Source organism: Anser anser (assembly GCF_964211835.1).
Source record: "Anser anser genome assembly, chromosome: 5".
Taxonomy (NCBI): domain Eukaryota; kingdom Metazoa; phylum Chordata; class Aves; order Anseriformes; family Anatidae; genus Anser; species Anser anser.
The window spans coordinates 39,626,403-39,749,535 of NC_139725.1; the positions used below are offsets into that span (position 1 = coordinate 39,626,403).

Genomic DNA, 123,133 nt, shown 5'->3' on the forward strand with positions numbered 1-123,133 from the left:
CTACTCATTCCCTTCTATAAAGGAATGTTGCTTAATGTGTTGCATGATTTTTACAGAAATATTTCAAACAAAACTTCCAGTTTTTGTACTGTATTCCTGTATCCTTCAAATGGCTATCCAACTGAATGTCTTGATGGCTTATATTCTGATCTCTTCATTAGAAAGTACATTTTTGATGAGGATTTACTTTAGCTACTAGCGATTATTTTACAAGGTTCTAATCTGTCAGCATGTACATTGTTTTGGAGCTGAGCCAAGACCACACCTCATGAACATCTTTAGGCACAAGGCTGAAGGTAACACAACTCATCTACAATGCCAGTCTCTGTCTAACTGTTTGCTCTGTATGGATTCAGTTTGTGTGACGCTTGATAAACATCTAAGCCTTCGTCAAAATGAATAGGAGATTTATTAGCAGGGCTAAAATGACAACTACCCTCAACCTTTGCAGAACTCAAGGGCAAAGCAGTTTTTCCAGTTAGAAGGAGCACTATGTCTGCTACCAGCAGCTAATGATGTCACAAGCATGGGTAGACTCGGAGGATCCTGAACGAACCTATAATCAAATCAGATTCGGTGAAATAAGCAACTACCACTGACCCAGCCACCCCAACGTTAATACCAGAGGGACCAATTCTTTCTGCTGGGAGCAATTCCTTAAGAGGCAGGAGCATTGTAAGAAAGTGTTTACAGATAATATGCTGACTGCTTGTTTACAATTTGTTTGCAAGGTTGTTGCATATATGTGTGCTACATGTTACATGCAATGTACAGACGTATAAATGTAACACTACAGTATGCTCTACTGGAAACAAATAGATACCCTTGCATCACTACAGCCTGTGGGAGTGAGTTCTACAAATCCCTTTTTACATCTATCAACATATCTATATCACAGTAGCAATACTAACTGCTTAGAGTGTCTATAGTGACATAGAAGTATGTGGAAGAAGCAAGCATTTAAACACATTGCTAAAATATTGCAAGACTTTTCTTCAAGTGTCAACGATGCAAGTATTTTCATGATGCTAACTTTGGGCCAAATTTTGTCCTGACTGCACAAATCCTCTTGGCTTCAGCTAAATTGGCTAGGAGAATAGGATTTGGCTTTGTTACATCCACTTACGTAGGCACGTCTAATAACTCTCTGATGGCAAAATAATTAGTTGTCTTTTTAGAAGCTGTCTGAAGGCTTTGTGTGCTGAAAATTTTGCCTAATTTTTCTAATTTATACCATCTAAATCAATAAAGCGTGTTATTTCCACCTACAAATCTTATGGTACATATGACCTTCACTGGAGAGAGAGAAGGCTTTATAGATGACCAGGGAGGTAAACGTCCCCCTGCACTTGGATCTGGTGAGGCCACAAGTCTGAGTCCTGTGTTCAGTTTTGGGCCTCTCAGTACAAGAAGGACATTGAGGCCCTGGAGCATGTCCAGAGAAGGACTACAAATCTGGTGAAGGGTCTGGAACACAAGTCCTGTGAGGAGCGACTGAGGGAACTGGGGTTGTTTAGTCTGGAGAAGAGGAGGCTCAGGGGAAACCTTATTGCTCTCTACAACTACCTGACAGAAAGGTGTGGGGAGATGGGGTTCGGCCTCTTCTTGCAGATAACTAGTGATAGGACTAGAGGGAATGGCCTCAAGTTGCGCCAGAGGAGGTTCAGGTTGGAAACTAGGAGAAATTTCTTCTCAGGAAGAGTAGTCAGGCATATTGGAATGGGTTGCCCAGGGAGGTTGTGGAGTCACCATCCCTGGGAATGTGTAAGGAAAGGTTGGATTTGGTACTTAGGGACTTGGCTTAGTGGGTGATATTGGTGGTAGGGGGGACTGTTGGAACAGATGATTTTGGAGGTCTTTTCTAACCTTAATGATCCTATGATTTCAGAGAAGCAATGATAAAAGTAGCTCCAAACTGATTACTGGAAGGAACAGGAAAAAAAATGGTTGAAATAACAAATTTAAAGAGACAACAAATGTACATTCTTTTTGTAGATCCTTTTACCTTTGGCATCCTTGTGCACTAATCAAAGAAAGTATTCTTAATGTGAGAGCTTATATATATATATGTATGCATATCAATGCAGATTGCCTAAAACAGATGAAGTATCTGAGGTGCATCCTAGATTACACACAAGTATTTGGGAGAAAGGAGCAAAATAATCTGTAGCCTCAAGCAAACAGCCTTTTGCTATTGTATTGTACTGAAGCTGAACTTTGTCAAGATAGACCACTCATCCTCTGTGTAACTGCTGATAGGTGAATAAATCAAATGCACAGCTGTTAAACTTCATATGCAGATCCAAAAGCAGACAGCTATATTTACCAGAGGCAAAAAATATGGTTTCAGCTTCTTTTGAAAAGTGAAAGCTTATGGATTTAAAGTATATTTTAAAAAATTATGTGTAAAATATCTATTTGGAAACTTTAAGAAAACAAACGTTATTAAACAGAATGAAACAGTCAATAGCCATGTCATGTAACACAAGAAATGCAATATATAATCATCTGTACAAATATGCATTAAGCTGCACGATACAATGGATATTAAAAATAAAACAAAGAATAAATAACAAGAAAATAATAGCCTCAAGAAATACAAGAAAGGGTAGAATTGCTATTTTAGTAATGTGGCAAATATGCTGTCCTGGCATATGTTCTGGCGTTTCCTTGAAAGCTACCTGTTGATCTTGACAGCCATCGCTTTTGTAGTCAGGAGGCCTGTGTTCATTTGTATGACACATGAAATTCTCGGCAGTGCCAGAAAAACAGTTTGGCACACCTTATGGAGAGGAACATGTACAACTCCGATCCTTCCCTATATTGTCTGTTGTCTAAACTGACAGAAACCTCAGCCTTGCCTGAAGGCCCTGTCAGCAGAGCAGAAATGGGCACCAGGCAGAGGCAGTGGGGCACCTGTGAAGGCACACAGGTATCTGTAAAGTGCAATACCAATGAAACTTTCTGCAGGGAGTGTTGGGGGACACTTTGTCACCTGTGCTTTCTACCTGTCACATTTAATCTCCCTGCAGTGCTGGGGTAGCAGGTTACCTTGCCACAATGAATTAGCTTGTGCTGAGGCATTTTGGGTGGAAAGACTGTGATTTTGTTTGTGGTTCCTGCTTGCATGAGGGAATGGGTTTCACCCTGAACTCCTGTCAGAAAAAAAAAAAAAAAAAAAGAAAAGAAAAAAAGAAAAAAAAGAACAATGAAACAACGAAAAGAAATACTAATAATAATAATAATAATGGTAATAATAATAATAGTAATAATAATAATAATAGACCAAGACCAAGGCCCCCTTCAAGCACAATTTTGGTTGCTGCTCCAGAAGCAGAAATACAAGAAATACAGCAGACATACTACACAAGTCCTCTCAGAAGAGGTTTCCCAATAAGGCAGGAGTACCTCTGTTTGTACATACCTTGCTGCCTTTCTCCTGAAGAAGCAGGAACAATGTTGAATTGCCATCTCCAGAGCTGAAGGCGCCCCGCGTGTGTGACGCAGGGCCCTGCCGCAGCAGTGCCTGTCACCCCTCAGTGCTGTGTGCTGAGGCAAAGTATGCATGCCAGTCCCCAGCAAGGGCTGTGCTGTCCACAGGAGGTCTGGTGATGCTTTGCTTTCAGGCAGACATCATCTCTGAGGTGTCGCTTAAGCTCGATGCTGGCCAGGACGAAGCACGGCCTGCCTCAGCCACTCTGCTCCCAGCTACAGCAGAGCAAAGCCTTTCCTGCAGTCAGGGCCTGTCAGCCTGAGGAGACCCCGCAGCTTTAAGAGGGTGTACCCAAAGGCCACCTGAGGAAGGGGTCCTGTCTCTGCTGTGTTTCTGAGTATTTCCCTTGTCACTGCTACATGAGGTCACTCCTGGAGCTTGGTGAGTTTTGGGTTAGGCCCTGGGAATGACAAAACCTCCTTTTGCCAGGCTGCTCATGGCTCCTGCAGTGCTGCTTATTTCCATCATTATCTTGAGCTGTTTGTGGCAGCTCTGGTCATGTTTTAAGCACATAAAGCTTTCTGAAGGTAGTGGATTGTTGTTCTCTCTCCTCCCTCCCAAATTGCTCTTACATCATGGACAAACGTGGTGTATTCAACTAAATTTGTTTCATCCCCTTCTGTTCCCTCTTAGACCTTGTAAAAATGGTTTTCAAAGAGCTGTGCAGGGCTTGATTCTTTGTTATTTAATAGCATTTGGGACTAAATTATTTGTAAAAAAATATTTTCAGTGCATTACATTAATTCTACCTTTGATATAAGCTTTTTAAAAACAGTCCTCAGATTAAAGCAATTTGTTACCAGACAGCTTTATTATGTGCAGTTTCTAAATGCTTTTCCTGCCAAGGCCGCCGGATCAGATTAATCTCACATTGCTTAAAGTGAATTGTCCGCTTGAATAACTAAACCTGCCTTTAAAAAGATGGTCACTTCTTTATTGTTGCTATTGTAAACATAAGAAAGATAATAATCCTCATGCTGTATGTAGTTTGATTCCCAGAATGCAAGGTCTTGTCCACCGGGGCACCTGGGGGTCCCAAAGAGGGTCACCAGGGGTTGTCCGCCCAAGCATCTGGGTCACGCCGGGGGTCACCGGGGGTTGTCCACTGGGGCACCCAAGGGTCACCGGGGGGTGTCCACTGGGGCACCCATGGGCTCACAGGGCGTCACCGAGGGCAAGAGTCAAGGCGCCCGTGGCCCCAACAGGGGTTGCCGGGGTGGTGTCCACCAGGGCACCCGGGGGTCGCCGGGGGGTGTCCACCCGTGCACACAGGGGACCCAACGGGGGTCACCGGGGGGTATCTGCCGGGGTGCCCCGAGTCACAAAGGGGGTCACCGGGGGGTGTCCGCCGGGGCACCCGTTGGCTCACAGGCAGTCACCGGGGGTGAGAGTCAGGGCGCCGGGGTCCCAACTTGATTCTCCTTTCATGTGTGTTAGCAGACTTGTGGAATAATGCCCGTGTGACTATACCAGAATGAGTGAATCAAGATAGAAGAAAGTCTCTGTCTGTGTATGGTCGTTGACGAACTGATGCGCAGCTAAGCACCACCATGCCACTCTCTTTCTCCCCCTCCTCTAAGGGCAGGGGTAGAAAATACGATGGAAAAAAGCTCATGGGTTGAGATATGGAAAGGGAGATCACTCATCAGTTACTGTCACAGTCAAAACAGACTCAGCATAAGGGAGATTAATGTAATTTATTGCATATTGATAATAGATTAGAGCAATGAGAACTAAAAGCAAACTTAAAACACCTTCCCCTCAGCCACCCTCTTCTTCCTCTGCACACTGAGTGGCATAGGGGAATGGTGTTGGAGTCAGTCCATAATGCTTCACCTCTGCTGCTCCTTCATCCTTACTCTCCACTCCTTCCTAAACTGATTTTATGTGGGCTTTTCCCACAGACTGCGGTTCTTCAAGAACTGCTCCAATATGGGTCTATAGCACAGGGTGCAGTCCTTCAAGGACACGCTGTTCCCGCGTGGGTCCCAAACAGGCAGCAGCTCCTGACAGAACTCCTGCTCCATCCTAGGCTCCTCCACAAGCTGCAGCGTGGAGATCTGCTCCATGTGGGACCCATGGGCTGCAGGGGGACAGCCTGCTCCACCAGGGGCCTCTCCACAGGCCGCAGGGGAACTGCTGCTGCATGCCTGGAGCACCTCCTGCCCCTTCTTCTTCAGTGACCTTGCTGTCTGCAGGGTTGTTTCTCTCACATTTTCCCACCTCTGTTTCCCAGCTGCTGTTGTGCGGCATTTTTTCCCTTTCCTCAATATGCTTTCACAGAGGTGCTGTCAATGTCACTCCTTGGCTCAGCTGTGGCAAGCTGCAGGTCTCTTTTGAAGTTAGCTGGAACTGGCTCTTATTTAACTCTTCTCACAGAGGCCACCGCTGCAGCCCGCCTATTACCAAAACCTTGCCCTGTAAGCCCAGTACACTATGGTAGCTATAGTCTATTTATTTCTAATCCTTGTGTCTTGCTCAAATGCATTTCCTCAATTGGGTAAGTGAGTGTACTTACTAATACATTTGGGATGTTCAGTCATTTTTCACTAGGAATGGATGGACTGTAAAAAAGTCTCTGTAGTTTCCTGAAAGTCTCAGAGATTAGTCATAGTGCATATTTGTATTTTACTATGAGGTAAATTGACATCCTGCTAATATATCCACTGTAGTGCAATGCTGACAGGTTTTTCTGTCTATTGCAGTGCGGGTTAGCTTTGATGACGTTTTGGTTTATGATTGTTGATTTGTATGAATTTCTGTTTCAGGAGTGCAAAAATGTCTTCTTTGATATTGATGCAGAACAGCTTTTGAGCTTTGTGACGTTCGCAGGCGTTCAGCAGACTTCAGCTATTCTTTACTTTATCCCTGCAGTGCACTCTGAGCCTGGAGAGCTGAAAAGAGGCAAATTAGAGTAGTTCATGTAGCCTTTTAATCAGCTGAAGTCTTCCTTGCATTAGGTAAGTTCCTGACTTGATGATTTAAATCAATTTTATAGTGTAGTTTTATCTCAGTAAAAGTTACCGGAATTTTATTATAAACAAAGATTAGGTCCCGATTTTGCGCAAATAAGTCCGTACATTTAACATAAAAAGGCAATCTATAAGATCAAGTACTCCTGTGAGGTGCATTGTTTAATTATGTTCACCCTGCTACCTGGCTTTTTTTTTTGTGGATCTTCAAAGGAACCACAGAGTATAAGTTTCCCCTCTTTTCCAGGATGTGATTCAACAGTGACTATGCAGATTTTACAAGGACATGACTGAGGCTTTAGTCTCCCACTGCTGTGGAAGACCTTCCTTGTACGGCTCACTTCTTCCACTTGTGGAAAGGCACATGTGAACCTGTGCTGTCTGATGACTGACTGAAAAGCCTATGCTTTTTGGTGGCACTCCTCCTTTTCCCTTAAGCCCACTGTTCCTTTCACAAAGATGGAGACATAGATGAATTCTTCAGAAAAGAGTTTAAGAGCAGATCTAATAAATGAATGGTAAATTAATATGGTAAGAGGTTATTCTTTGTTTGTGTAAAAAGCCAGATTTTCTGAAGTCTCTGCTAAATGGTTGTATTCTGCTGCGAAGCTTGCTCAGAGATGCATTTTCTCCAGGACCTCTAGCTTGTTAGGTTGGAACAAAGTTACAGGCTTTTCTTTTATTTCTGGTTACCAATTGCTCTGAATTAACAGACTGTGTGTATGAAGCCTCTGGTGCCTGCCACACAGCTAAGCATTTCAGACTGAAGATAAAAGATAACTGGGAGGTAGGATTGTTGATGAGTTTGTCCTCTAAATCATTTTCCTGGTCTTTGTACACACAAATATATATAAAAATAAATATAGTATCTATCATACTGTAGTATACATTTACAATAACAATTTTTTTTCTTTTATAAAAGCCTAAAGTATATTAGAGAACTGAGAATGGTTTATGTTGAAAAACTGCTTCTGATGCAATCTCAGCTGAGACTGAAAGACTGTTTGTTGAAATATTAGTCATTAAAATCCTGTCTAGGATTATTGAGGGATGGATTATATTGAACCCAGAGCTTTCTTGCTAAAGGGAAAGGTTTTTTAGATGTCTTGGTTAAATCAAGTGTACTGTGACAACTTCTCTATTATGAATGCTAAGTAACACAGCACCTTGCCACAAGGTATGTGGTTCAGTATTTTTTGTTATCTTCAGTCAACACAATTTCTGTGCAATTATAATGCTCATTTCCTGTAAAATAACAGATATCTGAACAATGGACCTAGATTTTTGTTAGAAATAATACATAAAGCACAAAAGCATTAATAACAGGGCAAGTGATAAAATTGCATCAGGTAGAATAATTTTCCAGAAAGCAGAGCAATGACCAACTAATGCAAATAAGGTTAGTTCTGTTATGGCAAGACATCATTCCATGATGGTGTTTATTACACCTTTTTGGCAAATTCTATATCATCTACTGTCATATTTTGTATGCCACTTCTCATATTGTGCCTGTGCTGCAATTGGCAGGCATATGACTCAGCAGATGTGACATGGAGCAATGCGATAAAGCTCAGCTTTGGCCCACCCCACCCCTAAAGGTTAGCTAAAGTGGAACGAGAGGTATTAACTGGCTTATTGCTGAGGCAGGGATCCTCTGCGGAGTCCACATCTGATATTCTTCAGAGCTTAAGCCAGGTTCCAAATATGATATGGAATCAGGCTCTTCTCAAATGTCTCATATGTCCTCCCCTCTAGACCTGCCACCATCTTTGTGGCCCTCCTTTGGACTCTCTAATAGTTTTATCTTCTTCTGATACTGTGGTGCCCAAACCTACATGCAGTGTTCAAGTTGAGGCCGCCTCAACGCAGAGCAGAGCGGGACAATCCCTTCCCTCAATCAGCGAGCAGTGCTGTGCCTGATACACCCCAGGGTGCGGTTGGCCTTGTTGGCTGCCAAGGCACCCTGCTGGCTTGTATTCAACTTGCTGCTGACCAGAACCCCCAGATTCCCTTGTGTGGGGCTGCTCTCCAGCCTCTTGTCCCCCATCTGTACGTACAGCCAGGGTTGCCCTGTCCCAAATGCAGAATCCGGCACTTGCTCTTGTTGAACTTCCTATGGTTGGTGATTGCCCAGTGCTCTAGTCTGCCAAGATCTGTCTGCAAGGCTTCTCTACCCTTGAGGGAGTCAGTAGTTCCCCCTAATTTAGTATCATTTGCAAACTTACTTAGTGTGCATTTGAGTCATGTGTCCAGATCTCTTGGATTGTGCAATAAACAATCCTAAGTCTTTAGGACTAAGCTGTTTCCAGAATGTAATATGACTTAAAAGCTGGCTGTCATGTACTTTTACAGTCAAATAAAGTACTTGAAGTGGGACTCTAGGTGGTAAATATGAGTAGACTCAGAATTTCATATATTACTCATTGTTACAAAGTGTAGTTGAAAAGTGACTCTTAGTGATTAGTTATTTATACTACTGAGTTTTAAAATGGTGTGTAGAAAAGTGGGAAAAAAGCTGGTCATGCAATAGTTAGGCCATGTAACAAAAGTCCTGAACAGGGAGGAAATTATGAATCCCCAGGGAAGGACCTCTGATGGCCAGTATTGAACTTAGACACAAAGCTTTTGAATGTTTTTTATACAGATAGAATAAATTCTGTGATTTGTGTTTCAAAGATGAGCAGATAAGGGAAAAAAAATAAAAATAGTGACATAAGTCTTGGGACATTGTTTAGAATGGATGCCTGTAGATTCAAGAGATAATTAAGACCAAAATTTATCTTGATGATTGGAAACCAAAGCAATAGTTATTATGTGGCATACTTCAAAGCGCTTTGAAAGAAATCCTATTGAAAGAACACCTTTTCATTTAGGCTTTGTAAACTGTGAGCCTAGAGCCATCTAGTGTTAAGGTAATATACATTAATTATCTACAGTAATAAAGTTCAATGTGACCTGCACAGTATTCTGACTTGTGTCAGTAAAGGGCTACCAAGCCAATCACTTTCTTCCACGTAATTGTTTATTGACTTTAATATTTATGTATAGTTTACAAAATTAGTAATTAATTTATGAGAGGTGTAACTGATCACATCCATCCCAGTTTTTAGGAGGGAGTCATTGATTTACTTTGGAGCTATTACCTCACGTGTCAGCAATATTTCAGAGCAAAGACAGCTTCTATGTAAAGGAAAATTTAGGAAGCCTGTAATGCTGGGAAGCAAAAAAGGCTGAAGACAGGAAAAAAAAGTTTTGTGAAAAGCCAAAAACCACAGTGAAGTAACAATTTGTCAGCAGGAAATTGGGAGGAATTAGGGCAGATTGTTGCCAGGAGGAAGTAAGTTACTGGTCATCCTCACAGACAACCAAGTGCTCACCTCTGAATGGGCAAGTATACGGGTAGTTCCTGTTCTGTAAAGAAAAACAGGTGAGAAAAGCAGCCTAAGCAGGGTATCTGCAGAAATCCTATGTTGTTACCCAATTAATCCTGATACAACTAAGAAAGAAATGTTACTGAGTTGTCCAAACTGTAAGTTAGGAAAAAGCTCATCACCCTTAATTTTTACTGTTCCCTCTACTGGGCCTAGAGGAGTCATTTTTAAATTGTGTAAAACTTGTCATTATACAATGATCAGTCAGATCTGTGGTAGCTGGTTCAAAGTATAGCTGCATGGTAACTTGCCAGAACGTGTAAATTTGCAGCAGTGCAATTTCAGGGTTGTTTGAGATTTATGTCAGTTTCAGTGGGCACTAAAATATGAGATTGACTAGTTTAGAGGACTTTAGGTAGTTTCAGTCAGTAAGATAAAGAACTTTCAGAGTTATAAAATATGTACAGACCCAAAATATGGTTGCTTACTGAAAGCTCACTAATTGATAGCATCAGAAGTGATATGCTTGGAACACTTTCAGTATCTGCTTTTGAGTGTCTTTCATTCAAAGCAGTATCAAAGCTCTACAGGGGGTTAGGTACCACAGCCCAGACTGACTTTTGACTTGGAGATCAAAAGTGTCTTGTGGACAACATGAAAATAGGGGGAGTGGCTGACTCTCCAGAGGGCCACAGAGCCATCCAGAGGGACTTAGACAGGCTGGAGAAGACGGTGGACAAGAATATTAAGAAGTGCAACCAGGAGAATTGCATGGTCCTGTACATGGGGAGGAACAACTCCAGGCACCAGCACATGCTCCGGGCCACCCAGCTGGAAAGCAGCTGGAAAGCAGCTCAGCCAAAAAGGACCTGGGGGTCCTGGTAGACACCAAGTTTAACATGAGCCAGCAGTATGTCCTTGCCACTAAGAAGGCTGATGGTATTCTTGGCTGGTTAGGAAGAATATCACTAGCAGGTTGAGGGAGGTGATCCTTCCCCTCTGCCTAGCACTGGTGAGGCCACACCTGGAATACTGAGTCCAGTTCTGGGTCCCCCCAACACAGACATCGACATACTGAAAAGAATCCAGCACAAGGCCACCAAGATGACCAAAGGCCTGGAGCTCCTCTCCCGTGAGGAGAGGCTGGGAGAGCTGGGCCTGCTCAGCCTGGGGAAGAGGCGGCTTAGAGGGATCTCATCGTTGTCTGTCAGTACCTGAGGGGACGGAGCCAGGCTCCTGTCAGTGGTGCCCAGTGCCAGGACCAGAGGCAATAGGCACAAACTGGTACACAAGGGTTTTCATCTGAACATACGAAGCACTTCTGTGCTCTGCAGGTGCCTGAGCACTGGCACAGGTTGCCCAGAGAGGTTGTGGGTCTTGAGCTGCATGGACATGGTCATGGGCAGTCTCCTCTAGGTGTTCCTACTAGAGTAGGGGGGTTGGACCAGATGACCTCCAGAGGTCCCTTCCTACCTCAACTATTCTGTGATTCTGTGGACCTATTGAGGTATGGAATTAGTAGAGTGGGAAGCAAATATCTTTTAGGGTCAGCAACGCTCATGTGAGTGATTCAGAGAAAAGACAGAGGACACATGCTGTAAAATGCTTAAAATTTATTAATCATCATTCCTTTTTTCATAAAGAACAAAAATAAAACAATATTCCAACACAAAATGGAAGAAGAAAATACACCACACCCAGATAACATGACTAAGACTAAGAAATGGGGTAACATTAATTCTGAAATAAATGGCCCAATAAATCAATTTTCCAAAAACAAAATAAATAGCAATGGTACAACTTTTAAAAAGCTTCCTAGGAAAGAATTTACATATATTATTATTATTATTATTGTTCACAAAAATCCTTCATATGCCCCTGTTGGCAATATATATATATATATACTTCTTCTGTAAACAGTTAACCACAAACAAAAAAAAAAATTCCAAATTTTCATACAGTTAATATGCTGATGGTGTTATGTAAACAAAGAGTAGTATGCAGCAGCTTCTTATGACAGGCTTTCTATCTTTCAGTCTTTCTTCCTTTCCGTCTGTCTGTCTTTCTTTCTCACAAGCATAGATAGGGAAAATGCCCTATAAATTGTTTATAATATTGAATTTTACAGTTTTGAGAAGGTATGGCTTTTTGCAAACTAAATTTTCCATAATGCAAAAAAAGAAAAAGAAAGAAAAAGAGAGGTACAGTTTTCTTCCTTTTTTTTTTTTTTTGATCTGTCTCAGTAAACTGGAATGAAGATGTTACAAAATAAGTCAGTCTACCTCAATGGAAATCTTAGATATTGTCAAGCGATTGCAGAATGCAATGACCAGCAAAACTTTTTTTTCGTATGCAGTAAAGTTTATTTTATGCCTATACAGTGTATATTAATTGTGTGACCATAGGAAAGCGTCAAGCCAGAAAAGAATGTTGACATTGTGTAAATGTAAGCTCTCAGTCTTATGGTATAGTGCTTTCCAGAAGACATACAAACTAGCAACAAATGTCAAAATGATCTTACACTGTACCTCTCAAGATGTCAAAGAAAAGACATGAAAACCAGTATGAGATACAATGGTAATGAAAACTGAAATAATGTAGACAGATATATTGAGCTTGTATGCAGAAAATATCGTCTGTTTGTCCAAAATTTTAGCTGCTTTTGTTACTTTTTTTTTTTTTCCAAAGGTTTGTTTTAGTCTATGTTCAACTCTTGTTTGGCTTCTCTTTAGTTCTAATTTTAGACATTTCCTTTTTCTTGAGAGGTCTTTGCCTCATATATTGCCTGTTTGCTGTTGTTGGTTGACAATGTCTTGGGGAACGCACTCAGCACCCACACAGCTGCATTGCTCCACGTAGGTGTATGAGTGATCAAGGTGGGTTCCATCACTGCACGTCAGAGTCACCTTTCTTATGCTAGTCTGGACTTCCTGACAACATGAGCATTTATGTTCCATCATGTTTGCCTCTTGAGAATATCTGATTGGAAAACCAACAGAAGAGAAAGATTCAGAGATGATGTGAGACATCGATTCCCCTTTCACCCATTACTAAGTATAACCAATTGTTGTGTGTTTACACGTGAGGATATGGCTTGATATTACTATTCTTAGAGGATTTTGGTGACATAGAAGTTGCTCCTCATTTTAAAAATGGATGAATCTAGCTTTTTATCCTAATCCAATGGAAAGTGTGTCAGGGGGTTGGAACTAGATGATCTTTAAATGTCCCTTCCAACCCAAACAGTTCTATGATTCTGTGATTCATTAAGACACAGAAAAAGTGAATGAAATAATCCAGATCATATATCAAGCCAGTCCAAAATGAGAGACTAGTATGAAACAAATAACCTTACTTTTACGTGGGCAAGATCATAATTCAGGTCTGTTCACTATCACATTGAACAGACTGTTAAGACCTGGTGAGTCTTGAGGTAATAAAGCTAATATAGCATCGTGTCTGTTAAAAATTCTAGTTAGCACAACGGGAACAGTTGATGGCTGGGTGGGTTTTGGACATACTAGAAAATAACTAGAAATTTGCTTTATGTCACTGTTTTAGCAAATAAAAGACAGGAGACCACAATTGTCTGTTATACCACTTACCGTGAGTAAGCATCACAGCTGCCTTCACAGTATGTCATCTCAACAGGTGCAGGAGATACACATCCGCGGTGCTTGATGACAGTAGTGGTATTGTGCTTCTTACAACCTGTTTTTGCCACAAACCAAGAGAAAATATTTTAAAATATATGTCCATGTAGATAGATATCTGTATATGATAGGCAATTCGTAGAAGAAAACTGAGATGGATGGAGCTGAAATAGAAAATTAGGTCACAATGCATTTCTCCTTTAATTGCTTATAGCTAAATGATGGCTTTTTTTCTTTTTTTTCTTCTTGTTTTAGCAACAAATAGAAAACTACTTTTCCCTTATGCAGCATTGGCGCAGAATGTAGAAATCAAGAACAGTGCTGTGGCAACTGCTCGATGCACACCCACCTTCCAGGACCATCTTCACTTTCTTCCTTAAAGAGAATGTATCTGTGGAAATTGGAGAATAGACAGAGTCCTCTCCATCTCATTAAGAGGCTCATATATAACAGTAAGGGATGGGAAAGTTCTCCATATCCATGTTTTCAAAAGCCCTAAAATGTGTGCTGGAAACATTCTGTCCCTTACCATCTTTCTCACCCCAGGGCAAGACAGTTGTCCCAGACTTGGTCTGTTCACCTCTTCTGTCTTTGCATGTACTGTGTAAGTTGGACTAATACACCTAATAAGGTACATATGGTGCTTCTACTCAAAATTATCATTACTTACCTGTCGGTACTATCGAGCACTCTCTACAGCATCCATCATCTGATAGCTTGATGGTATTCTTGAGTGAGAAAACAGAAAAAGGTAACTTACATTTCATATCTGCATATTAATAGCGAGACTTTCCCTGCTTCCTAGGTTTCTCTAGTGCCAGAAAGTTCTTTGTATTGACGTGGAATCTAATTTCAAGCAGGGCTCACTACTACATATAGTACATACATATAACTACTACTAAAACTGAATATTGAGTTGTTTGCAGGCAGACATTGGGGAAGACTGTAATTACTTTGCTATCATCAGAATTCAGTAGTAAAATTTCAAAATAAAGCTTGTAGCACATGTAGGATATTTTGAAGGACCGAAGTCTGTGCAGATGAAGGATTATGTCAGACAGAGTAACACAGTTAATGAAATACTGAATCCCCAGATGTCTGGGGCTGGTTCTGATCTACCATGACCTGTATTAAATTGACTAATGTTGTGAACCGAAATAGCTTGTTTTCCTTTGCCTTTGCAGTCAGTGGCTGAATTCTAAAAAATAGATTGAAAGCGTAAATAATTTAGGAAAAAAAATCCCATTATTTTCTGTTAAGATTCTTGCTCCTAGTCCCTTGGCACTTTTAGGAATCCAAAACATTATGCTGTGATCTTTCTGATTCAGTAAGGATATATGGACCTTTTGAATATCAATTTGCTTTTTAGAAGTGAAATTTGATGGGGACCAGATTCACAGAGGATAAAATTGTGATGCTTCTTCTAGGTATTTTCACTGGACATCATGATCCTGCTATCACTGGTGCTAACCACTGCAATCTTTTCAATCAAACATGAGAACAGGTAAAAGAGTACTTACTGGATCACAGTCATCAGCGTTAAAGTAGGGACAGGTTTTCTTTACGATGACTGTAATGAACTGTCCGTTGTGTTTTTCACATGTGTAGGCTGTACAGTTATTACCAGGCTGATTCCAGTATTCTCCAATCTGAAAGTAATTAAATTAGATAAAGGTGAATAAAAATCTTCTTGCATAAAAATGAAACAACCCGCCCCTCCCAAACAACCAGTGTTCTGTCATTGCTGTGTATTGCAATGTGATTATTTTGAATAATGTCCTTGAATTGCAGCTGATGGTTACTTGTCATATTATCATACTGCCGTAAGTCTTCTTCATTAACCAAGCGAAGAGGCTGTATTTTTATCTAGATATGATAATGTTTTTTTGTATACATGGGAAAAGTATGTGGACTCATCTGGAAAGACTAATTTGTGTTGTGAGAATTTATGGCATGACATAATCCCATGCAGATACATGGCAGAATTTCTGCTGTTTTCATTGACTTACTCTGTCCCGAAGCTCTCAGCTACCTCGAGACCCACTGTTTGGAGCAGAATCTGCCTCCACAGACAGAAAAACAAAAGTATCCTTTGAGCGAAATCTGTGTTGCCTTTTCAGAGCTGAAGGCAAATAAGGTAACCCACTGCTTTCACATATATATATATATTTGATTTTGAGTTCTGAAAGCCACTGTTCAGTATCACGGTTGCTTACAGAAGCCTCAGCCTCATGGCTGAGGTGCTGTTCAAGCCATGTGAGACAGTTCATCCCATCTGAATAAGCATTAGTCTAACATGAGAAAAAGCCTGGGAAGTGAATGTGATAGAGACAAGGAAAGAGTGGAAAGGCTAACAGTTCACCAAAAGTGAACTGAAACAGGGTTAGTTACCTTGAGCACGCGTGTAGTGTTGTCTCCCATCTTCACTATACAGGCCTCTGCCTTGCATGTGCCGCAGCACTTTCCAGGTTCCACTGTATACTTATATCCCTGGTTTAAAAGAAAGAGAGAGGAAATGCCATTGAGCGAGGACACTGACCATGTTTGCAGCTACTTGAACTGAGTGTGGTAGGAATTACTGACTGCGAAATAGTACTCACCATTGGGCAGTAGGTGTCACAGATAACAGGCTGGCACTTGACAGCAACCTGCTGAAGGCTTGAGTAAGAGGATTCAGAGCAGGTGCAGGTTTCACAGGGGCCTGATGGTATCACAGCTCCAGGCTGGGAAAAGTCAGAAGAAAAATCATTATTAGTGAAAGCAAGTTGCGTTCTGTACGTACATCACAGACCAAAGCTGAACTGTGCGTATGGGCTAAACTATCCTTAAATACTTTTTTTTTAATTTACCATTTTGTTTGTTTAATTTAAGCAGAGTTTCTGTTGTTGGTAATATCCATGCTTCTCATTTTCTAAGTAAATTCTACTAATATATAAAGTAGAGCAGAAAATGTTCTTGCTTGTAGGAAGGGTGTTGATATGCTGGCCTCAATTAGTAATGTTTTATCACAGGCCTTCCTGCCAAATGTGGTCTATGATAGTGATCTCAAAAATGTTGCATTGTGAACCTATGTAAAGTTGTATTTTATTGAGTTACTCTTTGTACTTACTGCATAGTAGGTTTCATTGACTACACAGCCATGTCCTGGAAAGAAGGAAGAAAGAGTGTCATAGAGGTACAAAATTTAAGAAGCAGAAGTATATGAAGAAACTGCTGCTTTGTTGGCCCCATATAATATCACTGATAACTTGCGTCTTTCTCTTTCAAGGTTTTTGTATTCATAGCTCTGAGTAACACATTGAAAAAAGTACATGGTACTTACTGCATTCAAAGGTAGGACAGCATTTTCCAGGCTGTGTTACTGTGATTATTTCCTGTCCCTCTAAGCACTGGTGTGTGGCCTCAGGGCAGAGGCTGGTATTACAGTCTGTATAATGTAAAAAAGATAGAAAATAGTGAACTCAGAATTTTTAAACAAAAGCAAGTTTGTTTTTTATGAACTTCAGAAGTTTTCCAATGAGGCAGATACGATGTTGTAGATAAAAATTTACACAGACTAGTTTAATGCCTATTTCAGTATATTTGCCCAGCTATTTTTAAAGTGAACGGCCTTTCTATAACCTTTGCAAAACAAAGCATTCGCTGAGAAGAATAGAGCAGTGATTGCTGGAAAGACATATTTCTAAAGAGAAATCTGTGCTGACTGGAAAATCTGATGACTCTCCAGAGGCTCAGAAACTCTCTTGAACAATTTTTAAAAATTCAAGAGATCTTTTAAGGTAAGATAAACAGTTTATGCTGGTCTTTGAAAAAGAAGAGGTTTTGAATAGCTTTTGGATATTGTTTCAGGTGGTGGCAGCGTTAAAGTTTTGTTTTTTTTTTTTCCTTCCAAAAGTCAAATTGCAGATTTACAGTTACTTTTCTGTGTCTATCTAGGTAAAATCTATTCATCTTTATTTTTGTTCTCTTCTGGCATCTAGTAAATACTTTGCAAGAAAATCTTAAGAAAGAGTTATGAGATTAATGCAAAGTATAAAAAAAAAGAGAAATTACTGCTGTAGTTCCCCCAAATGAATATAGTATATTTCCCATTATAAAGAACTGAGACAGTACTTACAGCACTCAGTCCTGGTACAGCATGGATCTTCTGGTATCTGTATCTGAACAGGCACGTAACCTGGTTCGTAACAAGCTTTTTGCTGTGGCATAGAACAAACATGTTTTGTACACTGCACTCTGAGAGTGTATCTGTCACAGACACATTCCTGGCAATTTGTTGTCCATTTTTCTCCTGGCTGTATGAAAAAAAAAAAAAAAGTAAGTTCAAAACAAAATCAATTTATTTGTTTCTATTTCTCTTAGTCATGGATACAGTGATACCTAATAACATCAGCCTTTTCATGGTTCTAGTATTTTGATAAGAAACGCTCAAACTGAATCTAATTAAGAGAAGATCCTGGAGGCCACTAAGGTTCTCAGCATGTTCGCATGTTCACACAGCTTACAATTTCTATTTACTAGTAGTGTTAGTCCGAGGGATACAGGGATCTAAAGGAGAAGGAATTGAACTCTGCATGCATTTTTGAATAAGAAACTATCATATGACATATTCATTTACACATTAGATTACAGAGATAAATTTCTATAATTTGTATGCGGTTGAGGAACTAAGAATGCAGTCAGCATTATCAGCAACAGGTAAAGTTTGTTACCCATCTGCAACTTTGTCTCTAGTTACTTTAATAGACCAAATTTGAGGAAATAAAAGAAGCAGATGGCCAAAGTTCCACTAATACCATCTGTCTGTTTTCCCTTTTTTTGTGAGGTGATGGTTATTGAAAGAATATCCCATTATTTGCTGTTTAATTTCTTAGGAAGTAATGTGGTTTCTGCTTTCACACTCAGAATTATTTTTTTTTAAGATTGAAGGGGAACAAATGTTTGAAAAAACCCGAAAGTCTCTCCAAACTTAAGCATAACTTTGTTCTTGTGAAACCTCAAAAGTCCTCTTGCTTCACCTGTCTGTACTTTATAAATCAAGTTGATAGTGATGCTCACCCCTCTGTATACTCCATTTGGTTCCCTACAAGCTGAAAAAAAAAAAAAAAGGAATTGAGATTTATACTACTGAAAAGTGACAAAATTAATAAGTTTGTGCAGTTTCAAATAGAAATACTATGAAGATAAATCTAACAAGAAAATGAATATGCAGACTAGTTCTTATGAAATATAAATGACAGAATTCTTCCATCTTGCCAAGTCTCATGTAAGTAAAGATGGAGAAAAGGTGGTATTGTTTATTATTCTATTTTAGATGGGAGATCAGAGGAGCTTAAATAAATCGAATTGCCCATGAACTGACCATGTAAAAGATGGCAGTAGAACTCAGGCCTCATAACCACCAATCCAGACCTCTGTTTATTCCCCAAACCTGTTACAGAGTACTTACAACATTCAGAAACACAGATGCTGCTGTCTTCACTCAGGAGTGTTGTTCCTTCAGGACAGAAACATCCTTCAGTTACTCCATAGCCAGGATGGTCCACAGAGCTAGAGTGGGTGGAATGTATGTATTTGAATATCATGGTTTTTTTCACTAGAGCTGGAGAAAGAGGCATGTACAGAAGGTCGCCATGCCAGATAAAAAGGAGACAAAGTAATTTACTTTTCCAAAGTGCAACAGCAAGTGCATTTTCATAGAGCTGACTGATATATATAAATCTTGAATAAAGTATGCAAATTCATGAGATGTTTAATTATGAAATAGTTCAATTTAGTAAGGGAAGTAGGTAGGTAAAAGTAGAAAAAAGACAAAGAGAAGCAGTTGGTTTTTTTGGTCTTTCCATACCTTGGCTCACAGGTAGCAGGATTAATGGACCCACATGGCTTGTATTCCATGTTTGCTGGACAGTTGTATGCTGTATGGGAAAAAAGGACAAAAGATGAAGAATTGAAAGGGGATCTAATGGTAGATAGTAGGTAAAAAATTGATAGTAGATCATCTTGCAGCCAAAGTGACTCTGGCATTGCTGCCTTCATCTGGGGCTTTTGTCAATAAGGACTTTTTGTAGGTAAAATATGATAGTCAATTGTAAGATGCATGATGTGCTTACTGAATAAAACACTAATTATTACTGTTTTACACACACATTTTTGAGTTCTGCAATACTTACGGCAGATGTTGTTTGTCTTTCCTCTCCAGTCAATGCAGACACCTCTAGAACCACACTCTGTAGCATATATCTCCAGACTGGAACACTGCATGGATTCTTCAGTCATGCGACACCCATCAAAAACGCATCCTTTGAAAAATGGTTCTGGGGGTATCACATCATGGCATTTTGCAAAAACTCTGCAGACAGAAAAGAAACCAAAAGCCTTTAATGTTAACAAGTCATTATATACAAACAGTTAAGTGTAAAAATGGCCACTAATGTGGGACATAGACTCAGGAAGGGAAAGGCTAGGAAGTTGGAATCTCTACTTTTTTCTAAAGAGGCTAATAGTTATTGTGTGTATGTAAGTGTACATAACTTCTCATCAGCCTGACGTCAGAAATTTCATGAAGAAGGCAATTGCATCAGATAGATGAAAAAAGGATGCTAAGAGTATCCAAGAGATAGAAAAATTGCACATAGAATAGCTCATAACTTATTAGACACTACAGTGAGTGTGCAGACAATGGCCTTTATAAATGACACAGTTGAAATAAAACTTGCCAGAGCTCACACACGCATAGGAAATACTGCAGGAAACAGACCTTTGTTGGTGTTGGATCTCCGTATTGCACCTAGCATATACAAAGACTGAAAGACACTTTGGCTGAGATGTTTCTACCTGCTTTGTTATCCTCATTGGTAACCAAGTTCGTTACCTTTTGGACTAATGGCTCACTTCAATTTTAAAGTTCAGTCCTTACTTTAATAGTGAGACTAAGAGTGAGTAAACATACTCTGAAAAGCAGAGGGAGAAATGCTTGTGATAGCAACCCAGGAATTAAGTACTTCAGTGCTGGCTGTCTCCCTCATTTTCTGATTTCACCTCTCCTTGCTCAGCTATCTTTGGGTGCATGTCCTAAAAGGAGAGGAGGTTTTTTTCAGAGGCACTTTACTATATATTTCCTGACATTAGGATGAGGTTTTCAGCTATAATTACATGGTAGGGCTACATTTCTTACTCGTTTCATAGGATACTGAGACATTTCTGTCTGGAAAGAGCAAATTCATTCATTTTTTTTTTTTCTTACTTGCTCAGGATAATCTTGCAGAGTTCAGGAACTTTACACTGAGGCCTTGGTGGAGGTGTGGTTATGAGTGGTGGTGGTGGTACTCCATGGCATGATGGGTTGTTACCAACAAGCCAGTGATGAGCCATTTGGGGACAGGAAGAAATGATCTTACCACTTGGCAAGCGGCATTCATCTGCTTTGTTATTTGTACATGTTCCTGGAAGATATCAGAGACAAGCTATATAAGCGTCATACACCACATCTGTGATATGTGATGATGATGATCTACATCATCACACATTATTGTGCTGGTGTCAAGTTTAGATGTGATGTGCTCATGAAATGTGTACGGTGTCCTGCTTCACAAGGACTGCTTTCTTTACATCATATGAGTTTTAATTTAGTTAACAAACCCCAAACCCAAATCCCAAATCAAAAAGCAGGTTGCTGAAATAATAAACGTTTGGTCTTACAGAAGATGAAGACCAGAACTGTTCTTGATTCTATCTTACTACTATTCAAAATATTTCTGTCTATCATGATCCTTCATAGGCAGAGTGGGTGAGATTAACTACCAGAGGATGGGGAAAATACCATTAATATATCTATCTTACCACATTGTCCTTCAGTATTGTTGCCAAATTTGCTGTACGGAAGTTTCACGGAGAAAATCAGCCCACTAAAGGTGATGGTTGCACCAATTTCTGGTATTTCAACAATCATATTGATGCCAAGTGTGGAGAAATAAATGCCATCCTTTTTAAAGCCTGGTTGGACAATCTTTTTGTTGAAGTACATCTGAATGCAGAGTTAAAAAAAAAAAAGCACAACTTCACAATAAGCACTGCTTCTGTCTGTTTTCAATAATGCATTTTATAATCTTCATAATCATGCTTAACTCGGTATTGTTGCGCATCATATCCAATCCCTTTTGCATTTCAGTAACAACATATAACGCATTAATTTCTCAGCTTGTATTGCTAAGTTGATATACTGTGACAAAATAACCTAAGTGACTTCTAAGTACTGTGTTTGTGCAGGTTGTGTGCTAATGTACAGCATTCTAAACTCAAGTATTTTGTTTGTATCCTTCATAATTTTGTTTCATGTAAATATTCTTCATATAAAAAATGACTGGTAGTTTTCTTTAGCTACAGAAATATTCCTGCCGTTATTGTGTAATAACTTTGCTGCAAAATCACACCATCCCTATACTACATGTTGGCATTGGAAGAGTTGTATGAACTCAAAATGAAGTCAAATGTCCCCATTGCCAATTTTACCTAGTGATCATGTTTATTCTTTAATCTAAGCTGTTCCATTTGTAGTCTGTGTTTTATAAGAGGTGGACATACTCATTTAATAACTTTTTGTCAGGAATTATTCTGCAACTTTCTTTGAATTGAATTGAAATAAAGTCAGAGTTAGAACAGTCAGTTACTGTTCTCTTTCACTGGGAATCACTGGACTGATTATTTCAGCTTGACTTTCTGGTTGTAAGTAAGGAGAGGTTTGCCTGGCTCAGAAGAGGGAGAGTACATATTAAGACAAACTAATCATCTCACCTCTTTCTGTTCTCTAACCACCTAATAAATCCACCAGTGTAACACTGGGACTGACTTCTGGTTTTCATTGGCTGTCAACACTGAGTTAGGATCTTAAAATGAAGTGACACCCCTGGTCTCCCCTCTTCTTCAGCTATACCACTCTTCCCAGCAAGGGATCAGAGAAGGAATCATGTTATAGCTTTGTTTGGTGCCTGAAGTTCTCCATGCAAAGAAAGCAATTCCTAGTCAGCCAGCCACTATGGGATACATACCAGTCTGACCATGAGAGAAGAATGATGCTTGCAATTTGCATTTGTGTTTATTCATAATGTGTTTGCTTACATAAGTGAAAGGCACAGTGCATTAGTTTTTAGGAAACATGGATCAAGTAGCAGTGTAAGCATTCTTTCTGTCTTCAGCTGTATTAATCTGTTTCCTAGTGTCATTTATATACATGCAAATACACATGTAATGTATTCATACCTGCGTAGTGCTAAGCTGTTTGTGACACTAAGTTTGAAGAAATTAGTATAATCATTTTTTAAACTAATGATTTCTTCTGCCCTTGTCACCTCTGTGATCTGATACTCTTAACAGGCTATATTTCAAATGAAAATCAGTAAGGCCTATGGACCTTATTTGTCTTTTTCAAAAATACAGAAATAATTAAAAAAAATATTTTACCACATTCGTCATCACACCATTCATGAGTTCACGGGTCAGCACCACTTCTGCAGATTTGTAGAAAATAATAATTGATTTGGGACAGGAAAGTCCATCTTTTGAATCGCAGTAATAATTGTCAATGTAAACACGGAAGTTGTCGTATTTAGGTACAATCTGTTTCACCAGGACATAAGTGCAGTTTTCAAGGAAAGTATAGTAGGTTCCATCAAAAGTAATATAATGAGGATCACCCCATCCACTGCACACACCTGGTGGAGAGAAAATATTTAGAGGATTAACATGAAAGTTAATGCAGAAGAAAGAATTTAGGCAATGAAGTGAATATACTACAATTTCAAGAGCAAACTTAGGAAAACAAACTCCCTATATATTCTGTGCAAAGTTTTGCTGATTTCCAAAAATGTAATTCCTTAATCTACTGATACTTACATTGACACTCGTAGTGGTAACAGCAGCGATTTTCATCAGGTACCAGTATTGGTGGATATTTGTTTGCACAGCTAATTTCCTTTACAGGTGGGCAGATTGTTTGGACTACTTTTATTTTGTTGTCTCCCTCACAGATGATTTCTGTACAGTTGGATAATTTGTATCTCTGGCCAGGCTGCAAAATAAACAACAATTGCTATCACGGGAATTTGCAAACAGGTATGAATTTTACTCATATTTGTAGTTCAATTGTGTAACGTTTCCAGTGACAGTGTTGTTGGAAAGCAAATGAATATATAAGTTCCTTCTTTTGAATTTGTGGTACTAATGGTTTAAGATGTTGACCAGAGGTATTCATTCTTCTGACCGCGGTATGGAGAATCGGAAATTGCTTTGCTTTCCAAATCTGGAACAAGAACTGAAATGAAAATCTTCACTGGCAGCAGAAGGTTTACAGTGTTCTGCACAATTCAATTTTTTTATACTAGAAGGAGGTAAAGCCTTAATTCCAGCTATTCATTCTGCATTAGGAGCTCTTCTGAGAGTTTGTGAGATATTTTTTAAGTTAAGGGAACTGATATCCTTTGAACTGGATAAGTATACATGTATATGCATACTGTACTTCACTATCAGCACAGACAATCACCATTAAAAAAAAAAAAGTACTGGTAAGAGGATAGGAGAACAGAAACAGTTACAAATTTCCATGGTAGATTAGATTTTTCCATTTAATCAAGAGGGAAAACACACAAGAAAATTTGCTCTTCTGTTTCACTAAGAAGGTTTGTTACTTATGCAATGCAGTGCATCGAAAAGCATTTTTTGCTATCACTGAAATCATAAGAAAAAAAGTACATTTTTCTTAGTTTGCAATATATATATATATAAAGTAGGCACATAAAAATTTTATGTTGTATATTGTCCATCACTAGCAACAGTTATTCTGACAATCTGGATGTGTAAGTTTTAAAGACTGCTGACAGTTCTTTTGTGGTATCAAACTACCACCAATGTTATTTCAGCAATCATAATATAACACAGGAACTACATACCTGTAGGGGAGGGTAAGTACTAGAAACACAACCTGAAGGAGGGTATGGAGCTGATGTTGTTACAGTAGGTGTCTGAGGGGAAGTAGTAGTTACAGGAGTAGTAACGTTACAAGGTCCGGTGTATCGTTCAACTGAACATGCTTGACTGCAAATGGCATAAAATCTACATCCATCACTGTCCATTCTGTTGTAAATCACATCACCTGAAGAAAGAAAGAAAATGCAGTCAGAAAGAGACAGAAAATAATAAAAAATCAAAATTTAACAAGGCATTACATTTCCAGGTGTCCTGGTTTCATCTGGGACAGAGTTAATATTTTTCATAGCAGCAGGTATGGTGCTGTGTTTTGTATTTAGGATGAAAATAATGGTGACAAAACACTGACGTTTTAGTTGTGGCTGAGCAGTGCTGACACCAACTATAGGACTTTGCAGCTACTCAGGCTGCCCTGCCAACGAAGAGACTGGGGGTGTAAAAGAAGGTGAGAGTGGACACCACAAGGCATCATGCTGTACAATAGAACTGGAAGAGTAGGCCAGGGGGCCTCAATTGCTGGGGAATGGAATGGGCATTGCTCTAATGGTGTTGAGCTGTTCGACTGTGTGTATGTTGCTCTGTTTACTCTTTCTATCATGGTTGACATTTTTCTTGTTTTTCTTTCATAAAGACATATGAACATGAAAAAATGAAAAACGTAAAGACAATGAAAAATATAGTGACAAATGAAGGAAATACGTAAAAAAAAAATAAAAAAAAGAGAAAATTTACCAGGTGAATAAACGTCATCTCCTATTTTGCAGAAACATGGTGTAGACGTAGGAATAGAAGTAGTATAACTGGTGGTTTCTGATGCCGTAGAGATGGTTGAAGGGGCACGGGATGGCGTGGTGGACTGTGGGCAGTAGTAGTTAGGGGTGCAGCAGAGGACGCGGATCTTGTAGTTGAAGCACATCTTGAATTTACCGGGCTGGTCTTCATTCCTGCATACCAGTCCAAAGTGGACATCGCACTGTACAACCTGCCCGATGTTTTCGATGGAAATCTCGGGGTAGTCCTCTGCCTGGCACTGGATTTGTTTGGGCTGGTGACAGACTTCCTTCCCGGCAGCCCGGATGTGCTGGTAGGTTTCGAAGTCTCCCTGGTTTGGTCCCGAGGCGGGGAAGTCAACGTCGAACCATTCCGTCCAGGAGCACAGTTCAGGTTGACAGATGGTAGTAGATTCCGTGCGGTAAGTGGTGCTGGTTGAGGGGATGACCGTAGGTGTCGTCGTGAAGGTGCTGGTGCTGGTAGAGCTTATTGGTGTTGATTGTGAGGAGGTGGGCGCTGTGGAGGTGGAGTAGCTGGTGGAGGTGGAGGTCGTGACCGTGGTGGGTGATGTGATGGTGCTTGAGATGATGGTGCTGGTGGGGCTGGTGGTAGGTGAGGTGGTGGGTGGGCAGTTGGAGTTAGTGATGCAGCAGAGGACGCGGATCTTGTAGTTGAGGCACATCTTGAATTTACCGGGCTGGTCTTCGTTCTTGCACACTAGTCCAAAGTGGACGTCACACTGTACAACCTGCCCGATGTTTTCGATGGAAATCTCGGGGTAGTCCTCCGCCTGGCACTGGATTTGTTTGGGCTGGTGACAGACTTCCTTCCCGGCAGCCCGGATGTGCTGGTAGGTTTCGAAGTCTCCCTGGTTTGGTCCCGAGGCGGGGAAGTCAACGTCGAACCATTCCGTCCAGGAGCAAAATTCAGGTTGACAGATGGTAGTGGCTTCCGTGCGGTAAGTGGTGCTGGTTGAGGGGATGACAGTAGGTGTCGGCGTGAAGGTGCTGGTGCTGGTAGAGCTTATTGGTGTTGATTGTGAGGAGGTGGGTGCTGTGGAAGTGGAGTAGCTAGTAGAGGTGGAGGTCGTGACCGTGGTGGGTGATGTGACGGTGCTTGAGATGATGGTGCTGGTGGGGCTGGTGGTAGGTGAGGTGGTGGGTGGGCAGTTGGAGTTAGGGATGCAGCAGAGGACGCGGATCTTGTAGTTGAGGCACATCTTGAATTTACCGGGCTGGTCTTCGTTCTTGCACACCAGTCCAAAGTGGACGTCACACTGTACAACCTGCCCGATGTTTTCGATGGAAATCTCGGGGTAGTCCTCCGCCTGGCACTGGATTTGTTTGGGCTGGTGACAGACTTCCTTCCCGGCAGCCCGGATGTGCTGGTAGGTTTCGAAGTCTCCCTGGTTTGGTCCCGAGGCGGGGAAGTCAACGTCGAACCATTCCGTCCAGGAGCACAGTTCAGGTTGACAGATGGTAGTAGATTCCGTGCGGTAAGTGGTGCTGGTTGAGGGGATGACCGTAGGCGTCGTCGTGAAGGTGCTGGTGCTGGTAGAGCTTATTGGTGTTGATTGTGAGGAGGTGGGCGCTGTGGTGGTGGAGTAGCTGGTGGAGGTGGAGGTTGTGACCGTGGTGGGTGATGTGACGGTGCTTGGGATGATGGTGCTGGTGGGGCTGGTGGTAGGTGAGGTGGTGGGTGGGCATTTGGAGTTAGGGATGCAGCAGAGGACGCGGATCTTGTAGTTGAGGCACATCTTGAATCGGCCGGGCTGGTCTTCGTTCTTGCACACCAGTCCAAAGTGGACGTCACACTGTACAACCTGCCCGATGTTTTCGATGGAAATCTCGGGGTAGTCCTCCGCCTGGCACTGGATTTGTTTGGGCTGGTGACAGACTTCCTTCCCGGCAGCCCGGATGTGCTGGTAGGTTTCGAAGTCTCCCTGGTTTGGTCCCGAGGCGGGGAAGTCAACATCGAACCATTCCGTCCAGGAGCAAAATTCAGGTTGACAGATGGTAGTGGATTCCGTGCGGTAAGTCGTGCTGGTTGAGGGGATGACCGTAGGCGTCGTCGTGAAGGTGCTGGTGCTGGTAGAGCTTATTGGTGTTGATTGTGAGGAGGTGGGCACTGTTGAGGTGGAGTAGCTAGTAGAGGTGGAGGTCGTGACCGTGGTGGGTGATGTGACGGTGCTTGGGATGATGGTGCTGGTGGGGCTGGTGGTAGGTGAGGTGGTGGGTGGGCATTTGGAGTTAGGGATGCAGCAGAGGACGCGGATCTTGTAGTTGAGGCACATCTTGAATCGGCCGGGCTGGTCTTCGTTCTTGCACACCAGTCCAAAGTGGACGTCACACTGTACAACCTGCCCGATGTTTTCGATGGAAATCTCGGGGTAGTCCTCCGCCTGACACTGGATTTGTTTGGGCTGGTGACAGACTTCCTTCCCGGCAGCCCGGATGTGCTGGTAGGTTTCGAAGTCTCCCTGGTTTGGTCCCGAGGCGGGGAAGTCAACGTCGAACCATTCCGTCCAGGAGCACAGTTCAGGTTGACAGATGGTAGTGGATTCGGTGCGGTAAGTGGTGCTGGTTGAGGGGATGACAGTAGGTGTCGGCGTGAAGGTGCTGGTGCTGGTAGAGCTTATTGGTGTTGATTGTGAGGAGGTGGGCGCTGTGGTGGTGGAGTAGCTAGTATAGGTGGAGGTCGTGACCGTGGTGGGTGATGTGACGGTGCTTGGGATGATGGTGCTGGTGGGGCTGGTGGTAGGTGAGGTGGTGGGTGGGCATTTGGAGTTAGGGATGCAGCAGAGGACGCGGATCTTGTAGTTGAGGCACATCTTGAATCGGCCGGGCTGGTCTTCGTTCTTGCACACCAGTCCAAAGTGGACGTCACACTGTACAACCTGCCCGATGTTTTCGATGGAAATCTCGGGGTAGTCCTCCGCCTGACACTGGATTTGTTTGGGCTGGTGACAGACTTCCTTCCCGGCAGCCCGGATGTGCTGGTAGGTTTCGAAGTCTCCCTGGTTTGGTCCCGAGGCGGGGAAGTCAACGTCGAACCATTCCGTCCAGGAGCACAGTTCAGGTTGACAGATGGTAGTGGATTCGGTGCGGTAAGTGGTGCTGGTTGAGGGGATGACAGTAGGTGTCGGCGTGAAGGTGCTGGTGCTGGTAGAGCTTATTGGTGTTGATTGTGAGGAGGTGGGCGCTGTGGTGGTGGAGTAGCTAGTATAGGTGGAGGTCGTGACCGTGGTGGGTGATGTGACGGTGCTTGGGATGATGGTGCTGGTGGGGCTGGTGGTAGGTGAGGTGGTGGGTGGGCAGTTGGAGTTAGGGATGCAGCAGAGGACGCGGATCTTGTAGTTGAGGCACATCTTGAATCGGCCGGGCTGGTCTTCGTTCTTGCACACCAGTCCAAAGTGGACGTCACACTGTACAACCTGCCCGATGTTTTCGATGGAAATCTCGGGGTAGTCCTCCGCCTGACACTGGATTTGTTTGGGCTGGTGACAGACTTCCTTCCCGGCAGCCCGGATGTGCTGGTAGGTTTCGAAGTCTCCCTGGTTTGGTCCCGAGGCGGGGAAGTCAACGTCGAACCATTCCGTCCAGGAGCACAGTTCAGGTTGACAGATGGTAGTGGCTTCCGTGCGGTAAGTGGTGCTGGTTGAGGGGATGACAGTAGGTGTCGGCGTGAAGGTGCTGGTGCTGGTAGAGCTTATTGGTGTTGATTGTGAGGAGGTGGGCGCTGTGGTGGTGGAGTAGCTGGTGGAGGTGGAGGTCGTGACCGTGGTGGGTGATGTGACGGTGCTTGGGATGATGGTGCTGGTGGGGCTGGTGGTAGGTGAGGTGGTGGGTGGGCATTTGGAGTTAGGGATGCAGCAGAGGACGCGGATCTTGTAGTTGAGGCACATCTTGAATCGGCCGGGCTGGTCTTCGTTCTTGCACACCAGTCCAAAGTGGACGTCACACTGTACAACCTGCCCGATGTTTTCGATGGAAATCTCGGGGTAGTCCTCTGCCTGGCACTGGATTTGTTTGGGCTGGTGACAGACTTCCTTCCCGGCAGCCCGGATGTGCTGGTAGGTTTCGAAGTCTCCCTGGTTTGGTCCCGAGGCGGGGAAGTCAACATCGAACCATTCCGTCCAGGAGCAAAATTCAGGTTGACAGATGGTAGTGGATTCCGTGCGGTAAGTCGTGCTGGTTGAGGGGATGACCGTAGGCGTCGGCGTGAAGGTGCTGGTGCTGGTAGAGCTTATTGGTGTTGATTGTGAGGAGGTGGGCGCTGTTGAGGTGGAGTAGCTAGTAGAGGTGGAGGTTGTGACCGTGGTGGGTGATGTGACGGTGCTTGAGATGATGGTGCTGGTGGGGCTGGTGGTAGGTGAGGTGGTGGGTGGGCATCTGGAGTTAGGGATGCAGCAGAGGACGCGGATCTTGTAGTTGAGGCACATCTTGAATCGGCCGGGCTGGTCTTCGTTCTTGCACACCAGTCCAAAGTGGACGTCACACTGTACAACCTGCCCGATGTTTTCGATGGAAATCTCGGGGTAGTCCTCCGCCTGACACTGGATTTGTTTGGGCTGGTGACAGACTTCCTTCCCGGCAGCCCGGATGTGCTGGTAGGTTTCGAAGTCTCCCTGGTTTGGTCCCGAGGCGGGGAAGTCAACGTCGAACCATTCCGTCCAGGAGCACAGTTCAGGTTGACAGATGGTAGTGGATTCCGTGCGGTAAGTGGTGCTGGTTGAGGGGATGACAGTAGGTGTCGGCGTGAAGGTGCTGGTGCTGGTAGAGCTTATTGGTGTTGATTGTGAGGAGGTGGGCGCTGTAGTGGTGGAGTAGCTGGTGGAGGTGGAGGTCGTGACCGTGGTGGGTGATGTGACGGTGCTTGGGATGATGGTGCTGGTGGGGCTGGTGGTAGGTGAGGTGGTGGGTGGGCATTTGGAGTTAGGGATGCAGCAGAGGACGCGGATCTTGTAGTTGAGGCACATCTTGAATCGGCCGGGCTGGTCTTCGTTCTTGCACACCAGTCCAAAGTGGACGTCACACTGTACAACCTGCCCGATGTTTTCGATGGAAATCTCGGGGTAGTCCTCCGCCTGGCACTGGATTTGTTTGGGCTGGTGACAGACTTCCTTCCCGGCAGCCCGGATGTGCTGGTAGGTTTCGAAGTCTCCCTGGTTTGGTCCCGAGGCGGGGAAGTCAACATCGAACCATTCCGTCCAGGAGCAAAATTCAGGTTGACAGATGGTAGTGGATTCCGTGCGGTAAGTCGTGCTGGTTGAGGGGATGACCGTAGGCGTCGGCGTGAAGGTGCTGGTGCTGGTAGAGCTTATTGGTGTTGATTGTGAGGAGGTGGGCACTGTTGAGGTGGAGTAGCTAGTAGAGGTGGAGGTCGTGACCGTGGTGGGTGATGTGACGGTGCTTGGGATGATGGTGCTGGTGGGGCTGGTGGTAGGTGAGGTGGTGGGTGGGCATTTGGAGTTAGGGATGCAGCAGAGGACGCGGATCTTGTAGTTGAGGCACATCTTGAATTGGCCGGGCTGGTCTTCGTTCTTGCACACCAGTCCAAAGTGGACGTCACACTGTACAACCTGCCCGATGTTTTCGATGGAAATCTCGGGGTAGTCCTCCGCCTGACACTGGATTTGTTTGGGCTGGTGACAGACTTCCTTCCCGGCAGCCCGGATGTGCTGGTAGGTTTCGAAGTCTCCCTGGTTTGGTCCCGAGGCAGGGAAGTCAACGTCGAACCATTCCGTCCAGGAGCACAGTTCAGGTTGACAGATGGTAGTGGCTTCCGTGCGGTAAGTGGTGCTGGTTGAGGGGATGACAGTAGGTGTCGGCGTGAAGGTGCTGGTGCTGGTAGAGCTTATTGGTGTTGATTGTGAGGAGGTGGGCGCTGTGGTGGTGGAGTAGCTGGTGGAGGTGGAGGTCGTGACCGTGGTGGGTGATGTGACGGTGCTTGGGATGATGGTGCTGGTGGGGCTGGTGGTAGGTGAGGTGGTGGGTGGGCAGTTGGAGTTAGGGATGCAGCAGAGGACGCGGATCTTGTAGTTGAGGCACATCTTGAATCGGCCGGGCTGGTCTTCGTTCTTGCACACCAGTCCAAAGTGGACGTCACACTGTACAACCTGCCCGATGTTTTCGATGGAAATCTCGGGGTAGTCCTCCGCCTGGCACTGGATTTGTTTGGGCTGGTGACAGACTTCCTTCCCGGCAGCCCGGATGTGCTGGTAGGTTTCGAAGTCTCCCTGGTTTGGTCCCGAGGCGGGGAAGTCAACGTCGAACCATTCCGTCCAGGAGCACAGTTCAGGTTGACAGATGGTAGTGGATTCCGTGCGGTAAGTGGTGCTGGTTGAGGGGATGACAGTAGGTGTCGGCGTGAAGGTGCTGGTGCTGGTAGAGCTTATTGGTGTTGATTGTGAGGAGGTGGGCGCTGTGGTGGTGGAGTAGCTGGTGGAGGTGGAGGTCGTGACCGTGGTGGGTGATGTGACGGTGCTTGGGATGATGGTGCTGGTGGGGCTGGTGGTAGGTGAGGTGGTGGGTGGGCATTTGGAGTTAGGGATGCAGCAGAGGACGCGGATCTTGTAGTTGAGGCACATCTTGAATCGGCCGGGCTGGTCTTCGTTCTTGCACACCAGTCCAAAGTGGACGTCACACTGTACAACCTGCCCGATGTTTTCGATGGAAATCTCGGGGTAGTCCTCCGCCTGGCACTGGATTTGTTTGGGCTGGTGACAGACTTCCTTCCCGGCAGCCCGGATGTGCTGGTAGGTTTCGAAGTCTCCCTGGTTTGGTCCCGAGGCGGGGAAGTCAACGTCGAACCATTCCGTCCAGGAGCAAAATTCAGGTTGACAGATGGTAGTGGATTCCGTGCGGTAAGTCGTGCTGGTTGAGGGGATGACCGTAGGCGTCGGCGTGAAGGTGCTGGTGCTGGTAGAGCTTATTGGTGTTGATTGTGAGGAGGTGGGCGCTGTTGAGGTGGAGTAGCTAGTAGAGGTGGAGGTTGTGACCGTGGTGGGTGATGTGACGGTGCTTGAGATGATGGTGCTGGTGGGGCTGGTGGTAGGTGAGGTGGTGGGTGGGCATCTGGAGTTAGGGATGCAGCAGAGGACGCGGATCTTGTAGTTGAGGCACATCTTGAATCGGCCGGGCTGGTCTTCGTTCTTGCACACCAGTCCAAAGTGGACGTCACACTGTACAACCTGCCCGATGTTTTCGATGGAAATCTCGGGGTAGTCCTCCGCCTGACACTGGATTTGTTTGGGCTGGTGACAGACTTCCTTCCCGGCAGCCCGGATGTGCTGGTAGGTTTCGAAGTCTCCCTGGTTTGGTCCCGAGGCGGGGAAGTCAACGTCGAACCATTCCGTCCAGGAGCACAGTTCAGGTTGACAGATGGTAGTGGATTCCGTGCGGTAAGTGGTGCTGGTTGAGGGGATGACAGTAGGTGTCGGCGTGAAGGTGCTGGTGCTGGTAGAGCTTATTGGTGTTGATTGTGAGGAGGTGGGCGCTGTAGTGGTGGAGTAGCTGGTGGAGGTGGAGGTCGTGACCATGGTGGGTGATGTGACGGTGCTTGGGATGATGGTGCTGGTGGGGCTGGTGGTAGGTGAGGTGGTGGGTGGGCATTTGGAGTTAGGGATGCAGCAGAGGACGCGGATCTTGTAGTTGAGGCACATCTTGAATCGGCCGGGCTGGTCTTCGTTCTTGCACACCAGTCCAAAGTGGACGTCACACTGTACAACCTGCCCGATGTTTTCGATGGAAATCTCGGGGTAGTCCTCCGCCTGGCACTGGATTTGTTTGGGCTGGTGACAGACTTCCTTCCCGGCAGCCCGGATGTGCTGGTAGGTTTCGAAGTCTCCCTGGTTTGGTCCCGAGGCGGGGAAGTCAACATCGAACCATTCCGTCCAGGAGCAAAATTCAGGTTGACAGATGGTAGTGGATTCCGTGCGGTAAGTCGTGCTGGTTGAGGGGATGACCGTAGGCGTCGTCGTGAAGGTGCTGGTGCTGGTAGAGCTTATTGGTGTTGATTGTGAGGAGGTGGGCACTGTTGAGGTGGAGTAGCTAGTAGAGGTGGAGGTCGTGACCGTGGTGGGTGATGTGACGGTGCTTGGGATGATGGTGCTGGTGGGGCTGGTGGTAGGTGAGGTGGTGGGTGGGCATTTGGAGTTAGGGATGCAGCAGAGGACGCGGATCTTGTAGTTGAGGCACATCTTGAATCGGCCGGGCTGGTCTTCGTTCTTGCACACCAGTCCAAAGTGGACGTCACACTGTACAACCTGCCCGATGTTTTCGATGGAAATCTCGGGGTAGTCCTCCGCCTGACACTGGATTTGTTTGGGCTGGTGACAGACTTCCTTCCCGGCAGCCCGGATGTGCTGGTAGGTTTCGAAGTCTCCCTGGTTTGGTCCCGAGGCGGGGAAGTCAACGTCGAACCATTCCGTCCAGGTGCACAGTTCAGGTTGACAGATGGTAGTGGATTCTGTGCGGTAAGTCGTGGTGGTTGAGGGGATGACAGTAGGCGTCGGCGTGAAGGTGCTGGTGCTGGTAGAGCTTATTGGTGTTGATTGTGAGGAGGTGGGCGCTGTGGTGGTGGAGTAGCTGGTGGAGGTGGAGGTTGTGACCGTGGTGGGTGATGTGACGGTGCTTGGGATGATGGTGCTGGTGGGGCTGGTGGTAGGTGAGGTGGTGGGTGGGCATTTGGAGTTAGGGATGCAGCAGAGGACGCGGATCTTGTAGTTGAGGCACATCTTGAATCGGCCGGGCTGGTCTTCGTTCTTGCACACCAGTCCAAAGTGGACGTCACACTGTACAACCTGCCCGATGTTTTCGATGGAAATCTCGGGGTAGTCCTCCGCCTGGCACTGGATTTGTTTGGGCTGGTGACAGACTTCCTTCCCGGCAGCCCGGATGTGCTGGTAGGTTTCGAAGTCTCCCTGGTTTGGTCCCGAGGCGGGGAAGTCAACGTCGAACCATTCCGTCCAGGAGCACAGTTCAGGTTGACAAGTGGTAGTGGCTTCCGTGCGGTAAGTGGTGCTGGTTGAGGGGATGACAGTAGGGGTCGGCGTGAAGGTGCTGGTGCTGGTAGAGCTTATTGGTGTTGATTGTGAGGAGGTGGGTGCTGTGGTGGTGGAGTAGCTAGTAGAGGTGGAGGTCGTGACCGTGGTGGGTGATGTGACGGTGCTTGGGATGATGGTGCTGGTGGGGCTGGTGGTAGGTGAGGTGGTGGGTGGGCATTTGGAGTTAGGGATGCAGCAGAGGACGCGGATCTTGTAGTTGAGGCACATCTTGAATCGGCCGGGCTGGTCTTCGTTCTTGCACACCAGTCCAAAGTGGACGTCACACTGTACAACCTGCCCGATGTTTTCGATGGAAATCTCGGGGTAGTCCTCCGCCTGGCACTGGATTTGTTTGGGCTGGTGACAGACTTCCTTCCCGGCAGCCCGGATGTGCTGGTAGGTTTCGAAGTCTCCCTGGTTTGGTCCCGAGGCGGGGAAGTCAACGTCGAACCATTCCGTCCAGGAGCACAGTTCAGGTTGACAAGTGGTAGTGGCTTCCGTGCGGTAAGTGGTGCTGGTTGAGGGGATGACAGTAGGTGTCGGCGTGAAGGTGCTGGTGCTGGTAGAGCTTATTGGTGTTGATTGTGAGGAGGTGGGTGCTGTGGAGGTGGAGTAGCTAATAGAGGTGGAGGTCGTGACCGTGGTGGGTGATGTGACGGTGCTTGGGATGATGGTGCTGGTGGGGCTGGTGGTAGGTGAGGTGGTGGGTGGGCAGTTGGAGTTAGGGATGCAGCAGAGGACGCGGATCTTGTAGTTGAGGCACATCTTGAATCGGCCGGGCTGGTCTTCGTTCTTGCACACCAGTCCAAAGTGGACGTCACACTGTACAACCTGCCCGATGTTTTCGATGGAAATCTCGGGGTAGTCCTCCGCCTGACACTGGATTTGTTTGGGCTGGTGACAGACTTCCTTCCCGGCAGCCCGGATGTGCTGGTAGGTTTCGAAGTCTCCCTGGTTTGGTCCCGAGGCGGGGAAGTCAACGTCGAACCATTCCGTCCAGGAGCACAGTTCAGGTTGACAAGTGGTAGTGGCTTCCGTGCGGTAAGTGGTGCTGGTTGAGGGGATGACAGTAGGTGTCGGCGTGAAGGTGCTGGTGCTGGTAGAGCTTATTGGTGTTGATTGTGAGGAGGTGGGTGCTGTGGAGGTGGAGTAGCTAGTAGAGGTGGAGGTCGTGACCGTGGTGGGTGATGTGACGGTGCTTGGGATGATGGTGCTGGTGGGGCTGGTGGTAGGTGAGGTGGTGGGTGGGCAGATGGAGTTAGGGATGCAGCAGAGGACGCGGATCTTGTAGTTGAGGCACATCTTGAATTTACCGGGCTGGTCTTCGTTCTTGCACACCAGTCCAAAGTGGACGTCACACTGTACAACCTGCCCGATGTTTTCGATGGAAATCTCGGGGTAGTCCTCCGCCTGGCACTGGATTTGTTTGGGCTGGTGACAGACTTCCTTCCCGGCAGCCCGGATGTGCTGGTAGGTTTCGAAGTCTCCCTGGTTTGGTCCCGAGGCGGGGAAGTCAACGTCGAACCATTCCGTCCAGGAGCACAGTTCAGGTTGACAGATGGTAGTGGATTCTGTGCGGTAAGTCGTGGTGGTTGAGGGGATGACCGTAGGGGTCGGCGTGAAGGTGCTGGTGCTGGTAGAGCTTATTGGTGTTGTTTGTGAGGAGGTGGGCGCTCTGGAGGTGGAGGTCGTGATCGTGGTTGGTAATGTGGTATATGTGGTCTTTTTTTCTGTTTGTGTTTGTGTTGTTGGTGTTGATGTAGTTTTGCCATGAATATGTTCTGTTTCTGGTGGTATTGTTGATGCAGTGGTTGTTTGATGTTTGGTTTGAAATTCTGGTGGCTTTTCTGTAGTTGATATTTCCATGTGTTGTGTAGTTAGAGTTGTAGAATATGTCGTTGTTGACTCTTGTGTGGTTGAATATGGCGTTTGAGTTGTTTTGCATGGTACTGTTATGTTTCTACAGCATTTAAATCTTATTTCATAGTTATAGCAAATTGGTGGTAGCTGGTCTTTATTGTAGCATGTTAATCCTTCTTCAGTGTTGCATGTAATGTGTTGTTCCAGAAGAGGATACGGTGTGTCAGGGAACCTTACTGCTCTGCATTCCACAGCCTTTCTGTTAGCACAGACTTTGTATCCATGTTTTATAATGTTCTCAACTGTATCAAAATCTCCATCATTATATCCAGATTCTGGATAACTAACGTCATACCATATTGACCAGTCACATTCCTCTTTTATGCAACCAGGAGCTGTTGAAGGAGTTGTGGTGATTGGTGTCGTCGTTTCCGTTGTGGTTGTTGTTATTTCTTTAGTAACTGAAGGTGTGAATGTTGAAGTTTCAGAAGTTGTAGGAACTGTTGATGGTGTACTGGCAGAAGTTTCTATTGATACAGTAGGTGTCACTCTTGTTGTTAGACAGTGGCTGTAGTCATCACAACAGAGTACTTTTATCTGATAGTTAAGACATATATGCAGTTCTCCTTTTTGATCCTCATTTCTGCAGATAAGTCCAAATGATACATTGCAATGAACAACCTGGCCAATTTCTTCAATGGATTTATGTGGGTATTTTTCTGCTCTGCACTGTATTTTTTCAGGATGTCTGCAGATTGCTTTTCCAGCTGATCTAATGTCATGGTAAGTTTCATAATCTCCTTTGTTCTGCAAAGTCGGGAAATGGACATCATACCATTGGGACCATTTGCACTTTGGTTGGCAAGGCATTGTACTGGTTATGGGCTCAGTGGAAGTACTTGTTGTTTCCAGAGATGTTTCTGAAGGAGTACTTGTTCTGATAATTGGACTTGTTTTTTCTGTGCTTGTAGCTGAAGTTGTGACACTGGTACTTGCTGTTGTGGTTGTCATTTCTGGAATTGGGATATGTGTGGTCGGTGTTGAAGTCTCATAAGATGTTGTGATGAAAGGTGTGGAAGAGCATGGTACAAAAACACAACATAAGATTCTGATTTCGTAATTGTAGCACATTGTTGAAATTTGATCTTTGTTGTAACATATAAGTCCAGACGTTGTACTGCATTCTACTCTTTGGCCAAGGTCTTTCAGTGGTATGTTAGGAAATTTCTCTGCTCTGCACTGAACAGCCTTTGGAGCTCTACAGACTTCATAACCTTTAGCTCTCAAATCATCAAACGTTTCAAAATCTCCACCATCGAATCCAGGTATTAGTAGACTTCCATCATACCATTCTGACCACTGACAGACTTCATGAACGCATACTGATGTTGTTGGTGATGATGTAACTGAAAGAGTAAAAGAAAATACCATGAAACTTAGAATGAAAATTTCAATATCTCAATGCCATTATCTGAGTAGTCCACTTAGTACTGTAATTACACATACCATGTACCCTACCAGGAATTCTAGACAAAGTAATCATTTGGTAATTTAATAGGAAACATAATGAGTCATCTATTCACTCAGTAAAGATTATTCTGGGTATAGAAATAGTTACAATTAGAGATAATAAATCTCATACTGTTTCCTTATTGTTTGCCATGAAAACAAATGAAATAATAGTATCAAAGCAGTGTGCAGTGGCTTCCATTTTATTGTTTTGGAAGTTATTTTATTTTCTATATTTATTTGTTTGTATTAATTTGATTGCTAAATATTGACTGAAAACAAATGCCAATAAAAAATGAAATTTAGTGGTTATATTGTAGCTATATTTTACTCACTAATGAATAGAATAAGCTCTTAGAGGCTATAAAGTATGTACCTGTGGAAGTAGTGGCAGGTGGCGTGGTGCTGAATTGAAATGGTGTGGGTGATGCTGAGATTGGACAGTCATACACAACCCTTTGCAGTGTTCCATTGGGACCACAGATTGCAACAATACACCCTCCTATGCCATCTGTAGTATTGTAGATCACGTCGTTATAGTTATATGTCTGTCCTTCATAAATGCAGACACATTCTGTAAATCAAAAGAGGATGTTATTCCTTGGTATCTGACACACAGAGTAGAGTGCTTTCAGTGTATCCTTCCAAGATGAAAACAACTTTGTCAACATACCATGTTCATCATATTTGCATTTTTTGCCATGGTTTGTGCATTCACTGGAAAAGAGGAAAAAGGATATGATGAATGTGAATATATTAGTTAAAAATAGCACTGTGTTCTTCTTGATAGAAGGCTTAGCAGGACTTTCCCAACCTGTATAGCTATATTCAGCAGTTCTTACAGAATTTATAGGAATACTTTCTGACTTTTGGAAATATGCAAGTGCCACTGGAATAACAGAAACAAGCTCAAAATAATGAAGATTAGTTGTCTACTAACTTCTAAATAATTATTTAGGCATATCTTAATATAAGTGCTAAGATTATTGCTGTAACTATTATTATTTTAATTTGTTTTTACTTAATAATGATAATAATAATTTACAAATACTTCAGTAAGAATTCAGAATAAGTAGTAAATTAATCTCTCTACAATAAAATGTTTCATCATGTCATCTTTTATGCTTCTGGGAACAGAAGAAAATTAAACACTACTCAGCAGCCTATGACTGGCCTAGTTCTGGTTAGCAAACAAATAACTGAGTGCGTGAAGAATTAAGTTATGCAAATTTCAACTCAACGTTTAAAAATCTTTACTAATCCTACCATGATTGACAATTCTGCGTTGAAGGCATCTGCATTCCTGGCTTGTAATGTTTTCCATTTTCATAGCAACCACAATTAGAAACACAAGTCATGGTTTCTTCATCAAAATAGGGCTTATTCTTTGGACAGTGTGGATAACAGCCTGCAATAAAAACAAGAGTTGTGTTGACACTAGGCTTTCCCAAACAGAAGTAACTCTATACTCTGTCAATATCTGATCTCTTGAAATTATCCCAGTAATATAGTATATATTCCAGTAATATAGAAAGTGGAATTTCATCCTCCCATTACGGCTATTGCATTGATTACACATTAAGCTTTGAAGCATTTTTTCTTCATCTTCACTTCAAACAAGTGCATGATTAATTAGGGATTAATTAGGGATTAATTAGGGAGTTAGACATTAATTAGAAAATCTCATAATTTCTAATATAAACATTTCATACACTGAGCAATATAAATTTTGTTCATCATAGTCCATTTTATCTTTTTATAAATAGAATGAGATATAATTATATTATAATCATATCTCATATATTATATGAGATATTATATATTATAATATTATATATTATATATTATAATATTATATAAAATATAATATAATATAATATAATATAATATAATATATTATATATTATAATAATAATAATTTTATATAATTATAATAATTATAATTATATTATATAATATATAATATTATATTATATCTCATATATTATGTATATGAGATTATAATTATATTATATAATTATGTTTACCTTCCAAACCTCTCAACTCATGAAGGCATTTCCCACTTGGATTATTGCATGTCTTCATACAAGGGGCTCCACATGGCTTGTAGTGCCACTCACATTCCCCTTGTGGATTGTAGTAATCACAGAACAGAGCTAGAGGAAAGAGAAATGACAGAAAAAGACCTTCAATTTTTATTGCTCCAAGGTCTTTCATTACTATAATTTTCCTGGGTAAAAATCCCATGTCATCAACATAAACATGTAAGTGGTGAACAGTATGTCGTCTCATTTAATACTATTTTTAATACTATTTTTAATACTATTTAATACTATTGTTATACTACCACATTTTGATACCAATAATGCTATAAAGCATCAAACACTTAGACATTAAGCACGAAAAAACAATTGATTAAATCACAAATATTAGCTGAAATCCACTAGTATTTATTTATAGTGTATTTGATGTAAACAGCTAGGAGTATAATATGATACTTTAGTTTGCCACTTCTCTATCATGACTGACAATTAAATAAGACACTAATAACACCACCAGTAAAGTTACTAGCACGTGATTTCTTTTTAAGTAATGATCATTTTCCAATGATTTACTCAAGCAATGCCTCTTATAAATACAATGTAATCCTCCTTTCTTTCTTTTCCCTCCTTGTTTTTTTTTGTTTGTTTTTTCTCTATTTTCTTTCTCTCTAGACCCGTTCAAAAAGTCATGGAGTGAGACTTACGACAAATGGATGGGGTTCTCCATGAAATGCAGATGTCCAGCTCATTGCATGCTTGAGCATAGGCAGCTACTGCTGTACAGAAACATTCACAGTCTCCTCCAGTGTCGCAAGCACATGCATCATCCACACATGCTTGATAATATTCATTTGGTTCAACCTGTTGGAGAAAACCTTTGAATTGGATTTCTTGCACTTGCCCACTTTGAAAAGGCATTTCCTGTCCTAAAAATGCTGAGGAAATACCTGAAACTGGCAACTCTATATGTGTGAGAAAGATAAGAAATGAAGAAATTGTGAGAATATTTTGAAAAATCAAGAGAAATATGTAGAATACAGCTATTAGGAGTAAATCATAACTGTAGGAACTACTTGATGTTAAAGACATTAGAAGAAAGAGTACTGTTACATTACTACACGGTAGCACATAATCATAGATATCAGGTGGCTGATATTGATATTAATAGAAAATGATGCCATTAAAAATTAAACATTTCTTGAGATTTATCAGTGATTGTCCCTTCTATAGCACAAACAAACAAACAAACCCTATGAATTTCTGTACTGCACTGGTTACGGCAAGAGCTGAGGAAATTGAAGTGAAAATCCTTTCTATGCAGTCTCCCTGGAACTTGGTCTCACTTCACTTTATCAGGCGTGACATAGTCCAAATCCTAGTGCATTTTCAGCTACTCTGCATAAAAATGTATGTAATCTCCGTCTTGAGAATTTCAGACTGAAGCTGTACCATACCTGGGAGTGACACTTTGCAAATACTTCACTGGTAATGATGCTGCATTGTTTCTGTGCCCAGGATTTCCTGTATGGGTTTGCAGTACATGGATCCTTGGTTTGATTGGCATTTGGGCAAGTAGAAGACACTTTCCAGCTATTAGCAAACTCCAGCACATTTCCTACCACAGACTGGCTGCGGGTAGTGAAGTCATTGTTTCCATTGCCATCATAGTTTCCACAAAGGCCACAGACATGTCCCTGCATGGGGATAAACAAAATATCAATGATCAGTAAGGTACAGTTTCTCAGTATCTGTGAGTAACATGCCTCAGGATGAATTTTATTTAAGATGATGTGGGCTTCTTCTGCAAAAGCCTTGGACATTCTCATAAAACATCTTTTATGAAGAGAGGTACCCCTAACTTGTTAGGAAGGATAGGGAAAGAAGCAGAGTAGAGCTGTGGGTTTTGTTCTTAATATCATAGCTTAGTATTGAGATAGTTTTATCTAATCCTGAATGTACCTCTTCAGTGAGGATTTTTCATGAAGGAATTATTGATATAGCTGCTGTTATGCTATTGTTGAATAACATAATTTATGGAAAAATGTGTATACAGAATCTAAGTCAATACTATAAGGATAACAATAGGCAATCACTGCTCTTTCAGTGTTCCAGTTGCAGCCTAAATTTCCTTTTTTTCCTGTGAGAGATAGCATGAATATGGATCAGAAATTGTTGGCTTCAGGTTTTGGATTTTAAAATGTACCTGAAAGCTGGGGCTAAGTTTGATGAATATACTGGTTTTCTTGTCCCACATGAGTATCAAGCCAACAGTAGTGTCAACAACCAGGTAGATGCCCATGGAACGGATTTGGAATGGCATTTCTCCTCCAGGTGTTCTCTGGATGACATCAGAACGTCCATCGCTGAGTACCAGTTCATAGTTCTGGGACAGAAAAACAAAAAGAGACCAATTCAAAAAGTCACCTTTTGGTTTCCAGTTTTTTATATATTACCAGTAACTGTTATTGAAATAATAAATCTATTATCATCAAAATGGCTGTATTCAAAAAACCCATGTTAATCTATTTCTCTTTAGAATTCCCTCCTTTGCTTTCCCTAGCAGAGAGCAGAATTGTTTGGCAGTGACCAAGAAACTGTAGTAACATTTTTACAGTCCTGCAGGACACTTTTATGATGGAGTCTATCTGGGACAACCTGTTTCATCCTTCCAGCATGTTAGGCTTGGATTACAACTTACTGAAGAGCACGCTTACCCCCAGGAAAACTTTAATAGACTTAGAGCAGGTGGTTCCTGTAGTGCCACATGGAATGTTCTCAGTGATGACTCTGAAGGTTCCCTGATCCAAGCCTTTTTTGCCACAGTAGTTCTGAAACAGGGGAATGATATTCAGTGTTAATGATGCTCTGTGCTCATATGTAAAATGCAAGGTACTTTGGCAGTGCAAAAATCTGGGAAGGACTCTGTTACCTGGATCAGAACATATTCACAGTCTCCTTCAAAATCAAAGCGTTTGCCATCAAAGGTCATGTAATGCCCATCTCCATAAACTGAACAGGTTTCCAGGCAAGGTTCCTCAGAGCAGTGCCACTTTCTGTTTCTACATGTGCTGTATAAGACGAAAAGGACTTTAAATGTAAAAAAAAAAATAAAATAATAGACACGCACATAACATACCTGTACATGTATTTCTGTATGCACATTCATGTTTTTTAATTTCGATGTGTTAAGCCCATAGTGAAAAAATAAGGTTTATTTATTCTCAGAAATACAGCGTAGACATAGACAGAGTCTTTAGGATTTACCCAAAGACTGTTACTTCTTGATGCCATGAATAATTTGGGTTAGAAAAAATTTGAATGTTCCACATTTCTAAATCTTGTTGGATATATTGAAATGTAGGGATGGCCTGAGAGGATAAAAAGCTTTATCGACTGTAACAAATATGACAGCATCTAAAACCACATTGCTCTTCCGATCACATGCAATTTCTGTGCTGTGTGCCACTGCAAAAACAGGTGGAACTTGCTTTTTAGGTACTAAGTAGATAAGATTCTTTCCTATAAATCTTGATACTGCTAGAGTGATAAGCTGTAATTCACCTAGAGTTAAACTATCCCCTTCCAGGTGCTTGAAAATCATGTTTCAAAATTATTTACAAGTTGTAATTCTTACCAGTTGTTACAGCCAACTCTGATTGATTCTCCTGGACTGTAGGAATCCCCGTTGTGAACACATGGACACTCTTCAGGAGCTATACAACCACCTTTGCCATCTAATACGTAATTATGAGGACATACACAGCCAGAGACACAGTGGGTTTTGTACTGTAAGGAACACATAGAAAACAAGACTTGAAACATTGCCCTGATGGAAGAGTCCATCTACAGCTGGTAAGTGTAAAAGTGATCTAGATAAATATGCTTTCAACTGGATGTAAAGAGTCTGTACTTACACACTCCATGTCTAGAGTCTGACAGCTCTTCTGGCACTCTGCTCCTGCCACACCTGCAGTGGCATTGCCACAGTCAACATAGACCATGGGAGATGCACAGACTGGAAGACAGAAAAGCCATGAGAAATGTGAGATGAACCATGTATTTATATCTTTGTGTTTCTTTAAAAACTGGAAAAAAAAATCCTTTGTGAAATGTATGAACTTTAATAGAATGCATTTGACAAGAAAGAGAAACATGTTGTTTTGAAGTCACAGTCATCTTCTCATCTTTTTTTTTTTTATGCTTTTGCTTGGACTGCTCATAGAAGCTACTGTTTAGTTAGCTTTATGAAACACTTCTTTCAACAAAAAACAACCTCCCCAAAAAAGAAAGCCACACAAGAAAACAAAGATATTATTTTATTCTATATGTTTGAGGTGACTGGCTTTTAGTCCTTTTATTTTATATAAAAAAATGTAAAATATGGTTGTTTTTCTCCTCGCATTTGGTGAGGTGACCAAATGTTCTTTTCCCCTTGGTAATCCAGGAGATTATAATTTGTTTCTGCCATTTGAAAGTGAAAAGTGCTTCTTTACAGTTAGGGAATGTCATTACAGAAATCATCTGTTCATTTTCCTGTTTGATTTCAGATTTGCAAAGTTTGCAACATTATGACAAAAAGAGATAACTGGAAAGGGTGAAGATGGAAAAGGAGAATTAAATCTTAAGTGGTATGTTACCTGGCTGTGGTTTTTCTCCAATGCAGCTCAGCTTTCCATAGGTGCAAGTGCTATAAAAGAGAGAATGGAGTTATGTTTGCTTCTCTTGTTAAGTTTCAACTTGTTTCCTAGTGAATTTGAAATAGTGAAAAAAACTGTGATAAAATGGAGAAGACATACCCTTTGTCAGAATAGCCTGTACTATTAAAAATTATTTTACATTAGAGCAGACCAATATACGATTATGTTCTATATAAGGACAGGTGTGCTCTGTCCACTTGCCTGATTAAAAGTTTTCCTTCAGAATATTCCAGATTCCACTCATAATGTTAATCCTAATAGGATTATCAAGTTTGTAGTATCTTTCACTGTGAAACAAGTCTTTTATGGTCATAGATGTGAAATTGTTTGGCATAGAGTATGTGGGTGAGAGTTTGGCTGTTAGCCAAGGCTAACTCACCACAGTATGGTTTGTTCTACTGCTTTCTAAGTACAATTTTCCAAACATATATAGCCCTTACAGTTTTTAAGAATTTCTAGTTTTCTGTGTTGAAATTATTGGGCAGAGAAATACATTTGATTTGAATTGATTGCAAGAGCTATATATGGTTTCATGATTGCCCATATCCAGTCTCATTCTTTTGTTCACAAAACTTACCAGACAATGCCATTATCATGAATGACTTCCCCAGGAGACAGAGGCATTCCTTTGTAGTAACAAGGACAGCTAGAAGCAGGCACACATTTGCCACTTTCATCCATGTAGGTTCCATTTATGCAGGTGCAGCCATCAACTGGGACAAACTTGATGTTGCATGTGACATCAGGCTCACTCAGAGAGCGACAAGTGGGTTGACAGGAATCAATATTGTAAGTGTACTTCAGGGATTTCGGACACGTGTTGGTGTATTTCGCTTGAGAGAGTAAAATAAGGTGAGTTATGTTTGTAGTTAATTTAAGGATCAATGTAGGCATAAATGCAATATTTGAAGTAAAGTACATATGATAAAAGTGGCATTGTATATAGACATGCTTTTCTGATGTGTGAATACTGCGATTATTTTTTACTGTTAAAGCAAAATATATAAATGTATCCCCTATAAATGTATCAAAAATACAAATATTTTGTCCAGGTAAAAAAAGGAAAAAAGCTCAGTTATATTATTAAATCGTGTGTTTTTTCTTCATTGGTATTTTTATATTTTATGTGAATGTAAATTGAGAAACACTCTAGTTATTTTATTGCTATTACAAGAGTATTGAATTCCATGTTGCTTCTTCTAATTCTGAGCAAGTAATCTAAGAAAGCCTATTTTTTATATTTCACCCTGCTTACTGCTTCGCTTTTATGGCATTCCTCTCCTCCCCAAATTCTTGAAAGTGAATGCTATACTTAAGAAACAATTGAACACAATTTACTCTGGGAATTCCGTATATCCTGAAAGCTCATTTGTGGAGCCTTCTGGATGATCATTTTCAAGAGGCAAGGGGATGTAAAACTTACTGCAGACTTTGTTCCTCCATCCATTGAGGAGAACTCCTTTCACAGCACAGGCTCTGACGTAGCTGGAGAGGGCAGCACACATGCAGTCCTCAGTGTTCTCACAGTTACATGTGTCAAACATGCAGTTCTAGGGACAGAGGATGACATACGATCATCAGATTGTCATTTCAGAGCCATGGCTCTTTATACTTTTTAGAGTGTCATGTTCATTAGAGCTAAAAGCAAGTGAAGTTCATATATGTAAGTAAGCATATGCTCATTTTTCATTTGAAGATTTCCTTGAGTCCTTTCAGAAAAGATTCTTTTCAAGGAGAGAGAGTAATCAGAGGACCAGAGTTTGAGTCCTTTCAGAAAAGATTCTTTTCAAGGAGAGATAGTAATCAGAGGACCAGAGTTTAAACTTATTTTGCCTTTTGGTTGTTCTTCTTTACTTTTGCAAGTGGTGGTAGCTTTCCCAGCTACTTCCAATTTCTAGCCACAGTGCCATGGTTACTTAGTGGGACAAGCAGAGGTTATTTGCACCTGACTTTTAGTACTTTTATTTGAAGCTTGGGCGCTTTGCATCAGAGGAACAAAGAAAACAAGAAGTCACTTAATCTGTTACTGTGCCAAGTAAGGCCACAATAATGTGGCCATTCCAAAGGATTTGTTAAACATACTCTTACAGATATCCAAGATCCCCAAGAAGTTCCAGAGCTTCATCATTTTGAATTCCTGGAACATTTTTTTTCCCACAATCTCTTTGCTGCTTTGTGCATGCATTTATTGCCTTGTCCTTGGATATATGCAAAAGTAGATGCCTCCTGAGAGCAACTATGCGAAGTACTAGTTAAGCTCCTGACTAAAGCTTTCCTTATATCTCAGGAAAGGAGGCTTCTTCCTTTGATCTAATAAGGAATCCAGACTGTCCAAGCTCCTAGGTTAGGCATTTAACAGCAGGAAAATGCCTGTAAGTTTATCCTCCTTTGAATGGAAAGAAAGATACCTTTAAAAAGAAGTAAGTATTATGATGTGTAATGGGCTTCAGGCTTCAAAAGAATTGTAATGAATGCACCTCCACCTGATTGGCAAGTTGTTCTCTCAGGTGTTAGAATCAGAAGTCCAAGTCTTATTCTTCCAAACATGAAAAAGTTAAAACCAAGTACCTTCTGGTAAACTTCTGGATTCACTGTTGAGTGACATTCAGCAAAAGGTCCCGTGGTATCAGAGAGCAGTCCACACCAGTGCTGAGCGTACTTGTCTGTGAATTTAAAATATACAAATTTGTATTGCACTTCATTGTCTAAATTCTTGGTTTTGTGTAACAATACTTCCTACGGGGAAATTGCAGAGGCTTAACTTAATAGAATTCAGCTCTTTTTTTTTTTTTTCCTGGAAATTGAACAGTATTTCACTTTGTCTACACAGAAATAAGAATTCTTCATAAACTGAATGCTCTCAATTCATGGTAGTTGTCATGGAATAAACTAATACATCCTTAGATGTATTGTGGATGCTCAAATCTTAACTATTATTTCATTGCTTGAAATTCTTAACAGCCTGACAGCTATGAAGTCATGAACTGTAAGACTGGTTCATATTTTGACAGTGGAAAGACCACACTGAGGTCATCCAGCCTTCAGTGGGGCTAAGCTCAGCTTTTTTCCTATATGACAATGAGAGCTTTCAGGGAATGTATTCCTTCTATGCTAAATGGTTCTGGTTCCCCTTAAGTAAACTTGCAGAAACAACACTTGCTTTCTTTAGCCAAAGGAATATTTTTGAAGATCCAAAATATTGTATTAGTTATTATTTATTAATTGAAGATTTCTTGTGTCTACTGAGGAAAATAGTATGCATTTGCAAAGGGTCCACCGTTATTTTGGCTAAATGATTTGTGGCTGATCAGCTTATTTCTTCTTCCTATCTTAAAAGAGAACAGAAGAGTTTGCGATATAGTGAGCTTACCATTTTCTATGCTGAGGGTACAGGGGTTCTCAAAGGTGATTTTGGCATCAGGACAATCAGCCCGTGTTTTCCAAGTATTGCCAAAGGCAGCTGAAGTACCCTCTATTACACCACTGGTGGTTTTGAAGTCATCAGTCTGGACATCATTGAAATTTCCACAGAGACCTAGAAGGAAGCAGATGGGTCAGATGGAAGCAGATTGAACCTACAGAATCAAGTGTACAGATGAAGGCAGTTGTAAGATCACTTACCACAGGTCTGCCCTTTATGTGATGGGTCTAAGTTTATAAAAAGTTGCATGAGAGGGGTAAGCTGGATCTGTAGCTGAAGACCAAAGGTTGTTTGTAAAACAATGAAGAACGATGATGGTCTGAAGATGGTGACATTTGCTGGGGACAATGAACATAAGAGTTATAATTTTATCTAAGATGAACAGTTGAAACTACTGTTCATTACATAGGAGGATTGTACAGCTGTGTGTGATCCTAATTGTTGAAGAACTATATATATATATATCTCAATAAAGATTTCAAATCCAGCACTAAAGTGGACTGTCTTTACCTTAAAAAAAAATGTAAAAAACTCCACCTTCCATCAGCTGTTTTGAAATAAGGGGAAAAACATACACTTCTGTGACTATTTAAAAGACCACCTTTGCTTGATGAAAATTCTTTAGGATGATTTAGTGGTAGCCTCTAACCTCCAACTATTCTGTCATTTATGCTTTCTGTTCAGGTGCAGCAGTTATCTGAGGTTTGGTGGCAGAGAAAATCTCCAGTGATGAATGTACATCATACAAAGAGACACAGGGGATGCAGGAGAACTAAACAACTTGGGAAATTGAATTCCTGTTGCAAATCAGAATTTTTATTTCTACTCTTATGGCAATATTTGGATCTGGAAGTGTCCAATGATACTATTTGTCTGAACTGCATCTCCATTTGATCAGATCTTACTAAAATCAGACCATAATTTTGCTAAAATTAGAGCAGAGTTGATTAGGTAAACCCTCTTTATTTAAAAAGGAGAGGCTATACTCTGAGTACCTTGGGTTTGCTGTAGTGTAAGCAAAGGCAGAATTTGGCAGCAGATGAAGAAATACAATATTTTAAATTCAAAGACAAACATCAGAGGAGTCTTCCAAAGGAACTTACCTGCAGAGAAGGGCAGCTGTGTGTAGATCATATTCACAAATACGCTGCCAGAAGGCTGGATCACAATGTTCTGTCCACAAGAGGGAATGATTATCAAACATGCTTAGGAAAGGTAAAATACTTTCCAAATGTTGTATATCTAGTATCATTAAAGATAGAGGAAGGAAAATGGTGTGTGGGGAGGAAAGGCTCAGGGTCTGGTGATATTCTGATTCCCTTACTACTTCAGTGATTTTTATTATAGAGGTCCATTAACTGCACCCCCCCACACACCCACACCCAAAAAGAAAGAAAGAAAGAAAGAAAGAAAGAAAGAAAGAAAGAAAGAAAGAAAGAAAGAACAACAACCACCAAACAAATAAAACCCTGAAGATAACTAAATGACAGAAAACTGTCAGGATTTGACTTCCAATATACCTACTTTATTCTTTTCTTTTTTCTTTGATTAATGTTCAAATGAGATAAAATAAAAATCAGTGCAGATTTCCTGTCTGTGCTGTTATGTGTCATTTGCATACAACTTGCCTTTTAAGTTTTGTAAACATCCCTCCAGAATGCTAGGTATTTGCATTTGCTACTTACAGTTTGTCCTCCACTTAGGCTGATGGCTACACCCTTGAGGCATGTCTCAGTGTCAGTCAGGCCACATTTGTGGATGTCTCCCAGGACAGTGAAATCATTGCTGTCACAGAGCTAGAAGAAGAAAACAAAAAAAGTCTATTGTACTAGAAAGGATCACACTCACATGGTGTTCTTATTAAAGTGAGTCTTTTAAAATGTTGATTATTCCTTTTCTTCTCATTTCTTGCATATCCATATTTAGTCAGCAAAGTAATCTGATGTTCTTGTACGTCACACAGTGTAAGCTATCAATTACTGCTGACGTTCAGTGGCAAGTTAGACATGTTAAACCGAACATTAAAACTTCAGAATGTTTAGGTAGTACTGGTTTAATCTGCTAGAGAAGAAGCAAGTGTGTCTTTCTTGCTCATTGGTTATGATGTTTACCTGGGAAATGAAAAAAATTGCTTCCGATCTTTTCTGCACCGAATAGATTATCAAAAAGCCTGGCCATTTGGACATTCTTTTAACAAGTAGGAAACATGCATTTAAATATCCTCTCACAGGAGAAAATTGAGCTAAGATCACCATTCATTGAGCTACCGAATAAAGGCAAACTGCATTTTTTCTCTTGATTCTGATTTTTCACAGACTGTGTTCTGTGAGCTATATTCAAAGTGTGCCTAATGAACAAAACATTACAGGGAAACAGAAAGAAAGCTATGGATCTGAACTTGTCTTATCATTTTCTTGACATTAACAAGACTAAATTGAGAACAGCAGAAGTGCAGAATTACAGCCGTGTAGAAATTTAATGTTAAAATTGTGGGCTTTTAAACCTTTTCTGTCCAGGTTTAAGGTTTTCCTGTACCTCCAAAGGTATGCACCCATTGTTGATCCAGCTTGTGATTCTCATTGAAAATCATCATAGATTTAATCTAGTTTATTTCTAAATTACCTTATTCTAGTTCATTTCTGAGTTTTTATGGTTCTCTTTCCTGGTAACATTCAGCCTGAGCTCTTTGAGAACAGGTTTTATTTAATATGAAGATTTTATGAGATTTTTTTTTTTTTTTGACATTGCTCACCCGATACAAATCAACAGCAAAAAAACATAGCATTCTGAAATTTGCAATTTGTAGTCATTACTTTAGACATACCTACTTAGAATTCAGTCCCTACTAATCTTAGAAGTCCAGTAGATTTATTATTTTTTTAATCAATTTTTGATGCTTTAGAATACATGTATGACTTACTAACTTTTGCTTTTAAATTCTAAAGTCTTATATTTTTACTGGGAAAGACTGTTTGGAAGGTTGATCATCTTAATGAAATATCTCCTCCCATGAATTCTGTGTAATAATTTCAACCTGTATACTGTTAATCAAATAAGCCACTTAACTATACGAACTGTGACAAAAAGAACAGTGCCAATGGAGGATATGAGCATTTTTCAGAAAGAAATAGTTACAGAGCACCAGACAGGGAATATTGCATTTAAAAATTAATGGGAAGCATTGTTTCATGGAACCTGAACATGGAACTCAGTGCAATTCTTAAGCATTGATCAAAGTACACGAGAATACTATAATATATTTATTTAATATAAAAGTAACAGAAAGCCCGCTGGAATCTATTTAAGGCTCCATGTTGTTCCTTTAAATTTCAGAAAATTGATGTGATTACTAGTAGTTTAAATCAAACATATTTAATAAAAGCATTTTCCTTTAGCATATTGCTTTAGCAAAGAATGTGACTGATTTTTTACCTTGGTTAGGACATAGCTACAGTCTCCGAAGAAGGAATAATATTTTTCATCAAATGTTGAGATGTGGGAACCTCCTTCAATACTGCAAGTTCCAGGACACGACTGGGTGACGCAAGCCCATTCACCTCCAGCACAGGTACTGAAATGAAGAAGGCATTCTGTAACCTTGGGTAGTGCAAGTATAAATGAAATAAGAGACAATAAGGGCAGCTAATGCCTTAATTTTCCTCTTGAAGGAAAAGAATGCTTACAAAGAAGCCACATTTCTTTGAAATCTCAGAATAAGTATCAAAAAGTCACATTTATATTGATGATATTTTTTATATAATGCTTTTGATTTCCAGTCCCTGGACAAAATCCAGTCCTTTTGAATCAGGTATCCATTCTGCTGCATATGAAGGATTGCCGCTCATCTCCATTAGCATGACTTTAGCTTCAGATGTGTTATGTGTTTCTTGAAAAGTAGTTTGTGGTTTTTGCATTCATCAACATATAGATAGGTGCATTTGCATATACATATGCAGTGAGACTTAAGTAATTATAGTGAAATTGAAAAAATATACATCATATCTGCCAAACACGCCTCTCAAACATGATGTCCCAGTCTGCATGATGCAGCATGTTCCTGAATATCATAGCCCTCGACTCCAGTATTTACACGACTGCCCCAGTGTTACGCTGTAGTGCTGCAAAGGATGAACACAGCAATTCACATTTCTGTCTGGCTTTTCAGTCTCCAATATGTGAATTTGATTGTCTCCTTTAGGTGATTATTCCTGAAACTGGAACACTTATATCTTAACTTAAATTTCTTTTTCTATTTGTGAGGAGAAAACACAGATATAAAAATCTTCCAAAAAATATAATCAAAGAAGTTCAGTTAGTAAATAGTTCTTCGTATATTTTTAAGGAGCAATTAGGCATTTTTCCCTGTCTCCAAAATGTCCAGGTAATGCACCTAAAAAAGAAATATGAGAAAGGGAATATTTTACCATGATCTGCATTTAGATGAGAAGGAGGTACCAGGAGCATAAGTTTCACCTTCATAGGTACAGTGACATTCCTTACGGGGAATACAGCCAGCACCATTAATGTCATCAAATACCATTCCTAGGGAAAGAAATAGTCTGTTACTCATTTTGTGCACTGCAGAACCTACTTCTGTACACATATCTGTCAGATGCATTAAAGCATCTTGCATTTCTCCTGCGTTACATGGAAAATGGAAAGCCACTTCCTTATTTTAAGGAAGGATGCCAGCCACATAGGGATTGAAGGAATTATATTCCATTAAAGCCTATCTAAAATCTTCGGGTGATCAAAAGGGACTTCTAGGGAAATACCTTTTTGTTGTGAGCTTCGTTAGATTGCAATTAGGATTAAAAATACTAGATAGCAAGATGGAATAGATGAACCTTTTGTAAGACTGCCTGGTGACATGTTTTCACAGTACATGTATATATGTCCAAAGGCAGAGGATTATCTAAGAGGAGTCAATGATACTATATAAACAAGTGATGGTGAATTCTGTGAGACAACATGGAAGATGGGCAGATTTGCAATGGGAGAAGATCATACCGTACTGTCACTCACAACAGCAACAATTCTCAGCCACAGAAATAAGTATGCACAAAGCAAACATATTTGTATCATTCATCTGGCACTGATACTCAGTTCTCAGATGTAAGTCTGTGAAACACTAGATTTTATAAACTGCCTGGTCATCTCTCTACTCCTTGTTGTTTAGATACATAGGACATGGAAGGGTGTGGTAATGTGGGGAACCAGACACAACTTTGCTAACACCAGGGCAGAATGCAATTAAATGTTACACACTCTCTATTATGGAGTATGGATGCTGAGAACAGGAAACTTCATCTTATCATTAGTAGTGACGTATCTTATACGCAGTTCAGTCGTTACATACATGTGTCAGGCACATGTTCGAAAGGGTGTTTTTATTAACCTGGATATAAATAGTGCATGTATGTCAAGGAAGAAGCATAGTTATTACTATGATGCTATGATAATAACAATGATATGGCAAGAATGATAGAGTAGGAAAGTTTTGATGGTTGTGACTATGAGAAAAGGGTATAAAGTAACTTGCCTGGAGGACAGATGCAACCATCTGTACAATGATCTTCACAAAGTGCAGATCTTTCGGGGTTGCTGCAGGTATCAGAGCAGGGGGAGCCACATTCCTGGTGTTGCATGTTGAAGGGACATGATTTGGCTGAAAGTAGAAAGAGTAGTATAATGCTGACTTTTCCTTTGAAATGTTGAGAAAACAGTATTTACTATCTAGGATGTTTTCGGTCAAGATACAACGGAGAGCAACCAAGTGGAAGGTGCAAGATTTTAGATCTTCTGAAATATACTGAAAACCTTCAGTAATGCAATATCCCAAAAGTCTTGAATATGCTCAGAATAAAGCCAATTTCATGAAAATTACATCCACTTTTAAATGGCTGTCTTCTTCGGGAAAAAAAAAAATCACATATTTGAAGTTTACTAGATATAAGTAGGGAACATAACTGAAAGGCTTTCCCAGAGATACTTACGGCACAATTCTGAGGTTCTCCAGTTCAGAGGCTGTCCACCAGCATGAGCACACTGCCGTGAGTATTCAGCAAAGGTGTTGCACATGCAGAAGTCAGCCATAGAGGTATCACAGTGGCATAAGTCTTGTATGCAAGTTTCAATGTAGTCCTGAACATCCACAAGTACATTACAGCTTGTGAATGCTTCACTGGTTAATACTGTCTCACAGATAGAAGCCTGGAAGGGAAAACAGTGAAAGTAAAACAATTGTGTTTAGAAAATGTGAAAATGATTATTTCATTTAAGGCATGTAGTAAAACAAGGTCCTTCTGGTCCAAAAACCTGTCCAGCAGTAACCATAATCAGATGTGAATTCATATAATTTTTTAGCCTTCACTTTAGCAAAGAATTAAAAAAATAGTTTTGGAAACATTTTCCTTCCAGACCCATGGCTGGGTTATATTCATGCTGTACTTTTTCCTATCCTGGCAGATATTCTCCAAAGAGAGAAAGGGATAATATATGCTGAACTGGAAAAACAAATTCTGAAAGAGAGATTCTTACAAATTCACTTGAGCAGTTCTTCAGAACAGCAGGAGGAATAGGGTCATCACACTGCTCTGTGGGTCCATCTATCTTCTGCCTATTTCCAAACTGAACGGCAGTCAGTTTTGTATCTGTACAAAACAGTCAAAGTATTAGAATAATATTTACTGCTTTACTGGCTTCTGCATGGAGGTATTTTCTTTTGTGACACTACCCATTAAAAGCAGATATGCAAAGACAAAAGGAGACGAAGCAGGTATATAAAGGACTGGAGACTAACTGTTGAAAAAAGAAGTCAGTTACATGTGGCAGGTTTTAAAAGATGTAACAGTGATGGAAGCAACCTAATGCATCCGAAAGCCCTGACTCTGTTACTTAAGTATTAAAACTGACGTCATAAAAATATATACTGAAAAAAGTATCCCTGGTTTTGCAGTTAATACAACCCACAACCTCTGTGACTCTGTAAGGCTAAAACAAAGAAAAACAAAGTGCCAATACTTAATAATGCTTTTTATTACTTACTCTGTGAAATAAACTCGTTATTGGTTGGAATTCCATTGAAGTCCCCACACAGTCCGCAAGTTTGATTGGTGTATTTCTTATCTAGTTCCACCTAAAAGAAATGAGGAAAGGAAGTTTAGGTTCACAGCAACATCAGCCCTGGTGGTTAGAAACACAGCCTACACCGATATTCCTTACGTACTCAAAGTTTGACATATGTGTGATGTGCAGGCTGTGAGGTGTGGTAGGCACCATTGGGAAGGTCAATGACCACCAAGAAAAGCTTAGTCTTAGTCTAGCACTGGGACTGTGAACATCAGAGCATTGCCAGGTCTGGAATCTGGGATTAGTCCATTGTGATGTGGGGACTTTATAATATGGGGGCATATTGACTCTGAGCAGAACTCACTGGAAAAAAAAAAATAATAAAGGAAAACTAGGAGAAGACTGGAATATAGTCCAGTACACTAAAAACTAGTACAGACCCCTAAGTAACTAATGTCTGCCTGACTGATTAAGATTGCAAAGATGTCAATGGACTATTTTCAAAATACAGCCTAACTGCCATGGTTTGGATGTTTTCTTACCAGGAGGGCATCCTCTTCATTCCAAAGGAAGGTCAGTCCTAACTTGGCAGAAACTTTTAGATAGCTGTTGCTTCTCTCTACCAAGACTCCCATATGGTTGTAGGGCATCTGAACCCTGGGGAAAGATCACTAGAATTCAGTGGGGGTAGGGACAGAATATCCACATTGATACCCATTCTCACTCTTTTTGAGTGAGAATTTGAGTGAGAACTCTTTTTTTGCACTCTTCAACATGCGAAGATGAGAAAATTAGTCAGTGCAATAACTAAATGCAAACTATACACATTTGTAACATTTTGGCTGTTTCGATTGCTTCTTTGTGCACAAATGGATCAGCCTTGTTTTCCGTGTTGGAAAAGCCTGTTGGATCAGCCTTGCTTTCCCTGTTCCTTTTGGCTATTTCTGTTAGTTGTGTTTTGGTAGGTAAAATGTTGGCATGTCTTCAGTTATATTGTTCAAAAAAGTTCTGGGAAGTTCTGTTTTGCAGGCAGTATGCTTCAGGATATTACTATTTATTCCTTAAAGCTCTTGATAATAAAGAGATACTCTTCGTGCTTTCTGTGGCATGAGTGCCATTCACAAAGATGTACTCCAGATAGCCTTTCTACTAGCTTGCCACATATAGCTGCTGTAATACACATATCATTGTGGCATACCTGTCCAAATATTTACCCAAACTTTTGGACAAGTTTCACACCCTTTGCCAAAATCAATGCTATCATTACTACATAGATAGGAAGTTCCCAGACTAGCTTGTTTAAAATGAGCCCAGGTGCAAGCTGCAGTTGCAGTGTGCTTAACTGCACAGTCTTCAGAGCAAGGACAAGAGCAGTCAGAAATTCCTCGCAGGGCTCCTGTTCTGGTAAATTTAATGGGAAGTAGAAACTTAAAGGGTGTAAAAGCCTAACACTTTGACTAAATCCAACTTATACATTTGATTGTATATATGTTTATACATATATGTTTATACATATATGTTTATACTAGAGGGGGGCAGCATCTGGGTTATAGCTCATCTGAATAAAATGGACACAAGAATAATCTGTAGAAATGACAGCTCACTGTCAGACCCTCTTATTTTTGTTGGTGCCTCAGGAAGGACATGAGTCCTACAGCTGCGTGGGAGCAATATGAGATGAGATGAAAGAAACGGATGCTTGCTCAAAGAGCCTTCTGAGATCAAGGGCAGTCATGGCAATTTCAGTTCATAGCAGAAGATATGAACATACTGTTGGCCATTGACCAGGACAGATGTGCGGGTCAGTTCAACCACTGCTCCTTCCAGCTTCATGATGACGTGGGTGATCATGGTAGCATTTTCCACCATTGTACGCCTAATCTGGATGTTGAAATCCTCATAGGCAGATTTGCAGTTGGATGCAAAGATGTAATTGCAGACCCCAGGGAAATAAAAGATGTCCCCGTCGAAGTTCTTGAAGTGGAAGTTACCCCATGTGCTGCACACACGGCCATTGTGAGAGGGGTTGCCAGCTGTGGATTCAAAATGAGCCATAAGAATTTTCTGCAATTTGTCATAGATACCCTCCTCTTAAGTTGCCTAGATAAGGTATCTCATCAATGTTTTGAGCACATTATCATTTCCCTTTCTTTACAGGAAATAGTGTGCATGATTTATCCACGTATTACATATGTGCTTTTTTTTTTTTCAGCCTCATCATATTAACAATATACAAGCTGAGCATCAAGCCACATATAGATTATCATTATTTGATGAACTGACTACTTTTCTTGTTCATTTTTTATTTTATGAGGCTAAAGTATCTAACACAATTTACCAATCTGTTCAGTTCACTCCATATTCTTTCTACCTGTTTGATCAACAAATACGTATCTGAGCCACGACATTTGTTGAACTTACCCTTAACTTTCAGTGTGTTTTGAAGAGGTGGAATGATTGTCAATCCATGGGATTTAGTACCCAGTGGAAGACCTATGAGGAGAAAAACGATCAAGTTTAATCTCATAAGAAGTCCTAAAATGTGGCTAGAGGTTGCTTAGTTTCTTTAGTGATTAATATTTCATAGTACTAGTTACTCCCTGGGGAGAATTTCCACAAGGATTTATTGATGTATTTTAAACAGTGCTTTGTGTTCTGTCTTTCCATGTGTCTTTCCACTAACAGCCAAATCCCAAAGACCATCCTCTTTGGCTGTAGTTCTTTTTTCCATTATTTGTTCAAGACTCCCATCTGATGCAGGCCCTGCTGATCTGAACTCAAAAGTAGCAATCTAATCCTTAGACTGCTGTGTTGTAATAGAGGTGGGGAAAAAACAATGCTAATGTCTTTGTCCGAACCTCTGCCCGTCAGTACACTTAGAAAGTTACAGAAGAATCTTAGAGGATAAGAAACCACAGCTTTTTTTTTTTTCCTTTTTTCCTTTTTTTTCCCTGAAGCTTGTATCTTTCTCTGTGCTGAGTCATGCAACTTTGCACAACCAACTGCAAGCAGATTTTTTTTTAGAAAATGCCATTGAAAGTCTGCAAAACTTTAATCGTGTACTTTTTGTGGAAAGACTTCTATTTGTAGGTTACAGCCCTAAATTTTCTATGTCCAAATCCAATGTTTTCTCTTGAGATCCAGCTATGAAGGGGAGCGAATACTTAGAAAACCTGCTATGTATTTTCTTTACATGAGAGTTTGAGGACTTGCTGCAGTTTTTTTCTTTGAAACTATCAAAATTGAAAGTATCAAAATGTCATTCAATGACTTCCAAACTGTAGACTGTGGAATATCAGCCATTGACTTCTCCATTTAGATCAAAACATATCAATAAGACAAATACGTGTTTTAGGAAGACAATTTGGTTAAGTCTTGATGTAAGAATTTGAAGTGTAAACACACATACTACCTTACTTGACAATCTGTTCCAATAATTAAATGCACACTTCTTAAATAATTTGAGGTATACTTCCAGTTTGGGTGTACCACTGTTTTAATTGCCAGCTAGTGACTTCACAAATTGCAGTTTGCATTGCAGGCTAAATGATTAATTATTTTAGCCTTTCATCAGTAATATACCAGTAGGCGTTTTATCCTTCCACACTTTTTTTGCTGTGTACTATTAGTGTGTTACAGTATGTGTCATAAAACTGTTTTTTATACATGATTATTTAGTGCTTAATCATTCTAATGTTTAAGGTAGTTACAGTTCTGTTATTCTCACTTGTGCGTGATGTGATCATATTTACACAGAATAAAAAATGTATGTTTTATTACCTACTATCAGGTATCTTGATGATACGTATGTATACACACTCCCTTCTGAAAATACACTTGTAGATAGATGGTATGTACCTTTCGTGAAGTTAAAGATTAGATAACTGTATCACATCAGTAGACCAGATCTACTGGGCTGGATCTCAGAGGAATTTCTCACTGAGACTTGGATGTATTGTACACAGATTTTCTCTCTCTCTTTATAATATATATTTTGTAAAAGGAATGGATGTTCTAGGAATATTCTTCCTTATCAGTTTAATTTGGGGCAAAATATTAGAAACATCTCAGAAAAAAATTACTTACTGTTTTTTCTCTGCAGTAAGGATAGAGAATCATAGTTTGATTGTGATTGTTGTGCTTCGCCCCGGACTTGAACTGTATAAAGAGGAGTAGAAGAGGAAAATGTAAATGTTTAATTTGTATGAGTTCCTTCATCATTTTTTCCATTATATTTGTTTAAACTTGCAAAGTCAGTATATCAAAAATTGGCAAAGCTATGTTCATATACTGAAGGTCAGACTTACATCAGAACTTGTGCTACATGCAACCATGATGGCCATATACCACTTCTTGAGCTATTTGTTTTTTCAGTAGGCTAACAAATTATTGAAAGGAAGCCATTAAAAATGTGCCAGTGAGAATTTGAGCAGATCCTTATTCTGTTTTTGTCATAATAGCCCCTGGATGCTCTCATATACTTTTTAGACAGAAGAACCCCTTTTTTAACTAGAGGAGTGATCTCTGTCCTCTCTTATGGAAAACCAAAGTTACTCTTTATTTTATGGTTTCATGCACTTTTTATAATAAACAGCAGAAGAAAAATAAACCCACAAGTCACACAGAAAGAAATAGGCCTTTCCAATAGATACATTCCTGATTTTGCCCCAAAGCAAAACTTTCTGTTTCCAGTGGTGAAATCATTTTTCTGTCCATTCCACTTCAGCTTCAGAATAGGAATACACACAAAATCTGCAGGGCCAAGGAGGGCTTTTAATGCACTGCTTGTTGAGAGTTCATCAGATACAGGGCGGGTTGCAGGGGAGGCCATGCCAGCTGGAGAAAACCCAGATGACTGGCTGACTGTCTGCTGCGTCCCACAGGGCAGTCCATGGGTGGCACCGCTAGAGGAGCTAATGCTGAAATTAGAGCTGCAGGGAGCTCCATAAATCCCTTTCTTCTTGCACCAGCTGGACATCTGCAGCTGGCTTTGGAAGGACACATTGTGCCCCTTCTGGAGATGTGAACCATTCGGTGCTTCTGAGTTCCTCTCCTATCTATTCTCAGAGAGTTATTTGCTTCTTTTTTCATGTGTGATATGGCTTCAACACTATGCCTGGTGCCACATTCATCCCAGATTCCCATTCCATTACCATTCCATTGCATGGTATGATAATGCTACAGCTAGCCTTCTGATGAACTGCTCTTAGCACTATTTTTTATCATAAGTTAGTGTGGAATTATCTGGAAGTAGGAAAAAATAACTCAAATGGATCTGCATCTGAGATCAAAACACACTAAAAACTAATATTTCTGTCACCTTAAACCTTAAGGTAAATAAACAGGAGGAATATGAGTAACAAAAACCTTTCTACCCATCTGTGAGAATTAAGTGTCCTTTTATAATGCTTAAGGCAGATCCATTTATTTTCACTCCCTCAATAAACAAGCCTGTGCTCTAAGCTTTTGTAGAATCTCATGTGTGAGGACGAATTAACTTTTAAAATCTGATGTCTGACATTTGTCAGGCAAAATACTTAGTGTATCATGAGCTGATAAAACGAAACAAAAAAATCTTTAATAATGCAACTCCACTAGTTTGATCATTCTTAAATGTATTTTTGCCACTTTTGGCTTGTGCTTTTACACATGCTGTACTTTCAAATGTGGACATCAAAAACCAAATGCCAATCTTGAGGCACAGTGTTAGAAATAAGAATTATTCCTGATTTCAAATGGAGAAAATACATTAAGAGCATCAAGTAGTTTATGAAGTTTGAAAATAATTATTTTCCTCTTCTTAGGAAAGAAAGTATTTGTAACAGAAAATAAAATCTTGCATAAAGGTAAAAGGTTCATTAGCTCCACAAAGCCGAGAAAAAAGGTTTCAAACTCTGACGCAGGCAATAAATTCTTTGAAACTGTAAAAATGCCAAGCAAATAAATCCTCCTACCTTTGATCTGTATGAAGGCAAGTGCTAGTATTGATATCCATAGTGGTATTCGCGTCCCACTACCTGTGCCCATCTTCTGGAAGTCCGGTAGAAACTACCGAACAACCTGCCTCTGAGAAAATACCTGTCTGCTCCTGAGTTTTATATAGTGAGAGAGCAAGTTTTGGCTCAGTTCCCAGATTGTTTCACAAGGTTCTTAAAAGGTGGGGCTTCAGACGTTTTACTTTTCCTTTGCAGGTGTACAGGTAAATAGAGGATGCTCTGACTTTCCTAAGGTATTTGCACTCTAGGAGGAGTCTTCTTTCTACAAGTCCTTAAGATGAAATGTCAAGAGGTGAGCAGGAAGAATTTTTGCTCAGAATTAGTCCTCCAAAATTGTTAATATTACGGGATAAATATAATCTAAGGGACTTTTGAGTAACTTGTGAGTGGGACCTTGGAATGAATGGCTTCACATGTTTTTAGTTTCCTCCTTATAGTTAAAGATAGCAACTTCTCAAAACAAATAAACAAACAAAAAAAAACACAAAGAAACAAACAAAAACAAACAAACACCAAACACACAAAAAAGGAAGCTCCATCTGACACATTTTTAATGAGTTTGCACCTGTGTATGTGGCTACTTTGCCTGTGAAAATGGAAAAGATCAAAGGCCATCTAAGGTAATATGGACCCTTCCTTGAAGGTTCCTTTCTTTTCATATGTGCAATTTTAGTGCTAGATCAGCAGTTTCCCTTCTGAGTGAACATGGTTTCACCACAACGACTAAAACTGATTCTATCTACAATTAATATGTATATATAAACTTAATTTACAGGAATGTCCTTTGGAATGTTCATTATCTTGAGCAATGAGAGTGAATGATGTTTTGTGAACATGGTAAAATATTAATTTAAAGATATATTGCTATAATGAATTAAACTTTTAAAGTGTTTTACCCTGGGCTGTATGGAAACAGAAGAAGGATGAATTGAAAGTTCTTGCAAAGCAGTAAGTACTAAGATAATTTCCGTATTCATTGAGAACAGGACAAGATGTAATTAGATGTAAAACCAGGAAAGACTTTTAGGTTAGACAATGAGGACAAAGAAAATCTTTTTACGGGTATGGTGAAGTACTTATATAGGTTGCCTGAGAACGCTGTTGAAGTTCCATCACTGGTGGTTTTCAAGAACAGGTTAGACAGACACCTGCCTGAGGACGGTGTAAGTGCAGCTGATAGTGCCCTGAGGCAGGGGAATGGACTAAATGGCCATTTTAGATTCCTGTGAACTCAATTTTCTATGATTTTTCTGAAAATAACTAAATAAAATCAGAAGCGTTGTCTGCTTTCAGTTGTGCGTACCTCTGACAACTTTACTGACATACAAATCAACGTAGAATTAACATTAGTATTATCTGAATGAGGAAAAGAAGGTGACTACAAGATAGTTGTATGTAAAGAAATATACGCAGTGCAAAATTAAGGTAAATGTGACCATTTTGGTTATTATCAAGGTACCAAGATGAAGAGCTGAAAACGAAAAATGTTAACAGAGGTAACTGGTGCGCAGGTAAAGTCATGATGAAAGAGGTAAGGTAAACTCAGCTGGGTAACACACGTAAGTTTATTAAGTGATTCTGATGAAGTAATGCAACTTCATGCTAGTGAGAGGAAAATATGCCTTATGAATCATTACATTGCTTACCACTGAAAAATCAATTCATATCAACAGTTGCTATGCTGTGGTTTCAAATACACAAGTTAACATTTCCTGCACGGTCAGGGAAGTACCGTGACCTCTCAAAGGTCCCAGATTGGTCACTGCTGATGATTCCCTTTGTATGGCCATCATAAATTAGGCTGAAACAAGTTTACACTTAAATTTAACTCCTTTGACCTTTAAGGCACCATCAAAAGTGGTTCCATATGTCTGCATTTTTTTGTTGAAAGTCTCAAATCTCTTATATGTCATGGATCATAGTATTCTTACACTCCTAAATGGTTACTTCATTGATTAATCCTTTTGCCAAGTTAACTCATTACCTTGTATTGAGTCTTTTCAGAAATGATTATGAAATATATCAAAATACATGAGACGTGAAAATAATTTCCAAATATTTATGATAATTTAATTTTGTAGTATTACAAATTATTCATAGAAATTCTTCCTCTTTAAGTTTTATTTCATCTCCATTCACTCAAGAGACCTACACAGGCAACATAGAAGAGAATTTTTTTAATTGGTTTGGGGCAACATGTCCAGATTTGTATAATTGTTTATGATCAAATCTGTGTACAGTCAACTGCATAAGCAGAAGTGTTAATAGCTAAGGATAATTTATTGATGCATGTTATTGTTTTTTATCAGAAAAAATGAAACATCCTGACAACGACAGCTTCTCTTTCTTTTTCACAGGATCATATCCCTACTCTGCATCTGCAGTATTCAGTTGAACAAGAACATTTCAGTAGAAGAGTTGCTTGCACTTTCAGATCCATTCTTTTTAATCCTGTATGATCAAATATTCCACAGTAATGATGTTACTCATGCATCTTACTTAGGATTTCTGAATCTGATTCTTCAAAAGAAAAAATGAGACCATCGTATCTTATTTTCATACATCCTCTCTATTGAATGCAAATAAAATTTCCTAGCAAATTTGGCTAGCTTTGTGGTACACTAATGATTTAAATCAGTGTCTCCATTTTTATTCTAACAGATGGAATGATTCACTCATAGTTAGATGCAGGTCATAAGGGATTTCTTGCTAATATCTAATCTAAATCTATGCACTTTTATTATAAAACTAGAATGCCATGTCATCTGGTAGATTTTGTGCCACTGATCACAACACTTTGAGCCTGGCTGTTGAGCCACATATCAGCGAACCTTTTTGTCCACTTATCCAGTGCAAATCTCATCAGTTTGAGGAAACTATAGGAGCCTTAGTCCAAAGAGCTGAAGAAAAGGAGACAGCATTTTTCTATAAATATGGGGTCAGACTGAAGAAGAGTTTTTATTTACTTAATTTCTTTGCCTTTGATAAAACATATGAAGGCTGGAATACCTAAAATTGGAATAGCTTCATTTTAGAGGGAAGGACGAAATCATTCGTGATTGATAGAAACTGTGGTACTTCCTCTGTGCTAGCTCTAAAATGCAAGAGATCATCAACAATGATCTGTCTGCTGGACTCTTTTCTGTCTGGCCATTAGCCCAGCGCTGAGGTTGAGTTCTTGCTCCAGAATCAGTGCTGGGACATGGGGCTTTGCATTCAGCTGAAGAACGATTCCAACTGTCCCTGATTTTTTAATCTGCACAGATTCGAGCACAAGCTTTAATCAGAAAATATCCAAGGGAATGTAAGGCTACTGATCAGTTTCTACTCCAAAGTTGTACATTAACTTTTCAGGTCTTATTCTCTTAATTATATGATGATGAACTGCATTTCAAACAGTTGCAGTAGATATTTTATAGTATGATATGATATGGTCTATCTAAAGTAAAGCTATAGTTAAAGACTACAATAGGGATAAAATTCTTTTGTGTCCTTTGCTAGATCTTAGTAAAACATGGTGTCACTGATCCATTCATTTGCTTCCAAATGCTTAGATAAAACTCAGTGGATTGAAAATTGGATGTTAATAGCTGAGATTTGAAACCCCATTTCATTAACATGAGTAGTTCTCCTATATAACATTGCAAACTTTTCAGTACAGTTGCTGTCTTTGGGTGTGCACATTCTAAAGGACCAAGCACATAATACTCTGATATTCACTACAGCCTCTGTGCTTTAGTGTAAAATAGATAATGCATAATATGAATAATTTCTATTTCTGTTTCTATTTCTATTATCTGTCCATTTCAAAGGTTGCAGTGTCATTTAGAAGAACCCAAGCAAAGTGGAACAAGTGAAATCAGGCATTGAAAGCTGTCTAGCTGCAACTTAAGACACTAGTTTACACCAGCATAACAAGAAAGTGAAACACACTGAGTATCTCTCATTTTATTTACCAGATTTCCTTTGGGAAGAAATTCAGCCACAGAAAATCTTACAGTTCTGTATTAGGAAATTCCTCCTATTCAAGGCTAGTAAAAAGACAGCATTTTTAAGTATCGTATTTCAAATATACCCACGCTCTTATAGTAACAAAACTTTTCTTGTGAAAGATCTGAAATGCCATGACTGATGTTGACTGTCAAGTGGACAATAACGTTAGTGTTAGCACAGTAATGTGACATTACCACAAGTTCACAGAGTAACCTTGTTGGTAACTGGTAGAGGTGTTTTTCCTGCAATAAAACATTCAGAGGTTGAATAGTATTGTTTTAGCCCCAGCCTTCCTTCACACCTTCTCTGTAAGTCCAGTGCCTAATTTCAGGTTGTCCCAGGATTTTTATATATAGAATAACCCTTCTAGTGACTGACTGCTTCTGGCAACTGGCTCTTCACGTCAGCTCTACCTGCAGTTGATGCTGCTTTGCTTTCTTCCCTTCCTCTTTTCTTCTTCTTCCAATATCTTCCTTTCTTTCCAAAAGGGAAAGAGATGTTTTTCAGGAGCTTGGGACCTTCAGACTGGATATTAGGTAAAATTTCTTTACTGAGAGGGTGGCTAAACACTGGAACAGGCTTCCTAGCGAGATCTTTGATGCCCCATGCTTGTCAGTGTTCAAGAAGCATTTGGACATCCTCAATGATATGCTTTAACTTTTGGTTAGCCCTGAAGTGGTCAGGCTTTTGGACCTGATGATCCCAATTCCATTCTATTCTTCTCCACGGCAAACAGCTTAGCACTTGTGTTTCTTGCTTTCAATATAGTTGTGATGAAATGCAGAAATGCTTTTTTAAAAAAGGCAAAGACCAAAAAAATACGTTATTTCTTTTCTGCAGAGACAAAGCACTTAGTTCCTTTTGTGGGCTTCTGTTCTAAAACCAAGCCCCATTTATTGGCCTGGCTAGTTCCTTGAATCCACAATGCTGTTGAGAGTTCATATTCAGTCTTTTATGGCAGGTTTTCCATGCAGATGCCAAGAGTGCAGTTTAACAATTGTCTTTTACAATAGTTGTGGAAATTCTTGAGGAATTCTGTTAGGGCTGTTATTTAGCACGTTAGTATGGTATCAAGCCATTTGGATACCTCAGGAAATCTCTCACAGGCTATTTGTAGGTTGTTTGCAGGCATTTTTGGTGTTGCCTACCAGCTGTCCAACAGCATGGAAGGTAGAGGATCCAAGACACTCTTTAGATTGTTTTTTGAAGCTTGTGTAGCTGTGGTCTGAGATTGCAAAAATCACTTGTTCAAAATCAGAAAATGCCACAATTTAGATTGCTTGTACAGTTCTCTGTTGGGCAAGTGAATTGTGATCCAATCTTAATTTTTGTGATAAAATGCGCATTATGTAATGGCAAATGACTTTTCCAGAAGACCCTCACACAGTTGAATCTCTATAGTTGTCACTTCCTGGTTAAGGAACAGCAATGCTGTACTTTGTTTATACTTATGCAGTACAGGAACAAATCTTGTTTACTGGTTTCTGTTCACACCTTTCTCTGCTAACAGAATAAATTGTTTCCTCAAATAGGATTCTGTAGTGCTATCACTGTAGCAACTGATTGCTTCACAAATTATTATTACCAAAATTACAGCAAATGAAGAAATACATCTAAATTCCGGCCGATTGTACTACTAAGTTTGGGTGCACAGTTGAAGTGAGTGCTCAGTACTTCTACACATTCAGCATTTCATCCTGATCACTCAGCTCATTCAGCTGATCATCAAGAAAATGAAGAATGCACAGTTAAAAATTGTGATTATAATTTGATACAAATCTTTTAGCCAGTGTCACAAATGAAGTTCATGGTACACAAACAGCTTGATGATGTTTTCCTTTCTCTTTTCAGCATTTCCCTCACTCAGTTGCTTCAAATTTAAATTCTGCAATAAAGAAACAAAGCAGGAAATCTTACGGGCAATATTTTCCTTTTGTACTTAAGCTTACTTCTTTACCAGAAAAATCCTGCAAAGCACTGAGTAAGAGAAGATTCTGTAGAAAAAAAAAATAACATGCATCCTGCACCATGGAGGGTATGAACGCAGGTGCCAGAGTAAGGTTGCTATGTCACCTGAATGTATCCAGGATATCTCTGTGTATAAAGAGGATAAACACTTAATCCTCTTTATAACTTGTAAACACAGACACTACAACTGTGCATAGTGATGTTTGCTATTGATAAATTGAAATATGCATGTACACACACATATTTGAGGACATATTTACATTGTGCAGTGGTGCATGTTGCAGACATCCTTCTGCTAACATCAGCCAAGATAAATTTATAATACAAAATAGTGATATGAAGTTGTGGCTAAAAGAATTTGCCTTTCTCTGAGGCACTGATACTGCAGCATCATGCTTGGGATCTGAGCTGATACTTCTAAGCAGGACTATATGCTTGTAGCAGCACTGCCAAAAGCCTGCTGAAAGCTGGACTCTGTTATGAAGCAACGTTGTGTCCAAAAAGTCAAAAATCAATCTTCAGAAGCAATTGTTACTGTATGCACACTCAATAGAAATAGAGAAATAAATAGCACAACTATTTCAAGAGAAATAAATGGAATAACTAGTGCAAAAGTAAGTCGGTGAAATCGAGTGCTGAACTGAGTAGCACTATACCCTCAAGGGGACAATAGTGATACACAACCTCAAAAAAGTCTACGCATTGGAATGCTTTGGTGGACATCATTCTGCTTAATGACACTCTAATATGTTTCTAATGCTAGAAAGAACAGACTATGTAGGAAGTGGATATATAGATACATATGTCATTACCATTCTATATACTTACATATGCACAATCCATGTTGATACATAGAATTATACAACTGCTTCCCCAAATACTAAGGTTTCCCACTTCCTTTGAACTGTTCAGATTTCATACCTTCTGTGAGATGCTTACTCTCCTGCACTCATAACAATTCCTCCTTTCTTTTACTCCCTAATAGGTTATTTTGGCAGCAGGATGTTAGGAAAATCTCAGAAAGCGAGACTGCATTTGTTGCTATTTGTCACTGGATAGTCAGTAACAATATTGAGCTAGCAGCGTATTTGTAGGCTTGTTTGGCTTATTTTGTTGGCTTCACTTTAATTTTTTCTTGGGGGTGTGAGAGATATCTGAGTGTCTAGCCCTATGACATCTTTGCAGTATATCAGAAAGTGAGTCAATCTGTGTGGCGACATCTGCGTGCCACGTTTGTTCCTCAACAGCCAACATTTCCAGGCAATGAGAGATTGGTCTGTGGACAACAGTCACGCTCACAACATGCTCTCATCCATCCTTGAATCCGGGTTCACGCTCCCTACACCAGGTGCATGCAGTGCACCAAGTGAAATAGAAACCCCGCAGAGAACAGCGGGATCTGATCATGTAATTGGAGGTTGTGTAATACCATGTACACACAAAGATGGCACATTATGGCTTCAGATAGCCTGCAGCCATTATTCATATAGGCAATACTTTCTCAGTGAGTCTGAGTAAGTTAAGGAAAACTTCTCATGAGAAATCCTTATGTCTCTGGGCTCTGTGTTGTAACTTATCATAGACTGTGGTTTTTTGATATATTCGCAAAATACGCATCACGGAGGTGACTAATTGGTGTGCATATTTTGCTAAGGCAAGCTGTCAGCATGCTTATCGTTTTGGAATGTCAAAGTATGATATAAAACAAAAATGCTGTCAAACTTGAGCAGCTAGACTTGTACAGCATTGAACATTAAATACGTCAGTGGATGAATTGTCTGCTGACCTTTTTTATAGTCTTTTTTTGGTTTTATTGTTCAGAAAACTATGAAAATCCTTATCTGCTTTGATTTGTTGCTGCAGGCAACTGAAAGTAGTGTTCCATACTAATCTTTTGCAAAACAGAACAGCACTGAGTGAAATTGCTTCCTGTGACCTGAAATGCCTGCCAAAATTATGGATGAGTAGACGATTATGCTCTTTTCTATTCTCATAATCAGGCAAACTTAATCAATGGCAGCTCGACTGTCAAGCAGTCTTCATAGGATTATGATGGTGTAAGCTGGTAGTAATTACTATAGCCATTGTCTAGTTTTGACGGAGTATATCTTCAAACTCTGCAGCTCCTTTGGATGCTAAAAGTATTTCTGACTGAATGAAAGCAGAGTCTGTATTACTGGTAATAAAGTGAACTGAGAAAACCCACATAGACTTCAGAGCTGAAGAGCCTGGTGAGCTGCTGATTAGGAAATTAAGAGTGAATTACAAATTTTTTATAGTTGCCCTAGAAATCAAAATAACAATATTTCTAGATTCCCTGGACAGTGCCAAATTCACCTAGTTTTCATAAGACAATACTTAATTTCTAGAGGATAGATTTGCCTTTTCATTTTATACTCCAGGTTCTCAAACACTTGATTTTCTTCCATATCTCATCTGTCTGTTGATACAGTAGCCATTGTGGTACAGTGAAATATGTGGAATTTTTTTTGTCTATTTTATCTTCCTGATACTTTTGTCCTATATTGTTATCTTAAGACTGTGTGTAGTTCATTCTGATACATGCTTGTGGAGTGGAGCCATTATACAGCTACAGAACAGAAGAGCTATGATTCTTTTTGTATGATATGACAAAGCACATTTATCTCATGTTTATATTGCCCCACAGCTAACTTTAGGGAAACATCCCTCTATCAGTTGTTCATGTGCCCTCAGTATTTTTTTTCCTTCTTCTTACAGTATGGTATATGATAGAACAACTGTAATTTGTTCTAGAATGTATTTAACTTCACTGCAATATAGTATTTTTGTATGTTTCAATTTTATGACTGAAAGAACAGTAGATGCTGCTTAATGGTGAAAACACCGAGCTCTGTTGCTGACTAATTTAAAGTAATTCTGTGGAAGCAATTTTTTGATTGTTGACTCAAACTAAGCTCAACGCTATTATCATTCCCCATCTTAATAAAATAGTAATGTTGCTACTATGCTTCTGGAAATCTTTCTGGATAGTGCAAATTTAAAATGCTGTATTAGAGTGAATAAGACATGCAATAATGAATCAAATTCAGATCTTAACTGACAATACCTTATAGTTTCTATGCAGTGGGTGTCAAAGAGTTCTGAAGAAAGCTTGTCTACAGTGGAATTTATTAGGAATTCACGGAAATGACTTCAGTAAAAGGCTGACTTTTTTTGGAAACTGAAAGTGAATTAGATTCTTTTATAAATTTTATCACAGATTAATATTGACACAAAGGGTTGTCTTCCGTTATTAGCTTTATCAACGCAATAACATTTTTGATAGAGAAAATGAGGAGTCATATTTTCTGTCTTTATGAGTGAGAAAAAATAAGTTAGTCTCCTACAATCCCCAGAATAAAAAAAAAAAAAAAAGAAAATATTGCTGTATGTTTCATAGTAGACAATGAGCTCTTAAGCTTTCTGAAACAATCACAATCCAGAAAGCTGTCCATCTTCATATTCTTTTTTCTGTCCAACACGAAGAGAAACAGGAAAAGTAAGTTTGCTTTTATGGTGTGGATCCTGCAGTTTTGGAACTCCCTTGTATGCTCATTTGTTCTCTCTGAATCATTCATGCAAACAGGTGGGGAGCACTTTCTTTTCTTACAGTTTTTGGATTGAATTCAAGACTCCAGGAAACTCAAGTCTTCCGTGCTGGTGTACTTTCAAAGTAGCTCAGCATAGCTCAGTGGAACTGCGCAGAAGTAAACCTGAAGCATGTGAGTTGCATGCTCTTCCAATGATATTCAAAACGACTTCTAATACATTTCAAGACTCAAAGATTTAAAGCAATCAGAGATCATTGTGATCATTTTTGTTGAAGCAGATGACGTCTTTAATCAGACTACACTCTCATGCACTTTTTATCCTGTATGTTTTTCATGTAAATTACCAGTTTATATTTGATTTAGGGCAAATCATTTAGACCACTGTCCTCTCTTGACTCAGAGATTCCCGATGACAGAGAATTGTCTCCAAAACACAGTCTTATTTTTCTAAGGGAAGAGTTGAAGGGAGGAAGCATATACACATCAGTAAATGAAGCGTTGCCCAGCTGAGTGCTACTTAGGCAGTTTGACAAAGACTGATCTCAAAATTTGGCTAAAATAGGTTTGACAGCCTTGTTTTTCACAGAACTTTTCAGCTCCCAGGACCTCAGTCCAGTTTTATCCTGCACCAAGTGAAGGTAGGTCAGATCAAGACAAAATAGTGCCTGTAGGTGAAAATAGGGAGAAAAGCCACTCACTGTGTTGGGAGTCATTTTGGTTGCACGTAACCAGATGTATTTTGACCATGTTGGCAAAAGGCTTAAATGATTTTGTGTTTTGTCTTACAATTTGTAAAACACTTAATCCAATAGATAATGACTATGCTATTTATGTACATACGTCAAGCTAGAATCCTGATTTGAAGCAGCTTGTCATGGCTCACATAAATTCATTGCATTTGCACTGATTATACAGTAGCTGAGGAAATTCAAGGTGTTTTCTTTCTGTGATCACTACCACAGATATTATCTGAACTTATAAATATTAACAGGAGTTCATAATGCAAATTCTGTACACTTTCAGAACAACGATGTTAAAATACCCTAGATTGTCAGGTAGTAGAAACAGATTTCATTGTGTCTGACCTATAAAATCTGCTACTCAATTAAACTTTATCCACTGAACAATTCCTTTGCAGATATTCACAAAACTTCCCATGTTGTTCTCAAAGCAAAAAGTGAAACCTTTGCTCAGCTTGCCCTAAAGTCTACTGGAAGTAATGATTATGTCTTTTTTGTGCAACCCATTAAACCTAGTGGTCCTGGGAGATGACCCACCTTGGTAATATCAATCTGCTTTGACAGTCTACTTTTCTATGAGAGAACCAAGGGGAAAATTCCATGGGCTTGTAATGAGTCTTTTTAACTTCTTAACTACAACAGGTGGTTTTTTTTTGTCTGTTTGTTTATTTTTTGTTGGTGGTTGTATTTTATTTTATTTTTTTATTTTTTTTAGTGGGAGGGGAGTGGTTGTGTGTTAAATAAAAACAGATTTGCAGAGTTGGCTTCTTGCTTAGAAGTTTAAAAATTAGAGGCACTGAAAATATATCTGTGCTGGTTCACACCCTGGAAAATAAAGGGTTAGGGTAGAGACACGTGAGAAACCTGGTCAGAGCCAGAATTGTAAATGAATAGGTAAATATATTGGTCTAAGGACACTTCCCTTATGTAAAGAGCAATGACTGTTTTACACTTTACAGTTCCAACATATAAGATTAGCCAGGAAAAATCCCATTAAAATCTTAAATACACAACAAGCCCTAGCTACTGTCTAGGGCAATGCATAACAAAGCTCAGTATTTAATAACCCAGGATGGCAGGTTAAATGCTAAGAGAGGGTGGAGGCTAGAGCTTATGGCACTGATGAATATTTTAAGTGCCCACACTCTGGGTGCACAAGTTCAATTTCTCTTCAATTTGACATACCTGAAAACAAGGCACTTAGATCTCAAAGCCACATTTTGTAGTGTGAAAGCTGTGTTTGTTGAAATGCTGGAAGTCTGAAACAATGCTTTTGTTGGCAGCCTTCTTGACACATGCTGATTTAAACCAGGGAAGAAATGGTGTGATAGTCTGTTTTGGAGAAACAGCTCCAGATAAAGATCTCCTCTGCATTGCTTTTTCTCTTTGTCCCTGAAAACACAAAGGATAAGCTACACTTGATGGAAGTGCTGCCTCAGAATATGCCCTGGCAGGCGTTCTGAGAATTTTCTGGTGTCCCCCTCATGGGAATTTTGGGGGAGAGGTGAAGAAAAGTGGAAGGAAGTATCCTGTAGACTGGCAATGTTGCATCTTAAGCTCTGGCCATGATCACAAAAGAGATTTGTGTGTGGCATACTGTTTCTTGAGGGTACCGCAGCACTGGTTAAGATGAGCTAAAAGAGCACCTTCTGGAAATGCAATTGAGAGGGCCAAACTGATCTGAAAGTGTTATGAACAGGCCTTTTTGTTCATGTGTCTCTACCATAACCTGCAAGTTGTAATTAATAATGTATATATGCAGTTATCCAGCCTACTGGCAATTGCTCCTCATGTCCCCAGCGCTCTGGGTCTCATTAATATATCCTTGACTGCTTTATTTGAGGATAACCATAAGTCTGATCGTGATTTCGGACACTCTACTGTTGCCAGCAGGAAATGTAATCATAGTAAGAACCACTGGTAGTTACAGGTTGAAGTCTAATTTGGTAGTTTTTCTAACAAGGATGAAGCTGCAGTATAAATTCCTGGTAGCTTGCATCCATTAGATTGTGGTAGTGCTTTGGAAGCATAAGAGTCTCAAATTTATTCAGTGGTAAACAAGGAATAACTGAATGGAACTTAATATGATGCTGTTTTACTAACATGCTAACTGTAAATTATAGCTAACTGTATGCCACTTTCCTGGCTGTTTTTTGGTACCTATTTCCTCTGAATTTCCTACGTTCCTTCCACCAACCACAAATCAACAGTTCAAATAATTTTTATGATCTGGTCTTAATTTTAGATATTTTTTCAGCTTATCTGGATAATTTTGATGCCAATTCTCTTTTTTTTTTTTTTCCAGTGTACCTGTTTACTGTCCAAGGTTGGTATCATCAAGAAATACCATTATCCAAATCATGAAGAAAACACTGAATGGAACTATGTCCAGAACAGATACTAATTTATAAGTTTGTACAAAGAGCTATAATGATTTGATATCAAAAATGAAAATTAGTTCTATACTTCTAAGATAAGCATTCTGGCTTTACATATAACTATGTAAATTTGCAGATACATTTAATAGTTGTGTTATTAGTAATACTTTATTACTAATATATTCTTAGTAACTCATAAATTTTCCATATTATTTTAATACATAATGAATTTACAGAGTTCCGGTCTTAGCAATTTCCCATTCTGTTAGTTATTAGTGGAAAATCTGCTCTTTGACTACATCAGCATTTTACATTGGAGTGAAGGGGAGATTCTTATCATGACAGTATCGTAAAAGAAAATATTTAGTAAGTAAACAGATATAGAGAATGCACAGTACTGCCAAAAAGTTGTTCTCTGTGGTGCCAAAACACTAAAGAAATAACTTTGAGCCAAGTATCTGTGAAAACAAAGACCCATCTATTCAAACCATCATCTAGAAGAACAGTAACAATAGCAAAGAATACCATTTGTTGGTTGGTTTCCATCCAAAAGTGTATGTTTAATTTTAAGCTGTGCTGTGTAGACAAGAAGCTGAAAGGAAATTTCTAATTTTCTGGAAGAAAATAAGCACAGAACACCCACTTCATTTTACCCCAAATAAATACCACACCTCCTCTTAATAGTAACCATATAGCCCATAAACATACAGGTTCCAAATCTGAAATTCTTCAGCTAAAATTTCACTGGTGTGAAGTACTACAACGTCAAATGCATTTGTTTCTGCTATTATTGCCAAAATAAAATTAAAAAATAAAAAAAATAAAAATAAAATAAAATACAATAAAATAAAATAAAATAAAATTAAATTAAATAAGTTTTACTTGAAGGAATTTCCTAGTAAATCTAATGCAAATAGAAGAATCATTTATTCCTGGAGGTTAAATATACTGGGCTGAATATAAGAGTCAGCCAGTGTATATGCAGAACTTGCCAATTTACATTTGGCTTCTTTTATGTGATACGAAAGACAAATGATATTGTCTCTGTCACAGGTACTTGGAAAAAAATCTTGAACATCACTATGAACTTCTTTCTTGGCTGACTAAATGTGGAGCAACACACCTGAAAGATGTTCTGGTTGATAGCTAAGAAGTGGTGCAGCAAAGGTAAGGAAATAAACAGAGCCCATGGAAATCTGTCTTGCCACTGCATGTGCCCCATGTAATTCTCTTTGTAATTACATTCACTTGCAGATCAACACCTTTCACTCAGGAAATTTAAGTCTATTTTGAATCAAAATACAGTAGTCAGGGTAAGACCTGGTATTGAGACATTGTTCAAGCATCCAGGGATGAAGTTAGGAAAGCTAAAGTCCAAATGGAATTGAATCTGGCCAGGAATGCAAAAGACAACAAGAAGGGCTTCTTTAAGATATTGGTGACAAAAGGAAGACTAGGGAAAATGTGGGCCTATTGCTGAATGACTTTATTACACAGGACATGGAAAAGGCTGAGGTACTGAATTCTTTCTTTTCCTCCATCTTTACTAGGAAGACTAGTCCTCGGGAATCCTAAGTCCTAGAAACCAGGGGGAAGAGCGGGACCAAGGAAGATATGTTCTCATCAGAAGACGATCAGGTTGTGTGGTTATTCTGTCTTGGTTTTCAGTAAAATCTACTGTTGAAACAATAGAATATATTGGTCCTGTAGTTAATTATATCAGACATCTGTGTAAGTATCCCAAGACTTCTGACTGAAGCTGAGCTGTTTGAAATCATGACTACCTGGAGTGTGCATGTTCCTGTTGACAATATTATGCATTTTCATTATGTGGGAAAGTAATCCTTTAAATTCAGAAAATACTGTTGTGCCGTCCCAGTGAAATTCAGTGCAAATCAAGCCTTGTTCATAGACCCATTTTCTACCTGTTTGGCTGATGAGTGTGGATTATGTCTCCTAGCAGGGATACATGGAGATATCACGACTCTTTACAACTGGGGAAAGTCAGAGCCTCTCTTTAGCTGCTTTTCTGTACTGGCAGTGAGTGAAGTAGGGATTCAAGGAGCGAAGCTTGTGTGAATAGAATGGTGATGAGGGTGGTTTGGATGAACATGCTCTTTCTATTCAAAAAAGGTAATTTTTCTAGTTAGTAGGCTCGGAAAATGAGGGAGGAGGGTTTTGACACTTCTCACCATAACGCATTTCATTTTCAAATACCATTTACAAAGGGAATTCTGCATTCTCATAAACTTAATGATTGATAGTCATGGCTAGACGTGCTTATTCCAACAATTGTTTGTTTCAATGTACAGCTGCCAGGTTGCCTATTTCTATCCAACATCTTTAGGAATTATAGAGTCTTTGTCTACTTGTATCCCACGTGCCTGGTGATAGGACGAGGGGGAATGGGCTAAAGTTGCACCAGGGGAGGTTTAGGTTGGATATTAGGAAGAACTTCTTTACTGAAAGGGTTGTTAGGCATTGGAATAGGCTGCCCAGGGAAGTGGTTGAGTCACCATCCCTGGAGATCTTTAAAAGACATTTAGATGTAGAACTTAGTGATATGGTTTAGTGGAGGACTTGTTAGTGTTAAGTCAGAGGTTGGACTAGGTGATCTTGGAGGTCTCTTCCAACCTAGATGATTCTGTGATTCTGTGTTTAAGTCTCTCTATTTGTTCAAGGTCCCAGCTTGGAAATGGCTTTTCATTTGTACAGAAAATAATGCCCACCTAACCATGGAAAAATTCTAGTTTGGATTACTGATTACTGGGAAAACAGAGAAAAGTGGTGCTTTCCTTTCCACATTATAATGCCATCTAGGGATTATATAAAACAGTCATGTTTATTCCTGTTTTGAGAGGGAAACAGGATTCACCAGTAAAATCCAACTAGAAGCAAATAGAGGAGCCCAGTGGAGATTTCCAAGGCAAAAGATGAATTGCCTGAAAGTGCTGCATCACTACACTAAAGGATAGAGATGATGAGTAGTTAGTGCTTGCAGTGAGGCACCTCAGTCTCTTGCAGCACATAGCAACCAGCAGTGCAAAAGTTTGGAAGGAGAGTTTTGGTATCCCAGAGGCTGAAGCAAATAAGAAGGGCTGCCAGGAGGCGTATCAGTCATGCAGATCTCTTGCTGGAGGAGGAGAAAATCACCTTTGTCTCAAACAAGACGGAGGGAAAACACAAAACTTTAGGGAAAAGGAAGTTATCACATCTTATTTTTCATTTGAATGCGAGGGATGGAAGTGTTTTATCTGCAGGGCTCTTAGTTCCTGTTTTCATCTTCTGTTTGACTCTTAGCTAGCTGAATCAAGGAAGGCAGTGCCATGGACTAGCCAACACTGGATTTTTCTGCCACCTTAGGCCCTCTGGCTCCTTTGCAAAATTGTTTCCTGTGACATTTGGTAATCTCATTTAATATCCTGGTAACCAGCCTTCCAGAGGTATCTGACCACTCTGCAGATAGCAAGGCAAGAGGCTGTTTGAGACAGAAACCTTTGAAAAGCTTGGGTCTCTGGAACCATTTCAGCCTCTGCTGAGTATTTGTAGAGAGTGACTTCAAGGAACTCCTGCTGACAATGTTTAATTTGGTTTATAACTGTGTAAGCATGTAGCCTTTAAAAATAAGATAAAGGTATTTATAACTTAGATAAGTCATTTGGAAAGACTGAAAAAGCCTCCTTTAAAGGAAAATATATATATATATCAAAAAAACCAAACCCCTAAAGCAATTCAAACTAGGACTTGAAGTACAGTTCAGCTTAACTTGCATGTTAGACCTGGCCAAGTAACTGTTGGCCAGTTCAGGTTTGTTGTGAATGGACATAAATCCATTGACTTTGTTTTACAAGCACATAGAACTAGTTTTACATTTAGCCTACTTTGTAACAGGGAATGATTATTATATCAGCATACAGACAATTGTTAAACTATTCAAAGAATTATAATATTTCCTTTAACCCAAATTCAGTGAATGCAACACCTGCCTATAAAAAAAATGTATTTCTTATATGATCTTCCTAAACTGGGGATCACATTGGACAACTAAGCAAGGGCAAAGGTTGTTCTACATTTTGGTCTCATACTTAGGCCTTTGAAATATTTAAGGCTAAACCAGGATTCTGGCAGAACTTTTCTTGCTGTCTATCCATGAAAAGCAAATTTAAGCCAATGAGAGTATCTCTAAACCTGTGACAGTCCTGCGATCTGGTAATACTGTTCTGGTATAAATTGTCCCTAAACCCCTGAAATTTGACATAAATAGTTTCTAAATTAATATTTACATCAAATATCATAGGAAGCCACTGTCTGGAAGCACTTGCCTAGAAAATTTCTGTGCTGTTACCAAAAACTGCTACCATTTATGGAGACGAATTCTTAAGTATTGTAAACCAGCCCTACTTACTCAAATCTAGCTCTACCGATTTAATTAAATTATGAGTCTAGTCCATGGAGTACTGTAACAGAGGTGCACACAACCCCTACAGCTAGCCTTTAGAAGAGATGCTAAAGTAGGGTTCTCTGCCATACATTGTGACAATTAATTTGAATCGCCCCCAGGACATTACATTGAATGTACCCTGGAACATTAACACTGAAATACTGATTTACGTCTTCTCAAAGCCTGAGCAAGTTTGGATCTAGGTCCCACTCTTTTCTCTTACCACTGGTTACAGATTGGGCTTTGCTTTCTCCAATTTTATGTCAGGCAGTCTGTTGCTTTAAAATACATAGCTCAGATTATATGTCTAGAAAAAGTGAAGTGTTGGGAATTCAGGAAAGATGGCACACTACAGGAACGATGAATCGAGAAATACAGGAGGGGAAGGAGCCAGGTACACTACAGCCAGTCTTGGAGTACCTTGCTGTGGAAGGAGGTACAAAGAGATGAGCAGATAGAAAGCAGCTGAACTGCTGTCTTTATCTATCTATCTATCTATCTATCTATCTATCTATCTATCTATCTATTTCAGTACAAAAGTCTGCTCTGCTAGACATGTAATTATTAGACAAAAGATTCCTCTCTGCCACAAAAGTCTCACAACCAAAGAGCAAAACAACAGACAGCAAAGTAGGCTGTGGGTGGCACGTAAGTAATAGCGTACGGGAAACCAGATAGCGGTCTTGGAAATAAGTGCAAATGCCAGAATGCATTGAAGTAGGGTATAGTGCAGCTGTTCCCTGGAATATACACAGAGAATTCTTTGAGTAAATATTAGCAAAGAATTACCACAGATGTTTATCCAGGGCCAATGAAAATGGACATGTGTGTGAAATCAGCTGATCTACTCAGCCACTACACTGTTCTCTGGAAAGAGCAAGTGCGAGACCGAAATGCTGAAACACCCTGCCTCAGCCTGTTCCGCCAGGCTCACAGAATTGCATAAGACACTCATAAAAGGAGAAATTCATGAAACTGCATGCAAAATGAGAATACCCTGCAGGAAAAACATCTGCCCCCACTGAGCATTTACCTCCAAGAACCAAAAGTTCTGGTTTTAGGGAGGTTTTTATGAATCATTTATAAAGCTCAGTGAATTATTAATGCATTAGCAGGGTGGTATAACTCCAAATGATTTTTTTGCCCTTCACAAGTATACATCTTCATATTTTGCAAAATTACAGATCTTTTGCTAGCAATCAACTACATTTCTTACCTACCTGAGGTTATTATTCAGCTAGTTGCTTCCTGGAAACTAGGCATAAGCATTGCATATTACATTTGTGTGTTCTTTTGTGGAGTCCACTTTGAAAGCATATTTCTCATTAGAAAGAAAAAAAAAAGATATTTCACAATAAAGTACACAGAGCAATGTTTAGAATTCTCAATATATAATGTACATTACAAATGTTACAGTCAAGAACTGTCACGTATCTAAGCTTATCTACTCTCTACCTTTCTTCCCCTGTTTTCCTTCCTGGCCCCCAGATCACATCACGGTATCTTCAGGCAACACTTTTCATTCCCCCTTCTAGTCTGGAATTTTTGTGACAGTAACTCTTGACAGAGTCTTAGCACAGCTAACTTTAGTTTGAATCCTGCATTCAGCTCTGTCAGACGCAATGACTTTGTTTACCAGTAACCAGTCAGCTGTCATAATAACATTTGACAGTAAAGACTATTTATGAGAACAGCTTATAAAGAAATAATTCACATCCACCTTTATACACAGATAAAGTCAGAGGTCACCAATTAACCATCTGGGATCCTTATTTGTCTCAGTGGCTTCTGGAAATAAAGTTATACCAATTGTAGGTTTAAAGAACAGTCCCTGCTCCATGTCAGCCCAAGGTCTTTGTCCTCCTATTAGTTCTGTGCATGTATGGATGGGTGGTGGATCATATGCAGATCTCTGGAAGGAAGCAGAGCATCTCCAAGTACTTCATACCATTGGAAATTTACAGTAATTACACCTCGTTAATGCTTCATGGAATGAAAAGATGCATAAAACTTAACAGATATAACACGCTCCCATTTAACTATGTCTGAAGTCCCTGAGTCTTCCAGCCAGCAGTTCCCCTAAAATTCAGATTCAAAACTCAAAGCTACTGGATAATACAGTTTTACCTTTTCAAGGGTGCCAGGTTGTGCTGTGTTTCTGTACTCACCTTGCAGAGGAACAGAGGCAACACTTTAGCCTGTTGCCTGGGACAATATCTGGTGATGGATTCCTGCTGGTTGTGGAACTCACCCATAGCAGCTCCTTGTCTGGGCCTGCTCTTTGGATTTTGTGTGTATAGCCAGGAAGAAGGGATATCAGCATCACCAGCAGCAGGAAAGGAAAAAGCAGAAAAAATCGTGAAGCATGCAGGCCCTCCACTGAGCAGTTGTTTTTGCTGATTTACTAAAATATGGCCAGAGGATTTTGGCACAGCTAGTGTGATTTTCTGGAACTCTGAAAAGATGCTGACTACCAGCTATAGTTATTGCACCTGATTTGGGGGAATAAGCTGATTATTTGCTCATTTGCATATCAGAATAGCAGCCAAAACTAGAAGAAATATTAAGCCATGGCAGTATGGACACTTCATAGATAATTGTAGGATGTGGTATATGCTCCCAACATGTAGAATAAAGGTGCCAAAATAGGTTACTATGGCTCTGCATACTTTATATCCTAATAGCATATTTGTTAGCATACAGAGGCCTAACATCTTTTACTAATACCTGTTCTTTAGAAAACAGATAGACCATTTTTAATAGCTAATAAAACAAAAGCAAATTCATTTACTCTTCCTTTCTATACACTAATGCATTAGAAGATAGAGCTCATGTTCTCTATCTTGCCAATACAAATGCCAGTGATATATGGAAACGTAAAGAGAGTAGTACTTTCATTTAAAAAGAACACAAGAAAGATGGGACTTACAAGGAAAAGGGAAATAAAACAATTGTCATTTGTTGAGAAAATACCAAGCAGCAAGTTGCCTGGCTTAAAATATATTAGAAAACAGAAATTCATACATTTTTAAAGAAAAAATATGGACAGAGGAAAGAAAAATTTGTTATCCTCTGTTCACCTCTGCAATACTTTTCCCTTAAAGCTCTGTTCATTTTAACGTAGGAACCACTGTTGTAAGAAAATTTGTACAGTGAGTAGAAAATGTGATGTAAAAATCACCTGTCCACTGGATATGTAACAAAGACATGTAAGGGGTGTCAAATAAACAACTTCAGTACATTCTTCTTCATCTCTTTTCAGATCTTTATGAAAATGGGAAAAAAAGTCATTTTTCTTGTTTTTTTTTTTTCTTTTCACATCCATTGTAGTAATTTCCTTTTTTTTTTTTAAGTGAATTATCATTTACTCAAAGAAAACCATTTTTTACTTTAAATTGAATTCAATGGGATATCCTTTTACTCTCATATTATGTACTATATCTACAAAAGTAAAAGAAGTATATTTTTTTCCTGATGTGATCTATTTTTTGTCTTTTGACCATGTCTCTGAGATGATGTTCCTACAATATGTCTGTGGTAAATCACCAGAGTGAGAAAAGAGCATTAGATCTTTCAAGTGAATGTAGTCAAATTTATCTTACACGCTCTGTGATCTGATAACAGCAAATTTAACATGCAAACCTTTGCAGAGACATATACATGCAGGTAATTTATTTATTTCTAGACTAGAACAAATATTGTCAGAAGAAACACCATACTTGTGGGTAATGCCCCACTACACTGATGACAGACCGGTGTCCTAACTAGAGCTTGTGTGTGAACGTACAAGGCTTAGCTCCATATTTCCAGCAGTGTAATGAGTTTTTTTTTCCTCTTACATTAAAATTGATTGAGTCAAAGGAACAGCACTGAGCTGCCTGAATCAAACATCAGAAGTTACTTCTGAATGCTCTTGTAATGATGTTTACTACAGAAATGGTAATTTCAGGTGCCCTGAATGTGTACTGCACATTCCAGTCAGATTTTAGGTGGCCCAAATATCCTCCTGGGGGTTCTCTCTCCATTCTTAATACAGCAGGACCAAGAAGCCTTAAATCCAGTTGCTGTATTTAGAAGGCTGTTACGTGTCTTTAGATCTCTAGGTTTTTCACATCCTGCATGTAATGTCTGATTCCATTTTGGGTAAAATGAAGTAAGTTAGGTGTGAGAAGTATTTTTAGACCAATGTAAACCAGAATGCATGTGAAATCCCTTCTGTAAACTACTTTTTGGAAAATCATCCATCCAGTTATATAGCTGTTAGAGTTTTTGACATGATATCTATACCAAAAACATCCTACATTTTGGAATGACTATCATCACATCTTTTTTTTTCTATATAGAGAGAAGTTTAAGAATGTAGCAAGTAGTCTTTTTGTAATCACAATTATCTAAAGACACATGTAGGGCAAAGTTTGTAGGGAAAGACGGAAAATGGATAAAAATTCTTAAGCTGGATAATTCTCTCTTTAGCTGGGAGAAGATTGGATACCTGCAGCTTCCTAAGTTGCGTATAATAACTTTCTGCTTCCACTCTGATTCTTTAACCCAGAGGTCCAAACAGAAAAAAAGGATATTGAGTCTGAGATGTATCATAGAAATTCAACAGAGGGAAAGCTTCAACATCAGCACCAGCAAACAAAGACATTACAGGTCGATTTCCTCAGACCCTGTGCTGTCCACCCACCCTCCACCCCCAAACTTTTTTTCATACAGATTTGGGGTGAACATTTCCTCCAAGCACCTTTTACTTTTTTTCTTTTTTTGATCAGAAAGGTAAATCTGGGTTTAATCCATCTCTAATTATGTTCGATAACTTGCCATGGATAAGCTACAACTGTACATTTTGTGAGAAAGGTGGACCAGCATTTCTATCTGTTTGCACCCAAAGGCTTGTGTCCTCCTGATACCCTTGGCTGAGGACTGCTAAAGGAAGTCTGTGAAGGAAAGTCTTCTCTTATCGCTTGGCATTTCAGACTTGCTAATCTGATTTCAAAGTAAAATTGTTTATAGGAGTTCCTGGTTCAGATCCTCTTCCTTGCTGAAGTTGATGTCAAAGCATGCACAACATCAGTAACTGGATGAGCAAGTCAAGCTTGCTGCATTCAGACCCAGATATGCTAACAATTTACTGATTTAGTAGTTAATAACTAAATAACAACCCATGCAAAGTTAAGAAAATCTGGCTTCCTCCTAGTCTGATGCCAAAGAACAAGTCCAGGTGACGTCCAAACTCTGTGGAAATGATTGTATTTACCTGATGCCCTGATGGCTAGATGAGCAGATAAAAAAACTGTGTTTTCTCCCTTCCAACTCCCCATCCCTTTACTTCCCATTGCTTCTCAAGCAGTTTTGAGTGTGCCATACAGTGTGTCTCTTGCAGCATGGTCTGACTGGGCAAGTGATATGGTAAAAGAGAAGGATATCACAGGCTATTCAGCCTTTTCTAGGTAGCAAGGCCGAAGTACCATCAGTAGTAGTCTTCACTTGGACGCATCAGAGAAAGTACCTGTTAGGCAAAACTGTGTTGAGAGGGAAGAATCTAAACTGTACACTTCAAAGGACCAAATGGTTATAGTTAGAGCTATGTGTTGATAAGGCCACACCTTGGACAGAATAGTCAACATTTTCCAGATGTTTAATTTGTGCCCCAAATCAAGTGTCCAGTTCAGTTTTTAAAAGTCTATATTCCTGACAACACACAATATGTATTACAGAAAATACACACTTGTGGTTACAAAAAGAAGATAAAGCTTTGACGAGTGCTTCACCTCTTTGTGTTTTTTTTTCTTTTTTCTTTTTTAAGCAGCTAAATAAAATCATCTCATTAAAGCATTGTTTTTAAAGACTTGTTCAAGAGAGAGAGGCCTTGAGAAAATCAATTATAGGACTCTTACTTATTTTTATTTACTCTGAAGTGGTAAGGTGAAGCCTGTAGGGATTCTATCCAAGCAGTCACTAAGAATTTTTATGTTGATGCCGCTGGGGATCCCCATCAGCAGACAGCTCCAATCACTCAGGGTTAACAGGGAGGTGGAAATCTTTTGGGAGACCACAGGGCTCTATTCCACATGGCTGTTTGCAGCACTCAGAGCCCCTGGGGTCAGTTGGTCAGCATGTCTGTGCTCATGGCCATTGGCAAGCTATATTCCTTCCTGGTAAAGCTGACTGTACATCAGTTCCCTGCAGAAAAAGTACATGTGACCCCGGAGGTGGGCCATTTGCATCCTGTTGGCACAGTCCACAATCAGGGCTGTTTCAATTTGGCTCCTTTCCCTTGGAGAGACGAGGAGCAGCTGTGCAGGAAATAAGCAATGCCCACACCACCGAATGCTTCCTCCTGCACAAACAAATGGTGAGCTGCACAGCTTGGGTAAAGGCATGAACAGTAGGGCTGGAGTCAATTCTACTCATGTGCATGGCCACATGACACCAAATGAGGGCTGCCACAACTTGTGGGCAGCCTGGAGACGTCCCATAGCTGAGGTCTAGCCTCCACTGCTGCCAGTATTGCAGAGGTCTGTGAATGGCAACTTGACATGTCCATCTCTTGGGCAGCAGCCCCACAGAGCAAGTAAAAAAGGGGCTGCTTTTCTTTCATGAAAACTTCAAGAGGTTTATTTTTCAGAGTTGATTCCAGTTTTCTACCAAAATAGCAAAAAAAATTAGTTGCTGAAAAGTTTTAACCTTTAATTCCATTATAAAAAGCTTTTAATCCCTTTTCCACAGGTTATTCTAAAATGAGCTGTATGTGAGGTTGTTCCTTTATCTCTTCTTTCATTTGCCACTACAGTTTATCAGAACTTTCAAAAAGGAAAATGAAAATCCTTTTGTGCCACATCATTATTCCAACACAGAGCGAGAAGGTAATGGGATATAAACCCAAAATTACAGAAGAAATGTAAGTAAAAGAACCTCTCTCATCTTATTATAATTGTCTTAAAGAGGGAAAGAAGGGTTTGGAGATAGGGAAAGGAAAGAAAAGAAGTCAAAGGAGGAAATAAAAATCTGATCATCTGAAATATACAAAAGAATATTTTCTGAGCATGCTTGAAGGAATTGAAGTATGTTGGACTTCAGTATAAAACAATTTCAAATGTCTATGTCTGTGCATCTGTTTATATATGTATTGAACTGTAGAGATGACTATTTAAAAAGTAAAGTATTTGCTTTTAGAAAATACTTTATCCAATGTGTGAGAAGCCTGGTTTTAGCTGTGTGATAATTACAAAGGAGAGTGAAATTAGTCTGTGGACATACACGCCATGCTGCGCCTTCACAGCTGAAGGCATCATCTAAACAATCTCTGTGGCCAAGGCTAGTTTCCTCTGGAGCAGACTGGCCATATTCATGTTGGGAAGCTCTTGACCTGGATTTCCTCTGGGCGCCTTGTGAGGTTTCTGTGGCCCTAAGACATATTAATTCTCTGTTTGGTTTGGGCCTTTCTCAGTCTAAAATGCACAAATCAATGAGAGGAGAGCCAAACAGCTGAGCTGTGAATCTCAGGCGTGGCACTAGGAGATCTGACGATTCAAGTCCTAGTTGGATAATGCTAAAGAAGCATGTAGAGCACAGAGAGCTGGTCTTAACATGGGCACCTCCATTCCGTCTTGGGAGGGAAACTCCCAAAGGGAAGTATCCCTCTAATCCAAGTTTCACCCTGGGTGGAGTTAGTTTCTGAAAAGAGGCTGGGAGTAAACTGGCATACATGCAGTGTGAGCAAGTGATCAAAACCATGTCTCGGGAGTGAATATGAGGGTGTAGAAACTCAATTAGGTTTATTGTGAATGAAGACCTAACTAACATCTAACTTCTCATATTCACGGCACCAGGGATTTGGACAAATTAGACTTAAAATAATTTTTCAGCATTAACTTTGTTTCTTTGTTTCTGCACTGACTTCTCTGGTAAACTGCCCACAGGCCAATTTTTGTTTGCCCGCAGAGCCCTATTAGTCTTGGGGCTGAACTGCAGTTAAGGACTTTTCAAAGCCAAGGGTGGATTTTGTCCAGGTAACAAACACACTGAGCCATTAAAAGCAGTCTTCTTTAAATTAATAAGTATCTCTCTACCTGGAAATCCCCATTTCTCTTTGGTCAAAGTATGAGCAAATATTTGAAGCAACACGGAAATGAAATCCTACAGATTTTTTATGGCAACTTGTTGCTCTGAGCAAAAACATAGCATTCATTAGTAATGAAACATATGCTTCCTTACTTGTAAAAGGTTGGGTAGTTTTCATTAAATGCATGAGACACAAGGTAGCATATGAGATTGGTTTTGTGAGATTCAATTTGCTTTACAGCACACATACCAGTGGATTTTTCTAGTAGCTGTAGATATGTTAGAACATGCCAACTCAGTAATGCAGCAGTTTTCAAAATACCAGGTCACACACAGCTTCTCCTCTACTGAGACATTAGCTTTCTTCTTTTGTTTCTTAGCTTGAGTTTTCTTCTTTAATTTACCTGCAAGTTGAAAATAAGCATTCTGGGGACAAAATTATTTTAGAATTTTATAAAATTATTTAGAATTAAATAGAAACAGTGTGGTTGAACTATTTTTTACTTATCTGATTTGGGATATTTTGCACCAGGATGTTGAATTTGTTAGACCACTATAACATCTCCTATGAACCTAACACTTTAGGTTTTCATTTACACCAAACAACAGAAAAAGATACTCCAAATTCTTCTTATTCCCCTGTAATATTAATGTGAAAACATCAGGCTTAAAGAATGAAAATTATTGGTGTAAGAGAAGGGAAAGCTATTACTTGTCAACTTGCTTTCAATCAATAATTGTAATTTCATTTTTTTTAATTTTATTGATTTAGATTTAATTTATTTATGTTTTCATGTGGTGATTACAATAGACTATGGATACTGTTGAAGTTCTGTCAGGGATTACAGAAGAGGTTTCCCACAGTGTAAAGGGAGTGGACTTGTATTTACCATGAGAATTCAAACTCAGCAGATTGTCAGCACCAAGCCATTTTTCCCTGATATAAATGCCCAAGTCAAAGTGGATTTCAGAGCCCATGGAAACTCACTGGAAGGTATTAGGAGCTTGTACAGAAGTTAGAAGGTAGGATTCTTCCTCTTGCTGCACCCTCTAGGTGCCATAAAAGTATAAATATTAAGCAGCAACAATTTATATTTATTATGGATCTTAGCAATATGTTAGGAGGTCATCAAATGTTACTATTCTGAAAAAAAGGTATTGCCTTTTTCATTCTTCAAGAATGTTCCTTTATAATCTTTGGCAAATAAATTAAATAAAAATACCTCCTGAGATATCTATTTAACTATCTATACTTGTGAGCCAAACCAACAATACTTTGGGCTCAGAATACAATAAGTCAATATAGGTTGCCTTTGTCTACACCTCTTGAAAACAGGAGCACTAATTTTCCATGGGCTCTGTCAATGCTGGGTCAGAATATACTGGATAAGTATGGATGACACACCATTTTATGGTTATAAATGATTCATATAAATGATGCATTGTGTTACATTTTTCCTTTGTGATTTTGTATGTTCTTGTGTCTTCTTTTCCAAATAGGGCTGAAAATGCAACCTGTTATCACTCTGGAAAATTAATTGGCTTATTAGAAGGGAGTTGTTACTTGAAATTGAGACCAAATGCTTTCTCTCTTGGCACTTCATTATCTTTTTACATGTGGGAGCACTGGAGACTCCCAGCCACAGCCTGATTTTAAACACCTTTCCTGAGACCCTGGAAGTAGGATTCAGTTGCCTGAATGCAGTGCCACTGAATATGGCCTTGTGACCCTTCAAATAGTCTAAGATGGCTGGGAGGCATCAACAAGGAACTTGTACCCTTGTACAGCAGTAGCCACAGGCAATAGGACATCCTTGCAGAGGGCACTGGGTGTTTGTGTTCGTGTAGTTGTATCCTACTCCTGCTGCTTCTAGGGGAGAATAGCAGAAATCAGAGTTTGGTATTGTAAATGTTACCCTGAAGGAGCTTGCTTGCCTCCATTGGCCTTAGAGAGCACCTGTTCTTCCAACTCAGGTGGTTGAGTTGCAGCTCTGGAGACAAATTTTGTGACTATTCACTGTTGCTGTGGAGCTGACCACTTGAGAGAAGACAACAAACTTAGAACTTCCTGATGGCTACTGCTGTGAAACCAAGCCAACCACAGCATTGCCTTAGATCACTTTGGCTCATTTGTCCCTCTGTCCCATTGACAGTGGGAGAAGAATTCAAACCTCTGGAATGAGGAGGTGAAAGAGGGATTGAATGGGTTGTTTGCTTTTGTCTTATTTTAGTATCACCTGTATTAATTTACCACTGCAAGGGTTATTAAGCCAGGCTGTGTGACTTCCAGTCAAGCAATGAGCTCAAAATCTGCCTGAAACTCTCTAAAAATAGAGAACTTTCTTGCCTGTCATCTTTATGCCAGCATTTCTTCCCTGCTGGCATAAAGATGCTATCATAGTAATCTGCTGATTGAGTACCTCTCTCAAGTTCTTAAGATTAGCAGTGTAATCTTCTGCATACAGTTGGAGGAACATCATTAAAAATGTGAGCACCAATGGGGTGGCCTTGGAAACCTGGAAATTAGGTTATTGTATATGACCATATAGAGTTGCCTTTCTGTGCGGCTGTTGGCAAAGTAGTGGAAAGAAGACATTTGCCCTAATAGGAAGCTATTGGCATAGGTTTCACTGTACCGCGTAGTAGTCAGGAGATGGTAGATGACAGTCAATGGAATTAAGGCTCAGAGTTGCCTAAGGAAAATAAGACTTTGCATTTCAGTATTAGTTCTTTACGCAGGATAAACCTGCGTAATGTGAGATTATCCAATTCTTATTTGGAAAATATATCATTGGTTTATATCTCAATTACACCAACGAGGTGAACTAACCTTCTTTTAAATTTACTACTGCACTGGTCTTTAGTATGATGTACTTAACTGGTGATACAATTAACTTCTTTCCATATGCATACATCATGAAATGGAATTGATTTGCAACCTTCCTTAGGTGGCATTATAAGGACAGTGGAGCTGTCAAATTCCCTCTCTCTCTCTCTCTCTCTTTTCTTTTTTTTTACTACTATATTTGCATAATTTTATGTTAAAAAGCATTTTAAAGGGCTTAAAAGTGAAACAAGACATTTCTAATATACACACAGGATGTTTTAATCAACTGAAGGATTTTGTTTTTTGTTTAAAAAATAGTTTCAGAAATAAAATTATTTGCATGTTGCAGTTGGCTCTCAATTTGCATCTGGTAACTGACTCTTGTAACATACCAGCAAATCAAAGTTCCATTCACCACCTTGGAAATGTGGAAATTAGGTCATTGCACATGACCATATAAAGAGTTACCTTTCTGTGAGGCTGTTGGCAATGTTGTAGGTTGAAGGCAGTTGCCCTAATAGGAAGCCAATGGACTACAGCATAGTTTGCACCGTACCAGGCAGCAGTCAGAAGTTGGTAAATGACAGTCAATGGAACTAAGGCTCAGAGGTGCATTGTTTTTTCTGTCTTAAAGCATTAGTAGCTAGATGACAGCACTAGTATGCAAGGTGGATTATTTATTTACTTATATATTTGAGTGGATTTTACTAGGATCCTTGTAACTATTGGCTGAATGCCTTGGTTTTGTTAATGGACTCAGTTTCCCAGTGTCTTCATGAGGAAAAGAAGTGAACTTCCATTTTAATTAATAGATAAAAACAAACAAACAAACAAACAAACAAAAACCCACTAGTAAAACACCAAAGAGTTAGACACCTAAGAAATGTAGTAAATCAAAGCAAAAGACTTGCCAGAAGTTCTACAAGAATTCAGGTACAAAAGCAGATGTTACTTCAGTCAGATCTCTAATATAAGTCCAGTGCTGACCAGTAGCAATTACGGAGATACAATTTCAGTTAAAATGTGATATACTTTGTTCACAGTATTCATTTTTCCTCACCTAAACTGGGTGAATTTGTTGCCAGCTTATCCACACAAAGCTCAGTATTCAGAGAACAAATTCAGCATAGCTAAATCAAAATCTCAGCTGAGGCTATGCACCAATTGAAAATCAGTAGAACTAGAGTTGCTTATTAGAAATTAGACCATGGTCTCAAAATGTCACACTGCCTTGCCAAGGAAGCAATATCAAATTGTGATTAGCAGAATTACTCTGAACAGTAGCCATAGTTTAAAACGGGGTTAAAACACCTTTTTATGAAGGTCGAAGAGGGCCACAGCATTCACCAGTTACTTTTAAGTAAACTGCACCTACAATACCTTTAGAGTCTATAATGCATAGCATCGCCTTTGTGCTAGATATCCTATTGACTCTGTGTGACTCATATTTTATGACCTCACCAAGGAGATAACACCTTCATTTGATAAAAGGCTACATCAATTAAGAAAAGCTCTGCTGTCTGATAACCTGATTAAGAGCTGAGTACTCAGGGTGGTGTTGTGGGACCTTTCATTTCTAATCACATCTGGCTTCTTGTTGAGCAGCTTTGTGGAATTATCCAACCTTTGGCAAACTTGCGTATGAAAGATGCTTATTGCACCCAAAGATAATTTGTTCTTTATTTGTTCACTTTTCTGCAAGGTGGAGCCCATCTGCTTATAGGGATCAGTTTTCTAAAGACTGGGTATCAGAAGGTTCTTTTTCCATTTGAGGTTCTTTTTCCACTTGAGTACCCTTAGGCCTTTTCTATTTTTAGAAGTCAAAAAAGGAGAAAAAAAACTAGCACAGAAAATTGAGTTTTAAGAACACAGATTCATGTTTTGATATTATCTGACCAGAAATGTCAGTAATTCGAACAAAATATGAGAAAAAAAAATCCAAAATCCAGAAGTGGAAGTAAGGTTTTCATTGTTTATGTGATTCAGTAACTGTAGATTGTAAAATCCATTGGTTATTCTCACAATAAGGCCAAACCCTTCCCTATGTGAAACTCGTCACACACCACTATCAGAAAGTAATGGAAAATTTGATACATATCGTGAGACATGCTATTAAGGTTTATGTTCCCTTTTCCAAGGGTGGAAACATCTGTGGAGAAAATGCCTTGTAGTCTACTTCATCGTTTGGTTTTCCTTCTTTTGTTGCTCCCCTTCAGATGTCTAATCTTTGGATCTGTGTTGAACTTCTGCTAACATGACCCTTAACAAAGCACCTGTGTAGGAAAGAGATGTGTCCCTTTTTTCTGTTTCAGTTTAAACAAGAAAAACTTCTGATAGCACTAGTGTAGATAGCAGAGAGGTTTTGCTCCTTGGTAACCTGCAGTGTTTTGTGATGGCAGCAGGACCTCCAGGCAGCTCTGGATGCCATTGGTGGAGCACTGGGACTCAGGATAAGCCAGTCTCCACCCTGTCTGAAAACACGTGGGCAAAACAGAGAGCACCATGCTACTGCTTCTTTTTTTTTTTTTTTTTTTTTTTTAAGGTTCAAACCCATCTGTTTCAAATCTGTTTCTGAGCTTGCTTTTGCTCTTAGGGTGGCTGCGGTTTTATTTGGTCAGCTGAGATGCAGTTTAGAGAGTTTTTCCTCTGATAGCGACCTTGTTCAACTATTTTATAAGCAAATAGACAGCATCCCCCCTCTTAGTCAAAGACTTTGTCCAGCTGAGCCCCTCCCAGTACCTCCCCATTTCAATCCAAGTCCCTGTGTCCTTTCTTAGAGAAAGTGTGGATCAGGTCACGTCCTTTGTTCAAATCAGAGCTTTCTTTTTTCTCTCTGGTCCTTTTCATATTTTCATATTTTCTGAACCACAGATGTGGTTCCAAGAATCAATGTTTAGGTGGAAGATACCTGCAGACATCCAACACTAGTATAGCTTCTTGCACAAAATCTGCCTTAGTTGACTCACCTGAGCAGAAAAGCAGTTGTTTACAGACACGTAACAGTTATAACTATGATGCAATAATCTTTAAATATTCTGTGTTCATACATCAATCACATCTGAGTAAATGTTTGAACAGTTCATAATTTTACAAGTTTATGCTGTCTTCAGAATAATTTATATGAGAGCCTGAAGGCGGAAAATCAGATACTGCTAACAGGCCTCAAAGGAAGAGTGTACCAAAAGAGTTTTTGCAGGTTCTGGACAGCATGCAGCCAGGTGCAAACTACAGTATAAGTAGATCAGTGTTAGAGAAGGACAAGATGGGCTCCCAGACCTATTTTAGAAATCCTTGCTTCATCAGTGACTTGTTATGGTATGCTGTTTGTCTAACTGCGAAAGTTGAAGGAACATGTCCCCCTGTACAGTGATATAGGTAATGTTTTAGCTTAAGAACATTTTCAGCAGTAAAATATATAAAAAATGCTCTAAAGAATGAACTGTCTTTCTCCAAGGAATAATGTATAAAGAATCCGTAGGTCTTCGTGCTGTCAGGTAGCAATGGTGAGCAAATGAAGAAAGACTTTCTATTATCTTCTCCAAAACAGAAGAAAAGTGAGTTTGATGCAGAAAGAGATGAGCATGCCTACAGTAGTGGAGTCACTGAGGTTCTGGGTATTGCAATTCCAAATACAACAAGCCTGTAGCAAGATGCTATTTTGTTACATGCAGACAGAAATCAGGAAAAGCAATACATTTTACACCACAATTAAGCACAGCATGGCAAGCACAACTCCGGAGATGCTGAAGATTCCCAACTAGAGGAAAAGATTGCTGGAAGGATGGAATTCAGGTTTACAAGAAAATTTACCATAGCCTGCAAAACAAAATGAAACAAAATGAGCAAAAAAACAAGGACAGCTGAACTGTGCAGGGATAGGATGAAAAAAAACCTCTTGCCATTCCTGGCAGAAGTGAAGACCGAGGTGTGAATAACAGTGTGAATAGCAGATTATAAGAGAATATTGTAAGCACAGGGCATATTATTCCCCTGGGATATCTCAGTCATGCCCAACAATAAACAGTTTAGAAACTTCCTGGGACATAAAAAGCAGCAACAAGGTAAACCCTCAGATACTTATACACATGGATAAGACACCCCCTGAGCCTTCTCTTCTGAGGCTGAGCAGTTCCAGCCTCTTCTCATATGAGAGATGCTCCAGTCCCTTAATCAACTGTGTGGCCTCACCTCTGTGGCCTTTTGCTGGACTTGCTCCAATGGCTCTGGACGCCTCTCATAGGGGGTAGCTCAGGGTTGGACACAGCACTCTAGATGCACTTCACCAGTGCTGAGTAGAGGGGAGGGATCACCTCCCTTACCCTGCTGGCAACACTTCTCCTAATGCAGCCTGGGGGGCTGATAAACCAGAAAATGTGCTGGCAGCACGTGGATAGGTGGGGCGATGTACAATAAAAATGTTCTGAGACAGTGGGCAAATGCAGATCAGTAATCAAAAGCTAATGAGATAGCTCACAAGGGGTTTATTACCCCTGCTGGATGGGAGTACCACCCAATACTGAGCAGAAGCATAACAGAAACTGGAATCAAACTCAGGATATCAACATAAGATCTGAGGCACAAGTACTGTAATGATGGACCCCACCCAGACTTGTACCAGGATGCAAGGACATATGGCAAGGAGACAGTCCGATGAAGTTATGACCAGACATCTTTGAGATTATATTAATTACATGATTATATTATATCATATCTAGATATGGAGATTCTGGGTCAAGAGTCAGCAGGAGAACACCTGAAGAGCAGCACAAAAGATCTGTTGGAGGGACAGCACATCAGGGCATAGGCAATCCAGGAGGTTCCTGGAATACATCGATGACAACTTCCTTCTCCATGTGATAGAGGAGCCAGCGAGGATGCTATACCTCATTCCCACCTTGTACTAGACCTATGCTAGACCTCCTTCTCACCAGCAAGGACGGACTGGTGAGGAATGTGAATCTTAAGGGTGGCCTTGGCTTCACTGACCATGAAATGGTGCAGTTTAGCATCCTAAGGACAGCAAGGAGGCATAACAGGAAGCTTGCTACTCTGTACTTTGGGAGAGCAGACTGTGGCCTCCAGGGATCTGCTAAGTAGAGTACGATGGGACAAAGCCCTGGAGGGAAGAGGGGCCCAAGAAAGCTGCTTAATATTCAAGGATCACCTCCTCCAAGCTCAGGAGCAATGTGTCCCAACAAAGAGGAAGTTGGGCAAAAACACCAGGAGACCTGAATGGATGAACAAGGAGATCCTGGCCCAACTCAAGTAGAAAAAGGAGGCCTACAGAGGGTGAAAGCAAGGACAGATAGCTTGTGAGGGATACAGAGGCATTGTCTGAGCAGACAGGGATGAGGTTAGGAAAGCTAAAGCCCTGTTAGAATTAAATTTAGCCAGAGACATCAAGGGCAACAAAAACGGCTTCTATAGGTATGTTAGTGCTAAAAGGAACACTAGGGAAACTGTGGGCTCTCTCCGGAAGGAAATGGGAGACCTGGTCACCCAGGACATAAATAGTTCCTATTTTGCAAGAAGTAAACACCAGAGAAGAGTCGGGTCAGAACCTTGTTATCAAACAGATGAGGGCAGTGTACATTTATGTTCAAAATAGAGAACTGAGGCCATGTTTGTTGGTTCTGGAATTAAGCAGTAAGGAAAATGCTTATTCAAAACTAGAGGATGGGAGCCCAACAGTTTTTGAGATCTTTATAAATTATGCACACACCATTCTTGTCCTGCAGCTTGGTTCCTCCTACAAGTGCTTTTATTTTATTTATTTTTTCCCATGGAGTTATTTGACAGATATGGAAATGTTAAACCCTGTGAACATTCAAAAAATGACTTTATTTTCTTACCTTACTGAATACTAGCCAGCTTGTGCCTGCAGAAACCTTGTCTTCCAGAAGCAGCACTGAGTATGCCAAGACAAGTGCTCTGCTTTACTAAGGGCAATTGCCAAAGCATTGTCAGAGAAAAGAAACATTCCTGGTCAGTCGAATCACTCCAAACTTTATCATCAGGAGGTAGTAGAAGAGATTCCCTTTTTAAGTAATGACCTCCTCATTATGGAAAATGTTTTATACAGTAATAATATGCTTCTTGGTGTGAATATTTGTTTGTCTGTCCCCCAGAACATTTTCTGGAACTTTGGCTGATTTCAATCAAACTTGGCAGATGGCTAGTGTCTCAAAGACACTACATTTCTGTAAGGGTAGAGAAAGTAGTCAGCCAAATAAAAGAAAGTAACTCCATTAGGAAATCTCTGTTAAACACATTCCACTGTAGGAGAAGCTTCAATGTGAAGTTATCCCTTATTGCACGCAGAATCAACACAAGAGTTTAACATCAAAATGTTTATCTGCTGGAAATCAATTTAATTTTCTCACACCTGAAAACCTAAAGGGTGCATTTTGTGGTGGTTAGGAAGATGTATACACTGACTGCAAGTTGGTGCATCCATAACAGCTTGGATGGATGATATAAGTGTGATTCAATTAAAATTCAATTTAGTGTAACTCACTTAAAGATTCAGGAGACCAAGAAGACAGAAAACCCTAGGAAACCAGACCCTATTAAGTCTGATGCCTGTGTAACTACTTTTTGGGCTCTTTTTTTTTTTCTTTTTTTTTTTTTTTCCACTGGAATGAAATGAATCCACTATGGATTCATCACTTATTATTCAATACAATTCTGAAAGCATTGAATAAGCTTGTCTTTTAGCCCTTGTTTGAAAGCTGTACTTTCTTATGTAAACACTTATTTTCAGCAGCTGTGAGTCATGAAGGCACTTCAGCTCCCCTGTCCTTTCTTCCCCATCCTTCCTTATCTCCCAGACTGAGATTGTCCTGTTTGTCTCACCTAGCTCTTGTGCTCTGATATGCCATCTGTATACACCAGGATAATGGTCTTGCTTGTTTGTGACTTTGACCTTCACTCACCTTCCTACTTTTAGGTCTTTCTTCTTGGTATTTATATCAAACCACTATTTCTGCTTTATAAATTCAGCCTGAAATTTGAATTTTTCTTTTGTTTGGCATAAATATAAATTCTTAACTCTTATTTTCAAATTTGTTTCCTCAGTATTCAGTTAGTTCTTCTGTAGCTTTCTCTTTAGGTTGCAATGTATGTAGGAGGTTATTGTGAGAGAGACAAGACTTTAGGGATCCCAACTTGAGGTTCTGCTGCCTCTACTGGTATCGTATCCCAGGAAGCTTTTTCCAGGTGCGTCCATGGATATATTTACCGTGGCATTCACTCAAACGAAACGGAATGGGTTGCCCAGGGAAGTGACAATAATCGTCGTCCCTGGGGGTGTTCAAGGAAAGGTTGGATGTGGTGCTTAGGGACATGGTTTATTGGGTGACATTGGTAGTAGGGTGATGCTTGGACCAGATGATCTTGAAGGTCTTTTCCAACCTTAAAGGTTCTATGATTCAATCAAAAACCTGCCCAACATAGTGCTGTACACAAAAGCTTTGCATTTTGTCTCCCTGCAAGCAGGGGTCTTACTACCTTGCTGAAATTACACATAGCCGTCTTCTGGACAGTATTTTGGATTTATCGCATGGTCAAAGCCCAGTCCCAAAGGTGACTTCCTGCCAATCTTCAGCATTGTACAAGAAATAGACCTCTTTCATGTGTAACCACCTGAGAGTTCAGTCATACTGACCACAGCTTTCAGGATGCAGGGACTGCTCTGTCATCCTCATAGCGCACAGGAATGACTTTACAGAGTGTTGGAAAATTGGGTTTGAATTTGTGTGAGTGGACAGGTGCTACTATCTTAGTCAAATGCTGGATGAGGAATGGGAAGGATTCTGGTGTTTCTGTTGGAGAATCAAGTGGAAAAGGCAGCAAAGAGACATGCCTCTCACAGACCCTGGAGAAACTGGGAAGCAGGCTGAGGAATTTTAGCTCTTCATTTGACGGTGTTTTGGCTTGTGTTGTTCCTGGTGTGACAACCACATTTTCCCCTTTCCTCCCCTCTCTTCGATCTACAAGCAAAGGTGAAAGAAAATTTGTTCATGAATGATTTCTCCAAGTGCTATGTGAGGGTCAGTCCTTCTGGTGGATTCGTCAAGCAATGTGACATACCATATTTCAGCACTTGAGTTAATGGCCTATGTCCTGGGGGAGGAACGGCGGGGCATGGGTGGAGGGGGGAGCTGTTTGTGTTACCAGCTCTGTAAATTTTACCACAGACCCTGTGTGGCATGGGGATTCAGATTCTCTTCCTGGTTCTGTGAAGTTATGCATTTGTAAATGCCACCACAGTGAGTCCTTCAGCAGTTGAGAAGGAAATGTCTGGCTGACCATCAGTCACAACAAAAAGGTTTGCTGGTTCAGTGAGGTGAATAATGATGAAAACTCCCTTGACTTTAGTGCAGTAGTGGAGCACATGGTCTGAAAGATCAACAGCCTGTGGCATTAGCAGCTGGGAAGGGGCAAATGGGGAATGAACAAGGTTTGTTGTTCCTTCTGCTTTCTGAGAACACAGGGAAGGAGAAAAGTGTGTCAGGGACCAAGTAACTGAGAACAAGTGGGACAAATTCAGAGGCAGATTAAAAAAAAATAAGGAAGCTGTTTCAAAACTGGTCCAAACTGAAGAGAGCAGAACTAGAAGCAAATGATTCATGTGTTTCAATTTCCCAGAGCAGCTTCAAAATTCTGAAGGGTTTATAGTTTCATAGGGCGAGGCAAAGGTCCTTCTGCTCATTTCGCTTGGGTCTCTCAGAGAAAACATTAAAATGTTTATAAAAATGGACCATAGCTTTGGCAAAAATAGGTGGACTTAGAATAAATCTAAAAACTTAGAATAAATGTTTGCATCCATTTTACCTATTTCTTATTTTTTCTAGGCTATGGTCTTTGTGGGGAATTTTTTTCTGAAAATGGGATTGAGAAAGGTAAGTTAGAAGCCCGGCTTTCTGAAAAATGACCTTCCGGTTATCAAAAAATAGGAAAATTAATAGTGAAGTGAGTTTCAATGCGATATCAAATAACATCTTTCTTTTGCTGGTAGGAGGAAGGTGGCTAATACGTTTTTCTTCTTAGCATAATGAAGCCCATGACTCTATTTATCTTACTGACTTATACATAGCTGATGCCTCCATTCCCCTGTATTTCATATAACTGTGACTCACTTATTAAATAATAACCTCATTTATATCATTTCTCTCAATCTTCTATTTTATCTATATATTTAGCTAAGGAGGCAACATTTCATACAAGTTACCAAACAGAAAACATGTTCAACAGATGAAGATTGCAAAAATTACATGAGAGAAGTAAACACGAGAAACATATATATATGAAACATATATATAAAATGGTTTTTGATCTCCAGCCTGCCTAGGCAGATGCAACTCTGTAACTCTTATCCAGTTTACCCTTTTCTGCTACAGTGAAATAATTTTTTTTTTTTGCTTCTTTTCTGCTACAGTGAAATAAAATTGTTTGGTACATGGGAATTTTGGAGATCCTTGCCTGCTTATCTGACTTATCTACATCATTTTCTGTCAAAAAGGCAAGAAAAAATAGGCATGCCTTGAAGCAGGCATCCGAACTATGGATAACAGGCCATATCTGCAATTGTTATCAGCAACCCTTGCTCTTTCAGTTTTACTAGACTTACTTTGAGTTTTGGCTAGTGGAGGATCCAGTCCATTAAAACATTTCATTGAGATATGCTCCATGTCAAAGTTTAACTCCCCACTGAGAGTTTTTGTAAGGACTTGCTGCTGATGGAGTAAATGTATAACAGGAAAGTACTTCTTTCCTTTTCCTGGTTCTAGTTTTTTTTATTTTTGAGACTGTTTAGGTAAGTTCCAATCAAAAATGTGAGATAAAGATACAGAATCTTTATATGCATCTTAGCAATTGCACAAACTGACTAAAGAGAAAGTCTGTGACGCTGAGACAAGCAGGGGAGCAACTCTGCCATCTATCTCTCCAGTCAAATGTGCTCCCAAAGCAGTGCTGACATACAGAAAAGTATGTTAAAATATTACTGAGTTACAGATATGTGGAAAAAGACCACATTTCTGTTGGAATTTGGGAATATTAGCACATCCTGGAAGATAAGTTGGGAGCTGGGTTTTTAGGTATGTATAGGGGAAAAGGAAAAATCTGAGCAAGGTTTTCTACAGAACATCCAAAAACGTGAAAATATAAAGAAGCTGGCTTTTCTGCTAAGAGTTTTCCTTTCTCCTGATTTTTTATTTTTTTTCTCTCTCTGTCTGGATAGATTTGGACCTGTATATAGTAAGCTATATGGAGAGGTAAAGCTTCTATTTGCATACTATTTTAATTTCAGTTTGTATGCCTTTGATTTGTATGTTTTAAGGGAATGGATTATGAAAGGGAATACTTTTAGTCATTCAGGTTTCTAAATTAGACATTGTTGAGAGTTAAAGAAAACCACTAGTGTCTTAAGGAACAAGAAACCCGAAAATCTAAACCTGAAGTCATCCTCAGTGCTCACAGACAGAGATGTCCTCCTTCACAGGAATACAGCCTTCTGCTGCTCTTCTCTCCTACCCACACTCTGGCCTACCAGGACTTTCTTCCTTCTCTGCACATTTCGTCTCTCAGGGCTATAAAATAGCATTTCCCCTTGGAATATGAGGAAGGGGCTATAGCAAACTCCCAAGTACAGTCTTCTCAGCTGCTGGCAGTCCAAGAAGACCTTCTGTGGTTTCTTGGAATTGCTGCCATGCATTTACAGTAGGAAAACACCAGGGACACTTTTGCAAGGGAATGCGTCAGACTAACTCTGGCAGCCAAAGCTGCAAATCCCGTAAGTTGCATTTGGCAATGGCTGGCTAAGTAGTGGTTTCCAACGAAAGTGCGAGAAACCTGACAACAGACAGTGAAGCAACAGCTCACCAGTAAGAGGAATGTATTCCTGTCCCTCCTCAAGCAATGAAGCTGGAAGGTTTGTATTACACCATCTTCAGTAGCTGTCTACTGGCCAGAGAGATCTGATAGCCACGGTGTGTGGGGCTGGGGGCTGGGGAGCTTTGTTTACTGCTGTCGATGTGATGTTTCCTGATGACTCTTCACTGATGTCGATGTAGCTGTGACATAGCTGAGCTATGTAAAGGAGCTTTGCTGATACTCCAAATCGAGGAAAATACTATCCAAAGGAGCAGTAGAGGCATAGGGAGTGGCAAGCTTGAGGCAGGGATTGGTATTTCTGGTGGAATTCATGGCGGTGAGTGAGGAAGGATGAAGACAGAGCAGGCTGTGTACAATTGTGACTGTTTTGTCTTTGTGCAGAAGCCTTTGTTAAAGCCTTTGTTAAAACCTTTTTAAAATGATAACCCGATCTTTGCATGTCTTCTGACCCTTATTTTCCTCTGGAGACAAAGTTGCTCATATCCTTTTGTACTCCGGACATAGGAGGTTGGGCAGTGAAAACACTAAAATGATTCAAACCATAACAGGTGAGCACCTCTGATGAACCAAGGGGATCCTTGATATTTTACCCTGGGGCTAGACTGGGTTAGCTTTGTTGATCTCAGAAATAATTCTACTACTGTAATGTAATGAAACCTCTAGATTGAGAGAAATGCTCCATCTGTAAGTAAACATGTTGGGTCAAAAGCATAAATGTGCTACTGTTCACGTAAGTGGTGTTATATCAGTTTGCTTAAGTGCTGACTCTTAACTTACAGGGCTGAATTTACCATATGATACACTCAACTTCGAGAAACTGCTTGTAGCTGTAAATAAACATTTCTGATGTAGACTGATAAGTCTCAAAGCCACAAAACCATTTTTGTTTGCCATTTAAGAATCAGTGGCCTGAAGAAAAAGTAGATAAGGAAACATATTTGTTCTTTACAAACAGCTTCTTTTTATGTTTGGTAGTTCACGCAGATTTGAGATAAACACCAGATAAACAAGGATGGTTTCTAATTCTTGCTACATAGCACCCAAGAAAGGGAAACAATGCCTTCAAGGTTTTGTGTTGCCTTTTTAACTGTTATTTCTTTCAGAATGGCATTTTTTAGGCAGTTCTCAGGACAGAAATGTGAATTGTTCCTTCTTTCTGGAGCTGAAGGGCCAGCAGTAATTGAATTGTGCTGCAGTCCCTCATCATGGGGGCAGGTGCCTCTATGTAGAAAGTCTGGCAGCTGAACAATACTGCATACTTTCTGTACTCCATCACAGCATGATAAATTTCTCTCCCTTTCCTATTCCTCTTATGTAGCCCTCTTGCTCACATGAAAAGATCTCTTCTTCAGAGTCATCACCTTATCTCTGTATTACCACTTTCTGTCCTGCATTTCAAGGATGGGTACAATGTCTACAAACATTAGATTCATGGGAAGAATGCAAGCAGTCCTGTTAAAATGCAGGAATTATTAACACCTGACAAAAATACATATGGGGTGGTAGTCTGTCACATAATTTACAACAAATCCTGCTCCTTTCATATTCTAGAGTCCATACAGAAAGGAATTAATTTCTGATCACTACAGGGGATATTCAATAATAAAGAGTCTTTCCTATACAACTTAGTGAGTCGGAATTAAAATTGGAACAGGAGTGTACCATGTATCCATGCCCATTTTATAAATACTCAAAAATTAAGAAGTGAATACTAAATACTTGGAAGATATACAAGATATGCTTGTCATAAATATGAAGTTATAAACATGTACACCTTACTAGAGAAAATACTTTTATTGTACATAAACTAGGTACTTTTTTAATGAGCAATCAGAGAATATCAGAAACAACCTAAGCCATGATGATTTTTGTTATGTATTGTGTATTTTTTTTTCCATGGCTTTATTTTCATTTATTCATATTGGCTGACAAGTGCAATATAAATCAGTAAATAGGTAGTACACTTATGCAGCACTCAATGGTGTACACCCAGTAGTACTCAGCTTACATTCAGCACACTCACTGTCGAGTCTTCTACACTCTCCATGCCTTGCATGAATCACTGAACAAACTGACATCCCATTTCCTGAAGGCATGTCTACTCTGCTGTCACTCCACCAACAATGAAATTCAGACATACCACAAAACCAATGTTAAAAGAGTGTAAATTAGATTGTACTGCTGCAGCTGATTTCTAAAAGTATCCAGATTTTTTGCATAAGACAAAATCTCTAAGGATACATGCCATCATGTTAGGTTGGATTCCTTTTACCTAACCTGAATGTGCTGAAGATAGAACTCTGGCCTTATGGTTCATACAGATCTTCCTTTGTCTGTAGAAAGAGATGGGCTCCTCTAGAAGATGATTCCTTTCCCTTGGGGTGACTAGGATAGGTGAGTTGAGGCGTCTGTGTGATCTTACATGCCCAAATTTAATAACCTCAAAGTCTAGTGAAAAGAGCCTCATGCAATGTGGTTGCTCAGTGTTTATACCCTGTTACTGTATACTCACACATCCTTCCAAATCAGGGCTAAACCAGTTTTTCATGTGACATGAGAGCCCACTTAGGGTCTGTGTCCCCAGTGAAGGTCCTAACACAATTCTACAAAGAACAAAGTCACTGTTGTGGACATCATCTGACGTGACATGGAACATACATAATGAGTGCTGAAATTAGCAGCCTGTATCAGGCTTTTCAATACATCAGTGTGTGAAGGTAGATGGCAGTCAGCTGGTCATATAGAGGTATTTATTCACTATATTAAAGCTTTTAACTCTAATGGCCATAGAACTGTGCAAATAGAAACCAATTAGTGTTTGAGTGGTTTTGCTAAAGGCTGCATAATTGCTCGAACAGACAAGAGGGTATGAACACTGAACATGAGACTAAAATAAGTATATTATGGTTTACCTTAATATAAGGACAGTCACATGGCTACCTTTAAAGGAAAAAAATATGAGCAATTAATCTTGTAGTACATTCATGTGGTAAGACTGAAATCTTTATAAATTATGCAGTAAAGGTATTTAGCACCAAATATCCTTTTAAGTCAAGCAGTATTTTTCAAAACATTTACACAGTTAGTATTTGACATAAAGTTTCAAGTGATATTGATAATAGAAAAGTGATGTAATTATAACGTTAACCAATAAAATAAGGGGTATAAAATACAGAACCAATGCAAGTACTTTAAAACATATTAGATTTTTTTTTAAATAATCAAATAACTCTTCTTTCCAACATCTGCTCTTCTTGCTTCACGTAAGAAAAAATCTTTGTGAGTATGAGAAAAAAAACTGTTGTGATATGATGTTATTACTAAAAGCTCCTAGACTATTAGAATTGTTTAAAATAGTTCCTAATGTACTGTAATAAATACTGAAAATGATAGATTTTTTTTTTAATAGCTTTTTAACTAACCTGTCATTACTGAATATTCTATGCATGTATTTCTGTATCTTTGCATTTAAATAGTTTGAATAGTTTTAGAGACTTATTTACTTCTGTAATTTTTACTCCACATTTTCCATGTCAGAAATCTTTGATTTTTGTTAAAGTTGAGTATTCCTGATATTCCTAATGTCCAATATGTCTCGACACTCTGGTTATGAATTTGCACTTTAACAAATGTTTTTGTGGGTTTTCATGACTGCTGTCTTCATGTGTGTGCAGGTAAAATGCATAACTTTAAACGTTTAACAAGTACCTCTTAAGTCTGTGTTTTGACAGGCTCATGATCAAGAAATCCAATACATAAACAAACTCTGCTCCCTTTCAAAGGAAATAGTATAGTGTATTGTTTTCATGTAAACCTGAAACCCTTTGGAAAGATCCATCTGTGCCAGAGAACTGGCTGGGGGAGCCTCACTTTTAACAAAGCCCCATGCTGAAGAACCCAAATTTGCTAAGTGAAAATAGCTCTCTCCAGTATCATTTTAACTGAGTAACTGTGGCATCCTGGGAATATACTAGTATTTTGAAAACACTATATGCTATCTCACGAATTAAAGTTTTCTTTGAATTTCCACCTTTTCCTTTTTTTTTTTTTTTCCCCTTTTGATCCAGTTTGGTCTAAAACCCCTTCTTTCTTCTCTATCAGCATTAACGGTCACACTAAATCACTGGACTGATGCTGAATTATTTTTTTGTAGAGCTTAGATGTATAAATATCTGTATATATATCTGTAACTAGGTATATAGTAGATACTAATTTAATATATTTGTGTTTGGTGACAGCTGAAGGCAAATATTCATAGTTTAGTTATATTTGCTGAAAAGTGAAGACAGCAAAGTAGTAAAGACGTGAACAGTATTATTGTAGGTTATTGTATAGCGTACCTATACTTGGAAGAAAATGTAGACCTGGTATGGTCACATTCAATGTCTATATTCTGATCCTTTCCCTGCAGTTCTCCTTTTTTGGTGTTATTTTTAGACTTGGATCATTCAAGAAATACAGCCATGCTGTCCATGTGCTCATTTCCTCTGTTTACTTATTGCTGTATGGGAGTCCAAGAAAAACTTTGATTGCTGTTTCAATAGTGACCACCAACTTTTGGTGAGATGCACTCTTAATGTCAGAAAAGTGGCCACTTGTAATGCTCAAAATGCTTTCATGGCTCTAAAAAAAAAAAAAAAATCACTTAGCAATTACACAAGGATTTGTTTATGTCTTAGAAGAAAGGTTGTTATGTATTGACAAGAAAAGCCTATCCCTTATTTTGTATTAAATGTACTCTAACACCCCAGCAGTAAACGCATCTTTAGTCAATATGGTCAGTGCCTCTGCATATCTTCATCCTTGAGTCTTGCTAAAATTCTTCAAAGTCACAAATCAAGATAAGGATAACAGGCTTTTAAAACCATTTTCCCGATCCCCCCTTCTCCTCTCTCCTAAAGCCGATCATTGAAAGTCTGCAAATCAGGTTAGAGCAATTGCAGCTCATTCCCCAGAAAGTTGTAAGATACTGAGGCAATCGCTCCTGGAAAATGCATAGCAAGACCGCAATACCTAGTCAAGATTTTACAGGCTTATATCCACTACGCATTTGAAAGGGATTGTTCAGCGAGGTCAACTCCAGGAGCTCTTCGTCTGTGTCCCTTCTTAAAGCATCAAAAAATTGTTGCAAGTTTTTACTCTAAAACTGTCATGGGATGCGTAGGATTAATCGCTCTTTTTGTATGCTAAAGAGCTAGGAAGCATTGGCAGGCTAAAATTGTAACTTTTTTTTTTTTAAACAACCCAAATATGTCTAATTCCCTTGCTATTTGAACAGTCCCAGGTGGCAGAAAACAATGTGGTATCATCTTGCAGCTCCCCATGGACCCTTTTACATCTTTGAAATGAGTAAGGGACTGAAGGCAGTTGAGGATGGGCTGAAAGGAGTGCAGTCTTTGGTCCTTGTAGTTGGGCCTGTTTTGTTTCTGTGTCACACAGGACTAAAGGGGATGCTAGGAGAGAAATGCCACGTTAGAGAGATTTGTTTTGCTCCAACACAGAGTCAGTGTACAAGGACTGTTTGAAACAGATGAACCTACCTGTTAGGTGCTGCCAAGTATGTGACCTAGCTGTGCTGTCATCTTTTGCTGGGGAGTCTCTCCTTCGAAGGTTTCCTTCCCTCTCCAGCTTTTTACACCATTCCTTGGTGCTGCAAGGCAACTGATCCTGGGGGGAGGGGGAATCTTGCTGGGTGATTGCGATCTTCCAAGTGAAGGGACTCTTTGTATAGGTGTGTGAAGTTCATTGCCCAGGAGTGTATAAAGAGTCAGCGTGGGAAGAAACCTTGGGCTCCCTCCTTGCCCAGGTACAGCAACAAACCTCTCATTGCTATCTTGCCTCATTACTCCTCAGACACCGTAGTCTTCTCTCCCCTGCTGTTCTATGTGATGGCTGCAGGACTGCTGAGAAAACTGCATCAGCACCACAGGTCACTGCTCGGTATAGGTCACTCCTTCTTGGCTCTGCTGTGGGGTCTGTCAGAGAACATGGACTGTCGAGTACCACAGGGCCTTTCTGGAGATTCAGCTGTGCTAAGTGCAGTTTTGCATCTCTACCTTTAAGGTCTTTTTCTACCCCAGGTTACGGTGCTTCACTTCACAGATGTATGGAACTTGGGAACAGAAGGAGGAACAGAAAAGCAGATTATCGGACAAATGTACATTTAAGCGAGTATAAAGACCTGCTGCTTCCATGTGGCTATTGAATAAAACCTCTCTCTTTTCTTCTTGCCTTATTCTGTGAGCTCAACCCTCGTTACCCATCAGAGAAGCCACAAACTAATCACCAGTCATGCAGACCTGCATGAAACCTGACCTGGTAAAAATAAAAACAGCTCACTGGACATGTTTTTCTCCTCATAGACTTTACTAAATTGTAGTTGTATCCCTCCAAGTGGACAATATATTTTGGTTATTTGTTGTTCTTCAGGCTTGCTTTGTCTGCACATAGAAGTCATATACTTTTACCAGAATAAAATATCTAACATGGATGTAATTTGAGTGATGTCTAGAGTTTATTTCTACACTATGGGGAACCACTTGCAATAGAGTGTTATACCTCTATACTGCTATAGTCATGGTCACACTAAGGGCTGTACTGGTGCAGGAGTAAAAAATCATGCCTTTTGAGAAGGTGGCCAATCATTTTTCCTAATTGAAATGATGAATATTTCTCTACACGAGCTTGCCCACAAGTAAGATGAACCAATGTACTATTAAAAAGGCAAATAATTTTAAATACTTACGAATAATGGATTTTCACTTATCTAGAGGTTGCAGCTTATTTCACATGGGTAATCACCCATCTGGCACGTATTTTCCCCTCACCTTTCAACACTTGAGATGGGCACTGGTTTGATTTTTGTTGTATTTATAATATTTATTTTTTATTGGGGGAACATATTTCACATAATCCAAGGTTGATCTTTCTTAAAAATCTGTTCTGCACTACACCATCATGTGGTCCATGTTTCAGTTCCTATGTTTGCATGTATGATGTGCATTACAGACTTTCAGATATTCCTAAAAAAATTTACTAGTAGAGTTATTTAATACAGGGCATTTAAAAATAGATCTGTGTTATTTCAAACCGTATCTGTCAGATTCAGACCTGGTGATCCGTTAAGCTATGTGTGCAGATGAGAGATATTGTTCCTTTTGCTCCTCTGACTGTGCATGCCACTCAAAGTCACATACAGCGATTCTCCTTTTGACAAAGTATTTACCCCATTGACTCAATGGTACCAGGAGAGTACAGGTACTGTACCCATGCATGAAGAAACAAAACCATGAGGTAAAAGTTGCCTCAAAAAAGGCAGGGGGTAGATGTGTAGATCCTTATCTTTTGTAACCACAACAAACCTCACTACATTGTATTGCATATTTTTACGTTAACAAAATTGAATGAAAGGGGACTACGTACAGGAGCACCTCCCAGTAGATCTGCAACAAGGATAACAGTTTACACATATGGCTGCTATTTCTAGAATGTGATTGATTAGACAAAAGCAAAAAAAAAAAAGTGGACTTCATCTTGCCCCCTGTTGGATGTCTACAATGGTTGCACAGGATGTCTTTGTTTCTCTTTGTAGTGACTGGACAGAAACAGGCTCTTTTATAGTACTATTCAAGCAATATAATTCATAACAGTATTGAAAGAAGGTCAGATGAACTGTATCACAAAAGTTGCAGGACTCATGGAAAAGAGGTTGTGTAAAGGAATGCAGTACAGCTAGCCCTTCTCAAATATTGTACCATCTCACTACACTTTTGACTATTTCCCATACACTTTGAGAAAATCGAATTACCTGAAAACACAGTTAAAGAAACAGTGAGAACATTTATATGCAATTATCTAGTTTATTCTGATGATGATTTATTTCTCTTTTTCATGATTAATAGTCTGCAGTAAAAAAATATTAGTTTCATAAGTTTAGTTCCACCCTTCACTTCAGCAGTGTTTGTGGGCATAGTTTTATCTGCTTGTATCTTTTACTGATCATGGAAGGTCTTTATCACATTTCTAAGATTATTTTCAAAGGTGCTCAAATTTCCATTTTCTCACACAAATGTCAGTGTTTTCTCCACAGCACCAGCCTTTCTTGAACTTGTTTCAGCCTGCTGGATTTCAGTTAGATGTTGAGAAGCGTTGATTGAAACTGACAGCAAAGAGAACTTCCTCTAATATAGATAATACTGCAGTATTCATGAACTTCAGCAAAAATGTTTCATCTTCCTGATGCATGGCTAGCAGGTTGTCTGTGCATAGATGTAGATGGACTGCCTGCTAACTCATTTTGGTTTGGTTATATGCTAAAAGCATTGATCAATAAATAGCTGTATGGCCAAGGAATGAACAATGTACCGAAGTCAATGGAAATATGCACAGTAATGTCACTGGCTTTTAGAGCATGTCCCACTTGAGGAAGTAAAGCTCAGTCTCTCATGTTTGGGCCAGCAACAAGTAGGCAACTGAAAGTTTATTGTGAAAACAGGTCAACACAACTGCAAAGAAGGTCACATTCAGTTAGTTCACTGGCACGTTACTTTGATGTGAGAGAAAAAAATATAAAGGATTTTCCAAATTGTTCAAAACATTACTTACTGTGTGTGACTAACAAATAAATAAGGCAATTATAGGAGGAATTTGCTGCAGCAAACCAGGAACTGGTTGCTGTAAGAAATTTCCAAATTAATATTAAATTGTCCTTCTGGATGGAAATCTGATGGGATGTCACTGTAAATCAAAAGCACTCAGAACTGTACTAGACATGAACCAAAACCTGTTGAGCCACTTTAGTACAGTCACGCAACTCTCATTTACAGTATCTCATCTGTGATTAGATTATGGTACGTGAATATTTCCATGAACCTTGCTGTCCAGGTAAAAACAGAGAACCAACAGCAAGGTATAAGTAAATATCCCTAGAAATTAAAGGACAGTGTATATTGGTCAAAGTGAGTGCCAGTAGCAGAATTTAGTGAAAGGTCTTCAGACAGAAGTATTGGGCATGTTGCTCTTTTCTCTTTTGGTCTCTCTGAAGTTTAATCACTGAAGATAGTGGGATAACACTTGATATTTTCAAGATGATCTCTACATTCCTAAATATACTTATACTGTACCAGTAATACTTCAAAAATTTAGAGCAGTACTCCAAACTAATTTGCCACATAGAATTGCTTCGCTATTTTTGTTATTGTTGGTGATTTTCCAGTAGAGCTAAAAATACCATGAATCTTGACTATTCAACAACAACAAAAAAATACTGGGCAAACAAGGCAGAAGTGGCCCTTGGCTCATTTGAATAGCACCTTTTAGAGACCCTTAATAGGTGACATAAATGATTCAGTGACTCATTCAGCTTTTATCCCAGCATTGGACATTGTTCCCATCTATCATGCGTATCACTAGAAGATGATGTTTTGCATAAAGAACAATTTTACAGATCAAAATTTAAGATTACACATAAATTCAGTGAAGGAGAAGTTACTAATCTCATGGAGGTCTGATTCCAGTTTGGAGTAAATTTTATGTCTGTGAAACTTGCCAACTATTTTCAACTAAACATAGTGCTATTATTATCTTCTACTCTGCAGTTTTTCCTCTGTGCTCTGCATTTCTACAAATAGAAATCACAAATCTACACAACATTCTTAAAAAAACTTGTGAAGCTGAGCATTAAAGGATGAAAGGCCCTGAATTAAGGTGAGATAGTGTCATTATTGGACATGTGTATGTACTTGGAGTGTAGAAAATGCTGCAGGTTGGACAGTAGAAACACTTATTCCAGTAGTTTTCATTCTGTTTCTGGTCCTTTTTTTTTTTTTTTTTTTTTTTTTTCCTGTAGAAATTATCACTTGGAAAAGGTTTTCTGGAGGAAGACAATAAATTGCTGCTTTCCCTAAAGCTTAACCACTGCAAACAGTGAGGTGAAAGAATATACTCAGTGAAGAATCTGTCCTCATCTGTTCTTACCTAGTTTTGCATAATTCTCCTATGTCACTAAAGGTATTGTAGAAGTTACATTGTCCTTAATGCTAGCCTTGGGCCCATATCTGCCTTGCATCTCAACCTGAAGATGTTTTACTTGACCCCTAACAGCCTGACCATGGAGGGAGGTCTGTTCACCTCCACGTAGCAGGCTGACGCTGATGCTGACTTGCCAGCTAGCCCCTCTCTGCAGAGTGTTGGGAGTTCACCCATGTGCAGATCTTAACGCAGAAAGCTGATGGACAGGAATTGCATAATTCCTTGTTCCTGGCTTCTGACCTGTCAGCATACCATCTCTCTTATTCTGCATGGAGTAGAGAGATACATGGAGGAGAAGCAAGTTCCTGCAGAGACATTCCTCGCAGGGATGGAGACCACATGGCAAGAGGATGCCCCTTTGGCATCATAAAACCTTTGGCAGGAATCTTGGTGCTGACTCAAGAAAAGCACATGGTGTGCACGGGTTCAGTGCAGGATACAGGACCTCATGTAAATGGAGGAAGGTGGCTGGTGGAAGGCAAAACAAACCAACTCTTATCAGTACAACAATATCAGCACAGATACCTTCTAAGTGATCTTCATTCTTTGGCAAATGTGGAAAGCATGTGAATTGAAGCCAACTTCCGATCTACTTCCAAAATAAGACCAAATAGTTCTGACACACAGAACACTTCTAGTACTGTGTATATAAATTGGTGCATGCATCCTTTAAAGCACACAGCAAGAGTGACCGAACTCTTTGTGAGCAGGTTAGACAGATCTTTTCAAATAGGTTGCAGATGCAGTATCATACTGTTCTCAGTGGCACAAAATGAGTGAATTTGGCCAGCAGAGGCTCCCAGGTCTGACAGGGACTGGGACTGCTGGAAGCCATGTTACAAAGAAAGCTGTAGTCAAAGCTGATGATGGTAGTTACAAGACCCCTTTTGAATATGATAGGCTTTTAATGAAGAAAACAACCAGTTTCTTTTCTGTTCTCTTTTCTCTCTCTCTCAAAAAGGGAAGGTATATAGTGGGGAAATCTTATAGACTTTGCCAATCTTTTCCAGCATTTCTTGCTTTTAACTCCTGCGCTCCCTGAATGCCTCTTATTCTAGGCTCAAACTATGCATGTGACAGTTCTGGCTTATGTCTTGATTTTCAAAGGGAATTAGTCAGGGTTTTCAAATGTCTGTTCATATAATTGCTGACACAAAGTTAAAAATAGTATTCCTAAAAATAAAAAATTTACATTTAGATAGTACCTCTCACAGAATCACAGAATGGTTGAGACAAGAAGGTACCTCTGTATCCATCTGGTACAACCTCTGGTCCAGCAGGGCCACGCAGAGCTGGCTGGCCAGGATCACATCCAGGTGGCTTTTGAAGATCTCCAAGGAGGGAGACTCTACAAGCTGTCTGGACAACCTGTGCCCATGCTTGTGCACCCGCACAGTACAAAAGAGCTTCCTATGTTCAGATGAAAACTGTTGTGTTACAGTTAGTGCCCATTGCCTCTGGTCCTGGCACTGGGCACCACTGACAAGAGGCTGGCTCTATCTTTTTTACATTCTCCCTTCAGGTTCTTATAGACATTGATAAGATCCTCCTGAGCCGCCTCTTCTCCAGGCTGACCAGGCCCAGCTCTCCCAGCTTCTTCTCACAGGAGAGGTGCTCCAAGCCCTCCATCATCTTGTGGCCCTCTACTGGACTCTTCCCAGTATGTCCAGATTTGTCTTGTACTGAGGGCCCCAGAACTGGACATAGTACTCCAGGTACATCCTCACCAGTGCTGAGCAGAGGGGAAGGATCACCTCCTTTGTTCTGCTGGTGATACTTAACAGGTTGGTCAGGTATGACATCTCCATGGTCAAGCCATGCTGACTACTCTTTATGATTTGCTTCTTCACGTGCCTGGAAATGGTTTCCAGGATTAGCTGTCCCATCACCTTACCAGGGACAGAGGTGAGGCTGACTGGTCTGTAGTTCCCTGGGCCCTCCTTCTTGCCCTTTTTGAATATAGGAGTGGTATTTGCTTTCCTCCAGTCTTTGGGAAGTTCTTCCAGTTGCCATGATCAAGCAAAGAGTATAGAGAGTGGCCTTGCAATCACCTCTGCCAGTTCCCTCAGCACTTGTGGGTGCATCCTATCAGAGCCCATGTACTTGTGAATGTCCAGTCTGCTCAAGTGTTCCCTGACCTGATTCTTTTCCACCAAAGACACATCTTCCTTGCCCAGGTCATTCAGCCTAGCCTCTGGACCTGGGATTCCTTTCATCAAAAAGGATCACCAAAGTGATTCACCAGTATTACATGCATGCAAGAAAGCATCATCACACAAACAGCAAAATGAAGCCAGAGAAATGCATCAGATAATTTCTCATTCCTTGGGTAGAAATATGCATAGATTTAAACTGCATGCCACAGGCCTCCCAGGAGTTTGCATCTGTCTAAAATTTCATAGCAGGGGAGATATCATAAAAGGCAAATGCCATAATGGTATGTAGAGGAAAGTAAAAGCTTAAAGGACATATTAACTGCTCATGTCCTCATCAAGCTTAACCATCTGTATTTAGCCAGTGTTACTGTTGCAAATAAGTTTGTGCCTTATCAGATTGACCACAGAGGTTAATTAAACTCCTTTCTGGATCTGATATTTTTCTAAGAACATGTAGCACATGCTTTGTAGAGACTAGTCAGTTTGCCACAAGTAATGCTGTTATACACAGCGAAAGAGAAATCATTCAGGGCACAGTGAAAACCTATCAAAAGTCTGTCAGGAAAAGACGGAAGAGGTTATAGTTGCATGAAATTTCCTCATGTGAAGGAGAATATATGCTTAAAGCCAGGCTTGGCATCACTCGCTATTTCACAAGCCTCAAAGTCCTCTGGTGCCTGTCATAAAGAGAGGATGTAAATCTCGGCTTTCCATTAAGTGCAGTGGACATCTGCAGGGTTTGACATAGATCCTCTGACTTGTTCTCTGGTTGGTACTTTTTCCATGGTAATCTATATTAATTCCTATAGTAATTGTTCAGTGATTATATTGATCTTCACAAATTACTAAGTTCTCTTCATCGTGTGTAGGATAAACCTGAGCTAAATTGTTTCTATGTAGTTGTATGCATATTAGAGGGATTTTAACAAGTCAACGTGCAATACAAATACTAGCTTTAAAGATTTGTACTTGTTGGAAAACATGTTCAGAGATGATGCACACATACCAGGTTCCTCCTAACCAAGGAATGGCTACAGAATAGCTTTAAGCATTACTGCTCTCTCTGATGTCCCTGCATTAGGTCCAGACATACCAGAATATTGTGGAGGACTATCACATAAGTCATAATTACAAATAATGTTGGATAAATGATAAAGGTATCATGTCAAGTTAAATGAATGCATTTTTAAGGCAAAAAGTACTATTTTTCCATTAGAAATCATAATCCATTTCTGGACTTTAGCAGTTACCATTTCAGAAAATCTAGTAGGAGTTTAGAGCAAATGTTGCACATAGTAGTAGTATGTTATCATTTCATCCCAAACCACTGTGAAAATACAGAATACTAAAGGCAAAATGTCTTAAAGCTTGTGAACTGGAGTTAATCTGTAAAATATTAATTAAAATGTCATTGAAGGATTTTTCCCTTAGAAAGTAAAAAAAAAAAAAAAGGAAATATTTTGAAAGACTGTGACAAAGAAAATGATACTTTTAATCAGGAAAAAATGTTTCAGCAAGGTAAAAATACAACTTTTAGTGGCTTTAACTTACATTAATTTTGCTTACATTTTATGTTTTGGGACATAAAATATATTATAATAATAAATTATATCAGTATAAACAATACGTGGATTGTATTTAAAATTAAGAAAAAACATGTTTATGGTTGTATGTTTATATACAGGGCATTTAAATAAACTTAAACTGCAATACTGTAACAAATAAACTGAAAACTGAGGGAAAAAAATTTTTTCCTTTTTACCATGCTGAAAGTCTCATTTTAAACCAATGTGGGTGTTGGATATCTCTTGGTTTGGTTTTACCATTGAAATCCAATCAGTGAACTAACCAGCTATGTCACTTATAAACTTCCATGGCTCAGGACTAGTTGACAAATGACAAATTGCTGAAGAAGAGTTCTGTCCATTTGTCAAGGAACACTGACAGATTAAGACATAATGCCTCTTTATCCAAGACTGTGTGGACAGTTTTTTGCACAGACAGCTTTGTTACTGATTTCTTTTTATGACAAGCAAACAGTGCTTTAAAAAAAGGGATTTAATAAGATATATAGGAAAGCCTACCTTCTGGTTTCCTGAAAGTGTCAACACTGCTAAATCCTTCTCTTATATACACTTTGTTATACTCTTAAATGGCACTTGTCTAATCTTTGCTATTCACATAACCTGATAAGGAACTATTGAGGCATGTAACTTGTTATAAATGCTTTATCTTTTTTTTTTCCACTTGTAATCTTCTTATGCTACCATCAGATAGACTCTGAAACTTATTTATTAGTTCTACTTGAGTTTTCTGTTTGCTCTAACATAACAATTTATTCCTGTTGGAAACATAGGAACTTCTTACATGGTTGTCAGGTGTCCAAGAAGCCCAGTGGAAATACCCAGATACTTAGCAGTTTTCCAAATGTGGTATTTTTCTGACATAATTAAGGTCATCTTTATTTATTGATTGATTATCAGGTAAGCTACCACAAGTTCAGCCAAATCAACACCACTTTCCTATATCTGAATGAAATCTGCAGACTACCTCCAGTCATACTGAAATTTAACCTTTTAAGATTTTGTTAAATTCAGCACTCTTTAGCATCTGCAGGATTAAGAATTTCACATGTAGAATTAACCCATTCATTTCACACTGCCTTAGGGTAGCACTGCTCCAGCAGATTTTGTAGTACTTTAACTTTTGGAGTGATACATCCTCTTTAATTTAAAATAAAACAAGATCCTGCCTTTTAGATAACAAAAAGGAGAGATCCTTTGAGTAATTTATTTATTTATTTATTTCTGCTCTGTTATCAGGGTTTTGCTGTTCTACCCTCCCCATCTCGTTGCAGCACACTTTGTGAACTTGCTAGTCCTGCTCTGTAGTGGTGCTTTGACAGCTCCAAGACAAACTGAGATTGGTTTGGGGTAAGGGGCAACTTAGGTTAATGGTTTCATTATAAGTATTTCGAAAAGCATTTGGAATGAAATGCATAACGATTTCCTGAGAAATAAGCACCTCAGTTCTCTATAGCTAGCTAATCTGTCACTGTTAAGCCATTGATATTACTGGCTTTCAAAGTCCCCTGATAACTCACATTTAGCTGTAAACCAGATTGTTTTGAATATGGAGAAGAGAAGCTGTAAACATATAAAATAAATGACTCCTGGCCATTCCAGTGGTGTAACATTTTTGTCAGGAGCCTGTTTATACCAGACTTTTAAGTATCCTGACCAAAAAAATGTATGATTTATGGTACCTTTACCCTGAGAGCTGTCACGTAAGTAGCCACAATGAAGCAAATGCTATGTTGTACGTTTTAACTACTTAGGCTACTGGGCAGGTTTCCCTGGGGGCAAAGTAACCTCACTAACCTACAACTGATCACGTTTCCTTCACTTCCCCTTTCCTAGAGCATGTGCCTGATTGATTTTGGTATAACAGCTGCTCATTCTCCCTACTCTTATTCATCTCCAGCCCTGCTTGCTCTGAAGTAATTCCTGCAGGAATAGGCAAGGATTTCTTCCTGGAAGAAGTATTCCATGGTGAACTCCATATTCCTCTTCATGCTCCTAGACTCTTCAAGCTTGTATCAGTAGGATTTCCAACCTTGATCTGCTGCTGCAAAACAGAGTCCTGGCCTTAAATGTCCATCTGATGAACATTGATGTACTCCCCATTGGCAGAACATTTGTGATCTTAAAAATTAAGGAGATACCTCATAGGAAAATAATTCTATACAGGGACATTCACCACTAAGAAAAACCTGGTCCTTACAGTTCAGTAATTTCTCCCTTGTTCCTCTCCAATCCCTACGCAAAACCAGGATGGGGGATGGGAGGGGTCCATCTTCATGAGGAATCGGGGAAATATATAGGATAATGAAGGGACCAGAAGTAGTACTGCTGACCATACTAAACCTCCATGTCCCTGGCTGGTTCAAACATCTGATTAGGTCTAAATTGAACAGTCTAAATCATCCCCTTGGGGTTACCCCAGCTATGCTTCATTTAGCCAGCCAAAGCAGACTTTTTAGCATAGACTTGAACAAGTTTATGTTTAAATGGGTAACAGTGTCCAAAAAAGGGGAATCTCCTGGTCTGAGTACAGATATGCAAATATAAAACACATTGTTTCATTACTGTGGAAATTTTACCTGCCTATTCCCTTTTATTAACCTATGACTTAATCTCCTCCCCTACCCCCAAAGGGAAGTCATTAACATTCATCAATGCACATTTAGTTTTGCGTAACAAATAATGATCATATAAAAATATAGGAATGTTTGCTTAAGCTGTACTTAATCAGGGTCTTTCTAATCTAAGAAACAAACAAAGTTGAAGAAAGAAGTGTTCTGAATTTGTCTGAAGAAACAACAAAATCCTAACATATAAAGATCGTGGGTTAATAGTATTGTTCTCTGAGCCTAATAGTAACCATACCCTATATAATTATATCCCAGAATTCACAGGAAAACCTAATCCATAAAGAATGGTTTCATTTTCCTGGGTCCTGCTAAGTCACTCATAAATTTTGTTGAAGGTTGGTAGACAGGTAGAGGTCAAAAGCAGGCCCAAAAATCCAGCAACTCAGTAGCTGGGAACTGTACTTTGAAAAGGATTAGCCTTCATTAAGTGACACTTCATCTTTATAAAGCAGCATGAAATATGGTATGAAGATCCCCAGTGTCCTGATAACACTGACAAAGGATTCCAGTAAGTGCAAGCTTGCTGTGATAGATGGGATTAAGGGAGAGAGCTGAGAGAGAAAAATCACAGTGCAAACTTCTTCATGGAAAAAAAGTAAGTTGGATGAACTGATGCTAATAAAGGTGGAGAGCCCTGACACTGCAAAAATAAATATTCTTTATAATTTGTTTTAGTCATATTTTAGGAAAGTTCCTATGTATTTACTACTGCTACCACTGTTTACTAGCAGAGGCTGATAAGAATAAATGCGGTGATATGAAGCATAATGGGTGGCCCACTTTGCTGCTGAGTTATTCGCACTGTGCTGCTGAAGAAGGCCCTTTGATTTCCTGCTTGCCTGGCACAGGCCTTTCTTCCTGACACCCTGTGTTACACATAGCTACAGCCCTATTTTAGAGCACTTTGTGTCAGCTGATAAACAAGATTGCCAGAGGCAGTGAAATGAGGATGACAGGTGGATCCAAACCCAGCTGTAGTCAATGAAGATCTTTCCATTGACTTCTCTGCCCTTGAGATATAATGTTTTGTATTAAATGAACTCCTACACTCAGGAAGATAAAACCATCCCAAGATACTGATATACGGTGTTTCCTGGAAGCTCACGTCTGCTGGCTTGAGCTTGCGTCCATGAAATGTTACTGATCACAAGAATATGCTTGACAAGGGTGACACTGTGATTGTGTGGCTTTGTGGGACAAAGAGATGGGAATTAGTGACTGCTGTCAGAAGTCAAAGTAGTACTTAACTTGATATTTGCTGACAGCACAACTGACCTCTAGTTTCCCAAAGTTATGGAAAATTTCCATGATCATGAAGTAACTCCAATGTTTATGCTGTTTTCCCAATCTTTAGTGAGAGCCTGTAATCTCCAAAAAGCCCTGTCTCAGGATTTGTTGTGTTTATTGCTGTGTTTATTCTGTTTGAGTTTTGTCAGGAGCTCCTTGCTCATCCATGCAGATCTTCTGCCCCCTTTGCTTGTCTTCTTACTCATAGAGATACATTGATCTTGAACTTGGAGGAAGTGATGCTTGAATGCTGACACATTCTCATGGATCCCCCATCCTTCTAGGGCTCTAACCCATGGGATTCTTCCATGTAGGTCCCAAAGTGTTCCTGACACTCAGAAAATTTGTATTCGTGTAAAGTCACATTGAACTAGGGAGGAATCCTTGAGGTCTGCAGCTGTGAACTACTGCCTAAGACCTGAAAGCTAGGAGTTTCTTTCAAGCTTAAACATTATAAAGTTATTTACAATAGATGTTTTCTTCTGTTTTACATGGCTATGATCCAGTATGCATTTTTTTGGATGGTCCCTTCCTAATCTCCATCAAGCAAACTTGTGCTCCTGCTCTTCTTCTTAGGTACCTGTCTCAGGTAAACCTAGGAGCAGATGGAGCAAGGATCTACGTGGTATTGTACATCAGGCTCCACAAAATTCGTGACCGAAGTTGGTCTTATGCCAGCCTACAATTATGCAGGGTAGGTCAAGCAGCAGGTTGTATTTTCTCATTAAATGAATTTATACCACTGTTCCCATGGAGCCAAACTGCTGAGTACCTTCATGAATAATTTAAGTCTTTAGAAATCATCTTAGTGACCTTAGGAAGAAACAATCATCTAAGAAAAGACAAGGCATGCTGTGGGAGAGGAAAAAAAAAAAAAAAAAAAAAAGACCAAAAATGAGATCTACTGGTCAAAAAGTAGGTAAACAGACTGTCATGTATTGTTTGGTACTGGCGAGTCTGTGTATCACTGTTCCTGGAGGAATTTCTTCCAGCTGCGCTAATTTTCTTTTCTAAAGATAAATTTATTTTTGAAGATAGTTATTCATAACAGATGATGCTGTCTTGACAAACCTGATAACATCTTTCTTAGAAGAGGAATTTAACACAATGTTAATACAATGGATAGATATTTTTAGTGATTCACTGTTAAGATTTATTTATTTATTTTTTAATGTGTGATACAAGATGCTTTGGTTACACTTCTAAATACTCTTCCCTTTCATCTCCTACTGTCCTTCTCCATTGTTAGCAGAGCAAGAAGAAAAAGGCTTACATATATCCATCCAGCATATTTCCAGCACCATTTGCAGCCCTGCAACTCTGATCACAGTTGTTGAACAGCACAGCTCTGATCACAAGTGTTAAACCATATGATATATTGGGAGAAAGAATAAACAATTTGGTAAGTTTCAGCTTACTTGAAGTTGTTTGGAGTACATTACTATTTTTTTTTATTTTTTTATTTTTTTCTAAGTATGAGCAGACCCTGTACCAATCCCAACTGCCTATAACAGGAAAAGCTTTTAATTTCCTTTCTGTGTACGAACCATTAATTCAGAACACAATGCCTCAATTCTTAACATCTCTCCCTCTTCTCAAGTTGCTTGTTGCCATTTACTCTTCATTAACTCTTCCAGCTCTGTAAGTGCAGTAAACTTGGAGCTACAACATCTCTGCTGTGAGCATGGACTTCGAGGCCACGTGCTGTTCATGCGTTTGCATCACAAGCACATGGTATGGGAAAGAATGAGCAGAGGAATGAAGATAAACGGTGGGGGAGGCAATTCAAAAAGAGCTTTAAGGCCTGCAATGTGTAGAAAAATGCCATCCTTCTATTTTCTCTTTACGGGCAGCTGTGAAATAAGGAAGGGTCCCATATATGTAAAATCACAGAGCAGAATTTGAACATCTTCAAAGTTTGCTTTTGGTTTGAGAATCTGGTTTGAAAAACACCTGAAATCCTAGTTTGTTTTGGGAGAACGGGTTCTGTCCTTAGGCATAAGGAACTGCATGTACACACAGAAGGCCTCTGCTTATTTAGTAACTGAAGATAGCGAGTTGTAAACACAAATCTAATTGCTCTCACTTACAGCTTTATGAGTTGTAAATCTCCTTAATTTTCCTAGAGAGAAATCCCAGCTGTTGCAAAGGAAGATTATTTAGCTCATTCCAGACTCCTTATTCTACTGCAAAGATAAAAGTGACCCAAACAACAGGAATGGCCACTGGAGACTGGTAATTTGGGAGGATCTCATATCATATAAGTGTAACCATATGAAATGAGTTGGGAAGGGCACTGCACCCTGAGGAGCCTTTTACCTGCAGCATAGTTTTGAACATCCTTGAACTGGCCTGTTTACACCAAAGATAGACAGGTCCCAGCTAGAGCAAGATCTTTATTCAAGGAGTATATTTTTGTATCTGTTTCACTTTAGGACTTCATTCCACTGGTTTCACATAGTCTTTTTCAACTGAGGACCAGCAAGTGCTGTTTTTAGCTTTTTTTCTCTTTTATATTATATTTCAGCAACTCTGTTCTTTTTGCCCTTGCTTTCCTTTGGGGGGGGGGGGGGGGGGGAAGTACTACAGGCCAATAGTAACTCTGGTTATAAGCTGCTGGTGTTCTTGGCAATGAATGCAGGGAGACTGGAAAATGATTTTACCAACGGAATTTCCTCAATACCTTTAGCATTAGACACAATGGAGAGAACATGACTTTGACGTAATAAATCCACTAGGATATTTGCTTACGGCCAGCCCTCCATGACTCGAACATACCACAGTCAGGAGGGTATGGGGTAGAAGCACAGTAATATGACTTTTTAAAGGAAAAATGTTTTGTTGTTGTTTTTCTTTTCTTCTGAAATATAGAAAGCTTTAGGCTCTTTAAAGGCAATAGGTTGACAAACTAAGGATTTTTCATTATTAGGTCAGGCATTGTCCATCAAACACTTGATACTTCTGATACAGTATCAGCAAAAAAGGAAAGCAACTTCCTGGTACTGTGCTTTGAGGTAACAGGACTGCATGTTGTGACCCTTTAAAGAACTGAGAAATTTCTTTGTAGATGTAACAGGACTGGTTTTATTTTTGTCTTAGACCTGTCTTTACCTCCTCCTACTAACTCCTGCTTCTTGCACTAATTAGCAAAGGAGTGGCAGCTACGCTGGATTTGAAAGAGACCAGGCATAGGGAACTATCAGTTAGTGACTGGTCCAAAACAAGACTGCATGACGACTAAAAGGTAATGGCAGCCAGTTTTCACTTACTTTCCTAAAAATGGCTAGAGTTTGGAGCAGTGGAATTTTCCTAAAGCAGAACTAAAATTTTCAGGTGGGTGGTAGCAGTCTTAGACAATACTGAGTGCCAGAGGGTACAGAGAAAGGAAAGGAGTAAATTATTGTTGTCCAGAAGCCTGTTTCTGACTACAAACACAGGTAAGGTCAAATAAGATTTATTTGGAGGTGAGAGAGTCTGACTTTCTGAAAAGCTGAAAGACTTCAGCTGTTTCACAGCAATTTCTTATCTACAGGCCCCTTAACTAGGGGACCTACAAAGTACCAAAAATGCAGGAGTGGGGGGATAGGGAAGGTGAGGAAGACTCCGTGCAGATGCATGCTGTGAAGTTGGTGGCCTAATGTACTTTGATGAAGGGTAGAAATGACCTACAGGACTAGACGAAGGTCAGGACTCTAGGCAATGGCTTGTATTGCTTGTACCTGGGGCTACCAGCAACTAATCCATGGTCTGGAAGGAGGTTCTTGGATAATAGGGATCATCTTGTAGCTGCTGCTTCCCTTCCACCCACCCCAGACACTCCCACGATTTGCCCATGAGGCAGTTGGGATAAAGGAATTGCTCTCAGAGGGTGCTCCCAGCTGGTGAGGAAAAGGAGAATGGGTAGTGCATACAGACTTCCAAAATATCACTACCAAAGCTCCCTCCGCCCCCTCACCATGTCGCTTTTTGTGCTGTTTAAAGAGGAAATGTGTTGACAAGTCTTAGCAAAGTCTGACTCAGATTGCCATAAATTCAGAGCACCCATTGGGCTGGAGATCCTGCAGAGCAGATGGTGACGCTGGGGGTGGTGATGAAAAAGCAGCACTGCGACTATTTCACTTCTTCTGAGAGTGGAGCCATGCCAAGGACATGTAATTGAGGGACAAAGGAAAAAGCTAGCTTTAAAATCCCCATCTACCTGGGGAAGCTTAGAGCCAAATGGGCTCAGTGTAGGGCCCAAATGCATCAGGCCGGGGACTATCCCCTTCTGTGATAGACACACACAAGCAAAACACTGTTCTACCTTTTTTTTTTTTTTCCTGCAGTAAATTAAAAATATTTGTCATGAGCAGTGGAGTGAAAAATGTTATCACTGCCTTTAAAAGACCGTAGGACATGGAACAGAAAGGGTTTTCCCCTTGGCTCACATGTACCAGGAGCAGTATGCAACCCTATTTTGTAAGCACAGTCTTCTAGCACTGAAAAAAAAAAAAAAAAAAAGTTAACGGCAAAAAAAGGGAGAGCCAGGAATGTATTATACAGGAATGGTTCTAGCCAAAGTAAGCAAAATCCAAACATCCCACACTTCCCAAATTATCTTCCTTTCCTGCTTAATGCACTGTAAATGAAATTCAGTTGGACTTTGCCATTATTGAGGACTGGATTTAATCACATTCAAATTGTACATAGATAGGAATTGATGATAAAGTAATATTGTTTGAACAAATAGCTCACTTCCTTTGCAGTAATTCTTACTATTGTTAACATATTGATAATGATAATCGTGTGCTGCATTTATAATAGAGCCTTTCTTCACCAAGAATCCTAACGCTCATGTGAAATAAACTGATTGTACTGTACATATGCTATCTTAACTGAAAACATATCCAACATCACAGCTCTTCCTGTAAACCATTCTTTAAAACACAAGAAGGTTAACTTTCCTACCAAATCATTGCATTTTCAATACCTTTTTTATTGTTAAACATGCCTCTGCTCATTCCTCTATAAAGCTTATAAAATGTTTTCCACAAAAATAAAGCTGCAGAAAATCTGTAGTTTTAGGCATTCTTCCCAAGGGAAGGCCACATTTATTTTCAGTGTTGGAGCCATTTCTTTTAAGTTTGTTTTTCTTTGATTTTCATAAAAACAAGACAAAACTCAGTGGTGCAAAAAGACTGCTCATTGAACAATATTATTATTTCAATGCTTCCATTCAGCCATAATTGTTGACACTTTGGGTGTGCAGAAAACATGAGGTAAGACTTCATTGCCCAGTCTTGAATGAAATAGGAAGGTGTATGCTTTTTTTTGCTCAAGAAAGCTATCTGAGGTTAGTCCTGGGAAAAAGAACCTAAGTAGCTCATGCTGCTTAATGCCATTAGACTATAGGTCTTGGTGATTTAGACTAGGCATCTCAATTGGAAAAAAAAATAAAAAATAAATTAAAAAAAATCTCTACATCTGTATGTAGATGAAAAAATAAATGTCTTAAATCTAATTCAGGGGGCTCTAAGCCCACAGCTGTGGGCTAAGTAACTCGTTCATTAATTTACAAATAATCTTTGGCTTTCTTGATTCAATAAACTTGGACAGGCTTGCAAAACTCTTAGTTATGTTTAGGTCCACAGGGACAGTCACACCAGAAACCAAAATATATGGATAGCTGTGTTTTTCTTTAAATTCAG

General features: G+C 39.8%; 1 protein-coding gene and 1 long non-coding RNA gene across 3 annotated transcripts; one reads left to right on the top strand and one right to left on the bottom strand.

Moving 5' to 3' along the window:
- Nucleotides 1-3,745: 3,745 nt before the first annotated feature.
- Nucleotides 3,746-56,647, top strand: LOC310900502. 2 transcript variants are annotated; one of them, XR_014585160.1, is made up of 14 exons: nt 3,746-3,874; nt 6,262-6,453; nt 6,713-6,996; nt 13,745-13,941; nt 14,036-14,093; nt 14,917-14,993; nt 16,758-16,822; nt 23,515-23,599; nt 36,796-36,929; nt 43,374-43,549; nt 44,245-44,325; nt 45,095-45,246; nt 51,257-51,383; nt 56,524-56,647. It is a non-coding gene; the product is annotated as an uncharacterized lncRNA (long non-coding RNA). The 2 variants fall into 2 exon arrangements; XR_014585161.1 differs by lacking the exons at nt 14,036-14,093; nt 36,796-36,929.
- Nucleotides 11,437-60,989, bottom strand: MUC5AC (mucin 5AC, oligomeric mucus/gel-forming). The gene is made up of 49 exons (XM_083838561.1): nt 60,841-60,989; nt 58,973-59,044; nt 57,308-57,379; nt 56,658-56,919; nt 55,429-55,543; nt 54,863-54,953; nt 54,356-54,468; nt 53,812-54,028; nt 53,358-53,483; nt 52,240-52,357; nt 51,248-51,386; nt 49,501-49,611; nt 48,919-48,988; nt 48,016-48,153; nt 47,765-47,929; nt 46,963-47,057; nt 45,818-45,944; nt 44,972-45,227; nt 44,335-44,384; nt 43,612-43,712; nt 43,332-43,483; nt 42,627-42,765; nt 42,412-42,525; nt 41,901-42,080; nt 41,152-41,391; nt 40,402-40,558; nt 39,683-39,811; nt 38,922-39,063; nt 38,329-38,372; nt 38,032-38,229; nt 25,202-37,552; nt 24,433-24,635; nt 23,381-23,555; nt 22,949-23,199; nt 21,332-21,515; nt 20,736-20,934; nt 19,663-19,841; nt 19,338-19,407; nt 18,939-19,039; nt 18,548-18,579; nt 17,607-17,784; nt 16,812-16,916; nt 16,599-16,633; nt 16,090-16,212; nt 15,881-15,979; nt 15,010-15,138; nt 14,160-14,217; nt 13,442-13,547; nt 11,437-12,815 (listed from the first exon to the last, which is right to left on the bottom strand). The coding sequence occupies exons 1-49, from the start codon at nt 60,911-60,913 to the stop codon at nt 12,611-12,613; spliced, it is 18,789 nt and encodes a 6,262-aa protein (XP_083694687.1). The 5' UTR covers nt 60,914-60,989; the 3' UTR covers nt 11,437-12,610.
- Between the last annotated feature and the right edge of the window lie 62,144 nt (nt 60,990-123,133).

What these genes read in the sequence shown, in the direction of transcription:
- MUC5AC (XM_083838561.1), bottom strand. Translation starts at nt 60,913, where the DNA reads ATGGGCACAGGTAGTGGGACGCGAATACCACTATGGATATCAATACTA. An exon ending in GTAGCTATGTCCTAACCAAG is followed by an intron (nt 49,612 to 51,247) that starts GTAAAAAATCAG and finishes TTCTTCTTCTAG; the next exon opens with CTCTGTGACAGCAATGATTT. An exon ending in AGACTCTAGACATGGAGTGT is followed by an intron (nt 43,484 to 43,611) that starts GTAAGTACAGAC and finishes TGTTCCTTACAG; the next exon opens with TACAAAACCCACTGTGTCTC.